The sequence below is a fragment of the Pan paniscus genome, chromosome 7 (assembly GCF_029289425.2).
Source record: "Pan paniscus chromosome 7, NHGRI_mPanPan1-v2.0_pri, whole genome shotgun sequence".
Taxonomy (NCBI): domain Eukaryota; kingdom Metazoa; phylum Chordata; class Mammalia; order Primates; family Hominidae; genus Pan; species Pan paniscus.
In genome coordinates, this window is record NC_073256.2 from 150,845,289 (window position 1) to 150,989,467 (window position 144,179).

General features: G+C 48.6%; 1 protein-coding gene across 2 annotated transcripts; it reads right to left on the reverse strand.

Moving 5' to 3' along the window:
• Positions 1–223: 223 nt before the first annotated feature.
• ST3GAL1 (ST3 beta-galactoside alpha-2,3-sialyltransferase 1) lies at positions 224–116,431 on the reverse strand. Of its 2 annotated transcripts, XM_063606917.1 has the most exons (11): positions 116,003–116,431; positions 90,076–90,228; positions 84,052–84,144; positions 44,613–44,667; positions 21,704–22,026; positions 21,145–21,500; positions 11,262–11,458; positions 10,148–10,327; positions 8,789–8,834; positions 7,250–7,369; positions 224–5,312 (listed from the first exon to the last, which is right to left on the reverse strand). In XM_063606917.1, the coding sequence occupies exons 6-11, from the start codon at positions 21,448–21,450 to the stop codon at positions 5,139–5,141; spliced, it is 1,023 nt and encodes a 340-aa protein (XP_063462987.1). In that variant the 5' UTR covers positions 21,451–21,500; positions 21,704–22,026; positions 44,613–44,667; positions 84,052–84,144; positions 90,076–90,228; positions 116,003–116,431; the 3' UTR covers positions 224–5,138. The 2 variants fall into 2 exon arrangements, with proteins under 2 accessions (XP_063462987.1, XP_008953698.2); XM_008955450.5 differs by lacking the exon at positions 84,052–84,144.
• Between the last annotated feature and the right edge of the window lie 27,748 nt (positions 116,432–144,179).

Below are 144,179 nucleotides of genomic sequence, written 5' to 3' on the forward strand. Positions count from 1 at the left end.
AGCTGAGGTTCAGAGAACTTAGGTGACTCGCCAGTCACACGGCAGGGAATGGCACTCCTGGGCTTGAGAAGAGGCCTCTCCAAGGCCTACGCTGGGGCTCTCCTCTGTATCCTGAATTCTGGCCATTCGGTAGTGGCGACGCCAACCCAGGAGGCCCTCTGAGTTGGAGTGTTGAAGGAGGTGCAAATGCATGACCCTTGTAGAAAAACAACAAACACACCCAAACAATAAAATAGCTCTTTTTTTATTCACTTTGATTTGGATCATTGGAAATATTAAACAATAAATAAAACAGAGCGGGGGCTGAGGAAAGCAGGATCTTGCTGAAGTCATTCGAATGCATCCCAACCAGTGCTCAGCTGCGTAACGACATGGAGAGAGGTGGGGGGGAATAGAAAGCAAATTTTAAAACACCAACACCCAAACACACAAGACTGCACACAAGAAAAAGTGCTCAAGAAACTTTGGCTTTGAAGGGAATTCAGTGAAGGGAAGCGATTGTGCAGGAGGAAGGGAAGAAACCCACGATCACCCTAAGGGGCGGGGGGCTGGAGGGCGAGGCCCTGACACAGGCTAGGGTTAAAGCTGACGTCCCACAGCTCAGGACGTACAACCGATGGCAGTTTTGTACTAGGAAGAAGCTGAGTGATGAGGCTGGGTGATGGGATCGCCTGACTGGCTGGGAGGGAGGACAGGAGGTGTAAAGGCGGCTCACCTTCCCCTAGGAAATTCAGTGCTCTTTTGGTAAGAAAAAATAGTCGGTAATGCCCCGATCCTGACAAGCTATGAGATGCTGTCTTGCCTGTCTCTGCCTTTTCTTCTAAGTTTTCCTCCTTTTCTTTGCACAGGTGTCAGGTAGCACCCCAGGGGTGCAGGAGCTGGTGTTTTCATGACAAACAAAAATGGGGAGGTTGACTCTATCTCAAAACTAGCTAGCCCAGTCCACAGGGCAGGATAATCCTGATGGCGTGTAGCCACATTTGCTGCAAACCAGATGTCTGCGATGGATATGATACCCCCGGGGCTCTTCTCAGGGGCGAGGACAGGTGCTGGTTCCTGATGGCGCATGGCTGGTGTCCAGTCATCTTTAGCTGGGCAGTGGCCCCTCGAGGCTCGGGCTTCCCTGCACAAGGTATTTTTGATCCTTGCCAGCGGAGGGAGAGAGAGTTATCTTGGTTTCCTTTTCACTTGTTTTCGGGCTGCTTCAAAGCAAACATCCCAGTTCCAAATGTTCTTTGTGGTTTGAATCCTGGCAAAGAGGCCAGGGTCACATCCAAGTGGGACTGGCCTCTAGCACCACCTTCTGGCCACAGCAGAGAATGGGATTCCATCAAAGCCTCTCAACCAGCCATTTCCCTAAAGAATCACCCAGATCTTAACTGCCCTCTCCACCTTCTTTTTTTTTCCCCCCTATTTTACATTCTATTTTCTCATATCCAGCTTTTCTCTCTAAGCCTAACCAAATGCTTTGCTGAATGATGCTTGGAAAAGCTGGAGTTTTAAAAGGCATTCATCCATTTATGAACTTTCTTCCAGCCCAGGATCCCTGCAGAGAACCAGAGGTTACAAATCTGCCCTCCTTTCTCCCCTAAAAGGTGGCTGAGGGGAGGAGAGGTGCATGTAGCTCCAGCTATAGCAAATCAGTGCCCTGACTCACCGGGGAGACCCAGGGGGTTGGGATGTTGCTGACACCTCATGGGCCACCTCATCAGCCCATCTTTGTAGCTTCAGGTTCAGCTCTGGGTGCTGCAGGCAGGGACCCCTCTGCTCCCTGCCTGAATGCAGGGCCAGTCTCCAAGGAACTCTGTCTGCAGAGTAGAAAGAGCTGTGGGCTGGGATTCAGGGGCCTGAGGGAGCCCCTGTCACTGCCTGCCCAGAACCAGTGCTCCTCATTCTCCTGCTGACAGCATGCATGTGCCTTTTGGCTAACACACACTCTTGTCTAATTCCCAGCCACCTTCACCCCAGGGATGAGTTCCAGTTGGTTTAAGCCAAACTGGTGCATTTAATTCTGGCTGCAACAACTGGATTCTGTTAAGTGCCCATTGCTAAGCCAATGAACTATCTGCTGGGCTGTGGGAAAGAGAAATGCAGTCTCCTGCACGGGAGGGTGTGAGAAGGCCACCCAGGCAGCCTGCGGCTAGAGCTCGGCGCTGAGAGAGCACAGGAGAGTCAGACACCTCCATTCTGGTTACACTTTTTCCAGATGCTGAATGGAGACTCGCTGGGAAAGCCCGCCTCCGGACAATTTCAACATAGCGCCGGTAACACCCTAGTTTTGCTCAAACTCTGACTTGTGCTATCTGTCCCAGACAGTTCACGATTGCCCGTCACTTCCCTCCTTCACACTGCACCAGGAAAAGGCCACACCTCCCTACACAGCAGCAGCCTTTTAGGAAATGTGCTCAACAGGAAAAGTGGTTTTTCTGATTAAACATCAGGAACTAGAGTCAACAATCGCTGTCCTCTCCCGTGCCTGTCACTCTCCACTCCCCACCCAGCTGCAATGTGGCCTTGATTTTCTCATCAGTAAAATGGGAAAGCTGGATTTGGAGGCTGGAAGAGATCTCACAGCTTGACCACCCTAGTAGGAGGGAGGGAGACCAGACGGGGGCCAGGCAACCGACCCAGGCAGCATCTGGCTCAGACGCAGACACATCTTCATGTTGAGGGACCTATTCTTACGCAGCAAAACCCAGAGAAGTCGACTGCTCAGCCTGAGCCTGTCATCCCTATATAGACTCAGCTTTTGGGAGAAGGGGGAGAGTTGAGGAGATAGCATCGCTCTCTGTATCAGTGTCTGATGATCTGGAGTCTGCCCCTGGGGTCACTCGGCCACTCAACAAACATTTGTTGAGCTCTTAACGTCATATATGGGTGTGAGCTCTGCCCTTCGAGGCTGTATGTTCTGAATGATGACTCAGTGATTTACCAGCCTTTCTCAGAAAAAAGAAAAGTCTTTAAAGTTGTGGAGGATTTTAAAGCTGAAACAGGTTTTCGGTTTGTTTAACACATTCCCCATTCTGAACCTTTGAGAATCGAATAAAAGCTATGGTCCTTTCTCCAGAAAAATGCTCATATGCAGAGATTCAGGGAAAAAACCAAACTTGGCACGCAACTTCCGGGGACTCTTGTGAATGGCCTGAAGCCACCTGTGACCCATGACTGATGTCCCCAAGTTCCTCCCTCCCCGTGTGCAGAGGGGGCTCCCCCGAGCCTGGGAGCACAGGCCCCATGCCTCCGTCACACTCCACCAGGAAAAAGTCACTCCTCCTCAAAGCAGCAGCGGCCTTTTCAGGGATATTTTCAACAAGAAAGTGGTTTTTCTGCTTAAACATTAGTAACTGGAGCCAACAATCACCGTCCCCCACATTCCTGTCACTCTCCACTCCACACCCAGCAGCAATAAGGTTTCACGGAGTTTTGGAGACTCCTAGCCTGAGAATAAATCCAAGTCCACAATGAGGAAGAAGGAAGGTTGGGTTGGGACGGGAGGATGCTGAGGACATTCCACAAACCATCCAAGCCCTAGATACCCCCAATATCCCACGTCCGAGGACTCCTACAAACCTCCCTTAAGCCCCCCCACCTAATTTCCCAGCTACTGGGTGAGGCAAGCTTCATTAAAACACCAGGACCGCCAACAGAGCCAGGGTGCAAACAATGTCAGTTGAATAAAAAAAAAGAAATCAATAAATAATCAGGAAGGCTAATGAGGAAAAGAGAGTAGCTGGGGAGTAAGAAGATGAGGTATGTGGCAGTCACCATTCCTGGGATGTCCTTGGCCCAGACCCCCAGTGACAGCCCCAAGATGGCCAGCAGGGACTTGACCCTGAGCTCAGGCCCTTGGGGAAAATGCTGCTGGCAGCCTCCTGTGTGGCTTTGGAGGTTACGGGCACCATATTGAACAGTCTGAGAATGAGAATGTACGTTCCATTCTGACGCACTGCTGGGTGGTGTTGAGTATCCTCAGAGCTTTGTTGCAATTCAGGTGCTGGCTCAGGAAACCAGAAAAGATGTTCCCAGCTACGGAGCAAGCAGGGCCGCTGGTGGGGGTCCCTTTTCCCAAGTAAGGGCTTTTGTTTCATTTCAGCCAATGCATGCTTTTCTTTCCCAAATACAAAGGCACATGGAAGTGGTCAGATCCGCTCTCGCCACGATTAGAACCATGAGACTGACTACTCAAAGGAACATCTGCTTGGGAAGAGGCATCTGCAGGAGTCAGAAACACGGCGCCAAGTTTGGGGTTTTTTTCTTTTCTTTTTCTTTTTTTTTTCAGAGACAGGGTCTCACTCTGTTGCCCAGGCTGGAGTGCAGTGGTGTGATCACAGCTCACTGCAGCCTCGAACTCCTGGGCACAAGAGATCTTCCCTCCTCAGCCTCCCTAGTAGCTGGGGCTACAAGTGTGTGCCACCATGCCTGGCTAATTTTTTAAAATCTCTTATTTTTGTAGAGACAGGAGTCTCACTATGTTGCCCAGGCTGGTCTTGAACTCCTGGGCTCAAGTGATCCTCCCGCCTCAGCCTCCCAAAGTGTTCAGATTACAGGTGTGAGCCACAGCACCTGGCCTCAAGTTTCTGTGAAAATCTTTGGGGTAGGAGCCTCTGGTGGCTCATAAATGAGCTTTGGGAAGATGACAGGGTTATCACGCCAAGCAAGAGGCCAGGCTTCGTGCAAAGAAGGGCAGCATCTCGCCCCGAGTGCCAACACCGCCTGGCACATCTCTGTGCTGGAGGTAATCGCCACTCAAGTCTCTGCCCATCTTCCTGGGAAACTGTCCTGTCTCTCAGAATATAGGTGTCTTCCACATTCATTCCTCAAGCTTGCCCCAGGAGCCAAAATGATTTTAGTGTGTTGAGGTTGAACCTTTCCCAGCGTCTCCCCAGCTCTAGGGCAGCAGTGGGGGGACGTTGTCCCCACTCAAGACAGGTTCCGAGACATGCTCTGCCATGCTGGCAGAGCTTAGTGACCTTGCTGAGTAGATGCTGCCAATGGCTGGGTGCAAGAGGCTGTGAGCGGTGCCCAGGCACACACCTGAGGCTGCCCCTCCAAGCTCCGGGATGGAACGGCTCCAGCAAGATGCTGGGGCTGGAAATGCAGAGGTGTGACAGTGCGTCCATCCTCAACCCTTCACTGCGTCATCTCCCCTTGAAGATCCGGATTTTACTGATGGAGGCCAAGGTGGCCGTCACGTTAGACTCAAAGTCTGCATCGTGCACCCCCGTCTTGCGAAAAGCCCCCGCGGATGGGTTGTTCTCCCAGTAGTGGTGCCAGTTCCCTTTGCTGTCTGCCCCGAAGCCGTACAAGTCCACCTGTGGGGGCAAAGCAAAGATGAGAACCAGACAGCAGGGCTGCTGGTGGAACCTCTGAGAAAGGAAGCCTGTAGGCGTTCCTGGAATCCCACAGGACCATAAACAGCATTTCCAAGGACTCTGACTAACCCTTCATTAAAACCCTTCTCTACGTTCCTGGAACTCTCAGAGGCTTGGTGAAGGAAATGCAAGTTAAGTAAAACTCAAGTCCAATGCCAGAAGCACCCTGAGAGATTACTGCATCTGGGTGGTCTCAGGGGCCCGAGTCTTACCTCTGCAGCAAGTGCAACCTATTCTCCCAGGATTGAGGAGCTACAGAGGGAAGGAATAGGAAGGAGGGCATGGAATGGAAGAGAGTGGAAGGAGAGCAGAGCTTTGGGGCCAAGCAAACTGCCCCAAATCCCAGCTCTGCCACTCCGTGGTGCCCTGGGCATGTGAAGTCACTTCTTTGAGCCTCACTTTCCTCATCTGGAAAATGGGTCCAAGAATCATGATTGCAATGAGGCAGAGGGCAGGGCTGATCCCTTTCTTCTCTGTGGCCAACATTCATCTGGTCCAGGCGCCCTCAGGACCACTAGGCCAGGCCTTTCACATACATGACAAACCCTGTGCATTTATTCTGAGCCCAGCACCCTGCTGGCTGTACTGAAGTTCAGGCAGAGCTTGATCAGATGCCAGCTGGGCAGCTGCTGGGGGAAGCAGCCTTGGAGCTTATAGCTTCTTGGAGTCACTGACTGAGTGGTCCTTGTTGGAAATGGGGCTAAATTCAGGGCTCCCGCAGCACAGAGGAGGGAGGAGCTATGCCCTGAGAGGTCAGAGGAAGCTCTTCAGAGGAGGTGGCATGTGAGTTGGGTCTTGGAAAATGAGTACAAGATGACTGGAAGGAATTGCATGGAGGGGCTTCCAGGGAGAGGACGTGCTATCTGGGCTGCAGCGTGGAAGATAGATTGGAGGGGTGGGGACAAAGAGGGGACAGGGGACAGCACCATGCCACATGTGGCTTTCTCAGGAAATGCAACATGGACATGGGCCTGCTCCAGGGCAAGGACGTTAGGGCCAAATAGGTGGGACGATGGGAGAAAGGGCTCTTGAGCAGAACCTCAAGCAAGGGTCTGGGACCAGCTGGCTGGAGGTGGGTGGGGTGGGGAAATGACAGGGGCACCCATGTTTCTACCTGGGAACACCAGGGTGGGGCTGAGCCTGGGGACCTGCCTTGCAATGCCTCTGACCCTTTCTGGGATTCCCACCAGGCACCAGGCAGGGTGGGGCTGGGGCTGGGCTGAATGAGACAAGAAGGGACACCTGAGGGCCCTGCCTGAACCTAGGGTCAGGGAGGAAGTGGGGGCTGTCTGGCCTGCCCTCCTGCTCCTCTTCCTGGGGTGGCAGCAAACCTCTCAGAGCATAAGTGGAAACCCGAACACAGCCTAGTGGACAGCGAAGGACATGGGAAGGCAAATGCATGCTTCTCAAGATCACGGGTTCTCAACCTCGGTAGACAGTGGAACCCCTGGGTGCCTGGCTCCCATTAATTCTGGTAAAATTGGGCCAAGGTGTGGCCTGGGTGCTGGAACTTAGACCCACAGATGATTCTAAGGAGCAAGTGGGATTGAGAACTGTGGCCTTAGACAACTCTCGCTATGAGAATCCGCTTCTGTATCCGGAATCTGCTGCGAGACCCGAGCTTCCACCACCATGGTCCTGGGCACTTACACAGAATGTGCCAGAACTCTTGCTCCTGAGAACTTTCTCATAGCGCACTGTTACTCACTAAAACACCCTGGGAGACACATGTTGCAAGCCCTGTCGTAGAGACAGGGAATCCGAGCTTCCGGAAGAGGCAGGCTAGGTCTACCTGCCCTCCCCCTCCCTGGCCTCTCTTGGGAACACAGGACGGTGAGCTTCGGGGCAGCCCTGTGGGCAGGGGGAGGGTGGCATACCTCATCGCAGACATGCATTGAGAAGATGACCGAGAGGATGCCGGTAGATGGGTATCGCCCGTGCCCTTGCAGCCAGTTGTCAAAGACATACTTGATGAAGGCTGGGTGGTAGATCAGGATCTGCGGGGATGGGAAGACACGGCCCTTAGTGAGTTCTGGGGGGCAAAGGACATGGAGCGCCTGTCAGATGTACATACTGTTGTGGCCATGGAGGCACAGCCATGAGCCTAATAGATACGCCTGCACTCGTGGGCTTCCATGCTCGTAGGAAAGATGGACACTCATCCACATCACTAAGAGACAGAGGTGCTGAGCTAATAAGTGCTATGGAGAGCAATGATGCAGAGGAGGGCCCTACAGGACCGTGTGAGGAGGATCGCTGAGCTGACACACAGAAAAATCCAAGGAGGCCAGGGAGTGAGATGGGAGGCTGCTCAGGAGAAGGGGGCTCCAGGGAACAGCGTGAGGTGGGACTGGACACTGTCAGTGAGTGAAGACATACGCACCAAGCCACCTGATGATGGCTGGAATCATCGTCAATCCTTAAAATGACCTCATGTCCCAGGTTTCCCTCTCCTCATGTTGCAGATAAGAAAACTGAAGCCCAGAGAGGCTAAGTGATCTGCCCAATGTCACACAGCCAGCAGTGGCTGAGCTGGGAGGAGGCCGATATCAGGCCTGGCCTTGATTCCACCACCCAAAGCCTGCCTTGAGCACAACGAAAGGGAATTCTCAGGCAGGAGAGGGCGTGCACGTCCAGAAAGCCAAACTCCAGCCCCTAGGAATGGACTGGAAGGGTGGATTCTGTGGGTCTCTGGTAAACCATTCACCTCTCAGTGTGGCCTCCTACCATCTCTAGGAGGCTGTCCCTTCCACCAACCCCACCCTATAGAGACACATAAGTGGCTTCTTCCCTGAGGCAGCACAACCCAATGCAAAGGGCAAGATGCTGGAGGCACGGGGAGTCTTCAATTCTAGCCTTATCCAGAACTAGCTGTGTGTCTCTGGGCAAGTTTCCTGACCTCTCCGAGCCTATCTAAGTTTGATAGAGTATGCAAAAGGCCAGTGTGGTGGGTACCTCACTTCCCTCCTTCTTCTGCCCTTTGCCCATCTCTTGGCCAGCCCCATGCCAGGGGCCTGCTGGGGAAGATGGAGACATGGAAAGAGATGGAGAAGCAGGAGGTGCAGCCTGGCTTTGAGAGTAATTCACAAACCGCAGCAAGCACAGGGGTCCCCGGAGAATGTGTTAAAAACAGAATGCGGGGCAGCCAGGGTTTCTGATTCAGTAGGTTCGAGATGGGCCTGAGGATGTCCATCTGTGACAAACTCCTGGGTGATGCTGCTGGCCCGGGGGACCCCACTTTGAGAATCTCTCCCAGTGTTTGACCTCTTCCCCCAGGGGGATAGCTAAGTGGGAGATGCTACCTCCAGCGGCCTGGGGATCTGGGGGCTGTCTTGCAACTCAATGCCGTACCTTAGAGCAGAGCCTTAGATGAGGAAGCCTGAACTTAGAACAGAGGGGCCAGGGCCTCCACTCACCTTATCCTGTTTCACTCTGATCTTTGCAGGAACCGGGACGTAGGTGCTGCAGTTGGAGAAAGAGAAGCTGGTTAACAGGGCAGGGGACAGGCCCAGGAACCTGGGCATGCAGCTCTGGGGATAGTGGCTGGAGAATGAAGCAGGCGTAGCCTCTCCTGCCCCCCATAGCTTCCCTCAGGGACCCCCAGCTCCCTATCCCAGCCGGGTTTCTGCCCACAGCAATCCCCAATAGACACCAGAGGGCGGCCTTTCCTAATTTGAGGACATTCTGCTGGGTTTTGGCCCCATTCCCCAAAAAGGTGAGGAGGACTTGCTCCAAGCACAGCCTTAAGGAGTGGAGTGGGGCCGTGGTGCCTCCACCTCTCAGGGCCAGAGCACCTTTGCCCAGCTGCTGGGGCACTGGCTGGTGAGGCCCGTGGCTGCCCCTTTCTCACCTGGGCGGTTGCATGCACCCCGAGTGCAAAGGTGCCAAAGCTGGTCCCACGGGTGTGATTCCTGCTCCCGGAGAGACTGCAGCTGAGCCACTTCTGGACCTGGGTCCCACCCCACCCCGCCCCGGTCTGCCTCCCTCACTCCCGGTCTCCTGAGGGCACAGCTCCACAGTCTCCTGCACCCACATCCGGGGGCTAGCTCTGTTCCTAGAAAACCTGGCAGAAGACAGACAGCTTGTGGAAACCTGGACATCAAAACACTTCCCTTCAGTAAGGGTCAGATGACAGCACAGGCTCTGTGTCGAGTTCAACCCTAGGCAAGGTGCTTGGCCGAGCTCCAGAGTCCTCACTGGGAGGAGCTAATGATAATGGCTATTGTGAGGATTCATTGAGATAATATGTGCCGAGTGTCACGTGGGGTGTCTGCTCAGGAAACTAGGCTCCTGATTGTCAGGGAAGCCACAGCCGCGTTGCTCAGCACTGCCTGCCCTGGGGAGGGGCCCAGGCTGCACCTGCACTCCCCACTCCTCATTTCTTAGGAACCCTCACCCTGCCACGCTCACATAAGTTTGAAAAATAAGGTGTTGTTATTTGTCAGGCTGCACTTCAGAAATAAAGGGAGGCTGAACTCACATGGGCTGACCCTTTCTAGTGGTGGCCCCTTCCCATAGAGTCTCCAGGGCGCGTGGAGGTCCCTTCAGGAATTGTTAGCAAGAGGACACTAAAGCTTGTGGTTTGTTAAGTGATAGGGAGAGAAGAGTTGGAGTAGTCGGGGAGGCGGCCACGGGAACCGGGCTTGTGTGTGCCAGAGGAGGCTGGGGGAGGGGAGGCACCCCGGTGGAGGCACAGCAGGACCACGGCAGGGTGGGGGGACAGGGTGCCACTGCAAGGGGCAGAGCAGCGAGGTGGGGCCACAGGAGGGACTCACTGGGAAATGGTGCCCGTGGTGATGGCGCTCACCACCCACTCCAAGTCGATGGTCTTGAAGGGCACCAGGATCATGCTGACATTATCTCCCAGCTCCCGGAAGCTCTCAGGGTACACCAGATGGTGGGTGGTCTTGGTCCCAACATCAGCTTCAAACCCTGCCGTGGGCGCCTTGTTCATCCTGGGAGAGAAGGGGAGAAAGCTGAGTCTTGTAGCACGGGCACCCGTTCTCAGACAGCCTGAGCGCTCCGAGAGAGTGAGCCTCCAGTGTGACTTCAGGGGTGTCACCTGCCTTCCCCGGGCCTCCTTCTCCTCATCTGTAAAATAGAGACAATGAAGACACAGCTGGAAGGCTTCTGCTATTTTTCTCTTTCATGACCTCAAGGGAGTCTAGCCATCACCACCGCTGCCCGCCTGTCACAGACAGTCTCATCCAAAGGATATTTCCACAGCCCTTTTTTTGCAGTCAAGGAAACCTGACTCTGATCCTTACCATGGATGTACCCATGGGACACCTGGTACACTGAGGCTCTGAGAGGCAGGTAAGTGGTCTAAGGACTAAAGTCAGGAATCACACACAGGAGAGACTATTCTAGAAGGCTGCTGGGGATGGCCAGCCCCCACCCCTGCACTTCTCAGCGTGGAACACTTGCGAGTGGTATAGTGGGAATGGCAGGAGACCCAGGACAGACTTGGGGCATCTTCCTGAAATGTCTATTTCACTTGGCGACAGGGGAAAATACATTTTACATAAAATATGTGGTTTTATTATGGCCTAGATTACAAAATGGGGATGAATTTTAAAGATAAGAGTCCTCACATTAATTTTGCCCTCTCCCCAGGCCTCCATGTGCCAAGCTCCCAACAACGGGGGACCTCCCGTGTATGGCTTCCTCTCTGCATGCACAGGCCCTTCTAGTCCATTCCAATCCTGCAATGATGCAGAGATGGGGAAGCTGAGGCCCAGGGGGTGCAGTGTGGAGCCTGGGGTCCCTGGGTAAGTTCAGTTCCAGGACTGAACCTTGCCTTCCTGAGCCTGAGCCAAGATGCTTCCTACAGCTCCAAGGGGCCCCTGGGTGCAGCACGGTAGGCTTGGGAGAGGGTCTGGCACTCACCTGAGGACAAAGTCGTGACTGTCTATCTCAGGCCCATAAGAAGACTCCCTCAGGTTGCCCGAGTTGCCCACAACGGCGCAGCGCCGGCAGCCCACCGACCTCTTCTCCAGCATGGGGTCCACATTCCCAGGCACCACTCTGAACAGCTCCTTGATGGTGTCATTCAAGTTATTGGGCTTCTTCTCCCGCTGGAGCCTCTGTGGGCGGAGGACAGAAGGTGGTCAACCTGGCTTTGTGGCTCCAGCCTCCTGGCAGCAGAGCCCCTGAGCTACCTGCTGTCGTTTACTGGGGCCCTCCTGCTCACCCTTCTCTCTGCTGGGCCCCCGGAGATGGAGGCGGCTCACACACAGACACCTCCACTTCCTCCTTCAAGGAGATTAAGGGTTACTCAGGAAGTAAAGAGAGCATTCATGTATTCTGCAAGTGTTTACTGAGCACCTACCATGTGCCAGGCACTGCTGAAGCCGCTTGGGTGATCCAGCCACACCTGGACTCACAGGCCCCTCCCACTCCACATGTGATCAGCGTTTCTCCAACCTGCTCCTCCCTGGGGGCTCCTGTCTCTCTGAAAGGCCCTCCATCCCCCTACGTGTCACCACTTGAAAGAGAGAAAAATAGCAGAAGCCTTCTAGCTGTGTCTTACTCCCACCCTGCTCAGACACCAGGGCCCAGGGGTTGCGTGCTCCCGCTCAAGCCTTAACAAGAAGAGCGAGTAAGTGGAAATGCCAGTTCTCCAGCCCCGGCCATGGATGGGGGACAGAGCAGTAGGGACGTCTGCCATCTTTCCTGCCTGACCCTCAGTTCCCCCGGCCCCAGCACTGCTGGGCTCCAGCCAGATTGAAGAATCAGCAGTTTGCTGGACACACAAGGCCTCTGCGATCTGCCTAGCAAATTGTTTTCATCTTTTAAGACCTAGCCTGGGCCAGGTGCGGTGGCTCACACCTGTAATCCCAGCACTTTGGGAGACCGAGGCAGGTGGATCACGAAGTCAGGAGTTTGAGACCATCCTGGCCAATATGGTGAAACCCCATCTCTATTAAAAATACAAAAAAGCCGGGCATGGTGGTGCCCACCTGTAGTCCCAGCTACTTGGGAGGCTGAAGCGGGAGAATCTCTTGAACCCGGAAGGCGGAGGTTGCAGTGAGCCAAGACAGTGCCACTGCACTTCAGCCTGGGTGACAGAGCGAGACTCCAACTCGAAAAAAAAAAAAAAAGACCTAGCTCGAGGGTCAGCTGCTCGCAGATTGAATGCTAGTCTTATTCCAGGGTGACTAAATATTCTTATTTGCCCAGGTTAAGGGGTTTCCCTAGATGCAGGACTCTCAGTGCTAAAACCAGGATGAGTTGGTATCCCTATTGGCCCCCGGTGGTTTCACTATTGGCCCCCGCTGCATGCCCAGGCCCACCCATCACCTCAGGTGGAGCTCTGGCCACACTATGCAGTGACGCCTGTTGGTGCCTCAGCCTTCCTCACTCGTGGTAAACCCTGGAGAGATTTCATAAAAGTGTTGCATCTGACCCTGTCCCCCATGCCACAGTGCTGTGTCATTTCACTGTGGGTGAGGTAGGATGCTCTGAGGCCAGAGAGGTAAGCAACTCATCCCAAATACAAACCAGGATTTGAACCCAGGCTTCTAGAAACCCACTAGCAAGTTTCTCCCACCACACAACCCTGACTCTGGCTCTTGGAATCTTGGCCTTTGGAAAGCCCAGACCCTGGATTTTGGGGTAGGGGTGATAAGCTGTGGGGTGGTTCCCATCGGCTACTCTGGGCCCCAGGGGCAAGGGGTGGCTGGGAGAGGAAGGAGTGGCCAGCAGTGGCTTTGGCCACTGTCCAGAAGATGAGTGACCTGGGCATATGTAGGGAGATCCCGGGGCACCCAGTCCCCACTGCAATGGAAGGAATCGGATGCCCCAAGGGGAGGCACACAAGCAGAACCAGATTGCTCTTCCAGTTAAACCCAGGCAGCCTCTCCTCTGGCTTAAGACCGTTAGACACGTCATGGGAAGCAACATGATCTGGACCACACTTCACACCCACTGCTACAGTTATCATAAGTAAAAGGGCAAAACAACAGGTATCGGTGAGGATGTGGAGAAAATGGAACTCGTGCATTGCTGGTGGGGATGTAAAACCGTGCAGCCGAGGTAAAAACTGGGTGGTTTTTCAAAAGGTTAAACAGAACAGCCATGTGGCCTACCAGCTCCACTCCTACGTATATACCCCCAGAAATTGAAAGCAGGGTCTCAAGCAGATATTGGTATACCCATGTTCAAAGCAGCATTATTCATAATAGATAAAAGGTGGGAGCAACCCAGTCTCCAGCGATGGATGAATAAACAAACATAGTACGTTCCAGACATATGATGGGATATTATTTAGCTATAAAAACAAAATTTTGAAATAGGTTACAACATGGATGGACCTTGAAAATACTAATATTATGATTAGTGAAAGAAGCCAGACATAGAAGGACAAATATTATATGATTCCACTTATGTGAGGTACCTAGAGTAGTCAAATTCATAGAGACAGAGAGTGGCAGCGTGGCTGTCAGGGGCTGGGAGGAGGAGGAGGTAAGGGGAAGTGACTGTTTAATGGGGACAGAGTTTTTGCTTGGGATGACAAAAATCTGCTAGTTATGGTTATAGATAATGGTGATTGTTACACACACTGCGAATATATTTAATGCTACTGAATCATACACACACAAGTGGTGAAAATGATAAATATTATGAATATGTTGTCACACACACAAACGTGATATCCAGATAAAATGCCTGATTCTGATGGGATCATCCAGGGTGGCTCCATGATCCTGAATGTGCGGAAAACCCCCTGGGGGCTTGCTAAGGCACAGATCTTACTCAGTAGGTTTAAAGCTGGCCCCGAAATCCTGCATTTCTAACAGACTCCTGGGTGATGCTGCTGCCAGGGCTGGTGGGGGGACCACACTCTGAGAGCCCCAGGGTAGAGGACCACAGCCAGACTCCCCTGAACCTCCACGGAGGTCTCCAACCAGCAAGGGCTGCTGTGCCCCTTAGGCTTGTAAAGATGTGCCCAGGCCCAGGGGGTGGCCTTCCATCACGCCGCTACTTTGATTTGGGAGCCTGGCACCGTGTATCCATCATGCAGTGACATTTACTGAGTGTCTACTGGGTGCCACAGAGGCCTGAGAAGCCAGGACTCAAGGTCGGCCATGGACGTGTGTGGAGAGTATGCTGCCTGCTTCACACAGCACCACATCATCTTGCTGGACTCTTACTGACTTACTTTTCTTTAATGACTTATTTAAGAAAAATAAATTGATTGATTGATTGATTGATTTGATTTGATATGGAGTCTCACTCTATCGCCCAGGCTGGAATGCAGTGGTGCGATCTCGGCTCACTGCAACCTCTACCTCCTGGGTTCAAGGGATTCTCCTGCCTTAGCCTCCCAAGCAGCTGGGATTACAGGTGTGCACCACTGTGCCTGGCTAATTTTTGTATTTTTAGTAGAGACAGGGTTTCACCATGTTGGCCAGGCTGGTCTCAAACTCCTGACCTCAGGTGATGAACCCGCCTCAGCCTCCCAAAGTGTTGGGATTATAGGTGTGAGCCACCATGCCTGGCCAAATAATAAAAATAAACTTATTAGAAAGGAAACCTCTCATCTCTACCACAAGTAGAAAGCAAGAATTACCTGGCAGAAGTAAAATGGTAGTTGTACAATGCAATGAAAACAAAACTACTGTATTCGGTTGCAGCTCTACCCTGCTGCCTGCCCAGGCAAACTCTCCTCTCCCTTAGAACAAGGCTGACAAGCGCTGACAAGGTGCAAAGTAAGACACCAGGCCAAACTGAAGCCCCAGCACTGCAGAGACAGGTGGGAAGGAGGGACGGCAGAAATGACCTCCGGGCTCTGTGATGCGACTTTCTCTAGTGCCCTGCCTCACCTAACATCACAAGCCCCACGCTTCAGAAATCTCAGACCCATTCCAATCTTTCGTTGGCAAAAGGGGGAATGGAGGCCCAGACCCTGGAAAGGGCTCACTTGAGGTCACAGAGTGAGTGCGGGGCCAGGTAGAGCTCAGATGGGAAACTGGCTCTTTCTCTAGATTGTCATAGTAAATCCTCCCCACACCAGCTGAGATGGAGCAGGCAGGTTACTCCATGTGGCGTCACTGTTTTGGGAAAGAAATATTCTGGTTTTCTCTGCCTTTTGTCAGTGGCAATAAAAGAACAACAGTGCTGGCCGGGTGCGGTGGCTCACGCCTGTAATCCCAACACTTTGGGAGGCCAAGGCGGGCGGGTCACCTGTGGTCAGGAGTTTGAGACCAGCCTGACCAACATGGAGAAACCGGGTCTCTACTAAAAATACAAAATCAGCTGGGCGTGATGGTGCATGCCTGAAATCCCAGCTACTCAGGAGGCTGAGGCAGGAGAATCACTTGAACCCGGGAGACGGAGGTTGTGGTGAGCCGAGATCACGCCATTGCACTCCAGCCTGGGCAACAAGAGAGAAACTCCATGCCAAAAAAAAAAAAAAGTATGACAGTGCTACTGATCTGAACACAGGACAGAGTGTTTGGAAGTTCAGGGACACGCCCTCTCCAGCCTTCCAGACTAGTTTCCAAGTATATACAATCAGCGCTCAATCTGCAAACAATCAGCGCTCAATCAATGCCTGCCGCATACAATCAGCGCTCAGTCAATGCCTGCCGCCTGGTGGCCTGAGCTCCTTGGGAAGCACGGGGCCTCGGGTCAGCTTTCCTGGAAGCAGAGGCTGGGGCACGGATGCAGGTGTCCATGGTGGGTGCTGTCTGGAGAGGGATGAGGAGCAAGGCAGGAGAAGGAAGGGGAGGTCTCCATGGAGTCAAGCACTGCAGGCTGGGGGCGAGGGTGGGCGAGGCGAGTGAGGAGTCGGGCAAGTGGGATAAGGAAGCCCACTCATGCCCAGGGGCACGGCCCGAGAGCAGGCATCTCCTTGAAGCTGGAGCCCTGGGTGCCTCACCTCACCGTGCACTCGGGCATGAGCCACAGGAACTCTGGAGCCTGTGCTGTGGCAGAGTTTGTCCTGTCTTGAGGCACGATGGCTGGAAGTCCTCCCTATCCACAGGCCACACCCGTCCCGAGAGTGTTGGGAAGAGGTACCCGTGCTCCCTTCCCACCCTCCTTCCTTCTTCCATGGCCAATGAATGATGCATCACCTTCTGAGAAGCCTCCCTTAGACCCTGGAAATATCAGTCTCTGGTCTACCACACATGGGTGGCACCACTGGGGCCTCACCGCAGGCCTCATTCCAATCCCCAGCTGCTGTTGGTTTCCCTGGCCCCTTTGGCATTCAAGAAGCAGACACAAGCATGCTAGGTAGTACAGGCTCAAGATATGTCCATTGAATAAGTGAATGACAACTGCTAAAGCTAACACACATTCATTCATTCAACTCATCACAACTGAGCCCCTATCACATCCCCGGTGCCGTGTGGGGTGGACAGGTTAGCGCAGGGACAGGCGGTGCTTAGAAATGGCTCGTGCAGGACTCAGATGGCTCACCCTGAGCAGAAGCGCATGTTCTATGGTTGCCCTATGCAGGGCCCTGTGCTGATAACCTGATAGGCAGCTTCTCACTGAGTTTCTATAATGGTTCTATGAGAAAGGTGATCTTATAGACCCATTTTACAGGTGAGGAAACTGAGGCTTACAGAGGTGAAGTGAGTTTCCCAGGACCAAAACAGTTTGAATATCCTGGGCCTGACTCCAGACCATGTCCTTTAACTACAAGGGGATCTGACTGTGCCCTTTGACAGTGGGTGACCTGGTAAGTGCAAAGTGAGGACAATGAGATACCTACACCCTCCTGGTGGTGGGGGTGGTAAGGGTGAGGCAGTGGTACCTGGAAAGCTGGGCCCAGGACCTGGCCAGAGTTGGTGCTAGGCGCCGGGTGGACAGTATGATGGTATTATTTTGCATTTGGGCACTGGGCATGGATGTCTGGGATGGGAAGATGCCTTAGGAGGGCAGGGGGCGGAAATCAGGGGAGGGTCGCATTCTTTCTGTCCCTTGAGAATGTCCCCTGCATATCACAGAACGGTTTCCCAAGTTGGGGGCAAGTAGAGAAGGCAGAGTCAGCATTCGACATGGCTTGTCTCTGAATTGGACATGGGGACTGGGGAAGAAGGAATCCCTGTTCCTGGGTGTCTGGGACAGAGACCCGAGGAGAGGGTCACAGGGGTCAGTAGGTCCAGCCTGGGATGATGGTGCAGTCTCTTCACTTGCAGGGCACGGGGCTGATTTGTAAACTCAACTCAACTCAATTTAACTCAACTCAACTCAACTCAACTAAAAGAGTGAGCCCCGGTGACTGCTCCTGTGTCCCTGTTCCTGCCAGGGCTGGGACGAGCTGGAATTGTGATGCCCACTTGACTGAGGAGGACTATGAAGCTCAGGGCAGGACGGGAGCTCGGGACCTCACATTCTCACCTAAGATTCTTCCAACCCCCTCAACAGTATGGGGGAAATCGCCCCCATGATTAATTATCTCCCACCAGGTCCCTCCCACAACACGTGGGAATTGTGGGAGCTACAATTCAAGATGAGATTTGGGTGAAAGCCAAACCATATCATGACCCAAGTCCAGTTCCATTCATGAAATGGTCCTGCCTGCAGGGGGGCCTTTAAGCAGAGCAATGGCGCAGCCTGGAGTTCTCAGGATGGCTTTGTTGTCAAATATTCCATGCCTGTATCCCGATTCTTTATTCAAAGCATGTGGTTTCCGTATTATCTGTGCATTTTTTAGAACCCCAAAGCTCTAAAGCCCTACTCCTTTCTGTTGATTTCCAGAGGGTGAAGCCCCATTCCTTCCAAGTGGCTACCCTGGGATCAGCCACCAGAGGCTAAACTTCAGAAAAAGACTGCAGAGAAGGGCTGCGGGTAGGGGAAGACAGCTGGTAAATGGGAAACAACTAAGTGGAAATATATTCAGCCTTAATTAGTACTGAAAAAAAAAAAAAACCCACCTAAGTTCAGTATTACTTGCCCATTAAACCAACAAAAATAAATACAATTGTTAAAACTAATGTTTGCAGGGTTGTAGAGAACCTGGTGAAGTAACTTATTTCTCCCATGTAACAGGAAGGAAGCTGAGACTCAGTGAGATGAAGAGCTTCTTCGAAGTCACTCCTGATGGGACCTACAAACTCTGCGACAAAACCTAGGAACGCTGATGCCAGGCCCCAGTTCCTAAGTCTACATTATAGCCTGTGTTCTTTGAAGACACATGGGTTATATCCAGAAGCTGATGTTTTTCCCTTACGCCTTTTTAACCCTCCTGGGCGACACCAGCCTAAGAGTTTTAGAAACCGCCCTCCCCAAGAAGAAAGATCGATACTGTCTTGGTGATACTCTCTAATAACAGTTTTTAATACGGTATTTCCAGAGGTTGGATTTGATGTTCTCTTTTGCAAAAGTCACCTAACTTTTCTGAGTTTCAGTTTCCTTGTCTGTAAAATGAGGACAAAGGCCCCTGAGTTTCTCCTTTACCTGCTGTTGTATAAGGTCCCTTCCTGTTTGGTTGATATCCAGGCTGTGTAGTACCCTGTTTGTCCCCAAAAGGCCTTTGTAAACAGAATCCTATGGTGACACTGAACATCACAGACTCCAGGCTCTGAAGAGGAAGTTTGGACTTAACGTGGTCCCAGCAACTGCTGCTACAGGGGGAATCAGATCCAGAGAGGAGATGGGACGTGTGTGAAGCCACCTCTGCCATCAATGTGTCATTTTCCCAACCCTGCTGGTTCTCAAAGAAGGGCAACTTTGTGCATGCATGTGCACCCACACACACGCACACCCCACCTGGGACACCTGACAATGTCTGGAGACCTTCTGGCTATCGCAACTGGGGATGGGGCACTCCTAGCATTTAGTAGGTAGAGACCAGTGATGCTGCTAAACATCCTGCAATGCACGGGGCAGCCCTTGTGACTAAGGCTGATCCTGCCCCACAAGTCCATAGTGCTGAGGCTGAGAGCAGACCCTAACCCTTACCATGCCTGGCTCACCACCTCCTTCCCTAGACCCTTGGATCTTTGAAAGGGAAAAGACCCTACCTGCCCGGTTCTCTGTCACCTCCCCAGAGCCCACCCCAGGACCTGCACACAGTGGTGCTCAACACAGATTAGCAAACCAGGACTCAGCCAGGTCTTTGGAAGCATAGCCCAGGGCTTTTGACCCTTCTAAGTCTCACACATGTTTTCTGTTCATTTCAAATAGACCTTCCCCTAGAATCTACCTGGATAACCTCTCTGAATCCTTCATGATGAACCTGGCCATCACTCCTGTAGGAAGCCTTCTGCGATAACCCCAGGCTCCAAGGGGAGTTGGACATGAAGACCATCGCTCCTGTGCCCACTTCCTGCACAGCACCTATGATCCTGGCTTGAGTTTGTCTGTTTTCCCTTCTCTCCCCATCACTCCTGCAACCCAAGAAAGGAAAGACTCTATCTTTTCCATCTCAATGTAGTGATGCTTGGCATATAGTAGGTGCTCAATAAATAAGAAATGAACACATATATCTTGCTCTTCTTTGATCTATTTTGCATTTAACATGGGAATGACCTTTCAAATGACAAGATCAGATCATGAAACCCCTGACAAAAATTCTACAGTGACTTCCTGTTGCACTTACAAGAAATCCCAGAGTCCTCCCCTGGGTCTTGCTGACTCTCAGGCCTCGTCTCACTGCACCTCCCCTGATTTGCAGCCCCCCAGCCATGCAGAGCTCCTCTACTCCCCATTACATCCAGCAGAGGCCACCCTCGGGCTCCTGCACCCGCTGTCCCAGACACCTGCAGTGCATGGTCCTGCTCTTCTCATGGCTGCTGCCTTCTCTGCCTGTGGGTCTCAACTTGAGTCCTGCTGTCTCAGAGACCTCCCTGGTGACCCCATTTACAGAAGCCCCCTCTAAGTTTCTATGATAAACCTCATTGGATCTGTCTTCAAAGCACTTCTGTGTGAGCCTACCTTGTTTATTTCTTATCTTCCCCTCCCAGCCAGAATAAAATTCCATGAGAATAAGGATCTCTCTCTCTTTTTGCATTTCAATAGCTGTAGTGGGTGAAATAGTGGCTCCCAAAAAGATACGTTCAAGTGCTAGTCACCGGAATCTGTGAGCATGACATTTGGAAAAAGGGCCTCTGTGGGTGAAATTGTTGAGGATCTCTGCATGAGATCATCCTGGATTAAGGTGGGCCCTAAACCTGATGACAGGTGTCCTCATAAGAAAAGGAGAGGGACATGTGAGACATAAAGGGACACAGGGAGGAAGGCCCTGTGGAAGTGGAGGCAGAGGCTGGACTGCTGCAGCTCTGAGCCCAGGAACGCCCAGCACTGCCGGCAGCTGGCAGGAGCCAGGAGCGGGCCTGGGGCGGCTTCCCCCTCAGAGCCTCCAGGAGGAGCCAAGTCTTCCCATAATTTGATTTCAGACTTCTGGCCTCCAGAGCTGCGAGAGGATGCACTTTTGGTGTTTTGAGCCATGAATTGTGCAGAAATTTGTTATGGCAGCCACAGGAAACTAAAGCCGTGCTTCCTGCTCTGACTTAGATATAATAGATCCTCAATAAATAGTGTGGGACAATAATCTGAATCCTACTAACTGCCTGGCAGGGCCCCAGGTGTACACGGGGACTGAGCATTTAACTCTGGGAGCACCTCACTCTCATTACCAGACCCCTACCCTCGGCCCAGACTCCCACTTTCAGCCCAGGCCTCCCACTCTCATCCAGATCCCCACTCTCAGCCCGGACCCCCCACTCTCATCCAGATCCCCACTCTCAGCCCAGACCCCACTCTCAGTCCACACCCCAACTCTCAGCCCAGACCCCGCTCTCAGGCAGCATCTCACCAGCCACCATCGGTAGGTGTCGTCCTCCAAGAGCGCGTTCTGGGCGGTCAGCAGCGGCTGCACGGTCTGGTTGAACCTCTCATCGAACCAGGCCGAGAGCTTGCGCTGCCCAATGCAGTGGGTGCAGGTGCAAGGCCTGTGCTTGATCAGTCTCTTCAGATTCTCGGAGAGCTCCAGGACCATCTGCTTGGGGAACCAGGTGGTGGCCACCATGGTGTGGGAGTAGTTCAGGAAGAAGGAGGTGAGGAAGATGAAGAGCACGAGGAAGGTGAGCACTTTCAGGGTCCTCTTCCGCAGGGTCACCATCTTCGCAGTCCTGATGGTGGCCTCCCACGATGGGTAGCAGGAACTCCCTCCTAAGAGAGGAGAAAAATGGAAGAAAAATCCCAGAGGTGGAGGCTCAATCAGAAGGGATGGCGGGAATTCCAAGGGAGGACACAAGGGCCGCTAAGCTCGACTTCACTCCTGCTGGGGGATGACCCCCAACTGTGTCCCAGACACAGCTGTGTGGTAGACCAAGGCCATTCGTGGCATGTTGGCTTTGCTTGCATATATTTACCTTTTCAGAAAATAAAGTAGCCTATTCTTCTGCAATCCTTAAAGAGCTGATAATGTCTCTCGATCAAGCTTTAACCAGTGATTTCCTTTCCCATCCAAAGAAGATAAGGGGTCATTAATCTCTGTGACAGTCCAGGGTCCCTCAGGAGCAAGGACCTCGAAGGAAGGGTCTTGGTATAGTGGGGAGGGAAACTGTCTCTGCCGTCCTCCTCCAACTGTGGTTTCTGATGATCCTTAATTAGGGCTTTTTCTTTCCCAACCTGTCGCCAGGGACATGGTGGGTACACAACCAGCTTGATGAAGGCACAGAAGGTTGTCTGTCATCTGCAAAGAAAAGGAGGAAGAAAACAGGGTGAGATTCTGTGATCCTGCTATAAAAAATGTTTCTCTCCACATCTCCACCGGGACGTATTCCGTGGTCTTCCTTCTGGTGTCATGCCAACCTGGCAGGTGGCTCTGGATGGTTTATCTACCTTTGTGAGCCTCAGTGCGTGCATACAATGGATGTCATCATCTCTTTGCAAGGTTATTATGGGATGCAGAAGGTGTCCCCTCCATGTTTCCAACAAGAACCTAGCACATTGACACACTCAACAAACATTTGTCAAAGAGCTCGTGATGCATGTAGGTACAATATACACGGGAATTGTTAAATGCATGTTATTTGCCTTTCTCTCTACTTCATTCTCTTCCAGATTTTGGATTTCAGCAACAAGCACAACAACAATGGTATGCTTAGAGAGTGGCCCAGGGTTCCTTTTACCTGGGCATTCAAGCTCTGCCAATTGGCCTCAGTTCCATAAAAAGGGGCTTTAGATGGTCCAGGTTCAAGTTCTGATTTCCCAGCTGTGGAGCCTTGGGAAAGTTATTCAACCTTCCTGACCCTCAGTTTCTTCTTCTGCAAAGTGGGATACTAACACCCCTACTTATAGAATGGTTATGAAGATAAGATAAAATGATGTATGCTGGGCTTCTGGTATCTATTAGGCCGTTGCTGAACTTTAATTTTTCTTCTTCAACATGTGAATAAATCAATATTCTCTGATGATCCACTAAGAGCTGAGAGGATGAGATATTCATGCATACGTATCTCTTCAGATAATCCTCAGAATATACTGTCAGCTAGATACTAGTTTCCCTTTTTGTCTCGGAAGAAACTGAGACTCAAAGTGCTTAGATGACTTGCCTAAGGAAAGGAAGGAGCAGGATCTGAGTCCAAATCCACAGTCCTCTGATTCCTTACATCGGGAGGGGTTGGGGGACCAGGAACAGGGGGTTGGGGGGCTCTACCCTGGAGCAGACACCTATCTTGTTAACTGGTCTTCAGATTACTATGGCTGGAGGGATATAGAGCAAGGGGGGAGTATTCTTTTGAAGAAGGCAAACAGGTACCTCTCAAATGCCCATCGGAGACCCCTCTGGCTCTCACCGACACCTTGGGATTTCTGTATGGTACAACTGTGGTTACACCTCTGCCCTGGAGCATGGTCTTTTTGGTCTTTGCTTGGAATGCTGAAGAATGGAAGAAATCTGATCGATTCCTCCCCATCCTCAACGTGTAGATTGTCAATAAGCAGGGTATATTTTTTTCCAGGAAAATTAGAGTTGAAAGGAGATTGATCACCTTTTGGTAGAAAGGGGGGCAGCTCCAAAATCATATTAAATCCACAGTGCCCTTCTGAAGACATCCAGGGCCCAAGATGCATAGGGTGCAACCCTCTACAGCTTCCAGAACTAGAAGCCCAACGTATGGAGGACAAGGTCTGAGCTCTGCAGCTCAGTTGGCAACGTCATTTTTATCCGGTCTCTGCTCCAATTTTCACTTTTCATGACAACCTAGATTTTGTTTATAACCTAGTGGTGTCCACAGGTATCCCATCCAATTCTCTCCCCACCTGCCCCCATCAAGGAGCAGCTCTGTAATTTAAGTAAGAATAACTTCTGCATCATCACAGATAGGCTCACAATTCACTTGACTGGCAGAGGGTTCCCACCTCTTACCCCAGTAATTGATCCAGGGATGGGCATGTGCCTTAATTCATCCAGCCAAGCTTCTGTAGGGAGGGAAGAAACTTTCTTTTGCTCTGGCTGGCTTGTTGTTGACATGTGGAACATCCTGCTGGCTATTTTGCTAGCGTGTGTAGAAGAGACTAGAGCTGAACAACCCGAACAAATGGTGCTAAATCCCTGATCCTGCTCAACCTGCAGCCCCACCCTCACCTTGACTTTTCAGTTACATGAGGGAATAAATCCCCTTTATGGGGTAAAGTAGGTTATTTGTAACTTGAAGCAACGTGACTGACCCACAGGTCACAGTTGCTCCTACCTCTGTGTCCCTGCTCAGGCTGTCCCCACTGTCCAGAAAACCACCCACCCTGCTTGGCCAATGGCTCTTACTCATTCTCTAGGGCTCAGCTGGTGCTGACTCCTGGAGGAAGCCCTGCCCTCTCCTGGGGTGAGTTAGGGGTCTCTCCTGGCTCCCCAGGGTCCTGGCTGCATTCTGTCTGTGCTCTTCACACATATGTCTCCTCCCTGGACTGGGAGCAACGTAAGGATGGAAACTCTGCCTCACTATGGCAGTGACCCTGTCACCCGTGCACACACTCAATGCTCAGTGGAGGCTTGGGTCATGAAGAAACCCAGAAATGAATGAAGGGAAACAAAACGGCCAACAGTCCAGAGGGAGAACTGAGAAAGAAAGCACAGACTCCGAGTCACATTTCCATTCTCAGCAGCCTGTCCCACACTACTCACTGCGTGACCATGAACAAGTCACCTAGCCCTTCCGAACCATCCCTTCAATGGGAAAAACGGATTGATAACACAAATTCTGCTCATTTCTCGGGGCCGTCAGCCCATCAAGGTTGTCCATTCATCTCATTCATTGACTGCATATTTGCTGGTCCTTGCGTTCTCCAGGCCCTGGACAAGGTGGCTGGGGTGCATCATAAAAGGATCTAAGGTAGGCGCCTCCCAGGCATCAATAGGGCCCCAGACCCTGTGGAACAAAGGAGGCCTGTATGGCTGGATCAGACACAGTGTGGAGGAGAGGAGTGGGTGGGGGGTGAGAGGGAATCTGAGCATGCAGCTGGGGTGAGAGTGTGTTGGGCCAGAGAAGCCACAGTCAAGACTAAGTTTTCTCTGGGTGACATAGAAACCTGCTGGTGGGGCTGAGCAGAGGAATGCCATGGTCTTACTACATTTGCCTTTATAATGAGCAGGGCCTAGGACACCCTTGCCCTTAGTGCCTCTGCACCCCTAATGCCAGGGCAGAGATGAGTTCCCTGAAACAGATGACTGTTGAACCATGTTGATCAAACAAGGCTCTGGATGAGAGGTCAGGTTTCCTACAATGTCCTGCCTCTGCGTGAGAGATATTAATGCTCTAGGCTGCTGCTAGGGGTGGCGTGAGAGGCAGGGCAGAGGGCAAGGTTGTGCTGCACAGGCTGTGGGACTGTGACAGCCTCCTCTCCTCTGGGGCATCCTGCAGTCACACCTCCAAGGCCAGGGCACTCCCCATAACCATCAGAGGCTTCTGAGCTGGTATCATTTAGCGCTTTCCAAAGCCCTGGATAAAACTGCAATGGAAAAGCAAGAACAACGCTACACCCCTTCCCTGGCTGCAGGGAAGAAACCAGGACTGCATGTCTTCTCCGTGCTCTAGCAAGTGTGGGGCAGCCTGCAGGCATGGGGGAATGCCAGCTCTGGCTCCCGGAAATGAAATCTGGGCCAAGACGCCACAGACCAAAGATCTCTGCATGCCAAGTGTGCGGTGAGGGAGGCCTGGCCTCCCAGAACAAGGAGAAAGAAGAGAGGGAGCAGGGAAGGATGGGGAAGGAGGGAAGCTGGCTCCCTGTCCTCTGCCAAATGGCAGTCATTTCCCAGCCACATGCTCAATACGAGGAGGCATGAAGCACCTGCACACAACAGAGCTTAACGGGGTCACCAGCACAAGACTGACATATGTCAGCACACTTTTGGGGACTGAAAAGTAAGAATTTCCCTAAGGAGAGTTCCTAATGAAGATAAACTTCTCTGGCAATAGGGAGTTGAGGGGCAATGACCAGAGACTGAGAGAACTGTGTGAAACTCCTGGAAACACAAATGAAGGAACCGCACAGGGTTTTGAACCTGTAGTAAATACCCACTGAACGGGATGGTAGTAAATATCCATCACAGGCTGGGATGCCCTCCCAGCCCTTCACACAGCCCCTGGCACTATGGTCACTAGAGAAATGCCTGAGCGAACTGTGCAGGCTGTTGGCAAAATTGACGCTTTCAATACAGAGTGGCCACAACTTTCCTCATGTGATCCCCAAGCCACCAGGAGAGGTGGGTAGCCCTTACGCTTGTCTCCCTGAAATGAAAAACTAAAACCCAGAGGAGGCAAGTGACTTATCCAAGGTCACACAGCAAAATGGTAGCAAAGGCAGACTCCTGCCTTCTCCTGTGGCTTTCTGTGTAGCCGTGGCTCATCATTCAATTCCATCAATACCTGCTCTTATCTTCCCTATCTTCCCCATTCCCTTTCTGATAACTTCTTTGGACTTGGTTTACTGTCATCTTTCCAGCCTCTTATGTTGGATAATACCTTGTTTACTCTCCCTTCTTGCTGTGCCTACTCTATTTGAATTATGGATTCAGTTCTTCATTTCAGTGGTGTCTTTTAGTTCTGGAATTTCTACCTAATTTTTTGACAGGTTCTACTTTGTTGGTGAATTTCTCCACCTTGTCATCTATCTTTGTGCAATTTTATTCACCACAGCTGTCTTAAAGCCCACGTTGGATATCCTGTGATACTTGGATAATGTGGGTGTATTTCTATTGTCTATTTTCTCGGTTGCTCTCTCTTTCTTTGGTTATTTGGTTCTGTCCTTGGCAGGCCTGGTTGCTGTTTGTATTGTGTATGACAAAAATGCAGAGGCTCTGGATGAGGCTGTCCTCCTTCAGAGAGGACCAGTTGTCTCCTGATGAGCAGGTACAGAAGTGGCACATTACTTTGTTCTAACTGCAGCTGTGTTTCACTTTTCATGAAGACTGGTCTATTTCTGGTTTACTCTTACCCCTGGGGCATAGCCGTTCTCAACAGGTAAACCGAGATGCTTATCAGGGTGACTCTTCCTTACAGGCTCCTATCTCCAATTTCTGTCTCCCCTGTACTGTGAGATCACCGTAAGCTTAGCTTAACTTTTTAGCCTTTCTTTTTTGTTTGTTTGGGGTTTTTTTTTGTTGTCATTGTTGTTGTTGTGTTTTAGGTTTTGAGATAGAGTCTCACTCTGTCGCCCAGGCTGGAGTGCAGTGGCCTGATCTTGGCTCACTATTACCTCCACCTCCTGGGTTCAAGTGATTCTCCTGCCTCAGCCTCCTAAGTAGCTGGGACTATGGGCACATGCCACCATGCCTGGCTAATTTTTGTATTTTTAGTAGAGACGAGGTTTCTCCATGTTGGTCAGGCTGGTCTCGAACTCTCGACCTCAGGCGATCCACCCACCTCGGCCTCCCAAAGTGCTGGGATTATAGGCATGAGCCACCATGCCCAGTCTTTTTAGCTTTTCATCTGCTGTTTTCTGCTTGGTTTCTTAGACTCTGGACCCATGGAACTTAAGTGCTGGCAAATGCCTTGAAAGGAAAATTTTAGAAGGCACAGAGCACACGTTCTTTTCTTTGTGGTTGTTTTTGCTCTAGGTTCTTGGTTCCTTGGGTTTTGGTTGACTTAGCAGTCCTGAACTCACTGACTCCCTCTACCTACCTACCTATCTCTGTTTTGTTTCCCCACCTTGCGAGACTGCCAAACACTCTGAACTGCTGCTCTCTGCTCGTCCTCTGAACCCTCTGCAAAAATCAGCACATACCTTGTGCAGAAAAGGAGCAGGGAATATTGGGTTTCTCCCAACTTATTTCCTTTCTCTTGGGGGTCTTCGCACCTCAAGTCCTGGCTGCTTTAGTTGTTCTCTAATGCCTTCAAAGAGCTGGGTTTCAAGTTTTTCCAGCTTTTATAGTTCTCAGTGGGAGAAAAGATCTGGTACAAGCTTCTGCCATTGCCCAAAGTAGAAGTCACAGCATCTTTTCTTTGCCTTTCCATGTTCCTGTTCTTGGAGTGGTTGCCTGTTTGTGTCAGGGGCGTGGCAAATTCAGAGAAGAGGGTGGGGCCCAGAGAAGCCCCAGAGGGGCCGAGGCAAACCTCCTCACACCAGCCAAGTGCACAGATGGTAGGAGGAAGAGGCAGATCTGCAGGCTGGAAAGTTGCAGCTGCAGCCATGGCAGCCACCACCTCCCTGCCCCACCCAAGGGGCCCCACTGCATCTGCTTTCACTTTATGTCAGGACATCCTGCTCCCAGGCCAGCTCTGCACAGACAGTGAGATGACTTCCAATGCAACACATCCGGGGACTTCCCATTATTGAAAAACAGATCCTCCCATGTCCTGGCCTTTGGGATCCTGGCCGGCTGGCTTCATGTATGGGCACAGGGTGGGACCAAGTAAGACCTGACCAGTAAATCTTGGATACTTAATGGCCCTCGAAACTTCCAGTAAGAAGAATGACTCTTTTCTGAACTGCTGTCCAGCCCATGCCTGGTCACTGGACGCTTGGAACCCATTTATTCTGGTTTTGTGAAGAATTTCCTAGTGGATCATGGCCAACAGTTGTCTGAACAACAACAACAACAACAACAACAACAACAACAAAGGCACGAGAGACCTGCATTCAAATCCTGACTCTTCCCATTCCTGGCTGTGTGTTCATAGGCAAGGCACTTGCCCTCTCTGATCCTCAATTCCTGAATCTACAAAATAGGATTAAAAATGCTCACACAGGCCGGGCATGGTGGCTCAGGCCTGTAATCCCAGCACTTTGGGAGGCTGAGGTGGGCGGATCACTCGAGGTCAGGAGTTCGAGACCAGCCTGGCCAACATGGTGAAACCCTGTGTCTACTAAAAACACAAAAATTTGCCGGGTGTGGTGGCAGGCACCTGTAATCCCAGCTACTTAGGAGGCTGAGGCAGGAGAATCGCTTGAACCTGGGAGGTGGAGGTTGCAGTGAGCCGAGATCGCACCACTGCACTCCAGCCTGGCCGACAAAGTAAGACTCCATCTCAAACAAACAAACAAACAAACAAAAATGCTCACACGAAGGGTTGCTGTGGGATAAAAGGCCTTGCACAAAAGTGAACAGCTCAGTTCCTGCCACAGAGTAGATGACCACAAAGGTCAATTCTCTCCCCACTAAGCTTCAAGGTCCTCATTTGTAAACAAAAAGGAAAAAGTCTAGCAGAACCCTTGGCCTGTCCTACTCGCAGGGTTATTTAAAAGACCAAATGAAATCAGGCATCAAATCATGCAAACCAGTGGTATTACACAAATGATGATTCTGGCCGAATTCATTATTTGTGTGAATTCCTTGATGTGCTGAACAGCTAAATCTTCATGCTTTCTACTCCCGTGGCCAAGACCTCCCAGGACCTGCAGGAAGGGGCTCCTAACACACTGGGGGGAAATGTCAGGGTTCCCAGGGGCTCCCAGACCCAGACTCTGCAACAGCCTTGCCTTGGGTCAGGAGGCAGCTGGTCCCAGAGGCTTATGTAGAGAGTCAGGCCCACCTGAGTTTGCAACCAGCTTTGATCTTCCCCAGGAAAAGGTTCTTCAAAGTTGCTCTGGTAGCTCCAATTTTCCACTCTCCAATCAGTCTTTTTTCCCACACACTTGGAAACGCAGATGCATTGTCTTCTGAAGTATCCAAGATTTACACATCCGCAGGAAAGCCTGGCCACCTCACAACCTCCGACTGCCAGTCTTGAATTGGGGGTCATCTCTTTTTTTGCATTGTTTTTTTATAGTTTGCCAAAACAGTCACAGCTGCCATCCATTTGACCCTTTCAGCAGCCCCATTCACTGGGTGGTGAACAGAATATGGGTATCGGGGGTCAGCCAGATCTGGGTTTGATTCCTGAATTTCTGACCTCCTAGCTGAGAGGTCTTGGGTAGGGGCCTCATCTACCTCATCAGGCTCAGGGCCTGCACCAGCAAGATGGGGAAAATCACATCTCTTCAAAGGTTCACATGAGAGTTAAGTGCATAAATGCTTCACATTTAACAGATGCTTAATACCGGGAGTTACCTTCACTGTCAACTTGCAGACAAGAAAACTGAGGCTGAGGGAGGGCAGGCACCTGGATTGAGTTAAAACAACCAGGAGATGGCAGAGCCAACTTGGACCAGGTCTTTTGTATCTTTGGGATCAATGTGTAAACGTTTCTTTCCTCCCTCCTTCCTTCCCTCCTTTCCTACATACTCTGTGCTCAGCATGGGTCCCCAGGAAGAAGATGCTATCTCTGGAAGCTGAGTGTGTGGAACTTCCACATGGAACTCTCCCAGTGCAGTCCCTTGTGTGCCCCTGTGTTATTACAAGGGAGTGTGTCTGACCTCCACTTTAATCCCTCATTCGGAGAATCAGCCTAATAAGAAACCTGGGCCAAGTGAGTCAGAGCTAGAGGCACCTGGTTGGAAGCCTTGCTGGGCTTTAGCAAGCCCACCCCGCCCCAGGATTCCTGCCACCTGTCCATCCCCCTGAAGCTAAGGGGTACTCCTGGCCTGATACCGCTGACCCTGGGTGATGAGGCCTTCTCTTTGCTGATGTCCTTAACCCTCCCTGCTCCCTGGGTATCACACACTGGGAATTGTGATGGGAGACTGTTCAGAAACATTTAAGAACTCAACAAACTTGTAGCTATGATCAACGAATAAGGCTAGAAGCTAGAGTGGTATCTGCAATCCACATGGCTCAAATACCATATTGAGAGTTGCATCAATCCTGCCTGCATTCGAGGGTTCTCAGGGCACCCTGTTTCTTGCTGCCAGCAGGGGTTCCTATGCTGGCCACTGTCTACAGGAGTGAGAGTTTGTTCCCACCCGCTGTGTGCGTCCCCTAACTGCAGGGGCTGGAAGCCTGGGAACTACATTTCCCAGCATCCCTGTCCATAGTGCTTTGGAAATGGTTGAGATCTGACCAGTGATAGCTGGGACAGGCAGGTGGGCGAGGCAAGAGCCTTCCTTCCTCTGGCAGCGGTAGAAGCTGCTGTGTAGCTGCCCCAGAATCTGGACTCCAGAACCTGCCTTCTTCTACCTCCAGGCAGCGGGGCAGCTGCAGATTCTGTCCTGACTTCCTGAAGCTTTGTGGCCTGTGGGCCTCAACCTGAAGCATTACAGCCCAAACCCTGGAGGTCCCCCATTCTCACTGCCCTTCCAAGAACTTCATAAGCACCTGGATCCCTGAATCAAATCCTCACGCTTCAAGCTGCTGCCTCACTTCAGTCCACAGATGTGGAAGCTGAGCTCAGAAACGGGAAGTGACTTTTCCAAGGATACACAGGAAAAGTGCACCAGGGCTAAAGAAAACCAGATGCCCAAGTCCCAAGACCCGCTTGACTCCTTAGAAAAAACCTGCTGTATTCTACAGGGTGGCTACCCTGGAGTAGGTGTTCTTCCCATTCCCAGGGGCAGGATCTTAGGAGGTGTCATGGGCTGCAACTGAAAAGAGAGAGAGGGTGGAGCTTTGGGGAGGAGAGAAGGTCGGGAGTTGGTTTAGCTGCTGCCACAAGGGGTGGGGGGCTGTTTACGATGACCCCCAGGAAGTTACATGGGCTGCTGAGCCTCAGGTTCCTCATCCATAAAGCGGGGGTTAAAAACCCCTGCTCTATGAGGTGACTGCATAGAGCAGTAATGTGTCAACCATCACCTTTGTCTTTTCTATACTGTGTTCTAAGCACAATACTGGTGCACATTGGCTGGGCCCACAACAAGCTCCCGATGAAGGTACTGGGTATTATCTCCAGCTTTCAGAGCTGGGACAGAGGCCCACAGTGGTCAAGCCACCTACCCAAGGCCCTCGGCCGGTAGGTGTAAAGTCAGGATTACGGCCAGTGCAGAATCCCAACTTCACACCTACTGGTGTGAAGTGGATGGTGCCAGGCTGAGGTCGGCCCCTGCCCTGGGCCTCCTTGCTGTCTGAGCTGTGGAAGAGGAACCAGCCTATCCCCACTCCACGGTGGCAGTGTGAGCACTGAGTGGGCTTTGTGTGTGGCGCAGCTCAGGGCCTGGCAGGGGCGAGTGTGAGCCCTCCCTTCCCTTGTTTTGTTTTCTCCTTCCAGCTGGGCTCCACCCGCTCTGAGTCACCCCTGAAGCTGGCAGCTGTGCTCTCATGGCCGAGCCAGGCCTGGACCCACTCAACGCCGCTCTCCTCCCCTGGGTCAGGAAGGATCAGCCGTGAGGGGAGCCAGACCCGTTTCCCTCCAGAAAACATCATCCAAGAGAAACGGCCACAGTGAGGTGAGGCCTGAGAGGAGGTCCCGGCTACTGCAAGGTAAACAGGTGATGACAAGCTCCCTGTCAATGGCAGGACTGGGGTGGACATTTCTCTCCTTATGTCGATTAAAAAAATCAGTCTCGAATGAAGCCAGCCAGCCAGCAACTGTGCTGCCCTGAGGCTCCCTGCGCCTCCCAGGAGAGGAGAGAACACCCACCCCCAACCCCAGGGACAGCAGCCACGGAGCACAGCGTGACTTGGGCCACTTCAGAAGCCGAGGCCAGTCAGCTCCTCATCTGTAAAATGCAACAATGATCCCAGCCCCTGCTCACCTAGACTTGGCTAATTGAACAAATTAATGACTATTGGTTAGTCCTGAGAGTCACTTTCTTTCTTCTTTTTTATTGAGACGGAGTCTCGCTCTGTTGCCCAGGCTGGAGTGCAGTGGTGTCATCTCGGCTCACCATAACTTCTGCCTCTCGGATTCAAGCGATTCTCCTGCCTCAGCCTCTCGAGTAGCTGGGACTACAGATGTGCACCATGCCTGGTTCATTTTTGTATTTTTATAGGGACGGGGTTTTACTATGTTGGCCAGGCTGGTCTCGAACTCCTGACCTCGTGATCTGCCCACCTTGGCCTCCCAAAGTGCTGGGATTACAGGCATGAGCTACCACACCATACAATCATGTTACTAATAATCTTGAATATTTAACACATATTGGAAACAATACTATTGGTGTATATATATATATATATACATATATATATATAGTGCTTAGAACAATTCCTGACCATCACAAAAGAATATTTAACATTAACATTAACATTAGGAAAATGTCACCTACCCAGGATCATCATTCCTCTGAGAAATTCAGAACTGCATATGTGTGTGTGTGGATAATGGCTAGTGGGGTTGAAAATGAAGAAGAAATGGCATGTGTGAGTTTCACACCTACTACATGCAGACCCTTTACATACAGCATCTCACTTTGTCTTGGCAACATCTCTGACTTGGACACTGCCAAGCCCCTTTGTGGATTCTCGCTCTTGCTTTCATTCTTTCATTTGACAATTACTCACTGGGCTCCGGCCATCTAGCAGTTGCTGTCAAGTGCTGAACAAAACAATGGTTAGACAAAGTAGAATGGCTGGGTGCGGTGGCTCATGCCTGTAATCCCAGCACTTTGGGAGGCTGAGGAGGGTGGATAACTTGAGGTAAGGAGTTCAAGAACAGCCCAGACAACATGGTGAAACCCTATCTCTAAAAATACAAAAAAATTAGCTGGGTGTGGTGGCGGATGCCTGTAGTCCCAGCTACTCAGGAGGCTGAGGCAGGAGAATTGCTTGAACCCAGGAGGCAGAGGTTGCAGTGAGCCGAGATTGCACCACTGCATTCTAGCCTGGGCAACAGAGCGAGACTCTGTCGAAAAAAAAAAAAAAAGGAGAGAGAAAGTAGAATGATCTTCGTCCTTGCTCACTGAAAGCAACATCACAGGGTGGGACAGAGGCTGAGATTATTAAGGAATCACACAAAAGACCAGCTGTGATGGTTAGATTTAATGTATCAGCAGGCATGTGGCTTGCATCTGTCATCCCAGCTATGTGGAGGCTGAGGCAGGAGGATCACTTGAGCCCAGGAATTCAAGGCTGCAATGAGCTATGATCATACTCCAGCCTGGGGGAGCGAGACTTATCTCTAAGTAAATAAATAAATGTAATGAGCCAGCTTGGCTAGGCCATGGTGTCCAGTAGTTTGGTCAGACACTCGTCTAGGTGTTTCAGGGAAGGTAGCATGCAGATGTGGTTAAGCTCTCCAATCAGTTAACTTTAAGTAAAGGAGATGAATGCAGGTGGGCCTCATCCAATAGGTTGAAGGCCTTAAGGGCAAAAACAGGTTCCCTGGAAAAGAAGAAATTCTGCCTCAAGATTGTAACAGAGAAATCAAGTCCTGCCTGAGATTTCAGCCCTCTGGCCTGCCCACCAGGTTTTGAACCTGGCAGCCTCCACAACTGCCTGAACCAGTTCCGAAAGTTGAATCTCTTAATATGCATACACAAATATGGGATAGGCTCTGCTCCCCTGGAGAGCCCTGACTGGCAGCCTTCAGTGCCACGAGCAGAGGGCGTAAGAGGGACTAGCTGATGTCTGGGGAAGTGGTAGTGACTGAGGGTCCACAGCATGGACAGGTGATTGGGCAGGGAGTGTGAGAGCCTCCCAGGCAGGGGAAGCTACAGGTATGAAGGCCTGTGGGGACAGTAGGTGAGTCCAAGGAACTGAAAGAAAACAAAGTTAGGTGGATTGGAAGACTGCAACGGCACTGGCAGACGGGGGGGCCAGGCAAGGTCTGGTGGCCCCCTAAGGTCTGGACAACCTCCTGGGAGCCACAGGAAGCCCTGGAGGAAGGCCAGAGGGAGAGAGGGAACTGGGGACAGGCAGTGACTGCCTTGGCGCCCTCCCTGTGGGACAGCCAAGGGCTGATGGTCCCTTGCTCCTGTCAAATGACCCCATCCACACATTAGCTGTGTCCTGGGGGTCTCAGTAAGTCTCTGTCCTCTTGTCCCTTCAGCCCTAGGGTTGGAAACAGTCCCACCATTTCCAGCCCCAGGGACTGCACCACACTTGCTGTTTCCCACACCACACTATGACCTTGTGAATGACCTTTCAACTCAGCTCCCCTCCACTGCCCACTTTGAATGCACCATTTGTGTCCTGCCAGCACCATGACCAGTCCAGGTGACCCCGCAGACCTAACTCCAAGGGGCACAGCTGACAATGTGGTCTAAGCAATGAGTGCCCCAGGAGCTGTGCCCCACAGAAAGCCATGCCTCCCGCCCCTCCCCGGACACCCCTCTGAGGCGCTGGCCACCTCAGAGGATTTGCAAGAAGCACGTGGGTCAGCTGGATGCCCTGAGCCCTGGCCTCCCCTCCACCTTGGGTAGCTGCTCTCGCTAGAATCTGCCCAAACTCTGCTCCAACTGCTGCTGGGGCACTCACCCATCGGGAGATTTCATCCTCAGGCTCATGATACTGATAGGGTCTTTGGCAGGGATGGCACCAGGGGATCCCTTGCACCACTCAGCCAAGTTCAACACATTCCAGGTCCCACCAGGGGGACACTCCAAGAAGCCTGTCCCCCAAGCTCCCTGATGACAGCATCAGTCCCTCCCATAGAAATGTAGTCAACACCAGTAGAGCCAGAGGGCAAGGTCCCCTTAGCCCGCCCATGGCTGCTCCAATCAGCGCCTGTGGCTTGACCACCGCCCACTCCTGGGCCCCTCTTGGAGTTTGATCTGCTGGGTCCCCTCCTGTTGTTCTCTGACTCCTGCCGGGCTTAAATATCAAAGAATCCTCATTGTTTGATAAGCCTGCAGACAAAAGCCCATGGAATATCTCTAACTAGATCTAGTGGCCTCTGGTCCGCCCCTCCTTCTCTCCATCTCACTCCCTCCCCAACTTATCTGTGCATGCCTAACCCATCCATAGCTAATACATTTCTTGTGTGTGGATGCCTGGCTAAAGTCCCCAGGGGCTCTTCGGGCAGGCATTTGCTCTTTGGGCAGAGAAGGAAGTTGGGCTTTGAGAGACTATGCAGTATTTTAGGGACTAGCTGAAATGCAGTTCCAGGTCCTATGAGGGAGGTGACACCATAATCCCATTTTACAGAAGGGGATGCTGAGGCCCTTGGGTATCAGTGGCTTACTCCAGGTCACATGGCTAGGAAGGGGTGAGGGCTGATTCCTGAGCCTGCTCTTCCATGCTCCACTGCCGTACCTCTCACCCAGGTACCCAAGCATGCCTGCGATGCTTCAAGAACACAGCTGGCGGCATGCGTATCTTCACTGCTAGACAGCGAAGCCGCACACTAGGCCGGCTCCAGGATCCAGCCCAGGGCAGTTCACACGCATAAATCTGCTCAGGAGGAACCGGTGCCTCCCAAGACATGATGCCAAGGGCCTTAGTGATCCACAAGTGGCAGGTGAATGACAGCCAAAGGGAGAGGGAAGGCTGTGTAAGGCAGGTGGCCATGGAGACAGGGGGCATAGCACTGATGGAGGAGGGCAGAGGGGGAGGGTAAACCAGGCCTGTGCCCAAAAAAGCACATGGTGGTGATGATGGAGACGCTGGTATGTTACAGAAAACAGGGCGCCCTTCAGAGGGGCTGCTGTGGGTGGAGCTGGATCGTGGAAGTCCTGAGGAATGTGGACTTGGGGACTGAAGGCAAAGGGGAGCCCGGCTGGCTTGTGAGCAGCAGACAGTAGTGATTGCAACTGGCACATCGTGGCTGGACTGGAGAGGGGTGCACAGGACACCCTGTAGGAGTCTAGAGAGTGGCCCAGTCTCCATGAGCATGACTTGGAAAGTCTGTTTCCTTTGGAGCCTGTTTCCCTGCTCCTTTCTGCATCGGCGCCTGCCCATTTCCCCCACAGCCCAGCAGTGCCAGCAGGTTGGGAGAACCCTTCGATGTGCTTGCAAATCTTCCTCTTTGCACCTTAGTGCCTCCTGCTTGTTCCTTTGCTGGGGAAGTTGGGGAAAAAAAGATTCTGCTGAAGCACAAATAGTGGCTCAGAGTAGGCAGTGTGGAGAAGTGCCCCAGAGAAACACGATTAACCAGGATTAGGGTCACATGAGAAGGAGGCGAATATGTTTTCATATTCACAGCCTCACAAAAAGAATTTAAATCCACAAATCTTCTTATGTGTGTGGATTGAGGAGTGCTAAATTTGGAGTCCTAGGATATCCAAATGACATTAGAAGCGTGTAATGTGGCTGGGAATTCCAGGGGTTGCACTATACGCACACCCAGGCTCACACCTGTCCCAGAAGAAAGGATTTCCCCCCATTTGGGTGGTGCTGGAGGCTGATAAAGAAGAGACAATTCAGAGCTCCTAATGCCCCTTGCACCTGCCCTCAGGCATCTGTCGCTGGTTCTAAAACCCTCAGCATAAAGGAAGGGCTGGAGCTGTGGCCGCTCTGGAGCCGAGATTCACAGTCTGACACGTGGCTTAAAGAGGCCCCTTTCTCCCTAGTCCCTGACTTCATGGAAATATTTTAATGCTACTGATTTTCAGGGGCATCCAGGAGGTGCCCGAAGGAGCTGAGGGGCAGCCTCTAGCAGTGTCCATAATGGGGATTAAGATCACATTATAAACCCGGCTGCTACAATGGCGAGGCATGCAGCACCCTCCAGGGTTCCGGGATGGGTGGGAGCGTCAGGCGACAGCAGGCATTTCGCATGAACCATCCCATCCCTAGACACTGAAGGTTGGAGGGGTGTCACGGTGTCCAGTTGGATCACAGGATTAAACTGCCCTGGCCCAGGCTCAGCCCCACCCCCATACCTGGGCCCCAGAGGAGAGGAAGAGTAGCTCTCATCAGAAAGGGCCCAGCAGTCAGGAAAGGAGGGAGACCTTGCCCTCTTGACCAGGGGCTGCCAAGCTGTCCAGTGGGAGGAGCGAGAGCACGGGTGGCCGGAGCATATGGGCAAGGATCGGCACCACGGGGCCAGGGCACGCTCAGAGCAGCTGAGGCCTGGCAGCCCTGGTGAGCCTCGGGATGGACGATACGAGGGGACACTGGGCAGCTTGGACCAGCAGAGGCCCAGCAAGCAGGTGGGAGAACAGAGGCCAGTTCTGACCGGGAGGCATTCCCAGAGCCTGTCCCTGGGGGTCAGGAGGCGTGGACCATGGAGAGAGTGAGATACTAGTATTGATGTCTCCCCAAATGCACCCCCAGCTCATGAGTCCTGGAGATGGCTGGGGAAGAAAGCACTGGGTCCTGTCCCTAAAGTGCACCAACTCTGCGCCAGGCTCCAAGTCAGCACTTCTCTTAGGCTGCTTGTTTGACCTCAACAGCTTTACCAAGGGGTGGTATGTTCTCTTTCAAAGTGAAGAAATGGGGCCAGGCGTGGTGGCTCAAGCCTGTAATCCTAGCACTTTGGGAGGCTGCAGCAGGTGGATCACTTGAGGTCAGGATTTCCGAGACCAGCCTGGCCAACATGGTGAAACCCTGTCTTTACTGAAAATACAAAAATTATCTGGGCGTAGTGGCATGTGCCTGTAATCCCAGATACTGGGGAGGCTGAGGCATGAGAATTGCTTGAACCTGGGAGGTGGAGGTTGCAGTGAGCTGAGATCGCACCACTGCACTCCAGCCTGGGTGACAGAGCAAAACTCTGTCTCAAAAAAATAAAATAAGATAAAAGGTGATCCAAACAGCCCGGCTCCAGAGGCCCAGCTCTTCATGCTAAGAATCTACCTTTCCGCCTCAGCTGGTCTCTCTGGATGGCGCCCATACCCCACCTCGGGGAGCGTCCATGCGGCAGGGGGAGTTCACCTCCACTCAGCCCTACTCTGCCCACTCTCCCCACAAAGTGATCACGAGTGCTCCTCACCCTCCGTCCAATAAGGAGGCGACTCTGGCAGGAGAGATAAACTGAGCTACGCCGAATGACTGCTGGGAATGTCCAAACACCCTCATGGCCAGAGGTGCTAGAGACAGCTCTGTCCCAGCTCTGTCTGAGCTGGCCACCAGGTAGGCATCCAACACTGGGAGTGTGCCTCCCATCCCACGCTGCAGTCCTTTCCGGGACCTCCCAGGGGTGGGAGGACTGGACGCATTGTCCCCAGCTGACCATTAGAAGGCCTCCCACATAGGGAACACAGCATTTTAAAAACATCTTGTTCTGCTCAACTTTAAAACACACAAGTCTCATTTTATCTCCTCCCACAATGCAGTGATAAGAGGTGGGCCTTGCCAAGGCTGGCTGTACTGCTTGGGTCTTGGAGAGAAACGAAGACTGGAAGGGCAGGAGGTCTAGGGACGGCGATGGCAGAATGTGCCCAGCACTGGCTAGAGACCGCCATCTGAATTCCAGTTCTAATGCTTGGCCAGCTGGCTGAGCATCCTGGGGTGGGTGGAGGGTGCACATGAGTTTGCATGTGGGGGATACTGTGTATAAGCCTCAGCTCCCTTCAGATGTACAGCATGGGGCGGGAGGAAGAAACATGATCTAAAGAAAAACCACCCTGACTGGGAGTGGTGGCTCATGCCTGTAATCCCAACATTTTGGGAGACCCAGGCAGGTGGACCACAAGGTCAGGAGTTTGAGACCAGCCTGGCCAATATGGCGAAATCCTGTCTCCACTAGAAATATAAAAAATTAGCCAGGCATGGTGGCATGTGCCTGTAGTCCCAGCTACTCGGGAGGCTAAGGCAGGAGAATCACTTGAACCTGGGAGGTGGAGGTTGCAGTGAGCTGAGATCACGCCACTGCACTCCAGCCTGGGCGACAGAGCAAGACTCTGTGTCAGGAAAAAAAAAAAAGAGAGAGAGAGGCCACCCTAGCTATTTTCTCTTGCCTCTCTGGGGTTCTGACTCTTTTCACCTTCTTCTCTCTCCTTCTCCCCTAAATGATCAACACTACCCTTTATCCAGGAAGACGCTGGCAGGCACATTTTGCAAGCATGTCTGAGTGTGTGTGTGTTATGCACTAGAGCTACAAAGCAAACATTAATAGCTTCTCAGTGAAGAAAAGGGATAATCAAAAACCTAGAAGGATAAATTATTAGGAAGAATTTGCTGTTTCTTATTAACGCAGAGAATAAGCACAGGGTCTTCAGATTCAATTTCTATTTACAAGGCCCCACAATATGCCTATGAAGCAATGTTCTCCCTATTTTACAGGTAAGACATGCAGGCTGAGAGAATAAGAGCCTTCTGATACACTGTGCCCTGGAATCTGTTCCAAGATTCTCATTCCTATTTGTTGACTGAGGCTCAGCTTCTGAAAGTATTGACTGAGTTATCATTCCCCTTCAAACTCAGAAGAGTTCCCTCTGAGCTCAGGCTTTGTGCACAAAAAGCAGTGAGATCTTTCCCACTTTACAACACTCCTGACCCAGGAATCTCATGTCTTCTGCCAGGATCCATGAAACACTAACAGGCTAACTTGTTAGTAGCAGCAGGATAAAAGCAAATCCCAGACCTTGCAGCCTCTCCTGGCCTCTTCCATGCTATTTTCTGCTTATGCCCCTACCTACCTGAAGCCTCCAGTGGGTTCTCTCCACACCCACAATGCAATCCAAGGCTCTCACCAAGGCCTGCAAGATCCTACATGAACTGGTCCCTGCCTACTCTCTGATTCCATTTTCCACGCCTTTTCCTTGCTCACTCCAGCTCAGCCTCCATGCTGTCCCTCAAGCAGGCCAAGCACAGGACCTACACACAGCCTATCTGCTCTGCCCCGAATGCTCTTCCCACAGGAAGTAAGGTCATTCCTTTACTCAATTCAGGGTGCTGGGTCACATGGCAAATCCTTGCAGCAACTGTCCCTGAACGATGATGTGTATCGGCCTCTGCGTTTTTCCTCTATTCTGTTTTTTTTTTTTTTTTTTTTTGAGACAGAGTCTCGCTCTGTCACCCAGGCTGGAGTGCAGTGGCACGATCTTGGCTCACTGCAACCTTCACCTCCTGGGTTCAAGCAATTTTCCTGCTTCAGCCTCCCGAGTAGCTGGGACTACAGGTGTGTGCCACCACGCCCAGCTAATTTTTTGTGTTTTTAGTAGAGATGGGGTTTCACCATATTAGCCAGGATGGTCTCCATCTCCTGACCTGGTGATCCACCTGCCTCAGCCTCCCAAAGTGCTGGGATTACAGGCATGAGCCACCGCGCCCAGCCTCCTCTATTCTTTCCCACACACATGACTAACTGGCATTGCATACTTAATACATAGCTGAAAGGATTCCCCGTGCAACTAAGTTTCTTGAACTCAAGGGCTTTCTTAGTTCACTACTGTGTTCCCAGACGAGTGACCCTACACTCTCTTTCACAGTCACCTGGAAAGTAGGCATTATCTCCATCTTATAGAAGAGGAAACTGAGGCTGAGAAGTTCAACCATTGCAATTTACCCAATTTCGCACTTAATTTCGCACTTAAATTGTTAGACGTAGGATTCAAATCCAGACATGTGCAATGCTAATGCATTGTTTGGAGACACTTCTCCATGAGTTTCTTGCATTCCTACACATCTTGCTGGGTAGACAAAGAATGCAAGGCTCTGACTGCTCTGTACCTGGGTTGGGTTTGCAGCAACCAATCCTGAGACATGAGGTAATGTTTCCCTCTGGGACAAAAAGCTGGCTTGCTTGCTGTCTGTCGCAAGATGGTGGATCCCCCAAGCTCAGTGTTCCTGTCCTATATCGTAACCCATAGCATGTGTGGCATCTATATGGGCCTTCTGCCTGCCCGCCATGACACTTAGTGGGTGAAGGGGAGCAGACACAAAAGCTCATGCTGCTTTTGAACTGCGAATAATAAAGTCAAGAACTCTCTGGAGTTTTACCAAATAGTGGTCAGGTTGTGCCTGAACTGCTGTGGAGGGTACATGCTGTGTCTTATTTAGTCTTAGTAATCTCGGTATGTGCCCCTGGCCCCAGGCCCTCATAAGCACTTGTTTAATTGACAGACGGACAGATGGATAACCCAGTAGTGCTGAATGATGATGGCTTGCTGGTCAACCACTGAGCTGCCTGCTCCTTGGAGGGAGGCTACAGGGCTGGGCTCCGAGTCACACAGCGCAGGAGTTTTTTGAGCCTTTCTTAAGAGAACTCTTCAGGAGCTTACAGGCCAGAAATCAGATAGAATTGCATTCTGAGTATTATTTTTCCAGCTGAGTAAGATGCAGTTAATGGAAAGCTTAATACATACTTCTGAGCCCTGTGGAAAGAGAGACATTCTGCTGCTTCTGGAAATGAGTTTCTGGTTCTGCAGCCACAGGTCTCAGGTGAAGGAGAGGTGAGAATGGGCTGAAGCTCCAGTCTATATGTGCAAGACAGGATCACCAAGGTACTGCCCTTCCTTCCTAGGACATCTCTTTGCTAAGAGCCAGAGGTCTACAAAATCAAAGGGGAGCTGACAGAAGCCCCGTCCCCATGCCTGGCTACTACCTGCCTTAGAGGCAAAGGTTGTAGCATTTCCAGATCACAGAGGAACACACAGATGACCACACCTTTCTGTTCCATTTTCAGAGTCTCCAGGAGGGGGCGTGACTTGCCCAAGGTTGTACACTGGCTGAGGTGGCACTAAGATGAGACCACAGCACCTGAGGAGGCACCTGGCCCTGCTGTGGAGCCCAGGGTTCTGGTTCCTAGAGCGCCTGGAGCCTCGGAGCAACTTTCCTGAGACGGGGACCAGGGCCTCTCTCTGCCATAGTGGGCTCAATCCTGAACTCAGGTATGCTGATGCTCTGGGATTGTCCAGGCCATGGCACCCAAGGGGGATGGGGCTGTTTTTCCCAAATACCACCCCTCTTCCGAGTTCTTGGCCCCAGGAGCCCTTCTTTTTTATCAACTCACAAATCTATGTGAGCAAAATAAAAACAGAAAACAAAGTCAGAGAGAACCTGGGGTCCCTAACTTCTCAGCATGTCTCTTCCAGCACACCCAGCCCCATGAACTGCTCCCCCAGGCTGGTGCCAATACCACCCTGTGATGAAGGAGGGACCTGAGCCCGCACACAGGGGCCTGAGCCTAATGGCTGTGCCAAGACAGAGGTCTGTCAGCCACTGCACCCCTACCCGGGCCCTGTCTGCCTGCTGCACCTCCCTCCCTGAGCTCAGCACAAGGTCAGCAGTGTAGTTGCCAAAACTGTTTCTTCTGCTGTTTCTGTGGTTTTTGAATCCAGATTCCTGCCCTGCCTGGAAAGACGGGACTGACACAGTGGACTGCAGTGTGCTGCGAACTCACAGCCTTAGTTAAAGAAGGCATTTTGAGAACACATGCAAAGCAAGAAGATAAAACCATTGCAAACTTCACCAAACACAGAAATTGTGCAAAGAGGATTAAGGACTAAGACAAGTAGTTTCCTATTAGAGATACACCTTTCTTCTCTCCCATGCAATTTTGTTGGATTTTTTTTTTTTTTTTTTTTTTTTTTTTTTTTTTTTTTTTTTTTGGTGAGACGGAGTCTCGCTCTTTTGCCCAGGCTGGAGTGCAGGGGCGCAATCTCGGCTCACTGTAACCTCCGTGCCTCCTGGGTTCAAGCAATTCTCCTGCCTCAGCCTCCCGAGTAGCTGGGATTACAGGCGCCCGCCACCATGCCTGGCTAATTTTTGTATTTTTAGTAGAGATAGGGTTTTGCCATGTTGGCCAGGCTGGTCTTGAACTCCAGACCTCAGGTGATCCGCCTGCCTCAGCCTCCCAACGTGCTAGGATTACAGGCATGAACCACCATGCCCAGCGGATTTTTCTTGCTACACAACCCCCACCCCACTGCCACACTCCTGCAGACACTTGGAGGTGACTAAGGAAGGGATACTAGAGGTGAGCAGCCACTGTGATGGCAGAGGGGTGTGGGAGCAAACACCCAGAGAATCAAACTCAAAGAGCGTCATGTTACACTAAGCACACTCCCTGCCCCAGGGCCTTTGCACCTGCTGTTCCCTCTACCAAAACTGTTCCTACCCCAGAATCCATATGGCTTGCTCACTCACTGCATTCACGTTTCTGTCCAAATGCCTTCCTTGGAGAAGCCTTCCCTGGTCACCATAAAATAGCATCGCTGTCTCTGCCGCTTGTTCTGTGGCATTCCCCTTCACAGCCTTCATCAGGAACTGGCGCTAGACAGTGGACTGAATGTCTGTCCCTCTGTCTTCCCCCCCCAGAAGGCAGGCAGTTCATCTGACTCCCTGACTGCTGTGTGCCTGCTGGGAGCAGTGGTAGGCCCTCAATGAGTACATGTGGACTGCAGGGACAGCGAGCTGTGAAACAGCAAAGCGCTCAGCACTCAGGGAGCAAAGATTCATTCTGATTTGTGTCTCCCAAGAGGTGGGGGTGTGGTTGTTTCTGGGCCTCAGTGTCCTTATCTGGAAAATGGGATGATTATAATGAAACTTCCAATGAGCCCTGCCCATGAACGGCCAGGGCTGGTGTCCAGCTAGGGCAGGTGCCCTCTGATCTGTCAACCTCGTGTTTGGAGGGTTTTTTTTTTTTTCTAGCTGAGCTCTGCTTGCCCCTGACTGAGCAGTACCAACTATCCTCAAAGAAGGGAAGGTAGAACTCAGCCCACAGACTTCCTTTGGCTTTTGCAAAAACAACAAAACCAAAAATACTACAAACCACACCGTGTAACTACGCAACCATCCAGAGTGGTGCTGAGTGAGACTGAGTCCTGCCTGCCGGGCTCCTCTGTGGCTGAGGCAGAATGTGAGGCACACAGCACACGACGAGGCACCTGGGCCCTGCTGTGGGGTCCTAGGGGTCTGGTTCCTAGAGATCCTGGGGCCTCGGAGCAACCCTCCTGGGAGAATGGACCCAGGGCCCTGCTGGCCACAGTGAGCTCGATCCTGAACCCAGGTGCGCTGAAGCTCCGGGTTTGTCCCGGCCACGGCACCCACTGGGAATGGGGATGTTTTTCTCAAATGCCACCACCCTTCTGAATTTCTGGACCCAGGGGCCCTCTCCTTTCAACCCAGGAATCTGTGTGAGTACCATCAAAACAGAAAACAAAGTCGCAGGTCTCCCCTTTTTAAGGCAAAGAAAGCAAGGCAATTTAGAGCACAGGTTCTGGAGTGAAAGAGAGCTGGGTTCGAATCCCAGCTCTGCCACTTACCGGCTGTGTGACCTCAGTGGAGTCTCTTAACCTCTCTGAACCTCAGTTTCTTCATCTGAAAAACAGAAGAAAACACTCAGGAGACTTAGCATGGGGAGAGGGCGTGAGGATTGGTGAGACAGTTTCTGTCCCTACTTGGCTCAGATATACACAGTAAATGTTAAGTGCTCATGTGAAGCCTCTGAGCCCTTTCAAGCCACTCAGTGTGGGGAGAGAAGAGAGTCACCTAAAGAGCACTGGATGGGAGCCAGGGGACCTACGTGCAGAAGCTTCCTGTCCCAAACTGCAAACAGAAAGCTCTGAACTGCATGATCTCTAAGACCACTTCCTGTTGTAAAAATGCTAAATTTGGAGAGCCTGCCCCAGAGAGTTTTAATCAACATGCAAAACACCGAAATGGGGGAAGAATGAGGCAAAGAGGGCCAGGACAAAGGGCTCTTGCTCAAACCCTGAAGGAGAGGATGGGTGGGGTAGACAGAAAGTGAGAGGATGGCACATCCTTTTTCTGGGACCTGCTGTGTGCCTGGCACTGGGTTAAGGCCTTTCACATACATTATTTAGCCTCATGACAGTCCCTTGGGGTAGCTCCAGCCTCGCCATCACACACAGAAGGAGACCGAAGCTCGGAGGTCGAGCAGCTCGGCGTACTAAGGGGAGCAAGGGCAGAATGGGGACTGGAATCCAGGTCTGCAGGTCAAAGGCTGTTCTCACCCACCCCCATCCCCAAGGAAGCGTGTGCACTCGCAACAGGGCTGGGGGCAGGTCACAGATCTCACTGGGCAGGGGCGGGAGGTAGTTCTGAGTCTGGCATATTCTTCTAACTGGCAGGAAACAGACAGCTAGGCATTTTGCGAAGGAACAGAGAGACGTGAATCTAAGACTCAAGATCAGAGAAGTGGTGTTGTCATTGTTGTAATGTTTTTCCTAAATCTTGAATGAGAAGAGGGTGCTCAGTCGAGGGCAATAACAAATGATAATCATGCTCTACCCACAGCTGGCAGCAGCTTTGGTCACAGCTGCTTTTGCTCCTGTCACCTGTAATGCACTTTTCCACCAGGGACAGGGATAAAAAGAACTTTCTGAGCTGTTAAGACCGCCTGGGCCTCATTCTCACCCTCTCCCCATGCCCCATCAATAATGGATGAGTCTGAGGCCCTCAGACGTTAATATCACACCAAGAGGCCCACGGGGGCCAGAAGGAGGGAGGAGGTGCCTAGGGTGGGTTTGCCCTGCCTCTGACTCTCTAAAGAAACAACTCGAAAGGGACATTTTTAGTATAATTACAAGTAAGTACTTTTCAGAACAAGCAACACCTGCTCTTTGCGTCCTTTTCCCCAACACTGCAGGGAAGGTTACAGGGAGGAGACGCAGCTTAACATAACTAATGTCACTGGGTCTGAGGGCAGTGATGAGGGTGGGGGGCTATGAAGCGAGACAGCCTGGGTCCAATTCTCAGCCCTGTCATTCACTGGCTGTACATCCTGCCAGGAGTCACTTAACCTCACTGTGCCTCAGTTTCCTCGTCTGTAAAGAAAAAGAATAGTAGTCCCCACCTCCTAGGGTTGCCAAGAAGATTAAGAGGATCAATGAATATGAAGTGCGTAAAGCACGCCTGGCCTCTCAGCCATGCTCCCTGAGGGCTGAGCTATCATCTTCTTCATCATCATCATCACCTTCTACTCTGGGTCAGATGCTGTACATCTCACAGGAGGTATCTTTGTTCCTGTTTACCTGATGAGGAAGTTGAGACTGAGAAGGTCAAAAATGCACTGAATTAGTCATCATACAAATAATGAATTAGCAGTGAGCTGGGAGGGCACCAAGAGCTTTCACCTGGTGCTCTCCTTCCCAACACTGCTGGGCTGAGCCACACCAGGCAAGGGGACTTGGACAGGCTTCGCTGTCCCCACGGCCTTTAATCTGTCTCTCCTCGGCTAACAGAGCTCTCTAATAAACAAACAGCCTCAGACATCGTTCTTTCTAAGCAAGGTCAGATGTGGGAAAGGTAACATGAGCGAGGATAGAAAAATCAACACAGGGTTTTTCAGTGTTGCCATGGAATCCCAAGAGTTCACCCCAAGCCTAGGTCGTTCTGTGTCTGTGGGTGGCTACTCAAGAGCAGGAAAACACTCAGGCTCCTAGTCATAACCAGAAACTGCCCCAGACACAGGCAGCTAGAGTAAGTTCTCCTATGCCCGTCCAGCCCAGCCCTATCCAGCAGGGTCATTAGGTGCTCTCTTGAGGTGGGGAGCAGTAGCTGTGGGAGAGGGTTTGGAGAAGTACTGTCAATTTGGAATCTATAAGAACATTTATGTAAAAGAACAATCTCTCTGGCCGGGTGCAGTGGTTCAGCCTGTAATCCCAGCACTTTAGAAGGTCGAGGTGGGCGGATCACTTGAGGTCAGGAGTTCAAAGACCAGCTTGGCCAACATGGTGAAACCCTGTCTCAACTAAAAATACAAAAATGAGCCAGGTGTGGTGGCAGGCGTCTGTAATCCCAGCTACTCAGGAGGCTGAGGCAGGAGAATCGCTTGAACCCAGGAGGTGGAGGTTGCAGTGAGCCGAGATTGTGCCACTGTGCTCCAACCTGGGTGACAAGAGTGAAACTCCGTCTCAAAACAAACAAACAAACAAACAACAACAACAACCAAAAATCTCTAGGACTTTGGCTCTGAGCACTACCCAATACTTAGGAATAGCCACAGAAGGCCATGGGGAAATGAAATCTGCTGAGATGTTGTGGGCAGAACAAGCCTTGTCTTAATGAGGTGCATCCTGGCTGGCAGAAGATGGTGGCTTGGCCAAAGTCTCCAAGCAGGTCAGCAACACAGCAGGGAGTGCAGCCCAGGGCACCTCAAACCCTGCGTGCCTTCTGTCAACTGCCTCAGGATTCACCGGGGGACTCAAGCATCCATTTCCTGGTCACCTCATTTATGCCAGGAATTGGGAGAGGTTGCCAAAGGACAAAGAAAGCAAATGAGGCATTATCAGTGCAGGGAATAGCCAATCATGATAATGTGGGGCCTGCTATCCCTGGGGTACTAAGAGCAGCTTAGCTCTTATTCAGTGCTTGCCTGTAGGCCAGACACTGTCCTAACCCATTTAAATCATCACAAGAGCCCGGCAGAATTGGCCCTTGCTATGGACTGAACCGTCCCCCACACCCCCACCAAATTCATATGTTGATGCCTTAACCCTCAAGATGACTGTATTTGGAGATAAGGCCTTTAGGAAGGTAATAAGGTTAAATGAGGTCATAATGGTGGGGCCCTAATCTGCTAGAATTGATGTCCTTATAAAAAAAAAAAAGAGGTGCCAGAAAGCACTCTCACCATATGCACATAAGAAAGCCATGTGAGGACAAATTAGAAGGCTGCCATTTGCAAGCCAGAAAGAGAGCCCTCATCAGAAACCAACCCTGATGACACCTTGATCTTGGGCTTCCAGCTTCTAGATCTGTGAGAAAATAAATTTCTGTCGTTTAAGCTACCGAGTTTGTGATATTTTGTTATGGTAGTTCTTGCAAATTAATGCAGGACTATAATTATCATCCCCATTTTGCAGTTGAGGAAGCTGAGGCACAGTGTGGTCAAGCACTTTGCTGAAGGCCATATGACTACAACTATTAAGTGACAGAGATAGGAGTCAGACCCAGGCATCTGTCTGCAGAGCCCAGTGTGGCCGACTGCATTATGCAACTATTTATTCCCCTTCTAGCAGCCTCCACCTCTCACTGTGGGAGGACAGACAGTATACCTCCCTGCTCCACTGACATTGGGCTTGGCCATGTCACTTGCTTTGGTTGACAGAGTGTGTGCAGTTCTGGTATGTGCCATCTCTGAGCAGAAAGCTGAAATCTGACTATGTAGTTCTTTCAGTTCTGGTTAGAGGACAGCATGTCCTGGTTAGCGACTACCTTCACCCTGGACCTTAAACTGAGAAAATTCACAGAGCATTGCTGAGCCACAGCTGACCTGCAGGTTACCCACAGCATTTTCACTTGTAACGAACAAGAAATAAACATCTGTTGCAAGTCACTGAGCTTGGAAGATTTTGTTATGCAGCAAAGCTGACAAACACAGAGTTCCTTTTGCAAGTATTCTAACTCCCCCCAACAAACGTTTGATTTGTAAGAACTGAGTAGATAGTCAGGAGATCTGACTTCCACTCAGGCTCTGCCATTTTGCAGCTCAGTGGCCATGGATAAGCCATTTCATCTCTGAACTTTAGTTTTCTCATCTGCAAAACAGGGATAATAAGCATCCTTACATTCGGGGGCTGTTGTAAGGATTCAGTGCCTGTAACAATTAGGATCCACTGTCTGCTCCCCCTCCGCCCCATCTCCGCCACCCCTCCTTGAAGGCCCTCCCTCCTTCCTTTCCTTCCTCCCTCCGTCCAGCCCCCCACTTCCTGGCTGCCTTAAGAAACTCCACCCTAGCTGGGCCAATTGTTCTTTGATCAATTGTTTTTCCTTATCTGTGTCTAACCTGCATGGACTCTTCTGCCTGGCTTTTACAAATGGCAAGTATGTCGCAGCTCCACCCTAGGCCTTATCGTTAACAAGGACTTTCCTGAATATCTCCAGATGTAGAGAAAGCAGGTACATGTCAAGTATATGGAACTACATGGCATTTCCTAAAAATAACTGAACGAGAGTGGAGAAAAAAACATGCACTGCCCACCTTGAAAGGCAGCGATGGCGGCACTGTGAATTATGTTTACGACGAGGTGATGCATTAGGGCTGAAGATAGAGGAGTCTGGATTAGAATCAAGTGCTGCTCTTTCAGCACAGCCTTACAGTAGGTGCTCCCTCAGCCAGGCAGTGTGGGATGTCTACACTGTACATGGAGAGGAGGGGAGGCTGGTCCTGCTCAGGGAGGTGGCAGGAAGTAGGCTGGGAGGAGCAGAACTTCATTGGGTTCCTGTGAAGTGAAGGCTGGGCTTTCCCAGCCTGGAGGATCACTGAAGCCCAGAATGGAAGGTGGGGAGGGAGGGCATCTGGAGAGTCTGACTCCTCTCCCCCTCCTCCAGTCCTGCATCATAGATGAGAAACTAAGGACTGGAAAAGGGCAGTGCCTTCCCCAAGGTCATGGAGCCAGCCAGCCTCAGAACTTGGACTAGAACCCAGTCTCCTGAGACCTGCTCAGTCATCATTCCATCGCCCGGCCTCCTGCTCAGTTAGAAGGAAATGAGATTCATCCCTTTTGCTGGCTTGGAAGGCAAATGTCAAGTTTCTCTACTCTTGTGGGTGGATTTACCAAAACTCAATCCAATCCAATCAGCTTTTCTTTGAGTCATTTCAAAACATCTCCCATTTCTGGGAAAGAATCAAGCCCATTCACCCACTGCCTGGGGCCTGGAACTGAAAGTGGGTAGTGAAGTGGGAAGTCAATCCCAGGCATAAAATAATAGCTGCTTGTTTCTGGTTTGGTTTTTTGAGTCCTTATTTGTTAGTTTGTTTTTCCCCCAAGTCCTGAGATAGGCCATGTTGGGGGAGAGTGGCTACAGGAAGGTACAGGCTCTGCCCTCGAGAGCTTCCACTGAAGAGTATGAGATAGGACCTTCTATGGTCGAGAAGAGACAGGGGAGTTCAGCATAGGTTGGGCTGGGCAGGGAAGGCTTCGGAGAGGAGGTCAGACTGGCAACTCTTCTGGAAAATGGGAAGAAGATGACAAGGCAGAAGAGAAAAGGAATTCTAGTCTTGGAGGGTAAAGTTTTGAAAAGGAGTGAGGAGGACAAACATTCCAGATTTATGTTTTCTCGGGGGAACTAGGGGGAAGTAGAAAGAGTTGGTAATGGGGAGGAGAATCCACGATCTCGAAGTTCAGGAAGTTGGGTGAGAGTGAGCCTCAGTTTCTTCATCTGCTAAACAGAAAAGACGGGCTAACTCTGCAGACACCTGGGGGTGGTCAATGATGTAGTACATGTGAAACATCCCAGAACAGGCACTGCAGACAATTTGGAGTTGCGGTATCCAATGCAGGATCCATGGTTGACAGACAATTCTTCATGGGTCTCTTGCACTTCTGTGTGTCTTGCAAGCAGAAGCACTGACAGCCTTCTTTTCTGAACTACCTTTTTAAGGAGGCACAGAGCCTGGAACATAGAGATAGTGTCTCCTTCCAGAGCAGGGCTCAGGTGTGCTTACTCTCCAGTATCATAAAGATAATGCCTCCCTCCAAGAGAGAAGTTGAGTAGGTTCACTTGCAGCCCATTATAATAAAAGATTGTGGTTCCTCACCTATGAAGCAAGCCCGTGGGTCTTGGGGTACAAGTAGAAATGATGCAAACATGAAACTTGGGCTGCCTGCCGTGCTGGAGTCAAGTCTTTTGGCTCTGATCCAGGAAGCTGCTATCTTTTGTTAGCATCTGCCAACGAGCTAATTTGTTGGCTTGCAAATAGGGTGATATCTCAGGTCTGTCACAGTTCTTTATATCTACTAGCCTCACGTGGCTATTTCTTTTCTTTCTTTTCTTTTTTTTTTTTTTTTTGAGACGAAGTTTCACTCTTGTCACCCAGGGTGGAGTGCGGTGGTGCAATCTTGGCTCACTGCAATCTCCACCTCCTGGGTTCAAGCGATTCTCCTGCCTCAGTCTCCCGAGTAGCTGGGATTACAGGTGTGCGCCACCATGCCTGGCTAATTTTTGTATTTTTAGTGGAGACAGGGTTTCACTATATTGGCCAGGCTAGTCTCGAATTCCTGACCCCACAATCCACCCACCTCGGCCTCCCAAAGTGCTGGAATTACAGGTGTGAGCCACCGCACTCACCTGCTATTTCTAATTAAACTTATATTTTAAATTTAAAATACAAGTCCTCAGTTGCACTCATTAATTAACTAATTAATGCCACTAATTAAATTAACTGAATTAAAATAGAATAAAATTTAAAGAACAGTTCCTCAGTTGCACCAGCTCAATTTCAAGTGCTTAACAGTCTCATGTGGCTAGCAGCTACTGACCTGGGCAGTACCGACATAGAGCATTTCCATCATCAGGAAAGTTCTATTGGAGAGTGCTGACCGAGAAGCAGAGAGCACAGGGTCTTGGCCAGACTGACTTGCATTAACCCTTGTTCTATTCCTCACTGGCTTTGAGACTTTGAATAGGTTATTATACCTCACTGAGTTCCAATTTTTCATCTGTAAGATGAGAACAACAGGACTGACCTGATGGGGTCCTTGTGAGGCTCACACAAGACAACACGTACAAAGCGATCTGCCCAGCTTGGGCATGTGGCAAGGGCTCCCTAAATAAGAGCAAATATTTTTAGGTATTAAGCAAATAAATGGCAGATCTCCTTTGTATTACAGTGGGAGATGGTGATGGGCAACCTTGAAAGATAGGATTGTTTGGAAGAAACTGGGCAAACTGCGGCTGGGCACGGTGGCTCACGCCTGTAATCCCAACACTTTGGGAGGCACAGGTGGGCAGATCACCAGAGGTCAGGAGTTCGAGACCAGCCTGGCCAACATGGTGAAACCCCGTTGCTACTTAAAATACAAAAATTAGCCGGGCGTGGTGGTACGCACCTGTAATCCCAGCTACTCAGGAGGCCGAGGCAGGAGAATTGCTTGAATCTGGGAGGCGGAGGTTGCAGTAAGCTGAGATCGTGCCATTGCACTCCAGCTTGGGGGACAAGAGTGAGACTTTGTCCCAAAAAAAAGAAAAAAAAAGCTGGGCTGGGTGTGGTGGCTCACGCCTGTAATCCCAACACTTTGGGAGGCTGAGGTGGGTGGATCACAAGGTCAGGAGATGGAGACCATCCTGGCTAACACGGTGAAACCCTGTCTCTACTAAAAAATAAATATATAAATAAATAAATAAATAATAAATACAAATAAAAATAAAGAAACTTGGCAAACTGCAGAGGGACCTCCAAACCCAGGCCAACAAGTTAGTCCTTGACCCAGAGACATTTGGGAGCCTCAGAAGATTATAGGCAGCAGGAAGGAAGGACAGAAATCCAAGAATTCCACATAAGAAACGTGTTCTAGACTCTGGAGTCCAGGTAATTTGGTGTTTGAATCAGATGCCGGGTGACAGTAGGGAAGAGAAATGAGTGTGCTACCATGCTGTTGGGGAAAGATGGACATTCTCAACTCCACTACTTATCAGTAGAGGAAACCACAGGATAGGGTTCCTTGACTTCCCTCTTTGCTCTCTGAAGTCCTGCAGTGCCTTCTGGGTCTGCCTGGAGAAAGAGAATGAACAGGAAGGCACAGTCTTGTGATGCATCTTCCCCCCCACCCACGCCCATGGCGATGGTAGGGAAGAGCATAGGCTTTGGCCCAGGAGGGTTGGCTTCGAGTCCTGGCACTGCCATTCCTAGCTGTGAAGGTATTCCCAGGAAGGTATTTCACCTCTGCCAGCCACGGCTTCCACCTTGCAGGCACGGGCATTACCAGGCCCATTTCTCGGGGTTGCTGGGAAAGTTAGATGAGATAATATAGGCCAAGTCTCTTGAAGAGTTCCTGGCACATTGTAGGGACATGAAGAAAAGAAGACGTATTGTTTCTTTCTTCTCCAGGCCAGCCCAAAGGACGAGCAGGAAACCTGAGCAGCATGAAGGGCAGGGGATGGTAATCAAGAACCGCTGGACTTTCCTTAGGTAGCAAATTACGCCCGGTGACCCTCGGAGCCACTTCACCTGGAAAGGCAGGTTTCAGGTTTTCATTTCCTTAGCTGGGGTCAGGCTACCTGGAAGGTGCTGGGTCCCTGCAGAGTAGATGCTGCTGGCACTCTGCCCAGAGGCCTCTTCTGGCTGGGCCACCACCCCTCAGCTGCTGTGACTATTGGCTGCTGACAGCTCACAGCTGTCCCTTGATCCAGAGAACTGCCTCTGGCCACAGAGGAGCTGCCTCCCCTGGGAGGTGCCCACCGTCTCACCCCCCACACCCTAGGCAGCCCACAGACAATGACAGAGGGACATGGGGTTACACAGGGTTGGCCTCCTTTGCCTTTTCCTTCGGTTTCCCCCACTGATGGTAAGTACTAGAGTGGAAAAAAAGGCATCTTTCCCCAACAGCGTGGAGGCACACTCATTTCTCTTCCCTACTGCCACCTGGAGTCTGATTCAAACACCAAACTACCTGGACTCCAGAGTCCAGAACACGTTTCTTATGTGGAATTATCGGATTCCTGTCTTTCCTTTCTGCTGCCTATAATCTTCTGAGGCTCCCAAATGTCCCTGAGTCCCGGCCAAATTTTCAGGTTTGTGGGACAGCCTCATGGTACAGTTTGTGCTCTGGGGTTGGCCGTGGGATCAGGCTGAAGGTTGACTCTAGCTGGGAGCACATCCCTGCTCAGCAGCTCCCCTGCGTAGCCCCGTGTCCCCCACCCTTTCCCTGGAACACTTCCTCTGCAATCTACGTGCACGGAGTCCCAGACTCAGATTCTACAGGCAGGAAACTGAGATCCCTGTTTGAGGCTGATCTCTGCAGCGACTGTAAGGAAGAGACAACCTCAGAAGCAGGGCACTCGCTCAAATTCAGAGACCTTCTTCAAGAGCTGGGAGGATCCTCAATAACCACCGAGTCCAGACTCTTGGCTTTTGTGAGGAACCAGAGCCATTGGTCATTTAGTAAAGACTCGCTGGGTCCCAAGAATGTGCCAGGCTCTCTTTGGGATACTGGAGATACAATGAGGAGTGAAATATATAGTCCCTCTCTGAAAGCTTGTGCATCATACAAAACAGTGCAGATAATGGTAAATGCTTTTGCACAGAACCCCATAAGACTTGGAGGCAAGCAGAAATGACGCAAGTATGAAACTCAAGCTGGCTGCCCGCTGTGCTTTGAGTAATGAAGTCCCTTGTCTCTGATCCAGGAAGCTCCTGTCTTCTGCCAGCATCTGTCAGCAGGCTAATTTGTCAGCTTGCAAATAGGGAGACATCTCAGGCTTGTCACAGTTCTTTACAGTTACTAGCCTCATGTGGCTATTTCCAATTAAAATTAAATTTTAAGTTTAAAATGCAGTTCCTCAGATGCACTCATTAATTAACTAATTAGTGTTCCTAACTAAATTAGCTAATCAATTAAAATAATTAGCTAATTAACTAAAACTGAATGAAATTTAAAGCACAGTTCCTCAGTGTCACCAGACAAATTTCAAGTGCTTAGTAGCCTCATGCAGTGAGCAGCTACTGAACAGGACAGTACAGATATTGAACATTTCCATCACTGGGAAAGTTCTATCGGAGAATACTCGTTGTGCAGTTGAGGCACAGGGTCTAGGGCCAGACAGACGTGGGTTCCACCCTTGTGTTTCACTTGACGGGAGACTCTGAGTTAGCTATGGAGCCTCTCTAAGGTTCGTCTGTAAAATGAGAATAGGACTTCACAAGCCTCCTATGAGGATCACAGGACACCACTGCAAATGACAGGGCGTGGGGCACCAGGGGGACCGTGAGACTGAGCTCCTGAGTGAGCCACTTGCAAACACCATGTGAGGAGAGCGGAGCTCAGGCGGAGGGACATGCCAGTGGGAGATCACAGGGTGGAAAGTAGCTGGTGGTATTCAGCCAGTGTGGGACAGGTGTGCTGAGTAAAAGGGATAATTTTACAAGACGAGGTCAGTGAGGGAAGCAGAGCTGATCATGTCCCTCTGGAGGGCAGTGAATGTAACCCAGCAAAAATTAGTGAAGGAGGACCAGGCACCGTGGCTAACGCCTGTAATCCCAGTCCTTTGGGAGGCCAAGGCGGGTGGATCAACTGAGGTCTGGAGTTCGAGACCAGCCTGGCCAAAATGGTGACACCCCATCTCTACTAAAAATACAAAAAATCAGCTGGGCTTGGTGGCACACACCTGTAATCCCAGCTACTCGGGTGGCTGAGGCAGGAGAATTGCTTGAACCCAGAAGGCAGAGGTTGCAGTGAGCCAAGATCACACCATTGCACTCCAGCCTGGGCAACAAGAGTGAAACTCTGTCTCAAAAAAAAAAAAAAAAAAAAAAAAATAGCAATGGAGAATGGCTCTTCACACTTCTCTCTGGAAACTTCCCCTGGTTTCCCGCTGTCCCTACTGCATCACACACCTGTTTTCAGGGGACTTCCCAGGTTAAGCCTTTCAAAAAATAGATTTCAACAACTGAAGATGAATCCTGGGGAATAAGCCAATTAGTGGCCTTTTGAACACCAGCTCCACTTCCCAAAGTGCTTCTCTGGGCACAATGTGCAGGCAACTATCAGATACGAGGCCAATAAATATACCATCGCCCCTTCACCTCACATCATGTGAAACACAGGCTACTGGAAGCTCGGTGAATACCTGCTGCACATCGTTAGAGAGGAACTGAGGCAGAGTGAGCTTTCAGAGATAGTCTGCACCTATCTGAAGAGAGCGGGCCCACTATGTACATGCCGGGCAATTCTAAACCAGTGCTAAAGCATTTGGACCCTCAGACTTCTCCTCTGTAAAATGGGAATGCAAGTAAAAATGAGAGTGGATTGAAAATTTCAGTTTAAAATGCAGTTTTTCAATTGCATTAATTAACTAATTAGTGCCACTAATTAATTAGCTAATTAATTAAAATAATTAGCTAATAATTAAAATGGAATAAAATTTAAAGCACCGTTCCTCAGTTGCACCAGCCCAATTTCAAGTGGATTTACAAACTCCATGCACTCTGAGCAGTGTCTGGTTTTCTCATCATTACTGACAGTGTCATGTTGCCTGGACCCAGTGGTCCTCCTGTACCCCATGGTGGCCACCATAAGCTGAGAACAGCAGAGACTCGGAGCAAACTCCATCACAGGGGAAGGACAGGGAATGAAGCAGGTGACTGCGGCGGCCAATCTTTGGCTCTTTTTTCCTAAGTCCTCACACTGTATGATTCACGCAAATAACCAGTGACCTTTTCAAATAGGATTTTAAATGATAAACAGAAGTGCTTGTAGCCATAGCAGATAGAGGGCAAAGAAATGAAAACCTCGTCATTTTCCTTCTTTAAATCTCCAGCATTATTATCTAGCGCCTGAATTAAATCCTTGCGATACACTTGCACATTTTGGCAGTAAATACTCATCTTAGGGGTTTTAAAAGATCAACAAACACATTTTAAAAATTCTTGTCCAGCCAGAGCTTGCTAAGGACAGAAAAGCAAGGTTATCTGGGCTTGGGGGCTTTAATTAACAGTGCTTATGGGGAGGTAGATAGGCATTAAATCTGCGGTTCTTGCAAAAGTAGCAAAAGTTAGTGTAATGGAATTGTTCCAGCACATCTAATAACAGAAGGGTGGTTGTATTTATTGAACACCTAGTATGTGACTGGCCCTTGGCCTACAATGGCTAACATTTCCCAGCTATGTAGATGTGCACTGTTTCAGACACTTGATGTGGATTAAGCCATTCAATCTTCCAAACAATCTATTAGTAGGTGACTTATCATCTCTCCATATTTACACAAGCACAAAGAGGTGAAGTCACTTGTTCCAGGGCACACAGCTAGTAGGCAGCAAAGTCAGTCACCCAAACCTAGGTCACCAGGCTCCGGAGTGATGCCAATGTGCCACACCAACAGATACTACCTAAGTTGTCTCACTGCACCTTCACTAGAGAACTTTCGAGTCACATACTATTAGTCAGGGTTCTCTAGAGGGACAGGACTAATAGGATAGATGTATATATAAAGGGGAGTTTATTAAGGAGAAGGCCAGGCACGGTGGCTCATGCCTGTAATCCCAGCACTTTGGGAGGCTGAGGAGGGCAGATCATGAGGTCAAGAGATTGAGATCATTCTGGCCAACGTGGTGAAACCCCATCTCTACTAAAAATACAAAAAATTCGCTGGGCATGGTGGTATGCACCTGTAGTCCCAGCTATTTGGTAGGCTGAGGCAGGAGGATCGCTTGAACCCGGGAGGCAGAGGTTGCAGTGAGCTGAGAATGAGCCACTGCACTACAGCCTGGCAACAGAGCGAGACTCTGTCTCAAAACAAAACAAAACAAAAATATTAAGAAGAATTGACTCACACCATCACAAGGTAAAGTCCCATGATAGGCCGTCTGCAAGTTGAAAACCAAGGAAACCAGTGGTGGATCAGTATGAGACCCAGAACTTCAAAAGGATGGAAGCCAACAGCACAGCCTTCAGTCTGTGGCCAAAGGCCCAAGAGCCCCTGGCAAACCACTGGTGTAAGTCCAAGAGTCCAAAAGCTGAAGAACTTGGAGTCCGATGTTCGAGGGCAGGAAGCATCCAGCACAGGAGAAAGATGGAGGCCGGAAGACTCAGCCAGTCTACCAGTCTAGTCCTTCCACGTTCCTCTGCCTGCTTTTATCCTAGCCATGCTGGCAGCTGATTAGATAGTGCCCATTCAGATTGAGGGTGGGTCTGCCTCTCCCAGTCCACTGACTCAAAGGTTAATCTCCTTTGGTAACACTCTCAAAGACACCCAAGAACAATACCTTTTATCATTCAATCAAACGAGTTGACAGTCAATATTAAGCATCACACATACCATCATCTCGGAGGCCATTGAAAGGTGAAGGGCCTGTCCCAGGTCCTATGGCCAGCTGTGAGTCTGTGAGTCCGCACAGGGTTGGTCCAGGCCCGAGCCTGTTTCTCCAGTACGTCATGAGACCAACCAAACTGAGGGTCGGGAGGAGACGGGGAGAACACCCATCTGACCCTCTCACACTCAGAAAACCCTTTGCAAAACCAGCTGCGTTTTTTAGTTTATCATTCAAAGTTATAGGATAGGAAAGTTATATCTTGAATACAGCACTGGGTTTAAGAACATCTTTGAAACAACATTAAAAGAAAAGGGTAGAGGAGCGAAGTGTAAAATTCACATGTGATTCCTTAAGATCAAACCTGACAATCCAGTCTCTGGGAGGGTCCAGATTAGAGGGGAGGAAGGGGCCTGATGGCTTCCATAGAAGGAAGCTGGAGGGTCTCACTTGGGGTCTCACTGGGACTGACGAAGACCAGGTGGTTGGCTGAACATGTCTCTCAAGACACAATGGGCCCAGTGTCCTCAGAGAACACAGTCATCGATGTCAGTGGAAAGAATAAAGATCAGAGGAGAGGCACAGGATGAGGGGACACCCCTCTGGAGTGCTACCCCCACCCCAGCCCTGCTGAAGAGCTCCCCCAGACCCAGATGCCTCGGCCTTCACTCGTGACTTTGCCCCTGTCTGCAGCAGTGCCCACTCTTGCCTCTTCTCCTGAGAACTAAAGACCTACCGAGATCCAAGGAGATGCCAGTATATCTTCTGTGAGCACTCATCACTGCTGGGGCATTACACTTACACCACTTTTGAGGACTTTTCCTCTTCTCTAGTTTTTTGTTTTTCTTTCATTTAATTTTGGAGTAGGGAAGGCCTCCCATATTTATATAGAAGAAAAGACTGAACACATAAGAAATGTGAACGTCTGTGTACACAGTGTCCACGGCTACTTTCGTGCTCCAATGGTACAAACAGATGGTACTGAGATGGCACGGCTCTCAAAGCCTAAAATATTTATTATCTGATTCTTTCTAGAAAAAGGTTTTGGCTGGGCGTAATGGCTCACACCTGTAATCCCAGTACTTTGGGAGGCTGAGGCGGGCAGATCACAAGGTCAGGAGTTCAAGACCAGTCTAGCCAACATGGTGAAACCCCATCTCTACTAAAAATACAAAAATAAAAATAGCCAGGCGTGGTGACTTGCGCCTATAATCCCAGCTACTCGGGGGGCTGAGGGAGGAGAATTGCTTGAACCCAGGAGGTGGAGGTTGCAGTGAGCTGAGATTACGCCATTGCACTCCAGCCTGGGTAACAGAGCAAGACTCTGTCTCGAAAAAAAAAATAAAAAAGAAAAGAAAAAATGTTGATCCCTGTGCTAAGAGACTAAATGCCCTGAATGACAGTGCAAACTAAATGGCAAACCAGGAAGCGTATTTTCAGCCCATGTCGGGCACCTGGCTAATATCCATAATAAACACAAAGAGCTCTTGCAAAAATGATCATCACAAATGCACACAACACAAATTTTTTAAAATAGTAGATAAAAGGCAAATCAATATTGAAGAAATGCACACAACCAATAGGCTACGAAGAGTAGTTCTACTTCACTAATAATCAAAGTGACACAGACAACAAAGGTATGTCCTTTCTTACTCATGGGGATCTAAGATTAACACCAATGACCCACCCCTAGTTCATTCTTCATAGGACCATTTCCCACCCAGTACAGCAAGCTCCCTGGCCACAGGCAGTGGGTACTATTCATTTTGGCTTTAGGATCACTGCAGGAGCTCAGAATGGACCAGTGTCACAGCTATTTGCTCCCCGTCATATCTCCAGCAAGGAGCCTGGGGTGAGGGCTCCTTCCATGCCATGGAAGAGAATGGAACAGGCAGGAATCAAGAGGGTGAGGGTGGGCTGGGGTTGCCCTGCTCCCAAAGGATCCTGTGCTCCCATCTTACAGCCGCCAGTCCTTTCCTGGAGATCACCTCTCCTCCACCGCATGCTCTCCTAGTGGGATGGTAAATGCACAGGCTGCCTTCCCACGACAGAAGCAAGGGCTCCCTAGAAGCTCCTCGTACTCCTGCATTCTCAGGCAATGAGATTCCATCCTGGGCCTTGACTTCTGAGCAAATGAGCAAGGCTACAAGGAAGGAGGTGTCCTGCAATCCTGGGGCACTAGGTGGGGAGGGTCAGGGTTCAGACATCACATGGGTCTGCCTGCTAAGACCCTCGAGATCTCCTGGGTTCCTGGTTTTTCCCATCCAGGGTTCTAGGCCTTCAATTCTTGTGGGGGCACTCACAGCTTCCAAGGCAGGAGGGAAGCAACACCGCACATTGCCATGTGCCGTCCTCCGATGGCCCCCCGCTCCCCTAGCAGATGCCAAGCCCTCTGGGAAGTCCATCTCCCTCTTGCTGCCCAGACAAACCCTACTCATATTTCACAGCCCAGATGACCTGCCCCTCTCTTCTTGATGATGTCTTTGGGGTGATCCAACTCCCCCACCCTCTGCCAGCTTCTTCATTTTCTGGACCTCTCTGCTCTCCCATCATGGTCCTGGCCTTAGTGGAAAGGCCTGCCTCCGAGGACAAGGTCCTCACTGCCATCTTGCAAGAGAGCTCGCTCCCATGCCACGCCAGGCAGCCAGGCCTCCTGGGCCCACACCCTGCTCCTGGCAAGACTTCAGCCCCCTTCTGCTTTGTCCTCCTGCTTTCTCCCTTACTCTGTTTCAGTCATGTCAGCTCCTGATATAGTCTGGATATTTGTCCCCTCCAAATCTCACCTTAAAATGTGATCCCCAGTGTTGGAAGTGGGGCCCTGTGGGAGGCATCTGGGTCATGGGGAGCAAATCCCTCATGAACGGCTTGATGCTGTCCTCCGGGTAATGAGTGAGTGCTCACTCTACTAGTTCTCAAGGGTTCTCATTGTTTAAAAGAGCCCCTACGAATGAGGTTTTGACCCAGTAGGCTCTGGCCACCTCCCCTTTTCCATAAAGTTTTTTCTAGAAGCCATGACATTTCTCCTCTTTGATGGAGAAATCTTCTTACTATTACCCTTACCATGAGTTTTCCAGACAAGCAACCTAAAATTAATAATTAGCACAGCTCTCATACTAATTATTATTTTAATCCTAGGCCTAGCCTATGAGTGAGCCCAAAAGAGGTTAGAATGAATTGGTACTTAGTTAAACCAAAACAAATGATTTCAACTCAGTAGACTGTGATAAATCATAATTACCAAATGCCCTCTATTTATATAAATATTATGTTAGCTTTTATTATGTCTAGGGACGGTGTCTTGCTCTGTCACCCAGGCTGGATTGCAGTGCAGTGGTGCAATCTCGGCTTACTGCAACCTCCACCTCCAGCCTCCCAGGTTTAAGTGATTCTCTTGCCTCAGCCTCCCAAGTAGCTGGGACTACAGGTGCCTATCACCATGCCTGGCTAATTTTTGTACTTTTAATAGAGACGGAGTTTCTACTAAACCCACCAGGCTGGTCTTGAACTCCTGACCTCAGGTGATCCGCCCACCTCGGCCTCCCAAAGTGCTGGGATTATAGGCATGAGCCATTGCACTGGTCCTTATTATGCCTTTAATGGGGGTAAGTCTACTGATCCTCCCTGCTATGCCTAGAAGGTATAATTTTATCAATATTTATTATGAGCACTCTCCCCTCTCTCTTGTTCCCTCTCCCTCCATGGGGCATGCCAGCTCCCCTTCTTCTTCTGCCACAACTTTAAGCTTCCTGAGGTCCTCACAAAAAGCAGATGCCAGTGCTATGCTTTTTGTATAGCCTGCAGAATTGTGAGCCAAATAAACTTCATTTCTTTATAAATTACTCACCCTCATGCATTCCTTTACAGCAATGCAGAGAACAGACTAATACACTCCCCATCCATTCTTGGGGAATCAAGCTCATTCCTGCCCCGGGGCCTTTGCACTTGCTGAATTTTCTGGCTCCCTCCTATCATTCCTGTCCCAGTTCAAATGTCATCCTTCAAGGAGGAGGAATATAAGGCCAAAACCAGTTTACATTTCTCTAGCTGTTTTCTTGGCAATTTAGATCCATCCATTCAACCAGAGTCTCAAAATAGCTCTGTGAGGCTGGCAGGGCAGCAATTATAAAAGTGGCCAGCCCAATGTCACAGCTAAAACACTGCAAGCTGGAACTGCTTACAACCCTCATAACTCTAAGCCCAGGTTCGTTTCCTAAGTCATGTGCCCGATCACAAAGAAGAATCAACATCCCTCACTGATTATGAGATTTGATAGGCAGGCTCTCTAAGAACACCAGGTCAAGGGCAAAAGGAATGTCGTCAAATCAGACTCCAGGCATCCAGCTGGAGGGACCCTCCCGAAAGAGATAGAGTTGATCTCTGTACCTTCAGAGTGAACATATTAGTTCAGCAAATACACAAACCACTTTCTCTGAGCAGAAGTGACACCTTGGCAGCTTCCTGCCCACTGGCATGAGAGCTGTTTTCCTGCTGGTTGGCAGCAGGCTAGAATTTGCCCTGTGCCAAGTTCCTGGTTAGGACTTTATTGAAACCATTACGGGGATGTTTTCAGTAACAGTGGCTGGACAGTCCCATGGATGAGGGCCAGCAAGCCCCAGTCCTTCTCTGGATTCTGCTGTTCCAAGCTATGTGACCTTGAGCAAGTCCCTGTCCCTTTACTCCTCTAAGCTTTAGTCCCTGCCTTGAATAAAGGTGCTGGGGAAGAGCCCACCAAACTGGTGGATAACTCACCCAGTCTTGCACTGTTTTATTTTTTTATTTTATTATTTTTTTTGAGACAGAGTCTCACTCTCTCACCCAGGCTGGAGTGCAGTGGTGCAATCTCAGTTCACTGCAACCTCTGCCTCCCGGGTTCAAGCGATTCTCCTGCCTCAGCCTCCCAAGTAGCTGGGACTACAGGCGTGTGCCAACCCACTGGGCTAATTTTGTATTTTTAGTAAAGACAGGGTTTCACCATATTGGTCAGGCTAGTCTTGAACTCCTGACCTCAAGTGATCTGCCTGCTTTGGCCTTCCCAAGTGCTGGGATTACAGGCATGAGCCAACGCGCCCGGCCCAGACTTGGGCACTTTGTGTCCATCATGGTCACTAACTCCCTGGGGACTTCTGGAAAGTCCTTAACTGCTGAGCCTCAGTTTCCCAACCTGTCAAATACTGGGCTAAATCAGAGGTATGAAAACAATTGCCCCACAGGCATGTTTTGTCTGCACTGTAGAGCACGACAAAACTTTGAATTAGGTGCAAAAATAATCAGAAAGTTTTACATAAAAATCTAGAGTTCTGGCTACCTTTGAAAAAGGTGGGGAAGATCCAGGAACCCTGAGCTCACATTATCCATAGGACAATCTCACAGAGCTGAGTGGCAGCCATCTCCTTTGGTTGGCACCTAGTCAGTTTTACAATTCACTGCAGACCCCACTGCTCTCTACTGTCTTGCCCAGATGTTTCAACCCATTTGTGTTACCCACGTGGCCCCTGGGGATATATGAAACTGACTCCTGGGCTGAGTGTTCCAACAGTCACCTCTGCTCCTACTGTCCATGACTTGTCTGATATTCACATGCCAACAGATGCTGCCTGCCATCCCCTGGGGCAGTCAGTGGAGGGCTGACCAGCTTGAGGGTGGGTCCTGCAGGGCTGCCTTCCACTGTACTGCTAAGGGAGAGGCCCTGCCTCTGCCAGGATTCCAATCCCCCAGTCAGAACAAAGATGACAGCCTCCAAAATGCACCAATCAGCCACCAGCCGTGTGAAGCTCTCTGCTGCAGCTGCAGCCTCCTGTAATTACCTGCCCCGTGTAATAAAGTCCCCATTTAGAAATCTTAGAAAGCATCCTGCAAGGAGAACTTTTTCCTTGATAATTTCCTGATCAGAGAATTTCAGGGTTGGAAAAGACTTTTAAAAGGGCATCTAGAGCAACCCTTCATTTGATGCTTAAATCTTATCCAGCGAGACTGACACATACCAATTGGTCAAGGACTTCAGGTTTGCCCAGCACTGCTGGAAGCTGGGAATACAAAAATGCAGCAAACACAGCCCCACCCAGGAGGGCTTCCTAGGCTTGGAGGCTGGTCAGGTAAACATAGTGACAAACAAGGACTGCAAGGACTCTAAAACCCAAAAGCTACCATTTGCTCAGCCGTACTATGCGCCAAACACTTTGAATAAATTATCCCACCTAATTCTCAAGAAAAATCTTCTAGGAGGTGCTATTTTTAATCTCCAGCTTGCAAGTAAGGATCTGAGGCTCAGAGAGATTAAGGCCCTTGGTTAAGGCCACAGAGCCTGTAGGTGCTGGAGCAGACTCTGGTCCCAGCAATGCAAGGCTCTGGAGGAGAATCTGTAAACACGACCTCAGCCTGCTATTTGACAAGGGCAGCCCGTGGAGGGAAGAGAGGAGGCCTGAGATTAGAGCCCCTCGGAGGTGCAAACGTCTGTCCATGTTAAATTCTGAAGGGTAAGCAGAAGAGACATGGAGGTCAGGGTAGGGTAGGGAAAGGGAGGACAGAGGGGCCTGGTGAGGGCAGGCAGGGCAGGCATGAAGGTCTAGGGCCTCATTAGCAATCAGAAATGCAAATAAAAACAGAATAAGACATCCTTGACACCTACTAGCCTGGCAAAAATTAGAAGACACTGTGATGCCAAGAAGGCACAGTGACGCCAAGTGTTAGCAGGCATGTGCAGACACTCATGCCCTGTCAGTGAAAGTGTGGACTCATTAGCCACACTAGCTAATGGAGGTACAGGGGCAAGGACGTACCTGGAGGTACAGGGGCAAGTTACACACAGGCAAACCCTAGGCCCCAGCAATTCCATTCCTGGGTAAATACTAGAGCTGTGCAAGCTATTGAGCAAATTCCAGAATGTTCTTATGTATGTTAAAGGGAGATAAATTATGGCTCACAAAGAATTTAAAATAGCATGGGGGAAATGCTTTATTATAATGTCAAGCTGGCATGAGTCAGGAAATAAATGGGATGACAGTAGTCACCTTATCCATAACAGAATTACCTGGGAGGTGTCCGAGAGATACATGCCAGGCACACATTAAGAACTCAGTAAAGGAGGCCGGGCTCGGGAGCGCACGCCTGTAATCCCAGCACTTTGGGAGGCTGAGGTGGGTGGATCACTTGAAGTCAGGAGTTTGAGACCAACCTGGCCAACAAAGTGAAACCCCATGTCTACTAAAAAAAAAATACAAACATTAGCGGGGCATGATAGCACTTGTCTGTAATCCTAGCTACTTGGGAGGCTGAGGCATAAGAATTGCTTGAACCTGGGAGGCAGAAGCTGCAATGAGCTGAGATTGCACCACTGCGCTCCAGCCTGAGTGAAAGAGTGAGACTCTGTCTCAAAAACAAAACAAAATAAACAAAAAGAACCCAGTAAAGGAATGCGGGCAAGGATTCTTACTTACAAGCATCATATTTTGGGACCTCTGAGCAGGTCTTTACAATCTTCCCCACTCATCATTCTTTCAGCCCACGCATATTTACTGAGCAGCTGCAATGGGCCAGGTAATGTTTGTGGGGGCTAAGTCTACAGCAGGGAACAAAACAGATGAAGGGAGCTGAAATTCTAGGGGAGGCAGAGACTATGCAAAGAAATGAGTGTGTAGAGGTCAGCTCATAGGGAGGAACATAGAGAGGCTGGAGCTGGGGACAGCTCGCAGCGGGGTGTGGTGTGCACAACACCTGCCCACATGCTGCTTGGTATATATTCCGTGGTGAATTCCATCTTGCTGGAGGCAGCCCCCTCTTCTGGCACCACAGAAGTTTCTGCATCTTGACACTTCTGCCTTCAAAATGCTCCTAGTTGTTCCACTTTCAAGTGAAACAATTTAGATCATCAGGACTCCTAGAGCTTCTCACAAGTCACTATGAAAAGCTGTTGGGTATGGGCCCACCTAGGACCTTTCCTGAGCCAGGAGCTCATGGGTTTGGACCCCTGTTCAGCAGAAACATGAACCCCCTGCAGGGAAGCAGGGTCTCTGGCAGCCCACCCCACCATAGCCTCCAGTCTAGAACAAAAGGACATTTGCTTGAGGTATCAAAAGCCTCAAAAAGTGCTCTTTGCTTCTACTGCATACGTAATTCCCCTTTTTGGAGTCTATTCCAGGAAATGGCTCAATGTGCAGTTTTGTGCCCAAAGATGTTTATCATGTTATTTTTTGTGGGTTTTTTTTTTTTTTTTTTTTTTGACAGAGTCTCACTTTGTCGTCCAGGCTAAAGTGCTATGGTGCGATTCCAGCTCACTGCAACCTCTGCCGCCCAGGTTCAGGCAATTCTTGTGCCTCAGCCTCCTGAGTAGCTGGGATTACAGGTGTGCACCACCACACCCAGCTAATTTTTGTTTTTGTGGGTTTTTTTTTTTTTTTTTTTTGAGACAGTCTTGCTCTGTTGCCCAGGCTAGAGTGCAGTGGTGCAATCTTGGCTCACTGCAACCTCCGCTTCCCGGGTTCAAGCAATTCTCCTGCCTCAGCCTCCCAAGTAGCTGGGATTACAGGTGTGTGCCACCACACCCAGCTAATTTTTGGTGTTTTTTTGAGACGGAGTCTTGCTCTATTGCCCGGGCTAGAGTGCAGTGGCATGATCTCGGCTCACTGTAACCTCCACCTCTTGGGTTCAAGCAATTCTCCTGCCTCAGCCTCCTGAGTAGCTGGGATTACAGGCGCCTACCACTGTGCCCAGCTAATTTTTGTATTTTTATTAGAGACGGGGTTTCATTATCTTGGCCAGGCTCATCTCGAACTCCTGACCTCATGATCCACCCACCTCGGCCTCCCAAAGTGCTGGAATTACAGGTGTGAACCACCGCCCCCGGTCCTATCATGTTATTTTTAATAGCAAAATGTAGAGAGCTCCTCCTGCATGCTCCACATTAAGGAAATTATTAATTAAATCATGATATGTTAAAATATCTGTTACAGGACAGAAGTTTTCAATCATTAATAATGCTCATGAAGAATTTTAAATAACACGGAGGAATATCTACTACACTGTTAAATTGGAAACGAAAAGAGAAAAGCATTTCAGAATCATAATTCCAATTTTAGTATATGTTAACCTAGAGGAACCAAAATGCCATGAAAGAAAACAGTATGAACTACTAAGATAGGTACTTTCTGGGAGAGTGGTTTCTGTAGGATTTTCTGTTTCTGTTTTGAGCTTTTATACTTTTCTCTGTTTTCAGGATTTGTTTCAGTGCTCATGGGTTACTTTTCTGAATGAAACTTCCAAACTTCCAAACAAAACAAAACAAAAACTTTAAAAATGGTGGTGCCTTTATAATCTTCTCCAGCAGCCCAACTCTGGGCAGAAAGCCTCCCAGAAGTCTTTGACGTGAGCACTCCCAAGAGCTACATAGAATGGGGAAGCCATCTAAGATTTAAAATTCTATTTCTAGAAGCTTATACCCAAAGCAGAGAAAAAGTAGGAAGCAATATAGAAAGCTAGCAGGAAGGAAAGTTCAGAGGATATGGAAAAACGCAGACCCAGCAACATTTTTTAAAAATCTAAAAAAAAATGCAAATGGCTTCCCTGGAATGGTGGCTCAGGACACTGCCCCTAGATGCTGAGGCTCTCCAGGCACAGAGGGTTCCCTGCTTTAATTCAAAGCCCCATCACAGGCACAGCGTGGTTTGATCTCTACCCCTCTGGAAATGTGTTGCAATTCCAAGTCATAGCTGAGGGTCTGAGGCTCAGAGAGGTCAACTGACTTGCCTGAGGCCACACAGCCTGTGTGGGGCAGAGCAGTAAGTGGGACCTTAAGCCTTCTGATCTGACTCTCAGAGTACTTTACCCTGTACCCCAGCTGGTCCAGGGTGCTGAGGTGCTGGCACAGAAAAGCCTACGTTCATATCCAGCAGAGTCACCTGGTGGCTGCAGGGTCTTGCTAGTTAACCCCTGAGAGCCTGGGTTTCATCCAAAAACTGAAGACAAACATAACACTGGCCTAAGGGGAACAGTGTTAAGCACGTGGCACTCCACAAGCACACACTAAATGGACACACTAATTACTGTCGTTATTTTGCCACCACTATCCTCCCTGGAGTACAATCCTTCTCTGGCCTCCTGGTGTGCCCCCAACACCCTCACCAGGCGAGGGAAGGGGCTCATCTCACTGTCTCTGTCCCCAGAGCCTAGGACAGAGAAGGTGCTGAGAAAATGAGCACTGTGGGGAAGAGACAGGGATGAAATCTCTCAAGAAGAGACAGCCTTGCTGGGGGAGACATTCAGCACGGTGTTTCTAAACTTCATGGAGTTTCTGGACAACTGTGCTCAATTCACTTCTAATTTCAAACAGATGGGGCTGCGCTCTGTCACTCCCACCTGGCCCAGGGCCCTGGCGAGCAGCAAGGGGCCTCTCCCTTCTGCTCTGCTGAGAGGGGAGTTGCATGGCTTCTGGGAGCAGGGGAAGTGGGTCCTAACTCTTCTGTGGGGGGCTGCTAATCTCCCAAACACCACAGAGCACATGGGAGACTGGAGGGTCCAGGTCTCGATTCACAGACACTGCCACATCCCCATGCACACCTCTGTCCTAGCACAAGTCACAAAGGTGTGCAGCTGTTGCTTTCTCCACCCTTAGAAGCAGTACAGAGATTCCACAGCCAAACCACTTGAGCCTCAATCTGGCTCTGCCCACTTTGCTGGGCACCCTCAGGCAAGTAACTCAACCTCTCTGTGCCTTCATTTCCTCCTCTGTAAAGTGAAGATGGTGATGCTTAAAGTGGCAGCTACTTCAAAGGGGCACTGGAAGGATGCATCAGGAGTTCCCGCAGAGCATTTAGAAGGGTCTTATTGCAGATGGAATGGCCACTTGTCCTGCTCTGTGACAAAGCAAAGTCAACTCTCATGGGACTCTCAGGACCTCCCTGGAGGCCTGCAAGAGGTCAGCACCATTCCTAGGTACCAGATTTATGACCAATTGAGAAATGTCTGTTGAGCTTCTTGCTGGAGAACAAGTACAAACGGACTGGCAGAAGGCTGGGTATGGGAGCCACAAGGGTCTCTATCCCTCGTCCTCGTCTCTTGAAGTGGGAGTGTATTTTTTCACCCTCTGGATGTTGTGACACGCTTTAGCCAATGGAATGTGGGAAGAAGTGTCAAGATGCCAGTTCAGAACCATAATCATAAGAGCTTTGTGTCCTTCGGGGAGCTTCTGACCTCCATTATGAGAAAAACATGCTTCAGGCAGCCTGTGACCCTCCAGTCAGGGCCAACTCAACTCAAAGACTAAGCCAGAACCACCACATGTGACCCACAGACCTATGAAATCTAAATGAATGCTCTTATATCATTTCATGGTTTTGTTACACAGCAAAAACTGACTGATACACTCTCTCTGCTCAATTGCTCCTATACCTTGACTCTCGCTGGCCCTCTCAGCTCAAGCAAAGCCTGGAACAATAATTTAAAAACCTACCTCTTAAGCTTTTAATGAAGACTGAATGAGCTATTATTACCCCAATTTTTCAGATGAAAATGTGAAACACAAAGGAGTTAAGAACTTGTGCAAGGTCTCCCAGCTAGAAAGTGGTAGAGCCAGGACACAAACCCAGGCATTGTCCCCTAGAGACAGAGCTCTCAACAACCAGGCAACACTACAGCCCCAGGTGAGACCAGCATTTTGCAGGTGAGCAGATCCTGATGTCACAGGATCCTTGGGTGTCACTTTGCCAGCCAGACACCTCTGTGGCCAGCAGCACCTTCTACCTGAGTATTGCTCATGCCTGCTGGGCTCATGTCACCCACTTGGCCCAATAGGTTGTGCTCAGCTTATGCTACCAGCCTAGATCACACACCTGCTAAGGGCAAGCCAGGCGTGAAGCAGCAAGGGGTGTGTGGGTGAGCTAGCGCAGGGTCCAGCCACTGTGCACAGCCAGGTACGCTGGTTGCTGCAACAGGATGGACAGCTCCGGGCACTGGCACAGGTGCCAGCTCCCTGTGAGGCTGTGGCTGGACCAGATGTACCACACATGGCTTCTGCTGCAGGCACTCATTTCTGGACCCATGTCTGGATGAAGAAGCAAGACAGCTGCCACATTCCTAAGTAACACATCTAGAAATGTTCTAGGAGAACATGGTGGCACCCGGAAGCTTGGAGACACCAGGAACTGTGCAGTCCCAAAGAAGGTGTCACAGCCCTGGCTTGGGGAGCCCCTAGATCTGGGCTTCCCAACGGGCCACAGCTCTTCTCTCCTTCTTGTCACCTGCAACATGGTGAATGGAGGGAGGAGGGCGTGTTTCAGCCCTGTTTGTGTTACAGCTCTTTCAGTCCCACCATTCGGCGGGTCCTGAGTTCTTGTCCCATGTCCAGGAAGAATGAGGTATGCAGACAACTGGAGGGTGAGCAAGGCAGAGAGGAGCCTCACTGAGTGACAGGACAGCTTTCAGGAGACCTGCAGTGGGTAGCTCGTTTCCACAGGCAGGTTGTCCCAGTGAATGTCAAGCTTTCAGCAGAGAAGACACATGGTGGGTAGCTCCTTTCTGCAGTTAGGTCATCCCAAAGAGTCAAGGAGACCCAGAGTGGGTAGCTCCTTCCTGCAGCTGGTAGTCCTGACACCTGCATGTCTGGCTGAGTCCAGGGTTTTTATGGGCTCAGAAGGGAGGAAGTGTGTGCTGATTGGTCCATGGATGGCCACAGATGGGCTTGGATAAAGCACCATTAAGTTCTTCCTCTAGGCCATGGACTCCCCCTGGAACTGGCAGCCTGGCCCCCAGGCTTCAGGCTGTTCCTGGGTTGAAGGTGGTGTTTCACCTGGGACCTGCCCCTTTCTGCCCAGGAGCCTGTCTGCCTCCTGCTACCATCAACATGGCATCCACAGCACCCAGGCTGTGCGTGCTGAGGGACGCCTGCAGGCCTGCACTGAGCTGCCCTCAGTCTCCTCTTGGCTTCCCTCCTGTGCCTGTCGGTGACCAAAGTCTGGAGGGGGCCAAGATGACAGGGGTCTGGCATGTCAGCACCACCCAGAGTACATACACACCCAGCTGGGTTGCGACAGCACCCAGGCTCAGTTTCAACTTTGCTCCAAAAATCAGAGTGGACACTGGGAGTGGTGAGATGCCAGGGAGCGGGAGCAGGCAATTACAAGCCTGCATGACAGGGGGGCTTCCTGGGCCCCCAAGAGCAGAGGGATGCCTGGGTCCAGAGCTGTGGCTAGGTAGCTGCAGCTGTGCCTGGGAGCTCAGGGCTCCTGCCCTGCCAACTTGATAGAAGGCAGGGTTCCCACCTGTTCCTGGTCCCTGCCAGCTCTGTGGAGCAGGCAGCCCCAGCTACGCCTCCCCTGCTGCAGCTGGCATCCCCACAGCAGCTGCTCCAGATAGGCCACTGCTGCCATCACTGACAATTCTTTCAGCTCACAAAGGTAGCCATGAATTAGGAAAGTTGGGTCAGGCTCCAAGCAGCCTGCATTCAGGCAAGCTCAAGAGCTGAGGATGCCCACCTTTGCAAACATGGCAACTCTACCCATCCCTGTGTCTCCTAGACACTAGAACCCCCACCCTCTGCTATTATTCTACCATACTCATTCCCCAGCCAGAGTCTGGGACCTGGGCTCCTGCAGATAATTCTACATCAAAAACAGGGGAAGTAGAAAAGTTCATGAAGGCTCCTAAGTCTCTCCAAACACCCAGGGCCACAAAATCCATGTAGAGGCCTCATGAAGGGTTTTGTCTAATCAAATAGTTTGCTCCAACCAGCCAGCATCTTTCTTTTGATCTAGATGTCTGTCTCCATAGAAAAGGACATCTATTGAGGGTCAGGGACCTAATGGCTTGTGGGTTCCTGAGATACAATTATGTGTCACGGAGAAACAAAGAAAATTTTGAGACTTTTAGGCAACAGAGAAACCACTGCAAAACCCTGTAATTACAGGGCAAGAAGAAAAAAGTGAGCTGCCACAGTGCCTGGGGTAGAAATAGCCCGACGTTGCTTCCTGGATGGACCTAGAATGTTGCACAAGGTGACGTCAGAGTGGTTGCTTAGAAGAGAGGTCATTGGATGCAGTTTTCCAGCTGAGTACGGTGGGTGGGGTGCACTGTTGTTCCTGGGGCAGAGTGGGCGAGGGAGCTGTGGGGAGAGATGAGGAAGCAGGACAGGAAACCACATTTGCTGAAGGCCAAGGGCTGTGACAGGCAGACACTGAGATATATCGCTGCACTCAGTTCTCAGAACAACTCAGCCAAGTCAGGCCTTGTACCCCTAGTCACTAGACAAGAAAACAGAGGGTCAGAGAGGTGAGGAGACTTGCCCAAGCTCACCTGATCCCTGATCTGACTGATTCCAGGCCCAGGGCACCCATCCATGCTAACTAAGGTGCAAGTTCATACTGAAAAAAAAAAAAAAAAATTAGCTGGGTGTGTTAGCACACACCTGTAGTAGCAGCTACTCGGGAGGCTGAAGCAGAAGAATTGCTTGAACCCGGGAGGCGGAGGTTGCAGTGAGCCAAGATCACACCACTGCACTCCAGCCTGGTGACAGAGCGAGACTCTGTCTCAAATAAAAGAAAAAAAAAAATTACCCAGAAATGACGCACTTGGAGAAACCTATTTAGTTTCACTCCCAGGGCCCCCAGAGACCACACCAAGCCCCTTGCCCTCATTTTGTGCCTGCAGGGAAGGAGCAGGACCTAGCCTAGATTGCTAAGCTCAGTACCTACAGAATTTCCATTCACTTGCTCATTGATTTATTCACATATCCTGCATGCCTGTCCTGTGTCAGGCACTGTGCTAGGCATTGAGGGCACAATCCCGACTGCAGGACAGTCTGTGCCCTGGAAGAGTCTCTGTCCAGTGATGGGAACACTAGTAATTAGCAATTAACAAGTACATTGAGCTATACAAGCTGTTTCCCTCTACGGCCTACACTGAGTCAAGACCAGGTGTCATCGAATGACAGCCCACGGGCCAAACCTGGCCTTCCCACCTATTTTTGTAAATGAAGTTTTGTGGAACACAAATACATTCATTCATTGATGTTTTGTCTATGGCTGCTTTGTGCTACAACAGCAAATGTGAATAGTCATGAGAGATATGATTTGGCCCACAAAACCTAAAATAGTTACTGCCTGGCCCTTTACAGAAAACATTTGCTGCCCCTGGAGCTAGGGTATTAGGGCTCCAAGGGTAGGACCACATTTCCCCTCTCCACCCCAGGGCTTTGCATTCGCAGTCCAATGTGACCAGATGAAAACGTGTCACAAGACGGGGCATCAGCTTCCCAATGGAGATGGTCCTTCCCATGAGTTAGCAAGGGTCAGTAAATACACTTGCTGGATGAATAAACAGAAAAAATGGCATTTCTGGTAGAGGAATCAGCCTGTGCTAAGACACATGGGGCTCTGCAACTAACAAGCCAGTAGAGAAACACAGCACAGGTGGGACAAAGCGAACCAGCGGTGACCGAGCAGAGCATACACAGATTTGCAGACAGCTGGGCAGGGCCAGGCATACGGGGCTCGCGGGCCAACCCCTGTGGTGATGGGTCCTCCCACCAATGGGACCGGCTTTCTAGCCCTCTTGCCACAGTGCTTAAGGTGACGCAGATGGAGAACGACTGGGTTCTCGCCCTGTGGAATTTGGCATCTACTGGAGGAATATGTCAGGCAAATGCCAGACAGAAACTGGGCCAGAGAGGATGCGGCAGTTCTGATGAAGGAGAGAGATGGGCCTTGGGAGCTTATAGGTCGAAGGTGCTGCTACCGAACAAATGTACAAGGTCGTAAAACTCAGGACCTGCTGGCTGTCCCTTATGGTGGGATGGGAAATTGAGAGGCCCAGCTAACAGGGGAGGCAGACAGGCAGACAGATGAACTCCCACCTGAAGGTGAGGACGCCAGGCGAGAGTTGACATGGAATATCAGGGGACCCAGAGGAGGGGCTCCGGGCCCCATGGTGGGCTCTAGGGTAGATGGCCAGAGAAGCCTAGGAAGTCAGCAACAGAAAGTCACTGCAGTCCAGCAAGGGGCAGTTTCACCTTGGAGGCATGTCATGTCACCAAAGGTCAACAAGAACCCCTCTGGTCTGGCCACCCCCTTCTCATCTCACTCGCCCACTAGCCCCTCATGCACTGCCCAGGCTCCCAGACTCTCAGTTCCCTGACTCACCAGGCATAGCTCTGTAACCCCCATTTGAGGGCTGTCCCCCAGACACCCACGTGGACAAGGTTCTCGCCTTCCTCAAGTCTCTGCTCATCTTTCTCTTCTCAGTGTTGCTGACCCCGGGCCCCTCTGCTGCCAGTGCTCCCCAGCCCCCTGCCCGCTCCTTTCTAGCACCTGTCCTCCTACACATCATGAAATCTCTTATTTGTTAACTTTGTTATTTATCAGAAGTCTCCCTGACTGAACTGTAGGTTTCGCAAGGAACGTTTGCTTGTGAGTTTATGGAAGTGTCTCCAGCGCTCTGAACCCTGCCCCGCCCTTGTAGGCATTCCACTGACATTTGATAATTGAATTAATGAATAAACTAGAGCAGGGGGGTGACATGGTGGGTCTTGTCCTATTCAGAATGCCTTCCAGGTGAGCATCACGCTGAGAACCTGGACGCACAGCAGGCACTCAGAGGACAAGGAGCCGGTGTCCTGAGGCCTTCTTTTTTTTTTTCTTTATTTTTATTTTTATTTTTTTGAGACAGAGTTTTGCTCTTGTTGCCCAGGCTAAAGTGCAATGACACCATCTCGGCTCACTGCAACCTCTGTCTCCCAAGTACAAGCAATTCTCCTGTCTCAGCCTCCCAAGTAGTTTGGATTAAAGGCATGTGCCACCACGCTGAGTTAATATTTTTTGTATTTAGTAGAGATGGGGTTTAACCATGTTTGTCAGGCTGGTTGTGAACTCCTGACCTCAGGTGATCCACTCGCCTCGGCCTCCCAAAGTGCTGGGATTACAGACATGTGCCACCGTGCCCAGTCCCCGATGCCTTCTTAGCATACTCCAATGCTGTGCTCAGATCACTGACACCAAGGCTTTTGTTGTTGTTGTTCTTGAACCCATGAGAGTTTTCAAAGGCTAAGGGAATGCACATGCCTTTGTAAAGCTCATATGGAGAGCTTCCAGACAAAAAGCATTTCGGGAAAAGCATCCTGTGTGACAGGAGGAGCAGCCTGGGGTTTCTGGGGACTTCCTGGGGCCAGCATCGTGGGTTCCTTCTTTGATTTCTGTGGTGCCTGGAGGCAGATGTTCTCCATCAGGCAGCTAAATGAAGACAGTTGCTTCATCAGCAAAGGGAGGGAAAGAAGATGAGGAGTGTGGTCAGGAGTTGTCAGAAAGCCCTTAATCCGGAGCTCCGGGGACACAAAGAGGTGAGGGCAGGGGTCCGCAGACTCCTGGAGCCCTAACAGCTGACCTGTATCTGGACTCCCACATTTATGATTATGCTCTGCAGCACCCCAAACACAGCAGTGGCTGTCCCCCGCTCTTAGTAGGGGATAGAAAAGCTGCCTTAAGAAATAGCTCTTACACATTCATATTTTTAGAAATAATGTGAAATGGGTGACTTTTGCTATAGTAACATTTGTGATTTTTCAATTGGTTTTAGTATATGTAATAGATATATAGCATAAATATACATGAATATATAGCACACACACATATATACTCACACATATAGTATATATACATTATGTATGTGTACATATATACACATGTATGTATATAGTATGTATGTGATATGTGTGTGTAGCTATAGATACATAACCTGTATAGCGTTTAATATGTACCTGGCTGTTCTAAGAGCTTTAAAATATTAGCTAATGTAACTCTTACAATAATCCTATGAGTAGCTACTATTATCCCACTTTACAGAGGAAGTGAGGTGCAGGGAAGTGAAATCTCTTGTCTATGGTAACCCGGTGGGCTGCAAGTGGATCCAGGATGCAGTTCCTCCCTGCCACCTCCCTGACCCCAGGCAGCCTGCTTAAAAAGCCATGTTCTCCTCCAGTGAAAACACATGGACACAGGGAGGGGAACAACACACACCAGGGCCAGTCAGGGGGTGAGGGGAGGGAGAGCATTAGGACAAATAGCTAATGCCTGCTTAAAACCTAGATGACGGGTTGACAGGTGCAGCAAACCACCATGGCACATGTATACCTATGGAACACACCTACACGTTCTGCACTTGTATCCCGAAACTTAAAAACAGAAAAAAAAAAAAAAAAAAAGCCATGTTCTTAACCACTGTACTGCGGTTCGTAAAACTACGTTTCAGGGATCTCTGAGTCATTGAGATACTTCTGGGGAATCCATGATATCAAAGCCATTTTCATAATGAGATGAAGGCTTCATTTACTCTTTCACACTCATTCTGTCCTGCATGTACAGTAGAGCTCCCCAGAGACAAATGACATCTGATTTCACGAAAGACTGAATACAGAGGCAGAGATGAAAACCCAGCTGTTTTCCTTTAAGCCAGATAGTAAAGGGATCTGTAAAATAATACCACTCTTCTAATTTTGTTGTTGTTGTTGTTTGTTTGGGTAAGTAGTTATTTTTTCATGAAAATGTCATTTATGGGATGGGCACAGTGGCTTACACCTGTAATCCCAGAATTCTGGGAGGCTGCGGCGGGTGGATCACCTGAGGTCAGGAGTTCGAGACCAGCCTGGCCAACATGGTGAAACCCCATCTCTACTAAAAATACAAAAATTAGCCGGGTGCAGTGGCATGCACCTGTAATCCCAGCTACGGCAGGAGAATCGCTTGTATCTGGGAGGCGGAGGTTGCAGTGAGCCGAGATTGCACCACTGCACTCCAGTCTGGGTAACAGAGCGAGACTCTGTCTCAAAAAAAGAAGTCATTTATGTTACCATATGATAGATTCTTTATTGTGATTTTTCAAATGAAGTACTAAATAAATATTGAAATAATTCCTCAATTTTAATATAGAATATGATACATATTAACAGATAAAAGCCATGACATCAAAAGCTACTTGGGACCAATCAATAGTAATAGAGTGAAAGGCTCATCCTCGAGAGCAAAAACTTTGGGGCGGCTCGTGTGATGCCATACTCTGCTGTTCCTCAGTACCGAATGTCCAGTGGTGTTCTGAGGAGGACACGTTTAGCAATTTGCCAGAACTGTTCTTCCTGCCCTTGTGCAGGATCTATAGCATCCTTAGCCCTCACCTACAAAATGCCAGAAGAGTCCGCAGGTGCTGGGACAGCCACATGCCCCTCCCCAGCGTGGAGGGGGTGATTGTTTGGGGATGAGAAGCATAGCTTTGGAGGGCTAACTTCTGCTTCACTCCTTCTCTCACTCTTTCCCATATTCATTCATTCAAACCACTAAGGTACTAATTAAGTGCCGGGCTGGAGCTGAAGGAGTAGGTGTAAATTAATTAGTCTTTCTTGACTACGTTTCCTTCAGAGGAATTACTCAGGGGCCATGGTTCTCTCAATTTCCGCTGGATGCTGGAGTTCCGGGAATCCCTGGATTTCCATGGAATGTGGGCCTTCTAGTCCCCCAGCGACCCCGCAGTCCAGTGGCACTCTGAATTCCATGGAGACCCATAGAATTCCAAACCTCAGAGTTGTGTAAAATTCCTTAAGTCTGTGGTACCCTGGGGACCAGAGAGAATGACGTGCAGGTGTTGCAGACACCCAGGATCTCATGATCCTTGTCTGTGCTATTTTTCCCCTGTGAATTACCAACACCCTAATTTTTCAAATGGATTTGAGGTGAGTCATGGGCTCTAGTGCAGGCATGGGCTCTCCAGCAGCCTACACACAGGTATGAGAGCTCACCCCGCTCCCCACCAACTCACCGCACATTAGTCCCCAAGAAATGAGAGCCATGAGAATGGGCTTTCTCTCCTATCAGGAGCGAGTTCCTCTGTCTGAACTTCCTGTCTTTTCATCCGTGTGTCCATCCCTCCCAGCTCCCCATTCCTCCCTGACCTGCACTCTGTGCCCCATTGGAGGCAGATCCACTTGCCCATCGAACAATCCCACTGTGGCTGTATCCTGGCCTTTGTACTGCTCCCTGTCCCAGCCTCAATAGGGATCCCCTTCCAGCTCTTGTTCCCCCATCTCCATCTCCCTTCCACTCCGAATTTCACAGCAAAGTCACAATGGGTAACAGGTGGCAAGAACCTTCAAAGCGTTTTCAGTATCTCTCTCCTGGGAACTTATCGAAAGGACATAGTTCAAATGACAGAAAATGCTAAAGGCAACACGGTGTTGTTTGTGATAATGATGATGATGACATACGCTAATATGCAAATAAGCAGCAACAGGGAGAGATGAGTACTTAAAGTATGGCACTTCCTCTTGATGAAATATTAACACAATACAACCATATAGCATAATTGTTTGGGGCAATTCCAGAACACTCCCTGAGTGACCTCTCCTCCACCAAAGTACTGGGGATTCAATGGGGAAAAAAACGGGCCCAACCCCCAAGGAGGTTCCAGTTAGATGACTGACCATCTGTCGAGATTGCAAAGTGCAGAAAGCCAATTCCATTCTATTCAACCAACAGAATAAGCAAATCATCTCCCCAGACCCAAAGGCCTTCCCTTCTTCCTCTTCTTCTGACACCCAATCCTCCAGCACAAAGGATATTTTTAGAGACTGAGAAAGTGTTTACATGAATGCCATTTCTTCATTGCCATTGAGCAAAATGGTGAAGTGACTTCCCCACACAGGCATTGGACATATATTATATAATATTATATGTTATAATATATATATGGACATATATATATTATAGGACATGGCACAAATGCTTGCCAAATGGATTTCAGACACACTGGCTTTGGGTTCACTCGTGTCTCCTTCCTCCTTCACCCCATGCCATCCGTATCAGAAAGGGCCGTGGGATATTTTGGCAGGGTGTGTTTGCCTAAGTTAATTGGAGGCAGACAGGGCTGCAAACAGCAGGTATTCTGTATTCTGGCCTGCATGGAACGCAGATAAGGTGTGGATAGCAAAGTGAAAGGACCAGGAGCCCACAGACATGGGGTCCGCCCATTTCCAGTTCTCCAAAGGCTGGAGGCAAGTCGGAGGAGCTAAAGAAGACAGAATTAATCCCCAAGGGGGCCCAGGCATGTGTCCAGGCCAGTAGCAAGGCCAGCTAGCCAGACATCATGTCTATCAAACCAGCAGCTGGGCTGGCTCTGTGTGGCTGACACAAATGGACACACTGCACCAGCCTTCAGAGCACCAGTCTCGGTGCTGGTGAGTGAAAGGCATGCCTGGCCCACAGGGTGCTCTGTGAGTCCAGTGAAGAATAAAGCATAGGCTACCACCGCTCAAGGGGCCCCCAGTGCAGCAGGGGAAAAGGAAAGGTACATGAGCCCTTCCTCACAAGACAGTGTGGTCAGTGAAAGGAAGGCAGACACAGGCAGGGGTTTAAGGGCTGACGAGGGAGAAGCCCTGCAGCTGAGGATGGAGTGGAAAGGGGGAGGAGGAGTCCCGGAAGAGACAACGCTAAAGCTGAGGGCTCCCCAGGAAAGCAAGAGAAGGGCATTCCAGGTAGAGAAGAGCACATGCAAACCTCACAGACCAAGTCCTGCAGACATGGCAGGTACTTCATTTGGGGTGATGAGCCCAGGCTAGAGCTACATTATATCTATATCTATATCCATAGCCACATCTTTAGCTTCATATTCTCTATAGATCTATAGAATACTGGCTGTTAGAGATTGCTGTGTCTAGCAGGGTTCTAAGCACTTTCACATACATAGGCATACTTCACTTAATCAGACTTCACAGGTGCTGCATTATTTTGTTGTTGTTGTTGTCTTTACTAATCGTGGCAACCCTGTGTTGAGCAAGTCTATTGGTGCCATTTTTCCAACAGTATGTGCTCATTCCATTGGCATTTTTTAGCAAGAAAGTATTTTTTAATTTTTTTTTTTTTTTTTTTTAGAAACAAGGTCTCGCTCTGTCAAGTTCTGATCATAGCTCCCTGCAGCCTTGAACTTCTGGCCTCAGTTTCCCAAGTGACTAGGACTATAGATGCACATGCACCATTCCCGGCTAATGTTTTCACTTTTTTTGGTAGAGGGTGAATCTCGCTATGTTGCCCAAGCTGGTTTGGAACTCCCGGCCTCAAGCAATCTGCCCGCCCCAGCCTCCCAAAGTGCTAGGAGCATAAGCCAGCATGGCTTTAATTAAAAAATACAAAAAAGTATTTTTAATTAAGATATGTAAATTGTTGTTTTAGACATAATGCTACTGCACACTTCATAGACTACAGTACAGTATAGCATAAATACAACTTTTGTGTGCACTGGGAAACCAAAATAATTTGTATGACTTGCTCTACTGCAATCCTCACTTTATTGCAGTGGCCTGGAACCAAGCCTGAAATATCTCCACATCTGTATTAACTCATTCAATCCTGGAGTTTGGTGCTGTTGTTATCCGTTATGTCCATTTTGCAGATGAGGAAACTGAGATCAAGAGAAGATACTGTATCCAAGGTGGCAAAAGAAGCAGAAGTGTGATTTGAACCCGGGTCATCTGTATTCAGGGTTCACACTGTGAAGATGACTCTGTGATTAGCAGAAGGTGGGGTGGGGTGGGACAGGGAGAGCACACATGAGGCTGGGGGTCTTGATGGGGCCCTGAACGTGGTGAGCCTTGTCCTTTCTGCAATGTGGACTCTGTTCCAGGATAGTAAGGGTCATGGGCATTAAAAGGAGGAAGGACATACTCGGATGCCCTTCAGGAACAAAGATTATCTGTAAATGCCCAAATGCTTATAGCTGGGCATGACTAGAATAAAAATTAGTCTTTTGAGAAGGGATCAATCTGTAGGTTGACTTCTGGAAGCACATAGAAAATTTCCATCCTTCTGATGGCCCCTCTCTTCTTGGGACATTGGCATTGTAAAGGCCTCTGGGCCTGGCCACAGTGGTTCACCATGGAAAGCCCCTTCTTTCTGGGAAGAATGTCTCTGCTGCAGCCAGACGGTCTCCCAAGCCGGCAAGGTGGGAGGCCTGGCTCCTGTTCTTGCAGCTCACTCATGTCCTGCCACAGGCCCATTTATCACGGGCTCAGTGAGGAACCATAGGGATAAATGCACCTGTCAATTACTCAGCCTTTACGATGGGCCAGACACCGTACCCAGCTTTTTGAGTCCTCGTGTCATTTGAGTCCTCACAGAACTCTCCCAAGTGGGTACTATTATTACTTCCTTTTTTACAGATGGGGAAACCAAGGCTCAGAAAGTGTTATTCCCACCTGTTTCATAAAATCTCTGAAACCCTGCCTATCCTCTGCTCTCACACCCGAATGGTCAACACAGAAGACTTCTGTGCCCACACACCATGCACCAGCTGGGTGTCCTCCAATTTAATTCTGACACCATCTACCTGGAGACAGGGTCAGTTCCCACAGGTTGAGAGATCAGTGCCCCAGACTGCCCCCAACTCCTACCCCAAACACAAGCCTCAAGTCCTGGTCTCTGCAACTTCTGACCAACTAGCTTCAAATTGGGTTCCCATGACCCCCTTTCTGGGCTCAATTAATTTGCTGGAAGGGCTCACAGAACTCAGGAAAACATATTTACTGGTGCAAAGGATACAGATAGAGAGATGCGTGGGGGGACGTATGGGGGAAGGGGCATGCTACCCTCCAGGAACCTCCAGTGCTCAGCTATCTGGAAGCTCTTCCAACCCAGTCTTCTGGGGTTTTATGGAAGCTTCCTGACATCAGCATTCCTTCTCCCAGGGTACAGGGTAGGACCCTCTCTGGGGAGGATCTCAAGACCCACAGTCAGAAAGGCAGGGAAAGATTAGAGTCCTGTGTTAGGGCAGGGGAAGGAAGGCAGGAGAAAGTTGGAGAGATCCTGTGTCCTGAGGCCTGCCACACCCAATATTATCACAAAAGGCTGTAACAAGGGCTACAAAAGAATGAGCCAGGAACTGTGGAGGAAATCCAATAATCATCCTAACACCACACTGCCTAAGCTCCAAGGGCTGGAGAAAAGCATCCAGGAGGGGTGCCAGGCTTGCAGAACGCCAGGCCCATTCTCTGGAACCCTCTACAGCTTGCACATCCCTGCAGCATCCATCTCCCCTGGGGGTCGGGATTGGCTCCACTGAATCAAGAAAACAAGGCCCTGCATGAATGAAGGTCACGAGGCTGGCAAGCAGCAGAGGCATCTGGAATCTTGTTCCTACAAACACAGGGCCCGGCTGTCTTGGATCTTTGAGCACCCAGGGAGGGCACTTCCTGTTGCCGGCTGCCATGGTTTCAGCTGTCCGGTGCCTGACCTTTCTAGAAGATGGTAATGATGAGAGTTGTGACTGCAAAGCCTCTAGCCAACAACTGAGAAGAGCTACACTCTGAGGTCTGGAAGGTCTGTGCGTCTTCTGCTCCATTTTACACATGAGACAATAGGGGCAGGGAGGGGCTGCATTTGAGGGCACTGCGGAACCATGGAGGGCTTCCGAAAGATCTCTCTAGTAAAAGCTGGAGGAAGAAAGTATAGGCAGAAGGAGCAAACAGCAGGCCAGACTAAGTTCCATGACAGCAGAAACCATGTTTTTGTTTTTTGCTGCTGTATCCGCAGTACCCAGCATGTCAAAGGCATTGAATTAAAACCTACTGAATGGCCGGGCATGGTGGCTCATGGCTGTAATCCCATCACTTTGGGAGGCCAAGGTGGGGGGATCACCTGAGGTCAGGAGTTCGAGATCGGCCTGGCCAACATGGCGAAACCCCATCTCTACTACAAATATAAAAATTAGCCAGGTGTGGTGGTGGGAGCCTGTAATCCCAACTACTTGGGAGCCTGAGGCAGGAGAATCACTTGAACCCAGAAGGTGGAGGTTGCAGTGAGCTGAGACTGCACCATTGCTCTCCAGCCTGGGCGACAGAGCGAGACTCCATCTCAAAAAATAAATAAATAAATAAATAAATAAATAAAACCTATTGAATGCATGTGTGAGTGAGTCTGTTACAGCTGCCCAGGAGAGGATGCAAAAGGCTGAGGGAATCCAAGCACTGTTAGCACTTGGCATTCCTTTCTCTGTGCATATGTAATTAGACATCCCACCTTCACACCAAAAATTAGAGCATTCCACCATGCTGGTTAAAAACTCCTTGTGTGGCTCAAATGCATATTATTCCATTCTGTGGCTGTACTGGATGTAGCTCATCTCCTAATCTTGACATTGCAGGTATTTCCAGCATATTGCTTAAAAGCAGTAGGCAGTGAGGATGATGGGGAGGCAGCAAGGGGACTGGGCTCTGGAGACGCTGTAAGCCTTCACAGCGCAGCCCCCCAACTTATTAGCTGTGTGACTGTAAGTTACTTAACCAGTCTGTGCCTGGGTTTCATCATCCGTAAAAAAGGGAAATGACAGCAGCTGGCTGCCAGGGAGGCTGTGGGGTGAAATCTATGTGTGTGGTGTTGTTAGAAAGGCATAAGAGCCACAGCCAGTCCTGCGACAGTGCTCACAAACACTCCCCCAGCCCCAGGACTCCTGAGCTCAGCTGATTCCTGAGAATGCAGTCCCTGATGTGGGATCACAGGTCAGCCCGCAGAACTTCAAGGAAAGTGCCTTCGAAAATCCCAGCAGAACCAAGAAGAACAAAGTTCTTTCGCCCTGTTCCCTGAGCCCAAGCACAAGGACTCAGAGGATCCAGAAGGCAAGTAAATTCACTGTACCATGGAGCACCAGGATTCCCACCGCCAACTCCCCTTGTGGCCAGCTCACCCAGCAGGCAGCAGGTAAGAGAAGGCACTCTCGCTGACACTGCAGCTCGCAAACCGGACAAAGAACCAGAGCACGTCCAGGAAGCTGACGCTCCAGCCCCTGGGCTGCACGCCACTTATCTAGGGCTTGCATTTTATTCTAAAGTCATAACTTCGCATTATTTTTCCTTAAAGAAAACTCCCAAATTGTACAAGCTTCAGGACCCAAATAACCAGAACTGCACCTAAACATACCACCGATTTATTAATTGATCTGTTTCTCCCATTAAATTATTATCATCGGCCAGTTATGGTGGCTCATACCTGAAATCCCAACGCTTTAGGAGGCTGAGGCTGGGGAATTGCTTGAGCCCAGTAGTTCCAGACCAGCCTGAGTGGCACAGCAAAACACCATCTCTATAAAAAATATAAAAATCAGCCAGGCATGGTGGCGCACGCTCGTATTCCAGCAACTCAGGAGGCTGAGGCAGGAGGATCGCTTGAGCCTGGAAGGTCAAGGCTGCAGTGAGTTGTGATGGCACAACTGCACTCCAGCCTGGGCGCCAGAGTGAGACTCTGTCTCAAAATAAATAAGTAAATAAAACAAGGAAACAAATAAGTTATTAACATCTTGAGGACATAGCTCTCATCTTATTCTGTTTTACCTCCAGTGCTCAGCCAAGCGCCAGTGAGCTGGAAGGCACTCAGTAAGTATTTACTAAATTAATGAATGAACAAGAAGAAAGGAAAAACAGCCTGAATGAGAAGCTCCCCCGCTCTTCATTTCACTCACGCCACTTGGATCCATCCTCAAAATCACCCTCTACACATTAATCCGCTAATCCTTCTCTCCCCATCAGCCTTTCAGATACTCCAGAGTGCTCCCAAGTCTCCTCTCCCCTCCCACCCCAAACAACCCCTGTTTCTGCCACTGCTGCTCTTAAAGGTTATCAGCAACGGAAATTCCAACAGCTCCTGGCTGCTGCCCATCAGAATATTGAACGACTGCCAGGTTGTCCTCTTATCTAGTCAGAGTGCCCTGGCCTGCATTCGGTCTCTGGGCCAGCTGATAACATATTTTTGTTGTTGGAGGAAACGCTTTAGCTCCAATGGGGAGGGTCCACCCATGTGACACTGCCCAGAGGGAAAACAGGCCTGGTCCTCTGAGGGGAAATGACAGCAGCCACAGCCCCCTGAAGAAGACTGAATCAGTCCCTGTGTACCCTTTGATCAACAGCCCCTGCTCTCCCTCTCACCTCCCTATTTGCTCTTTCCTGTCCGTCATGTGACTTTGTTCTAGAAACATTTCCTGGAAGAGACCCTCCTTGACCACCACACCCATGCTATGCCCTGCCCTGGGACCCCCTGCCCCTGCCCACACCATATATATATATATATATATATATAGACATATATATATATAGACATATATATACAGACATATATATATAGACATATATAGACATATATATAGACATATATAGACATATATAGACATATATAGACATATATAAACATATATATAGGCATATATAGGCATATATAGACATATATAGACATATATAGACATATATATAGACATATATAGACTATATATAGACATATATAGACATATATATAGACACATATATAGACATATATATAGACGTATATATAGACATATATAGATGTATATATATAGACATATATATATAGACGTATATATATAGATATATATATAGAGAGAGAGAGAGACTGTGTGTCTCTCCCTCTTTCTCACCCCTCGCTAGGATCTTTGTCTGATTAGAGCAGTGCCTGGCACAGAAGAAGCTCAGAAATGTTTGTCAATGCCTGCCTGAAACCAACATTTATCTGGTGCACATTCTGCATGTTTGCTGGGAGCTGGAGACACAAATGTGTTTAAGTTAAGGCCTCCACACTGAAGCAGCTCTCCCAGGAAACCACTCTGCAAGAGAACAAATGCTCCCTCTGCAGAGAGGCCTGGTTCTGTAATCACACCCTCAACCTGATCAAGGTCTTCACAAGGACAGGACAGCAGTCCTGCATCCCCCACAGAAACTCTCACTCCCACATGCAACTCATACACCACCACATGCGTCTACACACACCTCCTAACAGGACTCCATCTGAGAGATGCAGACCATATACACAGTCCACATGTTTTGGCTGGCCTACACTGTGAGGGCCAGACACTGCTGTCAGCAGGGACAAATGCTTCCCCAGTCTTCTGCTCTAGTTTCTGTCCTGAGAGAGGTTTCTCCCTAGGCCTTTTGATCAAAAGCCGAGGGACAAACAGGTGCTTGCTATAAGCTTGCTGCTTTACCAGCTGTATAATCTGCACAAGTTAATTAGCTTTTCAGAGTCTTGGTTTGCTCATCTGTACTTGGGCCACCAAGTTGATGTCAGAAGTAACAGCAAGGGAAAGGGTCTGAAACTGGGCCTGAACATGGTTTAATAAATGCAGTTGGTGGCGGCGTTGATAGTGAGAGTAGAATGACTGTTCAGCATCATTCAGATAGACATGAATTTCCAGAATGTCCTAGTATAATTAGTATGAACCTATGGTGATTTTAATAGATAGATAGGTCAACTTGAAAATGATCTGAATGATGTGTGGATATACATGTGGATGTGATTATGTATGTATATAAATGTGGGTATCTGTGTGATACACCACACACACACACACACACACACGCACACACAGACACACACATCCCAGTTATGTCTGCTCAGAGGGCCTAGAGGCAATGCTACCCCAGAAACAGTGAGCACACCTAGTGGCCAGATCTTGGTTTCTAAACACCATTTTCCATGGAAAGGAACCAGGGCTCCTATGTTGATTCCACCACTGAGGTGAGGAGAGTAGAAGACGAGGCTAGAATACCTTGCTGTGACAACAAGGCAGCAAGTGCTCAAATGATGATGGAGAAATGTTAGAGACACAGGAGCCAGGCCCTAGTAGACAGATTTGGGGCAACATAAAAGTCAAAATAACTAATGATCACAAAAGACTGCAACCTATTGAATAAAGTTAAAATCTGTGAGTCCACACTGATATAAAGAAAGGAAGGGCCGGGCATGGTGGCTTACGCCTGTATTCCCAGAACCTTGGGAGGCCAAGACAGGCAGATCACTTGAGGTCAAGAGCTGGAGACCAGCCTGGCCAACATGATGAAACCCCATCTCTACTAAAAGTACAAAAATTAGCTGGGCATGGTCGTACATGCCCATAATCCCAGATACTCAGGAGGCTGAGGCAGGAGAACTGCTTGAACCTGGGAGATAGATGTTGCAGTGGGCAAAGATCAAGATTGTACCACTGCATTCCAGCCTGGGTGAAAGTGACTCCTCCATCTCAAAAAAAAAAAAAAAAAAAAAAGATGAACAGAGGAAGAAAATTTCTTCTTTATAGTAGGAAACCAACTAATAAATGAAAAAGAACCAGCAAAATTAAAAAAAATCACCATTTGGCAACTATGATAATAATAAATCTATTCAGGCAAGAATCATCAAAAGATGCTAAAACTAATGACTGATAGACTGAGGACTAATCAGAAATCTACACAATCCCAGAAGTTCTCCCCATGAGATGCTTATTAATTGCGAAGGCGAAACAATAACTTTGCAGTGGAGACACCTGGAAGACACCACCTTAACTGAGAGCTCCAAGCTAACATCACCAGTAATGGGAGACAGCCACACCAGTGCCTCTTGATACAATGCACTGAAAAGGACACATCAACTCTGGGCTAGTCCTGCCAACCTAATCAGGAGGAAACATCAGAAAAGCCAAAATTGAGTGCATTCTATCAAATAACTGGCCTGAACTTGTCAAAAAGGTTAACGTGCTGAAATACAAGATTAAGAAAGTTTTCCAAGAAAGACACATGCCAACTGGCTTTTCTTTTGCCTTGAAGGAATTTAGCGGGGGCAACTGATGAAATCTGAATGAGAAATCAGAAGGTTAGATAATAGTCAAATTAATGTTAAGTTTCTGACTTAGAAAGTTGTATTCTAAGATACAAGTTTCTGATTTCAGGAAAAAATGTAGAGAAAAAAGAAAAAATGAACATAATAAAATGCGAACATTTGAAAACCTGGACGAAGGAGGTCCAGGAATTTGTTGGCTGTTCTTATAACTTTTCTATAAATTTGCATTTATATAAAAATAAAACAATTGAAAAAAATTAAAAATGGAAACGAATGCTCTGGGTTCATGAGATTGAGAAAAAAATCAATATATTACTTAGTGCATTGTATGTGCCAATAATTTAAAGCTATAATAATTATTATTAGTAATAATAATTATCAGTAGAACATGCACCTGGCACATAATAAGCTGGGAATGGACAAAAAATATTATCACTGTTAACATCATCATCATCATCATCATCATTCTAGATATGTTTGATTGTAAGAAAGAACTAAAAATTTAATACTACTATTTGTGTTACTTATAATTACTTCATATCTGCATTAAACTCCATTGTTTGAAGGTTTGTTATAGAAATGCCTGCTTAAAATGCATACAGCACTCCTCTGTAATGGTGAGGTGCTTGAAGACCAACCAAAAGAAAGAGGCAGGAGGCCATTTTCAAATCTAGATGTGCAGAATACATATCAATTGGATCTTTTCTCATCAGTGGAGTCTCTGCTTTGTTCTTGTTTGTGCTTGGGTAACCCAAAGATAAGAAAGCCCAACTTCTAAATGCCAAACCTGGGGCCTTTGCCCAGACCTGTAGGCCATCTAGACTCTCTTCTCTGTTCCCTCCTGGGTCCCTTCCATACAAACTGTGCATCTCAATGATCAGCCCTTGTTATTCCCACTTGCACTGGCTTATGCACCAAGCAGAACCTCCTGCCATGCCCCCAGTCTTGTCCCATAAGATGGTGAGCTAGCTCCAGGTCCAAGGCTCTTCCCAACCTGTCTATCGTATGGAACTGGCTGTGTTCAGCACAATTCTGAGATGTGGTATGTTCCCAAGCATCATTACTTTGTTCAACATGTTCTTTCAAAGTAAACCTATGACCATAACCAGGAATCATATGGTCTTTTGTCTCCATTCTTCCTCATTCTTCTAAGACTCACACATGCCACATCTTCAGCTCATTTTCTTCCTCTCCTTGTTTCTTATCGCTCTTGCCCATATATCTACCCCTTGGGAACACAGAAGCGATTGCTTCTTCCCCTTTAGAGGAGGCCTCACATGGCCCCTGACCTACCTGTGACACCAGAAGGGCTCAAGCTCACATCCATATCTACTTGTATAAATAAAACTAATAAACCCCATGGCCCAAGTGGATTTGTTTTACATGGAGTCACATACAGAGACCACGAGATGGCTCCCAAAGAAATTTTAAAAGTTACTCCATTCTTATACTAGAGAGAGAGAGTGAGACAGTGTGCACGACAGAGAGAGAGTCCTTGCCAATAATCATATAAAAAACAGCTATACACACTCACAGACATCAGCCTTCCCTCTCCTTCTGCAGTGATTGCAATTATGCCCAAGCTGGGTTAGAGACCAGCAGAGTGAAGTGACATATCCAGGGTGATCTCAATTTTTCCCAAGCTAACTCTGCGCTGATAAAAATGTCCTCTCTCTGCACTATCCATGGGTACCCATAAGCAACATGTGGCTACTAAGCACATGAACTGTGATGTGACTGAGGCCTGAATTTTTCATATTATTTCATTTTAATTAAAATTTCATTATCCCCATAAGAAGTGGTTCTGTGTGGACACCTCAGCTGTAGACCAGAGGTTGCAACACCTTTTCTGTTAAGGACCAGGGAACAAATATGTCAGGCTTTGCAGCCACACGGTCTCTATGGTAATGACTCAACTGGGCTGCTGCAGTGTGAAAACAGCCATACATGACACCTGAACAAATGAGCATGGTGGGGTGCCAGCGAAGCTTTATTTACAAAGGCAGACTGGGCCAGGCTTGTCCTGTAGGCCACAGTTTGCTGATGCTTGCTCTAGGACACACCAGAGTGTCATGCCAGGCCTTCGTCAGGATGACAGGCCCTTGTCATCAAAGGATGTTCTGAATCCAGGTTTTTACTTACCAGTGCTCATGAGAGCTCAGAAAGCTCTCCATTTAAGAAAAAGAAAGGCTGCTAGACACTAACAGTCTGCATATTTCTCCTGAGGGACACTGTATTCCCCTTCCATGGGAACTCCTCTTAATGGCACGTTTCTGGGCAAGCAGGACATGTTTCAGAGACCAAGAAATAGGAGAATATCTTCCACATCCTCCATGGAACATAATCAATGGAAAACAAAACAAAACAGAAAAGACAGCACATCTCACTTGTGCTGCGGACAGATTAGTCACTTACCTCCATAGGCTGAGTGACCGTCCATCTCTGGTCCCCAAATGGAATTGTCCTGACCCAAGCTCAATGCATTTGCTCACTGCAGCTCTTGGGGGTGTTAATTTCCTCTCATTGACATTTCCAGTTCAGGAAGATGAAATCTGAAAATGGTACCAACTGGAAGAGAAGAGGAGAAAAGTTTAAGTCAGTTTTGACAATTAGTCCATCCTCTGCCTTTTTAGGATGACTCAAGATAATGAAAAGATATTCACCCACTTATTCCACTCACTCACCCAATTATTTATACAGCACTATCTGTTAAACAAACACCTATTCTGTTCCTGGCACAGAGCCACACACCAGAACAGGAAGGTGAGTAACTCACAACTCCTCTCCGCAGGGAGTTCAGACCGGGAGAAAACAGAAAAATACACAAACAATTCAGGACAATGTAATACAGGTGGCTTGGGCGCCTGTAATCCTAGCACTTTGGGAGACCAAGGCAGGCAGATCACTTGAGGTCAGGAGTTCATCACCAGCCTGGCCAACGTGGTGAAACCCCATCTGTACTAAAAATACAGAAATTAGCTGGGCATGGTGGCGCACACCTGTAGTCTCAGCTACTTGGGAGGCTGAGGCAGGAGAATTGCTTGAACCTGGGAGGTGGAGGTTACAGTGAGCCCAGATCGTGCCACGGCACTCCAGCCAGGGACACAGAGAGAGACTCCGTCAAAAAAAAAAAAAAAAAAAAAAAGGACAAATGACCAACTCCGTCTAGAAGAAGAATTTGAACAGGAGATGATATTTTTAGCTGCTCCCTAAACAAAGCACTAATGAGGTGCTGTTTAGTAAAAACACAAAACATGGGGAAAGGAAAAATAAATATGTAAGATATGAATGTGAAAGTGTGACATCGGGGTTAGGACAAATCAGGCTGAGGCCAGATAGGAAAGGGTTTCTGAAGACTTCATCTGGCAGGGTGCGGTGGCTCATGCCTGTAATCCCAGCACTTTGGGAGGCCAAGGTGGGCGGATCACTTGAGGTCAGGAGTTCGAAACCAGCCTGGCCAACATGGTGAAATCTCATCTCTACTAAAAACACAAAAGTTAGCCAGGTGTGGTGGCACATGGCACATGCCTATAGTCCCAGAGACTCAGGAGTCTGAGGCAGGAGAATTGCTTGAACCTGAGAGACGAGGTTGCAGTGAGCTGAGATCACACCACTGCCCTCCAGCCTGCGCGACAGCGAGACTCCATCTCAGGAAAAAAAGAAAAAAGAAGACTTCATCTGACAGGAAGAATAGCACAGAAACCCTCAACTCTTAACCACTGCTGTCGAAATGGCCCCAATTTGTTCAGGCCACCTGCACGCACACTCTGCAGTGTGGCTTTGCCTCCCCTCCCAGCATGAGGGAGAATCGAAGTTTGGCCACGAGACTTGCTTTAGCCAATGGCACCATAGCAAAGGTGACATAAATAAAGGCTTTAAAAGTGCTTATACCTAAAAGTTCCTCTCTCTTGCTGCTGAGAATCATTCTTTTTTTTTTTTTTTTTTTTTTTTTTTTTTTTTTTTTTTGAGATGGGTCTCACTCAGTTTTCCAGGCTGGAGGGGCCGTGGCATGACAACCACTCACTGCAGCCTTGACCTCCAGGGTCAAGCGATCCTCCCTCTAAGCCTCCTGAGTAGCTGGAACTACAGGTTCGTGCTATCACACCAGGCTAATTATTTTTATTTTTTGTAGGGTCTTGCTTGCTATGTTGCCATGGCTGGTCTTGAGCTCCTGGGCATGAGCCACCATGCCCAGCTGCTGCTGGAAATCATTCTGCTGCCACATTAGCAAGCCTGAGGTAGCCCCCTGGAGGATAATAGACAATGTGTGGAGAGAGGCTGAGGCACCCCAGCTCAGCCCCCAGATGTGTGGATGGGCCAGCACAGGCAATCAGCCTAACACAAACTGTGCAGACCAGATCATCAACCCACAGAAATCATAAATGTCTGTTTGTAGGCACTGGGGTTTGGGGCTGTTTGTTATACAGAGAAAGCTGACTGATACAACCACTGAGATTTCTTTATACCGCTGGCAATGGTGATACATGAGGATAAACTTGTGTGTTAGGAAGAAAGTTCAGCCCCTGTCGAGTTGGTGATTATGAAGAGATAATGAGGGCCAGAAGGCAGGGCCCTGGGCAAAAGCAGGAGTGGGAGATTCAAGAGCTCTTTTAGAGGGAGAAACAACAGCATTTAGTGACTGTCTAAGCCCAGAGTTGTCTAAAGGCATTTGCCTGGTTTTGGAAACCATGTGTGGTGTTGACTATAAACAGATTCTATTTGGCACCTGCTGATGGGGGCAGGATGTTTACTTAGAAGATACATGAACGTGAACAGAGTCAGCACAGTTAGGGGTCAGGGTCCAGGAAAGCTATAGGAATGAAACTCTTTCTTTTCAGAAATGAGAATTAAGGCACAATGCTCACTGCCACAGCCTCCTAGCCAGTCTTAAAATAGCCATCGCCTCTAATGCCAACTCCCTCTCTTGGCAGCAGCCAGGGGGATCCTTGTAAATTGTAACTCAGGCCTCCCTCCCTTGCATCACTGGCTCACACCTTCCCCATTCCCTCTGTACTTTCTACTCACCCTTCACATTTCAGTGTAAACACCACTTCACAGAGACATCTTCGCTGACTCTGGGGACAAGGCTGGGCACTGCCCCTCGATATTTTCAGTGTTCCCTGCATTCCTACAAAGCATTATCGCCAACACGTTAACTCCATAAGGGCAAGGGCATGTCTGCCCTACATACCACTGTGCCCTCACCACCCAGCACACCACTTGGCATGTGGGAGAAGGCCTATTCCTATTTCTTGAATGAGAGGGTGACCAAAACAATACAGGTACCGCACTTCTAAGATGTTTTCTTGGACACACCCCCTTCCAAACTCGAAGCTGGATTAGGGCCTTACCTGGGAGCACCCATGGCTTCATTCATGTGTTTCTTCATTCATTCTCTCATTTAGCAAGAATTTACTAAGCACCAGGCATCACCTCAATCCCACTGTTGGTTGCTCTCACTAGACTGAGACTTCAGAGGTGAGGAAGGGAGCTATATTTTACTTGTCACTAGATTTCCCCACTCTTACCCCACTGGCTGTCATATGGGTGTAGGAGGCACTAAATAATGACCAGTGAATCCATGAATAAATGGGTGAACAGCCAGATCAATCTCAGAGAATCCATCAGGATGTGGCTGATTTATAACTCCGCAGAAGCTCATTACTGAGTTTGGGCCTTATGTATGTTACATCTTACTAAATAGTTGAGAATCCTTGTAATATAAAAACCTGCATGTATATATGCCTATATCAGGAAATATACTGCAACTGTTCTATGCCATAAGATATAAGGCAGTAGTGGGGCGTGGTGGCTCACGCCTGTAATCCCAGCACTTTGGGAGGCCGAGGTGGGTGGATCACCTGAGGTTGGGAGATCGAGACCAGCCTGACCAACATGGAGAAACCCTGTCTCTACTAAAAATGCAAAAAATTAGCCAGGCGTGGTGGCACACGCCTGTAATCCCAGCTACTCGGGAGGCTGAGGCAGGAGAATCACTAGAACCCAGGAGGTGGAGGTTGTGGTGAGCCAGGATTGTACCATTGCACTCCAGCCTGGGCAATAAGAGCGAAAGTCTGTCTCCAAAAAAAAAAAAAAAAAGATATAAGGCGGTAATCTATGAATCAGATTAAACATGGAGCCCTGCTCTGAATGAAGCCTCTGACTCCACAGCCTGGCACCTGTGGCCGACTGTGATCTTCAATTAAAGCCTAAGACTCTTCATGAAGCAACGCATAACATCTTGAACCAATTCTTTCATTGGTCTTAAGTTGGCTTTGAAAAAAATAAGTTGGCAATGGCATTGGATTCCAAATTCCAACCGACAAGTTTGCAACCTGGAGGCTTATCTTAAAAACTAGAACTCGCCGGGCGTGGTGGCTCACGCCTGTAATCCTAACACTTTGGGAGGCCGAGGTGGGCAAATCACCTGAGGTCGGAGGTTCGAGACCAACCTGACCAACGTGGAGAAACCCTGCCTCTACTAAAAATACAAAATTAGCCAGGCATGGTGGTGCATGCCTGTAATACCAGCTACTCAGGAGGCTGAGGCAGGAGAATCGCTTGAACCTGGGAGGCAGAGGTTGTGGTGAGCCAAGATCGTACCATTGCACTCCAGCTTGGGGAACAAGAGTGAAACTCTGTCTCAAAAAACAAAACAAACAAACAAACAAACAAAACTAGAACTGCACCCCATGTGGGGCTCACCTTTTGCAGCCTCAGTTTCTCAGCTTCTCTAATACAGCACTGGGGTGTTAAATGCAGAGAAAAGGCAATTATTCCACTGTCTTTCTGCCCCAGATCCCAGGAACAGCCTGATGAGCTCCTTAGACTTTCCTTGCCTTTTGGTTTTAACAGGAGCCCTGGAAATCTTTCCTAAAAGCCATGTCCCAGTTCTCTTCTCACTCGTGCTCTGCTGTCATGCCTCTTTCTATATTGAGTCCCTATTTCCCCACCCTTCCAAGATTGCTTCCAATTAAGAGCAACAACTAAACTCTTACCGCTGAAACATCTGTGAAGCATGTTCATACACACGAGCCACACAAGAAAGACAAATCAGAAAGTGTCCCCATTTTTGGAGAAGTTCAGAAAAGCTCATGTGACTCTCCAAGACCACAAATGAGGAAACCAAGGCCCAGAGAAGTGGCTTCTCCATGACACAGCTGGAGAGCTGTGCAGCTGGACAGTGGGCAGAGGGCCTTAGACCCGGGGTTCAGTGTTCTTCCTAATACCAGGCGAATTACTATCGTCCTATTCCAGCCCATTCATCCCTTTCATTTCCATCCATCCAACTGGTAGCCACTAGCACCAATCTAGGAGCTAAGCAGAGAACTGCTGGGCTTAAACCAAGAGACTCGGAAGCAAGAAAAATGTCTACCTTCTCCAGCTAGAGCACAGATGAGGACAAATTCCACTCAAACAAATCATGGTTATGTTCTCATTCCTCCTGTTCTGAACCCATAAATCATTATTTCTTGGCCCATATTCACGCTTCCACCATCCACAGCCCCCTCATGCCACCTGAGGCTCCTTTCTACTGTACAATATAATACAATAACTCTCATAAGAGAGTGTATTCTCCAATTTTGTGTCTTCTTGAAGTACAGCAGCAAACTAGAAGTAAAGCTGGATACCACTCCTGGAGGAGCAGGGCAAGTTTGCTTAATAAATCATAGCTTTTCCTCTCCATGCAAACAATCATCTGGATAACTGTTACCACTGGGTCTGGCTGAATACTATTGCTGCATTTTTAAATTATAGGGATCTTTTCTGAGGCCTGTGGGCATGACATGTTCCATCCAAAAAGTGTGGCCTGCTTCTAGGTGTGCCCCTAGGGGACACGGGTCAAGTCAAGCTGTGTGATATTAGAAAAACAGCCTTTCAGTGACTCACATCTGTAATCCCAACACTTTGGGAGACCGAGGCAGGTGGATCACGAGGTCAAGAGATCAAGATTATCCTGGCCAACATGGTGAAACCCCGTCTCTACTAAAAATACAAAAATTAGCTAGGTGTGATGGTGTGCACCTGTAGTCCCAGCTACTCAGGAGGCTGAGGCAGGAGAATCGCTTGAACCCAGGAGGCAGAGGTTGCAGTGAGCTGAGATCACACCACTGCACTCCAGCCTGGCAACAGAGTGAGGAAAAGAAAGAGAGAGAGAGAGAAAGAAAGAGAGAGAAAGAAAGAGACAGAAAGAAAGAAAGAGAAAGAAAGAAAGAAAGAGAAAAAGAAAGAAAGAAAGAGAAAAAGAAAGAAAGAAAGAAAGAAAGAAAGAAAGAAAGAAAGAAAGAAAGAAAGATCAAGCAAGCCAGCCTTTCTCTGAGTTTTACTGTATTCATTGGTAAAATGGAACTGTCTCTGCTTCAACTACTTTGCAGGGCTCTGCTAAGAAGTAAGTGAATACAAAACAACATGAAATCACTTTGATATTGGTGGTAGCAATAACAGATAACATTTAAACTAGCATAACAGATAACATTTTTTAAGTACTTACAGGCACTTGCTAAACTAAGCCCTTTATACTTAAAAGCTCAGTTAATCTTCACAATGGTCCTTGGATGTGTGTACTATGATTTTCATCATTTTGAAGGTGAGTAAATGGAGGCTTGAGGAGATTAAGTAATTTGCTCAAGGTCATATGACTGATAAAGGCTGGCGCCTGAATGATTAACTAATTCCTAACTCTACTCTATTGTAAAGTCTGGGACTAACACAGTTTACTTGCCATCAGTATTTACTGAGCCTTGGACTGTGCTGAGCCAAGCACTGTGTTCTGCCCTGCTGGGGACGACAGTACACTTTTGAGCTCTGCCCTAGAAAAGCCCACTGCAGGGGGAGAGAGAACACAGGTCCATCAGCAAGGAACCACACCACTCTGTGTCCAGGGCAGGCTCATGAATGTGCAAGTAGGTGGTTTCTTAATCTAGATTCCCATCCGGGACTTGACACTGACGGAGAAGGAGATCAAGACTGAGACAGTCTAGCCAGATCAGTTCGCAAATGGGACAAGTTGCCCCGGAAGTAGGAAAGTGCAAGAGCAGACACAGAAGCTGAGTGAGGAATGGTGAGAGGACCTAGAAACATCTGGTGTGAGTGCTGGAAGGCCCTCAGCAGAGCCGTTGGCTGGGCTGCATGTCGAGAACCAGGTTTATGGGCAGAAATTCTGGGTGTGTGAACCAGGAATGACATGGTTCATGCCAGCGTTTGAGCAAACTGAGCAGGGAAGCTCAGAGAGTGGGTCCCCTTTGGGTGCGGTGGCATCTCCCTCTGTGGAGACCCAGAGACTCCAGAGGCCAACTTGGCTGATCTGAAAGTAAAAGTGAGAAGAACTTTGGGCAGGAAGCACATGCACCTGTTAGACTAGGAAAGCTGTTCTCACTTATAACCTCTCTCTCTGAAATGGGCTCAACACATGGGATCCCCCATAATGAAGGGCCTTTCTGAATTTGAAGGCTAACCACTGAGGTCTGGCTGCTTTGCTGGAAGAGCTATTATCATCAACAATAGCAACCATAGGTTAAGTACAGACAATGAGGCCAACAGCACGCAAAGCATCTCATGTGCATGATTTCATTCCAGCTTCACAGCAGTCCTCTGGGGCTGGTAGTTTTACCCCCATTTCACAGATGTGGAAATTAAGATTCTGAAAGAGTATAATTTGCCCAGGGCCACACAGCTAGAAATTGGCAGAGATGAGACTCAAAGTCAGGTCTGTCTTGAACACAATATCCCTTTGTGCTCAAAGGGATATTGAGTTCGAATGCAGAGACGGCGCCAGGGCTGACATGACCTTGAAGCACACACTATCCAACCCCCTGTGCACCCCACTGTTTGCATAAAAAGCCCTCCCTGCTCCACTCTGCTTTGCTGTTAACAGCTCTTAGTACCACATGGGCAATAAGCAGATTCATTGTGGCCAGAACGTAAGCAGAACTGAGACAATCAACTTCCAGCTCTCTCCACCTTCAACCCCAGGATGAGTTCCTGTACCCCAGCATCCAAACCCCTAGATCCCAGCTCCTGTTTCACCAGCCTTGCCCGTGTGCCTCTGGAAGCCTCAGTTTCCTCATCTGTAATGTGGAAATGCTGATGATGATGGTCATGAAGAAGACAGATGAGGAAAAGCCTCACTTTACCTGCTGTTCAAAAGGGACAAACACAATAATGGCTTGGCCAATGGCTATGCCATCAACTGACCAGGGTCTTGGACAAGTTATCTCATCACTCAGTACCTGTGTCTCCTCTTTTGGTGATGGGGATAATAAAAGTCCCTGACCTCGTAGGGTTATGAGAATGAATTAGAAAATGTACACAGGAGCTCAGAACACTGCCTGGTATGCTTGTTGAGAAGTGGTAGCGAGTATCTTTCTGTTATCATCATTTGAGGGCACTTAGTAAAGCATAGAGCACCAGAAAACATCAGCTGTGATTAGGATCATGCAGTGAAAAGGTCCACAGGCAACCTGTGCCACCTTTGGGAATCTATCTTAGGACTAAATTAGAGATGGCCAACAGCCTGGATACCAGGTTCCTAGAACAAAGTTTGCAACATAGGTTGCGGAAATCTAAGAGGCCTCACAGTGAGGGTCCAGAAGGATCCAGTGAGTAGGGTGCTAAGGGGGCCAGGAGGAAGAGACACAAGGGAGAAGAGTACAGGGAGGTGTCCGGGGCCTTATTGCTTCTGCAGACTCCATGCACTGAGCCCCTGGAACTGGGACCCTTCGACAAGATCCACCCAATCAGGGCTGTATAGCGGCTTCTGATTCTCATCAAAGGTGGAGGATTTCTGTCTTTAGGGAATAGGACCGCTCCTCATTGTTGAGCTCCTACTACGTACCAGGCACTTTTCCAAAATTTAATTTCACAACAATGAGCATGAGTCAAATTCTAGACCCATTTTTCAGAGTCTGCAATCACCTGCCCAAAGTCACCAGGCTACTCTGGAAGACACCTGAATGCACATGACCATCTGCTGCTCTCCGGCTGCCCCAACCCTATGCTCCCTTGCAACGAATGACATGAATGAGCCATGTTTACACTGCAGCGGTGGGGGTGGATCCATTCCACTGACCCTCTGACAATGGTGTTCCAAAATCCTACACTCGACAGTGGGATGTAGGGGTGTAGGCAGATGAGGGGCTGAAGGCTGGAGAGTGAGAACTATGAATCAAAGGAGATGGGCCCTTTCTGAAAGGACTAAGGATGTCAAGAAGGCTAGGATTGCGCTGACTGCCCATGACCAGGTCAGCATGAGTGAGCAAGGGTACCTTCTCCTGGGCCACCACCTCCTCCTCTTCACATCTGCTACTGCCAGTCTGATTCAGATTGGAGAAACTTTAACTGAACACCTGCTTTCCTCCTAAGTGCTGGTCCAGCCATCTACTTGGGGTTTTTTTATTTCTTTATTTCTTTTCTTTCTTTTCTTTCTTTTTTTTTTTTTTTTTTGAGTCGGAGTCTTGCTCTGTCGCCAGGGTGGAGTGCAGTGGCGTGATCTCGGCTCACTGCAACCTCCGCCTCCTGGATTCAAGCGATTCTCGTGCCTCAGCCTCCTGAGCACCTGGAATTACAGGCACACATCACCACACTCAGCTAATATTTTTGTATTTTTAGTAGAGGTAGGGTTTCACCATGTTGGCCAGGATGGTCTGGAGCTCCTGACCTCGTGATCCGCCAGCCACGGCCTCCCAAAGTGCTGGAATTACAGGTGTGAGTCACCGCGCCCAGCCTACTTGGGTTTTTCTACTTCACTCTGAGGGCTGGGAAGACAAGGGAATGGGAAGGGATTTCCTGGCTGGTGTCTGTGCGGCCTGGGGAGGAAGCAGGCCACCCCCGCAGGGGACTGCTCAGCCTTTCCAGAATTGAACTGAGCTTCACTCCTCTGCCTTTGCTTTTTCGTCACCCGTCTCAGCCTGGCCGGGCTTTAGTTCATCTTCCTCATCTCAGATCCAATGGGTCTGTAATGGGAGGAACAGCACGCTTCCCTGGTGTGGATTTCTGTTGCTCCCCCCACCGTTGTCATCCCTGGCTCCCCAGTCCTCTCAGTCACCAGGCTCGTAATCTCCAAGTCACTTTCCATGTGTCGTTTCTCAGCACCGTAGTGCAATCTGTTCTCAAACCCCAGAGATAAAGTCACCAATTCTCACATTGGAGCAAACACTCCAAATGTGGCTCACAGTGACTCCCACCCGCACCATTGATGGGACATTCGTCCTGCCCTCCCATCCACTGTGAACCTGGGCCACATGGTTTTCCTAAAAAAAAAAAGAAAGGAGGGGGAGTCTGATGAAATCCTGTTCTGCAGGAAGGAAGAGAAACCTTGCTTGCACCTCATTACTGAAAGGATCAAGCCATTTAGGACCCACCTGATTGGGACCTCCCTGTTTCCTTTTTTTCCACCTCTTCCCTCCAATCACAGGAGTCGGCAGGTGCCTGGCTTGGGCAGTGGATTCCTCCATGGGGTGCCCTCTCCACCCTCACTGCTGCTGTTGGAACGGCTCACCATCTTTCCAGTCCCAGCTTGAAGGCCATCTCTTCTCTGGGTCTGTTCCCAACCTACCTCTGTTTTTTGTTGTTGTTGTTGTTGTTTGTTTGTTTTGTTTTGCTTTGTTTTGTTTTGAGACAGAATTTCACTTTGGTGCCCAGGCTGGAGTGGAGTGGCACGGTCTCGGCTCACTGCAACCTCCGCCTCCCAAGTTCAAGCAATTCTCGTGCCTCAGCCTCCCACGTAGCTGGGATTACAGGCACCTGCCACCACGCCTGGCTGATTTTTTTTGTATTTTAGTAGAGATGGGGTTTCACCATGTTGCCCAGGCTGATCTCGAACTCCTGAGCTCAGGCAATCCACCCATCTCAGCCTCCCAAAGTGCTAGGATTGCAGGCATGAGCCACCGTGCCCAGCCTGTTTTTTCTTTTTGAATCTCCACTCTCACCCAGGAAGATGAGTTGGTGTCACCCCCAGAGCACAAGGGGTAACACTAAGTTCGGACGTGGAAGTCACTTGCCCCAGATCTCACCACTGATCAACAGCAGGCCTGGTGACTCCAGAGCCTGTCTTCTCCCCCTGGCCTTGGCCTCCTGGACAGGAGACAACCCCTTGGCCTTGCTCTTGGATGGACTGAATTTGCTTTCAGAGGAGTGAGATGCTGGCAGGCTGTACAGCTGTCCTCTGGGCCCAGCATATATTGTTCTGTCTGCTCAGAGTCGCGTTCCTTTCTCAGATCCGGGAGGAATTGTGAAACATGGACCTGTTTGTCTTCTAAGCAACCTCAGCTAATGAAGGCTGCATAACTATGTACTTTCGAACAAGATTTTTAGGATGAAGAAACGAAAGAAGAAAGGGAGGGAGAAAAAGAAGGAATGAAAATGGGAAGGAAGAGAAGGGAGAAAGAAAACTATTAGCCATGGAAACCCTGGACCCAGGGACACGGCTGACATCATATAAAGTCTGTCCCTGGCAAATGTGACCCAGAGTGCCACCACTAACAGTCCTATTTATAGCCCTTTGAAATATGGTGTGGTGGAGGGGGGACATTTTGTTCTTTTGGCCTCTTAGATGATAAAACTAAGTGGAGGGAAGTGGGAGGGAGGTTGGCAGCGGTGCTATTAATGCAGGCAGGGAGACCAGATATACTGGGTCTCGAGCCTTTTATGATGTGCATGCATGTGTTAGAAGGAAACATTGTGACATGGTGGAAAGGGGTATGTGACCACCCCCCAACCTGACCCTCCCAACCTGGGAGACCTTCAGGCAATGGCCAACTTCAGCGAGCCTGCCTTCTCAGCTGTAAAACACTCATAGCACTAGCAAGCTCAAAGCCTGATTAGACAGTGAATGGGCCTAGAATGACCAGTATGTGGTATTTCCTGGGCAGAACCTCAGGAAGAAAAAGAGGGGAGGCAGATGCCAGAATTCACAAAAGACAATACAAGCTTGCTCACAGGGAGGTCTAAAGGAAGTGAGGAGACTGTGCAGTGTAAACACAGTGGAAATCATCCAGTCAACCAAGGCGTGGCACAATGGGGTCCTCATAGGATACCTGGTACCCATGGTCCAGGCTGCTCTTCCTGCCTGCTCTAGTGCAGGAGGGCACAGAAGGCATGTTCTCTAGGGCACCCTGAGCAGCCCAAGATGAGAGGATAACTGAGTGGTAATGCAGGCCTTGGCAGTATCACCCCATGGGCTGGCCTCCTATCCAGGTTCTGCCTGATGATGGGTTGAGCTGTCGCACCAGCCAGGCCCCGTCTGTGCTGTCTTCTCGGCTGTAAAATAAAGAGGCCGTGGTCTGACTCACACCTGTAATCCCAGCACTTTGGGAGGTCGAGGCAGGCAGATCATGAGGTCTAGAGTTTGAGACTAGCCTGACCAACATGGTGAAACCGTCTCTACTAAATACAAAGATTAGCCAGGTGTGGTGGCGCGTGCCTGTAATCCCAGCTACTTAGGAGGCTGAGGTGGAAGAATTGCTTGAATCCAGAAGGTGGAGGTTGCAGTGAGCTCAGGAGGCTGAGGCAGGAGAATTGCTTGAATCTGGGAGGCGGAGGTTGCAGTGAGCTGAGATCGTGCCACTGCACTCCAGCCTGGGCAACAGAGTGAGACTCCATCTCAAAAAAAAAAAAAAGAGGCCAGTGTCTTGAGGTCCCCCTCATGGCTAAAATCTTAGGTATGTCTCTTATGCCTCTAATGTCCAGTGATGATACCCTAGCTTCATAGCCCAGACAACTTTCCCATCCTTAAATTCAGATAGCTCCTAAGAGCACCATTCTGCCATCTGCTCCAGGAAGCTCTCTCTGGTTGGAAGCTTTGAATGAGAAAGAGCCTTCTAAACCGCAAAGCTGCCCAGAGGTCAAAACACCACTGTGTGGGGCACAGAGTTCCCTACCACAGGTAGTGAAAAATGCAGCTCAAGGAGGCGGAACAAGAATGTAATTGATGATGATGTGTTGCCACAGCATATCTTTAACAAGGACTCTTCTGAGCACAGTCCAAGTGTTAACTCATTGAATGCTTATTTATTACCTCCTGGGAGGTAGGTACTATTGTTATCCAGATTTTATGGATGAGGAAAGGGAAGTGCAGAGAGGTTCAGCAACTTGCTGAAGGACACGCAGTTAGGCAGTGGCAGAGCTAATCCTTTTGAGTAAATCAAGGAATCAATGAATGACTCAGTAGATAGAAGAAGATTGAACAAGGTTACTGCAAAGGCTCTTTGCAAATGCTAAGATTTTATAATTCTTTGACACTATTTAAGTGTGCAACCTCTGTGACTAATTATTCAACCAACATACCATGCCCCCGTCCTCCCGCAAGTAATGGTGACTAAAGTTTATGACACCATGGCTCAGAGAAAAAGAGAAAACCTCCTTTACTCCATCCGGGGCAGGTTCCTGACAATGCAGAAGTATTCTGATATTCAAAACTGTCTCCACAGCCAGTATATTTTTTTCTCCTTGTTTGGATTTCTGACATTGCATAAATATCAGTTTAATGTATAAAATCCTATGCCGCAGGTCTTCCAATAATGCTGTTTCATTCAACATCGTTTCATTATAACATTGACGAGAAGAATATGGATTCCCAGCCGGGACCACTGTGTGTGTGGAGTTTGCAAGTTTTCCTCATGTCCTCGTGGGTCTTCTCCAGGCACTCCAGTTTCCCACACCCCAAAAAGCTGTGCATGTCAGGTGAACTGATGTGTTTATGTGGTCCCAGGGCGATAGAGTGTGGTTGTGTGTGTGTGTGTGTGCGTGCATGTGTGCACGTCCTAAGCCACTGGGACAGGCTGTGGCCACCTGCGACGCTGTTTGGGGCCTTCATTTAGAAGTTTGGTGATGTTTTTATGAACACAAATACACCAGAGAAACTTAACTCTTGTTGTATCAGTTACCCTATGGTGAAATCAGTTTTTTATGTCGTTTCCCTTAAACTCACAATTTCCAAGAACCTATCGATGTCATTAAGTGAGGACTTACTGTGGTCCAAGGATCATGTTTGCTGAGCTCAGTTTGTTCCAGGTCGCAGGGAGAAACAGAAAATAGCAGCAGACCTTAGGTTGGAACCAGTTCTTCAACCCATTCTGAAAGGTGTGTTTTCCATTTGAAGCTTCTATCAGGTGGTGAAAGAAAGAACGATGGTACTGTCTGCCTAATCGCTCCCTTTCATTTTAATTTCCTTTTTTTGCCAAAAGACTGAATTTTAAAACATAAGATTATGTTTTAGAAACAACCAGTAATACACCTCACAAAGACATTCCTATTTGTGGCAGCTAACATGTTTCCTGAGCAACGGTCTTTATTCATCAAACTCTCCACCAGGTGGTAGGATTAACAGTGTTTTCAAGTAAGAAGAACAACAACAAACCTTTCTCTCCATTGTGAAGATGTTATTAAAAGGGAATTTTCCAAGGTTGCAACAGCGACGCTGACGATTCCTTTTACGTGAAGCAGGTTGCCTCCAAGAGGCTCCCATCTAGCTAGGGAGCTGGCTAAGTTTACACGCCTGATTGCAAACTTTGCACTCAGCCTTCCTGCTCAGTCCTTTGTCCAAACCCCCCGGCAGGCTCAAAGTGGCTCACTGCCTCCCTCAATCCCCAGGCACCTTGGGGCTCTTCCAATTCCATTTATACCAACAAGCCACAAAGATGACTTCTTGCAAGCAGACATGCAGGGACGGATGTGGAGCAGTTAAAGGAAACAAAATTACAGATAGGAGGAATAGGTTCTAGTGTTCTGTGGCACTGCAGGGTGGCTATAGTAAACAAGGATTTATAATATATTTTCAAATAGCTAGAAGAGAGGATTTTGAATGTTCCCAACACAAATGATGAATGTTTGAGGTGACAGATATGCAAATTACCCTGATTTGATCACTCTACATTGCATGTATGGAAACTCACTATGTACCCCATAAATATGTACAATTACTATGTACATATGTCAGTTTTATTAAAAAAAAGACACACACTGAAATACCATCACTTCCATCAGCATGACAACTTATAACAGAAAAAGTATTTGCATTTCATGTGTATTATCTATTGCTGTGTAATAAATTATGATGAATTTAGCAGCTTAGAAGAAAATAAAGCCAGAATGTAACAGGCTAAATAAACCCACGGACTCACCCAGTGATGGTGAATCGGGGAGAAGACTCAGAGCCCCAGGCTTTGGGAGAATGAAGCTGCTGGTGTGAGACCTGGAAAGCACCAGGTGGAGAAAAGTCAGGAACTCCTGCCCAAAAGGATGTTACAGAGCATGGGTTCATGGTCACCAGAGGGCCCAGGTGGTCACAGCACGTCTCGTGGGCTGGGCTGGGGGCCAGGCACCTGGTGTGACTAGTTTCCTATCTGAACCTTAGAGAAGCTGCCCTTCCCTTCCAGAGTCCCCACTGAGCCAGGGATATAGGATGACTGGGGAATTACATTGCATGGGGCCTGAGGTCTCAGGCTTCGGACAGAAATGGTGCACTTATAAATCCTGGTTCTGCCACTTTCTAGCTAAGTGACCTCAGTTAAGTGACTTAACCTCTCTGAACCTTGGTTTCCACATCTATAAAATGGGATTAAGAAAAAAGTGGAAACATACACTTTACAGAGAGTCACTGTAAAGACTAGGCTCCCATAGTAAACGAATGAGAAACTCTAATGAGGGGAAGTAGGCAATGCAGCCCAGCCCAGGTGGAGGGCAGACAGCACCCAGACAGCCTGTCACGTAGAGTGCACAGTTAAACTCTTAAAGTTTTCTAGAAAATGCAATCAACTGAAATTATTTTCTGTGAAGCCTTACTCAAGGTTTGCCCAGAGCCATCTTTTTTTTTTTTTTTTTTTTTTTTGCTTGCTGCCAGTTAATCAGTTTGCCCCAAAAAATTAAAAGCAAGATCCCCTGTTCCCAAACCGTCTGCAAGATTTTCCTCCCCTCTGGCCTCTGTTGCTTGACTTTGACTCCATCTCCTTAGAAGCTGATTTCCACCTCTGCAAGAAAAGGATTTACATGCACAATAACTAAACAATGGGCAAACCACCCAACTACATGTCTCTGAGTGCCGTGAATTCCTTGAGCTTTCTGGAGGTTCCACTGAGACACACATACCTGGGTCTCACCATCAGAACCCTCCACTGCCTCCCCTCCGTCTCACAGGTGGCAGCTGAGCTCTCTGACATCCTAATGCTAAAGCTGGTTCTTGGCCAAGTCAGCTTGTGGTTCCGGTTCACTCCTATTTCACATGAACTGTAAATGGTGGTCGTGGTGGTTGTGTTATGTTATGTGTTACGTTATATTGTTGTGATGATAATTTGGGCACCATCAGCTGACTCTAGGATCTAATGAGGATGTAGAGACTTAGATTTATGTTGTTGTTTTTGCCACTGTTCTCACGCTCAGCCAAGGAGGGAGCACGGGGGTGAGGTGGAGGCAGTAAGGTACTGGGGTGCTGGGAATGAAGCGAGGTAGCTCTACCAGGGCTCAAGGCCTAGATCTGCCATTTCCCAGACACTCGACCAGATGTTGATCAAGTCAACTCACTGTGCTGTGTACCTCTCTACAGTTCAGAGTGGGAAGGGTGATTGACGGGGACTCTAAAGGCATAAACTAAGGACGACTGTGATAGAACTGCAAGGTTGGTGAAGGTCTGGGCTTATTCCTTCACCAAGAGTGATCCACAGTGGCGTATACCTGTAGTCCCAGCTACTCAGGAGGCTGAGGTGGGAGCTCAGCAGGCGGAAGTTGCAGTGAGCCAAGATCATATACTGCACTCCAGCCCAGGCAACAGAGCAAGACCCTGTCTCCAAAAATACAAATAAAAAAAAAGAGAGACCTACCAAGTAGAAATGATAATTTCAGACACACAGAAGATCTGGAGGCAGGGGCCCATGTGACCTTGGCCAGTAAGTCACTTCTCCCCTGTGAATCCACATCTTTTTTTTTTTTTTTTTTTTTTTTTGAGACAGAGTCTCATTCTGTCACCAGGCTGGAGTGCAGTGGCAGGATCTCAGCTCACTGCAACCTCCGCCTCCCGGGTTCGAGTGATTCTCCTACCTCAGCCTCCCGAGTGGCTGGGACTACAGGCACACACCACCATGCCCAGCTAATTTTTGTATTTTTAGTAGAGACGGGGTTTCGCCATGTTGGCCAGGATGGTCTCAATCTCTTGACCTCGTGATCTGGCCACCTTGGCCTCCCAAAGTGCTGGGATTACAGGTATGAGCCACAGGGCCTGGCCTGAATCCACATCTTTATCTGCAAAATCAGGAGGACCCTCAGAAGAGCTGAACTGAGGGCCAACTCGGGTCAGGGCTGTAGTTGCTGGTGTCTGTGAATGTCGCTGGGTTGTTCTGGGTGTTTGAGCTCTTGACCACTGGCAGTTCTTTGCCCTTGTTAGGGCTCCAGCACACTAAAGGCAGGGAAGGAGAATAGAGTCCTTTAATACTTGGCCAATTCAGGGGATTTATTTTGGGCTCTAGTCGAGTCTTCTAAGGATCTAAGAAAAGGGTTTTTTTCTTTCTTTCTTTCTTTCTTTTTTTTTGTCCACTGGGCCTTTTATTTCCAAAAAGGTAAATGTCCAATTAGATAGATTTTTGTTTTTTTATGTGGAGTTGTTTTAGGCTTTTTGAGCTTGAAACAATATTTTGGAGTCATTCCACCCTCTCAGCTAGAGAAGTAGCTGGATTTGCTTTGGTTGGGGTTTATTGGTTGGGTCTTTCTCAAGAGCTCTCTGCTAAGTAAATATGCATGAAGGGACTTTTTAGCCACTCTGGCGTTTTAGTTCACTGTGGATTCAAATGGATTTTTTTTTAATGTAGCAAAATCTATTACAGTGCTATCTATTGCATTTGATCTTTTCTTTTTTTAATGTAGCTAATGAAATTCAGAGAAAGTACTTTATTTGCACACCCCAATGTGTACTTTCCAAAAGTCACTTGTAACCCTCTTTTAAATTCTGCCAAATAATTTGGAGCTAATGTTCTTTTCTTCTCAACTTTTCTGAATTATTGCAAGTAATTTTTAAGTCATATTTTATACTCCGTTAAGGGCTTTAGAATCATACATGATTACATAGGATTTGTTTAATAAAAATTATAGAAGGCCATTGTTTTGGACTAAGTTTCCGCACTAGGCCCCAACAGGGCCGGCTGAAAATCAAAATGGAGTTACCCACGCTAAAGTTCCAGGTCCCCAAACCCAAACTGAGGCGGGATAGGTAGTCAAAAAGGGAACCATGTCCTCGAGATGTGGCAACCGTGGCATGGCGACCACAGGGTCAACACGATAAGCGCCAGCATTCACACTGTAGTCCAGTTCATTCAAGCCAAACTAGCTCCAATAAGGAATTTCCCCCGTAAGACGGTGCACATTTTGATTTTACCTGTCCTCAGACTGAACCTTTGCTCATTATAATAGTAAAAAACACACTCCTGGGTGGAGATTTCAGATGTTAATGAGACATGTAACATACAAGCACGCAGGTACAGCTGCTGCACATGTGCACCCGAAGATCACTCAGAACATGCTTACTGCTAGCGCCTCTTCCTGCCTCCTTATGAATAACCGTGTAAGGCTGTCATCAAGGGAGTCTCCCCAGTAAGTCAATGCTGTCCCATCCTCACGAGCAGCCCACCCTGAATCCTGTCTCAGAGTGTACTGTCTATTCTGCACGTCACTTTCAGAATATCCTGCCTCTTTTGCAACAAATCGCTCCATGCTGCATCTCCTTTGCTGTGTGTCTCTTGTTTAATTTCGTTTAAACTAAGGAGACAAGAACCGAGGTTTTACAACAGCCATCGACAAAACTAAGTTGTCATCTGACTTCCTGAGAAATCAAGAGACAGTCAATTTCTCAAATAGGCAGGATTAAATTGTCAACTGGTATGATCATGAAGTTCCCTCGGCTTTAATCCTTAGCACAAAAAAAGGCAGCCTAAAGTAACCGGATGTTAACTAATCAGTTATTTTTCTAGTGTTCTCTCTAAATGTAATGAATACACACTTTGTTGCTTCTGGTTTCTTCAGTCCTGTTTATAAAGCCAACCTCCTCTGCTCAGCTCACTGGAAAACTTATTCTGTTTTGTGGAACGAAGTGTTGCTCAATTCTAGAATCACAATAAAGCCAATTTAGGTCTTTAAATTTCTTGTCATTCTTTCCTTTGGCACTTTCATGTGTTTTAAAGAGAAAATACACACACACACACACACACACACACACACAGAGTCAGAAGAAATGAAACAAACATCGTCAGAATAACTGGAAGAAAGAAACTTTTAACCTACAAATATTCAAACCATATTATTTGAATGCTGAGTAGGTTAAAAGGCCATATTGAAGTACCACTCACACCCACACCGCCCTGTCTAAATCTTGACCTTCTCAGGAATCAAAACTAACATTTGTTGAGAGACCTTTACTGAATAAACTTGTTTAGTTTTCACATCAACTGTACAAAGTGTGCCTTCATGACAGAAGAGGAAGCTGAGACATAGAAAAGGTCAGTAAATTGATCACTAAGTAATAAACCTCCGATTGAAACCCAGGCAAACCTCAACACTTAAACTATTCTGCTTCTCATTAAGATGCTACTGATAACAATTTGAAGGTCTTCATAATGTCTTACAATGGATCTTCTTACTTTACCAGGGCTGATAAGACACAATGGGTTAAAATGTGGGCTCCCACCAGCTGTGTGGCCTTAGGCAAGGGGGTTACCCTCCAGTTCCTGGGCATCTTACCTGCCAACTGGTAATCTTGTAACTACTCCTCCCCACCCCCAGCTGTTGCAGATTCAAATGAGATGACAGCTCTGTGTGCCTGTGTGCCTGTGCGTGTGTGCGTGCGTGTGTGTGTGTGTGTGTGTCTCCTCCAGGCCAGGCCTGCTCCTAATCCACCTCCACCTTGTCCTGCCCTGGGGGGCTCCATCAGGGAGCTCCCTGCCTTTGGCTTCTGGGTGGGCTCAGCTCTTGGTGCCACAGAGTTGCACAGGGCAGGACAGAGGAGAGCAAGGTTGCAGGGTTGATCCGCCTGGCTCCTCTCCTGCCAAGTTGAGGAGGGGGCCTGTGGTCTCTCTCTTCCAGAGGCTTCTGGCAACTATTGCGATGCTCTCCCGGTTCCCCTAGCCCTTCCCCTACCGTGCCACTTCTTCTGGGGGTGGTAAATGGGCCCAGGTGCTAGAGCATCCCCTGCTGACTTCTCTGAACGTGGGCACCATCTCTGGAAGCACACCTTTATTCAGACCCTCCATTCAATGCTTCCTGCTGAACCCCAGAATGATAAGATGTTCAAAATACTTGGCACTGCTGGGTATACATTAAACTATAAAAAGTAGATGCTACTAAAATTCTTATCAATAAGGCAGGTTCCTGTGCTTCAGTTTGTGGGGTCCTCCTAACTCTCCTGTAACAGAGGGAGTGGGAATGTATACTACCATCTCCCAGTTGAGGAAACGAAGGGTCCAAGAGGTTAAACAACGTGCCCAGGGTCCCCAGCCCGGAGCAGATGGGCCAGGGCCAGGGCCCAGGAGTTCTGTGTCCTTGGCCAGTGGTTTCCCTGCAGGGATTCCCCTGACTCTGTAGACAACACCTCAACTCCAGAGCCCTCTCTAACAGTTGTCCCAGGTGGGAACCACAATAGCGTCCACTGCAGGTGCCTTGAACTTTGACACAAGTCCCATCCCTGCTGGCCAGCCAGGCCACATAGGAAGGGCTCCCTCCAGGTGGCTTATGATGCTGGGCACCCCAACCATCTTATGCTGCCCCCCACCTCCCTTGTGTGTCTCTGCTCCTGGTAACAGTGCTTTGGGTGGCTTCTTAGGCCAGGGTTCTGGCTAACTAGTAATGCTGTATCCTGCCCTAGGGACAAAGAAGCCAAAAGTTTGACACAACCCATAGGAATGAGAGGAGCATGCTCCCCCAACACGGTCATTAGGCCTTACTGCTTCCAGGCGGATCATTCACAAACCATTTTACCTTAAAATCAGCCTCCTCCTACTTCAAGTGCTTTTCCAGGAGTTTTCCAAAACTTCCTGCCTTCAGTCAACTCCTCTGTCTCCCGTAGGCTCTGTCTTGAGGAATGTGATCACTTTCTCTTATAAACAGACTTAATGCAACTGGAATCAGGGAGGCTCTGGGACTCCCGCATGCACAACTCTCCCAAGAATCCTCTCCCTTAATCCTCCTGGGGGCCCTGCATCCCCCGCATTGCAGGAGGTGATCACCCACATGCACCTCAAACCTGGCTCACGGAAATGCAGGGACTTGCTCCAGCTCATTCAGCCAGCCTGGACAGTAGCGTCCCCCTGAAAACCTGGGCGCTTTCTCCTACCTGCCACCTGCCATGCCACCCTCCCAAATCAGCTATGAAAATCTGAGATAAAGTATATGGATGAGCATTAAAAATAAAGCACTAAGTTTTATTTTATTTTTTTAAAAAGGCAAATGCAAAGCAGCCACTCTCGGTTGTATACACGGGCATTCCAATGCTTGGAGGCTCTCATGGTGTAGGAACTTGCAGTCTGGCTGCAAGGCAACCATTCCTCACACAAACAAACCAGAGATCAGGACCTAAGGAGGGAAACGGGGCCAAAGCACTGAACCTCTAAAATTCCCAATTCCCTTACCTCTTCAGAACCACGTGGAACAGGCTTACAGCCAATCTTTTATTTTACTTTATTATTATGATTATTATTATTTTGCACACACAGGGCACATGATGCTTTGATATTGAATGTATTCAGGAAGATACCTTTGCTCTCTTGCAGTCTGACTCATCCATCTCTAGAACACCCTTCTGTGGGTCTCTCAAGGTGGAGGGAACCTTTCCCTTCTCCGTTCCCATTTTGCTTAGCACCTGTGTATTTATATACGCAGCCTGACAGGGTATGTCCTTGTCCCCCTCCCCACAGCACTGTGACCTCTGGGACAGCAAGGACCAAGGATCGAGTATTCTTTCCTCTCTGTATCTCCACACTTTGCATGGTGCTCCTGGAAGGTAGTAAGTTCCCAGTAAATGTTGGCTCAACTGAAATCAAAACAACCCAACCACCACCAATAACAAGACCAAATAAACAATAAAACCCCAGATTTTACAGTCCAGTGACTTCCCCTCTGAGCCTCAATATTTTTACATTAAAGTGAAAGGGCTGACCAAAGTGATTTCTAAGGTCATGTTCAGCTTGTGGGTGGGAAGCAAAACAGGCCCTGGTGAGAACACTGGGGTTCCTTCTGCAATATGTACCATTTGGGAGTCCCCACAGATGGCACCCTGGCTCTGTCAGGTTTCAGACCTCAGAGTCTGAAACTTCTGGGACTGCTTTCAAAATCTAGCGTTGAGAACTGCTAGAAAATGACTTTGCCAAGCGGGTGTGGGCTCTGAATGGTCCTGGCCACTCTTTGAGAGGGGAGATGCCCTTGGCATGGGGTAGTAGACAGTCCAGCTGCCCCAAGCCAGGGTTGTCTGTGATACCGGGAGGGTTTTGAGGATGATGCTGGCTGAAGCAAACATAAATCAGGTGGTGGCTGTCTTCACAAAGAGAAGCTTTTAATGGACCCTCAGTGACAGGCAGCAGAACTCTAAAGCCTCTCTCTCTTTTTTTTTTTTTTGAGACAGTCTCACTCTGTCGCCCAGACTGGAGTGCCATGGCACGACCTCAGCTCACTGCAATCTCCACCTCCCGGGTCCAAGTGATTCTCCTGCCTCAGCCTCCTGAGTAGCTGGGTACTACAGGAGCCCACCACTACGCCTGGCTAATTTTTGTATTTTTAGTAGAGGCAGGGTTTCACCACATTGGCCAGCTGGTCTCAAACTCCTGACCTCAAATGATCCACCCACCTCGGCCTCCCAAAGTGCTGGGATTACAGGCCTGAGCCACTGTGCCCAGCCAAGCCTCTTATTTTGAGAGTGAAACTGAGACCCAGAGCCTGGAATAGTTTGGGAGCCAAGTTGCAAAGTAACTGAGCGCTGCCACTGGGACTCAAATGCAGGCTCTCACAGGGCCCCGGTCTGGGCTCCTGTGACCAAATTAGAGCAGAAGAGAGCTCTCAGCTCCTCAGGTGTGCCAGCAGGGATGCTGAAGTTTCCACAAAGTCTACACAACTGAACAAAGCTGCATGTAAGTCTTATTCTAGAATTCTTTGTGACCGGGCCAGCTCTTCCATCGGCCTGTGGAGTGTGTGCACACAGGCATGCAGAACTCACTGGAAAGCTTTTACAAGATGACTGGTGGATTTTATTTTTTGCTTTCCTGGTTGCTTTTGGTGGTGTGGGAGGGGCCTAGAGTGAGGGTTAATGTTTAGATCCCTGGCCAAAGCTCTACCCAAATATAAACCCTTTGAGTCAGCAACCTTCTACACAGGAACTGACTCAAGCAAGGTTACCTGACCAGAAGCCTCAGAGTCACACATGGGAGAGGGCCCTTCCTTGGGTAATGTCAACTGCCTGCCTTTGAGTGGTGTCCTGGCTCGGGGGCTGCTTGGTGGGGAGGGGAGACAGAGATCTACCTCACCCCCAAAGACCCAGGACCTAGAAGGACTCCTTCCTGTCAAGCTCACAGACGACTTCATCCCCATAAGAAGGGCTTCCAGATCAGCGACAGCCAATGCTGTGAGCGCCACCAGGGAAAGGGGGCAGTACAGCCCTGATTACAATCAGCAAGAAGGCTGCTCAGAAGGCAGTTTCCGCCTGCTGCTGCAGAGCTTCGAGGAACAGACTCCACGCTCCCTAAGAAACCCTCCTCTGCCATCACTTCTAGCAACGCTTCCTGTTTTTCTCTCTCACCCTGGGTGGGGTGCTGTGGCCTCCCAGCCAGGGAGGTAGGCAACAAAGGCCCTGCTCAAGCCCAGGCCCTGGCCTTGTCCAATCAGACTCTAAACAGCAAATGCCGGCCCAGAAAAATGCAGGGAAAGCAAACTTCAGGGTTTGTGGGATTTTGAAAAGGCAAGAGGAGAACGAGCCCTCTATTCATTCTTTATTTAGCAAAAAGTGTACGATGGAACTTTTTTCCCTAGACGTGAAGTCAAGGTATACACATACACACATGTAGAGTATGAACTACCTATACATACACACATTCACCTAATTATATATATTATAGCCACTCGCTATTATGCAGAACGTAGTTTGGAGAATGTATTATTGGCCTCATTTTGCAGATATAGAAACTGAGACGCCGAGAGGTTAAGTCTGGCGACCAAAGAGAGACAGAGACAGAGAGACGGGAGACTAGAAGAGGCCCCACGCTGTACCCAGATATTGGCAGAGGCTGAGGGGCACGGAGTGGTGAACTCTGGTCAGTCATTTCAGCCAACCATGGGATTTCAGAAAACAGCCGGCAGGGGTCCTAATGTTTGGGGCAGGAAGGGGAGGTGCGGGAAGGCACTGAGGGACCCCCGCACTGGGCGCCCCTTCCCCACCGCAGAGACAAGCGGCAGTTTCCACAGCAGCCGGCAGGGGGCAGTGCACCTTGCCTTTTCGAAGCCTCCGGGCGCTTGGGCAGCGCGGGGTAAAGAAAACCAGGAGGCTCCGCCCGCAGCTTCTACGAACAGGCCAGGAGTAGAGCCCCGCACGTAGTAGGTGCTCCAGGCACGTCTAGAAGCCTAAAGGGCTTGGTCGATACATTTGAACTCCATTTTAGAGACTGGAAGGGAAGAAGGGGGCGTCCGGGCCCCTGCCAGCACCTTCCACCTTGGGGCCTTGTCAATGAACACAGCGTCAGCACCTACGACGTGCCAGGCGCCCTGGTGACTATTGGAAAACCCGGCTCCCCTCTCACCCCGTTTTCCTCGTTGGCGAGTCGGCCTCGCCTCCTCCTCCCGTCTCTTCCTCTCACCACACACACCCAGCCGCAGAGCGGGGGTGGGCGCTCGCTGTCTCCCTGGAGAACCAGCTCGTCGCAAACTTGCGGGGCTTGGGGACCCGCGAGGGGGAGAAGTCGGGAGAGGCCAGGGGTGCCCGGAAACAATCACGAGAAAGCCGGGCGAATGCCTGATGCAGGGACGCGGCGAGCCAGTCACTGCCCTCAGGGTCACGGCTGACTCCCTCTGCGGGACTCGCCCAGCCCACGAGACGCAGTGACCTGCCCAACCCCCACCCTCTTGCGCGCTTCTGGGTGCGCACGTGTCCCCTCGCCCAACACACCACCGAGCCCCGCACCACCGAGCCCCGCGCATGGTACGGCCGCCGAGGACCCTCGCGTAGGAGGGAGGAGCGAGTCAGGGCTCCAGCCGACGAGCAGAGCCAGACGATCCCCACACGCTTCCTGGGAGACCCGGCTGCAAGGCCAGGCTAATGCGCGCTCCGGCGTCTCTGTGCCAAGCCGGGGCGCAAGCTCAACCCCCATCTCAAGTTCAGCCGCGCTTCCTCCCGCAAGGTCACGCTTAAACACTCGCGCAGAGAAAGGAGGAGCGGAAAGTTGCGCCACCGTCCCGATTCCAAACTAACTGTACCCTCACCAGAGCGCCTCGCCCCAGGGTCACCGCTGTCCGTCCCCGTGCGCTCCCAGAAGGGGTGGCCCTGCCCCCACGCAGGTCACACACACGAGAGACACAGGCAAGTTGCTAACTTTTGTCAGATTATTTCTTGGGAGCTGCGACGCCTCACGGGGTTGGGGCGGATTCAGAGTTTCGAGTTGCCACTAACACGACTCCGGCCGTGCTCTCCTTGGCCCACCCGCGTCCCCCACTGTCCGCCACGCCGCGTTCAGCTCTCTTGTCCCGGGTGTCAACTTCACCCCCAGATCCGGAGCAGCGCGCTCTGACGGCGTCCCCGGGGCCGATAGCCACCTCCCGGATCTGCGCCTGCTTGCAGCGGATTGGGGGACTCGATCCTGATACTGTCCCACGGCCGCTCGTCCAGAACACTGGCGGCCTCCGCGGTGTCCCAGCCTGTGACCCCAAATCCGCTCGAGAGCGCCTGAGCCCGACCACCCAGCGAGGTCTCCTCCCACGGGCGGCCCCAGCGGAGGAGATCCCAGCCCGGCGCCCGGTGCAATGTCACTGGGGCTGCTTTCGGGAACCGCTGCCCGGGACTTGGCGTAGGTTCCCCACAGAGCTCCAGGCAGTTCCTCCAGTGTCGGCCGAAGACCCCTAAGCCCGAACCTCCACCCCGACCTTCTTCCTCTCCCAAAGCCCTGGGTGGTCGCCGCTGCCAAGGAAGGGGTCTCCCTTCGAATGTCTTCCACTAGAATCCTGGGGTCTTCAGTCCCAGCTCCACTGTCACACCCTCCTAGTCCCCTCCCCACCCCTTCAGTTCCCGGGTCCAGACAATCAACCTTCCACTCCGAGAATCCACAGGAAACTGCCCGAGCCCCAACTCAGGCGGACGCAGCCCCCGGGCACCCCGAGCAGGGTTCGCCTCCGCGCGCGCACTCACCACGGCTGGAGACACGCTGGAGTTTCCGGGATTTGGGCATGAGGGGGTTCGGAGGAGAATACAGGGGTGTGGGTGTCCCGGACACTTGCCCCCTTCCCAGCTCACATCGCCTCTTCCTTCTCTCTCCGCTCTTCTTCCTTCTCCTCCTCCCTCCGGTCTAGGGCTCTTTGTCTTTGCAAAGTGTCGAAACTGTCTGGCATAGTGGGCTCCGCCGGCGGAGGCTGGAGCCGAGGAAGCGAGGAGGCGGGATGAGGGTGGGAGAGGGCTCGGGAACACCTTCCCCCGGGTGTAACGGGAGTGAAAGGCGGGGCGACCGAGGAGGGGCCGCCTTCCCTGGCCGGCCGGGGCCGGGTGCCAGGGCGCGCCAGAGCCCAGCCACCGCCTCCCCTGCGCGCGGCCCTCCCCTTCCTCCGCCCAGTGCCCGCCCCTCCCGACTCTGCGCCTCCGTTCGGCCCCGCCCACCCCGACTTGGCTCGGCTTTCCCTTGGCTCCGGGCTTCCTGCAAGCCGAATTTAGCTCTGCCAAGCCACGTGGACCGCAGCGGGCTCGGCAGAGGCCGAGCCTGGGAGACGCCGGAGGCGGCGGCTGCGGCGCGGGGACCTGATCGGCGCCCCGAGAGGAGCTCCCCGCTCTCTGGACGCGGCCCTCAAGCTGGCGGGGCTAAGGAAGAGCGCCCGGGAGGCCCGGGAGCCACTGGGGTCCGTTTCAGCAGGAAGACGGGCACGCACCGAGAGGATGGCAGTGCCCAGAAGAACTCGAGTCGGGGGCACGGTGGGGAGAAGGGGCCGATCCCCTGCTGGCGACCGGGCAGAGCCACCCACTTCCTCTAAGGGCGCGGGACTCGAGGTGGGATTTAGGGAGGGGGAAGGGAGGAGCGTGGGCTGGAGGACTCTTGCGGCCAGAACCGCGTTCAGAGCCACAGAGCCGGGCACTGCGGCCGGCCCTGGTCCCGGCCCCGGCCCTGGCCCAGCCCTTGCCCTGGCTCGCCTGCCGCCGCTTTTTCCTTCCAGATGCGGAGGCTGCGGCTGGAGCTTGGGGTTTGCGGATTAGGCTTGCAGTCATTCAGCCCTCCCTCTTTTCAGGGAAGCGGGGGCGGTGGAGACTTATTTTGCTGAAAGGCAGAGTGCAGCGCTTTGATGCTAAATGCAGTACACAAGTCATGTAAATCTGGTTTTACGGTTCTTAGCCCCTTACTGAGACTACCTCTTTCGCAACTTTTCGGAGGAATGTTAGAGGAAAGAGGCACAGTTTGGCTTTGGGGTCATTGCATCCTTCCAGCGCCCCTTGCTCCAGCTGGAGAGAGATCAACCTTTTGCAGTGGAAGGGGAGAGTCCCCCAGCCTTTGTTTCATCAGACGGCTGCTGTAGTACAGGGATTCAGGCCAGGGCCCGCATGGCCGGACTTCTTGGTTCAAATCCTGCACTGCCACTCAACGGATGTGTGAGCTTGGGCTAGTGACTGAACCTCCCAGCCTAGATGACTCTGTGCCTCGGTGTCCTCATCTGTGAGAACCGACCTAAGAAGTGTCTGTCTGATAAAGCTGTTGTGATGAGTTAGTGAATTCGTACACATAGAACCTTTAGAACTGTCTTTGACATGTAGTAAGTCAGCTGTGTAGATGGTGGGTTTCTCCAGTGTCAGGTTCCTGCCCACAGCAGGAAGATGACCTGTGCTAGAAGATGGGGGCTAGGGTGTTGGGGAAGACTTCAGGGACTTGGGAGAGAAAAGGAGAAATATTCAGAGATGAGAAAAGTAGAAGAAAAACCAGCTTTTAAAAGGGGGAGGAGAGAGAATGAGAAAAATAACTACTAGAAAGGGAAGGAAAAGATGAATAGCCTTTTAGGTGCTTCGAGACCTGCTCTGAGACCTCTTGCCTGACGCCCTTGGTTTTTGATAGAATTCTAGAGAAGGGGTGAGCCCTTTTGTCTGCCTGGACACATCCTGTGGGCTTTTCTCTTTCTGAAACTCAGGTCAAGGTGTTCACTGCATCTCCAGATTGCTTGTGTGCATGGGAGGAGGGGGGCAGAGAGTTCTGCTTACATCGGCTACTGTCCCCTCCACCAGCAGCGTCTTCCAGCAAGGAAGAGCTTCTAACATGCACCAGACTTTTAGCTTTGGCTGGGAATATCGTCTGGGCCAATAAAGAGTTTTTGGATGAAATAACAAAAGTGTTGTTTATTGTATGGATCAAATAATGTATGGGAACGTATTCGAAAAATAGAAAATGCTATACTCATATAAGACTATGCTACTATATCCTAGTAGATTCTGTGGAAAGAGGATCAGATTTGGCAAGTAAGGAGCCCCAGGTCAGCCAGCTGTTCCACTTTGCAGCCAAGAACCAAAAGCAGCTCAGTTTTAGCTGAGTTCTTGCTGTATGTATTCCACGTGCAATACCGGCAGTGCAGTAGTTTTGTTTATACCAGCATCACCACAAACATGTGAGTAATGCATTGAGTTGATGTTCTGATCACTAGGCACAGGAGTTTTTCAGCTACATTAATATATTGTGAGACCACTGTCTTATATGCATGTGATCCATCATTGACCGAAATGTTATCCAATGCATGACTATATATGTGAATAGTGTAGATTGTATGGGTTCTGCCAAACAGTTCTGCTAACTCAAATCCCACCAAGATTCTCAGGGTTGGAGGGAGGCTTCAGGACCATGTCTTGGAAGTTCCCCTGGATGACTCCATAGTGAGATGGAAATTCCTTATTAATTGACATTTTGGTGAAACACACATAAATCACCACCTTATTTGAATAAAACGTTGTACATCAGATGCATCTTTAGTTCATCTCTGAAGGGTTAACCTGGGCAAGGCCTTTTCTGAAAGCCCCACTTTCTTTCTGTTAAGTTTCTTCCCAGGTAACAGGGACAGCCTCTCCCTCTCCCTTTTTTTCCAGAGTTTTGACATTCCATGCAAGCAGCACTCTTAACACCCCCTTTTAGGACCCTTTCCAGGGGCTGTGTGTCAGAAGTGTGCATGCATTCCTCTTTGTCACCCTGAGTGTATGTCCCATCACATCCTGCCAGAGAACAAGGATCATAGTCATTACTGGGAGTGTCTTCACAGTGGGTCTCCAGGGAGCGCTGACATTGATTTACTGCATGCTGCCACCTCCTACCTTTTGGAGCACCAGCAAAGCTCTCAGTAATGATGGTTAAGGAAATTGATTTCATCCTTTCCCTACCCCCCTTTCTTGGCACAGCAGAGTGGAAAGATCCTAATGGGTTCTGATCCCATTTGGGTGATTGTGCAGAAAAGAAAAGGGCTGCACCACTTGTCAGAGATGAGTTCAGAGGTGCTGGGCACAGCACGTGGTGTTTTGTGTTTTAGACAGTGTTTTCCTTAGGGCTCTTGGGACTGTGAGGAACTCACTCAAGTTTCTTTAGAAAAAAGAGTTTTAATGTAGAGATGTGCAGACTGAAGCTGAAAACAAGCTGCAAGGAGAGAGAGCCCATCTCTGTGTCTCTGTCTCCCTCCTGGCCCCCACCGCTGCCCACCCACCCCCTCTCCGCTCTGTTCTCTCCCTGCCCACAGGCTTTCTCTGTTAAATCCTGGGGTCTGTTCTAAAGTTTTCTGCATGTTTATGGCCTCAGCCTTTCTGCATCCTGGCAATTGTGGAAATAATCTTTTCAGCTTCACTTCCCACTGTGGTTCCATCAGGTGTTTTAGTTTTTCCAGGAGAGGAATCTGACTGACAGGCCTCATCTACAGAGTCATGAATCACCAACCCAACACTGGATGGACTTCCCAGGCAGCCTGAGCTCATCCCATGAATGACTGTGCAGAAGGACAGTCCTCCAGGAGATGATGCATTAGATGGAATGTAGGAGACATGGTCCTGACTCTGAGAATCTTGGCAGGCATTTGAGTTAGTAAACTATTTGGCAGAACACAGCCACACTTTTCACATGTACAGTCGTGCACTGAATAATGACGTTTTGGTCAAAAAAGGAATGCGTATATGAGAGTGGTCCCCTCTGATGACACTGATAAATTCCTGTCACCTAGTGGTGTAGCTGGCATAACATCAACTCCGTGCATTACTCATGTGTTTGTGGTGATGCTGGTATAAACAAACTTACTGCACTACCAGTATGGCACATACAATATGTACAGTATATAATACTTGATAATGATAATAAACAGCTATGTTACAGGCTTATATATTTACTGTACTATACTTTCAATCATTTTAGAGTGTGCTTCTGCTTATAAAACCAAGAGTTTACTGTAAAACAGTATTCTGTGTCATACCGGCAGTAGCCTCATTCATCTCATTTTTTTCGATTGCATCATTTTCTCTTGTGCTTGATTTAATCTCATGCTGTTTTGTTCCTCACGGTCCCTAAGCCTACAGAATCCATGGCTAATGTTGCCAAAGAGAAGCCACATTGAGTGATTGTATTAGTCCATGATCACACTGCTAAGAAAGACATGCCTGAGACTGGGTAGTTTACAAAGGAAAGAGGTTTAATGGACTCACAGTTCAGCATGGCTTGGGAGGCCTCAGGAAACTTACAATCACCACCAAAGGGGAAGTAAACACATCCTTCTTAACAAGGCAGCAGGGCCGGGCGCGGTGGCTCACGCCTGTAATCCCAGCACTTTGGGAGGCCGAGGCGGGTGGATCAGGAGGTCAGGAGATCGAGACCATCCGGGCTAACACGGTGAAACCCCGTCTCTACTAAAAAATACAAAAAATTAGCTGGGCGCAGTGGCAGGCGCCTGTAGTCCCAGCTATTTGGGAGGCTGAGGCAGGGGAATGGTGTGAACCCGGGAGGCGGAGCTTGCAGTGAGCCGAGATCGCGCCACTGCACTCCAACCTGGGTGACAGAGCGAGACTCCATCTCAAAAAAAAAAACAAAAAAAAAAAAACCACAAAAAAACAAAAAAAAAACAAGGCAGCAGGAGAGAGAAGAATGAGTGCCCAGTGAAGGGAGAAGCCCCTTATAAAACCATCAGATCTTGTGAGAACTAACTCACTATCATGAGAATAGGATGGAGGAAACTGCCCCCATGATTCAATTATCTCCACCTGGTCCTTCCCACGACACATGGGGATTATGGGAACTACAAGTCAAGATGAGATTTGGGTGGGGACGCAACCAAACCATATCAGTGATTGAGCTGGAAACGAAATTAAAAGTGATTAAAGACCACGGAGGTGGAAAATTGGTGATGGTTATTGCTCCCCAGGCAGGTAGGTCGCATTCCATCATAGCTACAATCTTGGAGAAGAAGAACAAAGTGACAGAAGTTGAAACTATCTGCTTCATTGGAGGCAATGAGACTATCAACAATTTAAGAAGGGTCTATACCAGATACAGAGAAATTTCTTATGACCCGGATTGAAGACTAGACTGACACACACATGTATTCCACCCAGCCCCACGATGATCCCAGCCAAAACAGAAAGTTTGTGATGCTGAAAGAAAAGGCTGGATTTGACTAGGATGTTGAATTTACTGCTAGCTCTGCATGGTTTAAAGGACTCAGGAATCATTCTTTATTATGTAATATGAAAGTGAGTGGTAAGTCTGTGAGTGCTGATGTGAAGGCAGCTGAAGAATTTTTGGAAACTGTAGATAAGCTGACTGTGGAGGAAATTTACTTGCCAGAGCAAATCTTCAATATGGATGAAATCTCCTTATTCTGGAAATGGATGCCTGGAATGACTTTTATCTATAAGGAAGCCAAGTCAATGTCAGGTTTCAAGGCTTTGATGGACAGGGTAACAGTCTTGCTTGAGGGAAATGGTACATGCTACTAGTTGAAATCCTTCGTGATGTGGCCCAGTGAGAACCCGAGGGCCTTCAAGCACAGCACTGAGCACATACTGCCAGTGGGCTACAGGAGTAGTGAGAAGTCATAACAGATGCAGCTCCTTTTCCAGGATGCTCTCCTGCAATGCTGTACCACTGAAAGGAAAAGCACTGTTTGGAGAATGATCCACCTTTCAAGATTTTACTTATTGTTGATAATGCTCCCACACGTCCTCTTTTTTACGGGTGATCTTCATTCCTAATATCAAAGTGATATTTCTTCCTCCAGGCACCACCTCTTTGATCCACACAATGGATCAAGGAGTTATAGCAGCTTTTAAGTTCTACTACCTGAGCAGGGAGGACTTTTGCCCAGTCCCATACTGCAGTAGAGGAAGACACTGAGAAGACTCTGATGAAATTCTGAACAGCATCAAGAACCTTGTTTAGGCTTGGATTATGTCACTAAGGACTGTGGGAATGGCACCTGGAAGAAGACACGCAAGAGGTTTGTCAATAACTTCAAAGGATTTGCCAAGGATGAGGAAGTTGCAAAAATCAAGAAGGCTGTGGTTGAGATGGCAAACAACTTTAACCTGGGTGTGGATGTGGATGACATTGAGTAATTCCTAGAGGGGGTTCCTGAGGAATTGACTAATGGGTTGCTGTTGGAACTGGAATAGGAGTGCATAGCTGAAGAAGAGGTAAAGAAAAAGAAAGTGTAGGAGAAGGGAAAAAAGAACTCCCAAGAATACTCACAGTGATGGGTTTAGCAGAAGCTTTTTCAGACTCCAACAAACTCCTTAAGAAGTCTGAAAACATGGACCCCAAAACTGAAAGGTTTTCCCTAATAGAGAGGAAAGTTCATGGTGCATTATCTGCCTACAAGCAAAACCAGGATTCAAAAAACCCTTTGAGCTGGAGCTTCAAAGCACAAAAAAAAAAAAAAAAAAAAAAAAGATAAAGAAAAAAGAAAGAAACGAAGCAAACCACCATGGACATAGTTATGAGTCTATTAGTGATGGGGATACGTTCTGAGGACTGTGTTGTTAGGCAATTTCATCCCTGTGCCAGCATCATAGTGTACTTATGCGAATCTAGATGGTAAAACCTACTGCACACCTGGGCCATATGGTTTAGCCTATTCCTCGTAGGCTGCAAACCTGTACAGCATGTTATTGTACTGAATACTGTAGGCAATCGTCACTCCATGGTAGGTATGTATGTATGTATCTAAACGTATCTAGACATAGAAAAGGTACTATAGAAAAACAGTATAAAAGATAAAAACGGTATGCCTGTATAGGCCACTTACCATAAGTGGAGCATGCGTTACTGGAAGTTGCTCTAGGTTGAGTCAGTGAGTGAGTGGTGAGTGAATGTGAAAGCCTAGGACATTACCGTATACTATTGTAGACTTTATGAACACTGTACACTTGGGCTACACTGAATTTATAAAAACGTGTTTTTCTTCAATAGTAAATTAACCCTAGCTTGTTGTTACTTTTCTTACTTTATACACTTTTTAAACTTTTTTGACTTTTTTGTAATAAAACTTAGCTTAAAATACAAACACATTGAACAGCTGCACTAAAAATATTTTCATTTTCTTTTCTTTTTCTTTTTTTTTTTTTGTATTGGAGTTTCACTCTTTTGTCCAGGCTGGAGAGCAGTGGCATCATCTCGGCTCACTGCAACCTCCGCTCCCCGGGTTCAAGCGATTCTCCTGCCTCAGCCTCCCGAGTAGCTGGCATTATAGGTGCACACCACCAGGCCAAGCTAATTTTTGTATTTTTAGTAAAGTCGAGGTTTCGCCATGTTGGCCAGGCTGGCCTTGAACTCTTGATCTCAGGTGATCCACCCACCTCAGCCTCCCAAAGTGCTAGGATTACAGGCATGAACCACTGCACCCAGCCTAAAAATATTTTCTTTATATCCCTATTTCACAAGTTTTTTCAATTTACAAATTATTTATTCATTTACTTTTCAAACTTTTTTGGTAAAATTAAGACACAAACACTCACATCAGCTTGGGCCCACACAGCGTCAGTCATCAATATCACTGTCTTTCACTGCATATCCTTAAACACATATCTTGAAGGTCTTTAAGGACAATAACCTGCATGGAGTTGCCATCCCCCAAGGTAACAGTGCCTTTCCCTGGAACACATCCTGAAGGTCCTGCCTGAGGCTGTATTACAGTGAACTCTGTGAGGTTTGCATAGCCATTAAATTGCCTAATGACGCTTTTCTTGGAATGTGTCTCTGTCATTAAGCCACTCCTGATGGTCTTAGACCCGAAATCTATGCTAAGCCATCTGGTTAGTCTCAGTCCATCCTGCCCACCCTAATCTCTTTTTCAAAAATCAGCTCATGAATGAATATCTTTAATCCCTACTTGGACCACCAAGATAAAGAGATAAATATATTGAGTCTTCTAGGAAAAAAGTTTCTAAGAGTAAGCCCTGAATATAGCTTATTTCTAACTGGACAGGAACAAAAGAGCATTTTTAACACAGTTGCTCTGGGAGGCATCTTTGTGCCCATGAAGAAAGCCAAATAAAGACATTAGGTTCAGAGTCCTAATCACACTAATGCATGAAGTCTGTTCTAGACTTTCTGTTTCATGAGTCAATAAAATTATTTTGCTTACTCCACTTTAGGTCATAGTTCTGTTACTTGCAACAAAACGCTTGATAACGACAGTCAGATTGATTGTCCCGAAGCCCCTCTCCTTCCCTCAAGTCATATCCAAGCTCTAACCCTTTAAAACATTTGTGGCTTCCCATTGCCTAGGGGTGTAAGTCCAGATTTCTGAGTCTAGCAGTTAAGACCCTCGGTGTGGTCCCAACGTGTGTTTCTCACTTGTTTCCTTCTAATACTCCTCTTTACAAACCCTCTACTAGCAGGCATGGCTTGGCCCAGAAGCTCTGGTTAACTTATATGTTATGTTCTTAAAATCAACATAGATCTCTATCTTGGTGGGCTGGTGAAGCCCCCAAGATATACAGAAGTCCAGAGGGCTAATGCAGGTCCTGGTGTGAGGAAACTCTGACTCCTGGCAATCTTCACTGCTTCTGCAGAGCCTCCCACTGTCCTGGGCTGCGAGATCCATAAGGATCATGGTTCCTAAGCTTCCTTGCCATAAGGTCCAGATGGCCCAGATATATGCATTTCCTAGGATAGCCATAACCAACTACTACAAACTGTGTGGCAAGAAACAGCAGAAATTTATTTTCTCACAGTTCAGGAGGCTGCAATGAAGGTGTTGCAAAAGTTGGTTCCTACTGGAGACTCAGAGAGAAACTGTCCCATGCCTTTCTATATAACCTCATCTCAACTTGTTTAACCAATTACATTTGCAAATACCCTATTTCCAAATAAGGCCAAATTCTGAGGATCCTGGTAAGCATGAACATTTCAGGAACATTATTCAACCCACTAAACCAGGGACACCAACATCTCCATGCCCACCTCTGGAGCAGATGGCTTCCATTCTCTGTAGCTCCAGCTGACAGGCAGCCCTGGAAACCCTTTTCATCCTTTTCTTTCTGGTGTTCTCAGAAGCAGACTCCTGTCCTCTTTTTTCATGTAAATGGATTTAAGTTTGATTTCCAAAAAGCTAGACCTTCAGCAACTTCTAATTTTCCCTAAGGTAGCTAGTCCTTGAGGCAAGGAAACATTAAGGGCCTGACTTCAGGCTTGAAATGGGGGAAATGGGAATCTATAAGGGATGAAAACCACAAATGAATATTTGAAGTGTCCTGCCATACCTATTGCACCTGCGTTCCACACATATCAGTTAATGGAATACCCATCGTTCCTTCTAGAAGAGCCACCACCTGGCTTTGCGTATGAACCATGAGATCCCTGGAAGGCTCTCCACCACCTGAATCCCCTCCTGTCTAATGTGCACAGCTCTTCCTGAGGCAGCAGGGGCAGTGGGGGTGGATAGTGGAAGGGCTGCCCCCACATGAGGCCTTTGCTATTGGCCCTGTACAGTCCTCATCCCTTCCGCTTATCCCTACTGGGTCTCCCTTAAAATCCATCACCACTTTGCACCTTTGCAGTTACGGGCTTATTAGGCTCTGTTTCCTGTTCAATGGACAGATCCTGAAGGAGAGGTGCAATCCTCCCTTCTTTCATTCATTCATTCATTCATTCATTCAGCAGAAATTTTTTGAGCATCTACTGTGCGCCAGACACTGTGCTAAGTGCTGAAGACGTGCAGGTGGACATGACGTAGTTCCTTGCCTCAGGGAATCCACAGTTTGGTGGGGGCCTGACTAATTTCCAGTTATTTCTCCACATTTGGGCAGAAGTGGATGTAGTGAGACCTCCTCTGGGGTCAGGTTCCCTGGGCTTTCGCCGAGAACTGAGTGTGCAAGCCGAGTGTGTGTGGTGCCGCCCTAAGCCAGCAGAACTCTGTGAGCCAGAGTCTGGCTCTGTTTTGAGAGCAGTCAGAAGCTCTCAGAGAATTTTACATGGTGAGCGTTGGCAGATTTGCATGCTAGGCAGACACCTCAGGCAGCCTTGTGGCCATATGTCCAGACAAGAAGCAATGAGACCATAATTTCAATCATCTAAGCGCTGCCAGGGCTCTGACCTAAGGAAGTGGCAGAAGCCTAAAAAGAGGTAGATGAGTTTCAAAGAAGGTGAAATAGATAGATCACAACAATTTTGGTCAGGGGCAGGAGGAGAAGGAAAAAGCTTGTATTTCTGTTTTCCATGAGAGCAAGCAGTGGCATTGCTAATTACACTGCCCCCTAGCATCCATCTCTTACTTCTTTCTGGCAACAGAATTATTTTTGTTTTGTTTTTGTTTTGTTTTAAACACGCATGTGGTATCTGGAGAGGTAGCATCCATCTAGTAGGGCAAGACCAGCGTGAGAAATATGGGTTTAAAAGATAGAAAGCTCTTTGATCCCTGAAGGCATTCTTGAGCATTGGAATCAATGCCAGCAGTATCCTATCTGGGGATCTTTTCTTTGTTTTATGAAAGAAAATATGTAACAATGGCTGGGCTAGGTGGCTCATGCCTGTAATCCCAGCACTTTGGGAGGCCAAAGGCAGGTGGATCACTTGAGGTGAGGAGTTCAAGACCAGCCAGAGATGGCGAAACCCCATCTCTGCTAAAAATACAAAAATTAGCCAGGCATGGTGGCAGACGCCTGTAACCCCTGCTACTTGGGAGGCTGAGGCAGGAGATTCGCTTGAACCTAGGAGGTGGAGGTTACAATGAGCTGAGATCACGCCACTGCACTCCAGCTTGGGTGATACAGCAAGACTCTGTCTCAAACAAAAAAAAAAAAAGAAAGAAAGGAAGAAAAAAAAATGCAACAATACTCAGCCCTAGTCCTAGTCCTTCAAGATAGCATATGGAGGTTTCTTGTTACTTGCAACCCAAGTACAACCCTCACCGACACTCAGTGGATGGTGACAATCTGCAGAATGGGGCATCTGCCAAGACGGAGGAGAGGAGGCAGTGTCATTTTTATTTGTCATGGTACTTTCTGTGCACCATTTAGTTGCTGCTGGTTCTAGTTAATAATCCTGCCTGACAAACCATCCCAAAATTTAGAGACATAAAACTGATATTTCATTATGATCATGGAATCTGTGGGTCATAAGTTTGGATGATACTCAGCAGGGATAACATGTCTCTGCCCCACCGTGTCTGGGAAGACTTGAAGCTGAGGGTAAATCACAGGAGTCACCTAGAGGCTTCTTCACTCATGTACGTAGGATAAGGAATGAGCTGACTTGAGGGCTGGATGCAGCAGGGACTGCCCACTGGAGCACATCCATGTGGCCTCTCCACATGCCTTGGGCTTTTTGCAGCAAGGGGGCTAGATCGTGAGAGTGAGATTTCCCGGGGAACTGGGGGAAGCCACGTGCCTCTTGTGGTCTAGCTCCAGAAGTAAGGTAGCTTTACTTCTTTGAACTGTATTCCTTTTGATGGGGAGAAAGGCAAAGAGTCTGTGGCCATGTTTTAGAAAGTCATGCAGCCACAGGCAGCTGCATTTTCAGGAGCTGGGGGCCAGACTCAATTCATAGCCAAGAGAGGGAGGTGGAGCCATGTGTGGAGGATATTGCCTGGGAATATTGCAGAAAATGAAAAGAGGGCCAAGGATGGGGCCCTGCCGACATGGTGATTCACAGGAAAGGCTAATGGAATGAATAATTCATTCAATAACATGACCTTATATAGCTAATTCCCCAGGTCAGTGATTCTTTAGTCAGGCCCAAGTAAGAGGATCTCAGTTGGCTGAGCCTCTAGTTACCTTTTGGAGTCAGACAGGGAACCTTAGAATTCTGCTTCTCAAACCTTAATGTGCACAAGAACCACTTCAGGAGGCTTATTCTAAATATAAACCCCTGAACCCCTTTTCCAAGAAATTCTCATTCAGTAGACGTTGAGATCTGAATGTTTTCGTCCCACTCCAATTCATATGTTTAGAACTAATTCTCAGTGCAATAATATTAATGTGGAGCTTTTAGGAGTTGAGGAAATCGTGAAGGTGGAATGGAATTACTTCCCTTATAAATGAGGCCCAAGGAAGTTCATTTACCCCTTCCCGGTGTGAGGACACAGCTAGAAGGTGCCATCTATGAAGCAGAGAACAGGTATTCACCAGACACCAAATAAGTTGGCCTCTTGACCTGGGACTTCCCAGCCTCCAGAACCGTTGGCAGTACATTTCTGTTGTTTAGAAATTACCCAGTCTAAGGTATTTTTTTAGAGAAGCACAAACAGACTGAAACAGTAGACCTGCAGTGCAGTCCAGGAATCTGCCTGTTTAAAACAAGTCCCTCCTATCATGACTGTAGGGGCTGGGCCGACCACACTCACAGACAGTCCCGTCCACAGCCACCCATGCATAAATCCCAAAGAGACAAGGCAGTCTTTTTGCTAAGATGTTCTGGCTTCAGGTCCTTGCTCTGCTGCTTTGCAGCCACCTGACTTCTGACGGTTTCCCTCTCTGACATCAATGTTCTCATCAGTACAATGAGAAAGTTGAGTTACAGCAGTATTTTCCAACTAGCCTCTATGGAACCTGAGGGGTTCCACGTTGGACACCCATCTGCATCAATCAATTTAGCTCATATTCATTGAATGTTTGCTGGATGTCAGTCCCTGGACTAGGGGGTGGGCATGAAGTGGCATACCAGGTGGGCACTGTGTGTTCTTCAGAGGGCTGACGTTGTAGGAGAAAAGTCCAGCAATTACAAAATCAATGAATAATTATCATTATGTGGCTGGGTGCAGTGGCACATGCCTGTAATCCTAGCACTTTGGGAGGCTGAGGCAGGTGGATCGCCTGAGGTCAGGAGTTCGAGACCAGCCTGGTCAACATGGTGAAACCCATCGTTACAAAATACAAATATTAGCCAGGCACAGTGGCAGGCATCTGTAATCCCAGCTACTCAGGAGGCTGTGGCAGGAGAATTGCTCGAACCTGGGAGGCAGAGGCTGCAGTGAGCTAAGATTGTGCCACTGCACTCCAGCCTGGGTGACTCTGTCTCAAAATAATAATAATCATCATCATTATGAAAGATGCTTCAAAGGAGAAGCACTAGGTGCTGTGAGAAAAGGTAAGAAAGGTAAGAGACAACGAATGTCTTCATTCATTTCTGCTGCTATAAAGAAAGTATCCTAGACTGGGTCATTTATAAACAACATAAATTTATTTTTCACAGTTCTGGAGGCTGCAAAGTACAAGATCAAGGCAATGACAAACTCATTGTCTGGCAAGGGCCTGCTTTCTGGATCATAGATGGTGTCATATAGGTGTCCTCACACGGTGGAAGAGATGAGACAGACTCTGTGTCCTCATATGGTGTAAGGGACATAGGGACACACTCACTCCCTAAAGTCCTTTTGTAAGGGCATTGATCCCATCCAGGAGGTGCCATCTTCACAGCCTATTCACCTCCCAGAGACCCTACCTTATAATACCATCACCTTGGGTTTCAAGTTCCGACACATGAAATTTACTGGGACACACACAGCACAAAGCACAGCAGCAAAGATAGCTGAAATTGTGTGTCTGTGTGTGTGTGTGTGTGTGTGTGCGCTTCTGCTTGGGTTGCCATTTGGACAAACTGTTCTCAGGATGGAAAACACTGGCTTAGGTGCTCTCTAAGGGCCCTTGCAACTGGAAACCTTGCAACTGGTAAAATCATAGAAGGACATTATAGTCCTATGATTTTACCTGTAAGTACAGTCATTTAGTCAGAATGCAATTACTGGATTTTACATCTGTCTAAGACCCCAAGGTTACCACCTTCATTCTTGAAAATAAGTTATGGGGCTCTTTAGGGATCAAAAATGTTCTATATCATACTTTGATGGCATTTAAAACTTAGCACTTTAACCTGGGAGATTGAGTGAGAGATCAGAAAAGGAAAACTGAAATGCAGCCCTGCTTGGCACCAGAAGCTGCAGAGCACAGAGGATGGGGATGAGGACTCTGGGCTCAGACGTGTTGTTGAGCAGCTCACCAGATGTGCTGGCCAAGTGATTTACATTTCTTTTTTTTTTTGAGATGGAGTCTCCCACTGTTACCCAGGCTGGAGGGCAGTGGCGTGATAGTGAACTCCCTCCTGGGTTCAAGCAATTCTCCTGCCTCAGCCTCCTGAGTAGCTAGAATTACAGGCATGCACCATCATGCCTGGCTAATTTTTGTATTTTTAGTAGAGATAGGGTTTCACCATGTTCGTAAGGCTGGTCTCAAACTCCTGACCTCAGATGATCCAGCTGCCTCGGTCTCCCAAAGTGCTGGGATTATAGGCATGAACCACCATGCCCCGCCAACTGATTTACATTTCTTTCTTTCTTTTTTTTTTTTTGAGATAGAGTTTCACTCTGTCACCCAGGCTGGAGTGCAGTGGTCTGATCTTGGCTCACTGCAACTTCTGCCTCCTGGACCCAGTTGATTCTCCCGCCCCAGCCTCATGAGTAGCTGGGATTACAGGCATGCTCCACCATGCTCGGTTAATTTGTGTATTTTTAGTGGAGATGGGGTTTCACCATGTTGGCCAGGCTGCTCTGGAGCTCCTGACCTCAAGTGATCTACCCACCTAAGCCTCCCAAAACACTGGTATTACAGGCGTGAGTCACCGTGTCCGGCGGTGATTTATATTTCTGAGTCTTTGGATTTACAACTGCAGAATGGGCATCTGGTACTGGCCTCAGTCATTTTAAGAAAGATTACATAGAAAAAGTTACTAGCTCAGTGCCAGATAGTAAGCACTCAATAAATGATGGTTATTACTAATTTTAGCATCTTTCTTACATGTGCTATGCTTGTCAGCATATCTGCAAATGTTTTATAAAGGAGAATGGAAAATTACATCGTTTGAGAGTTGCCCAGTATCAGAAATCTGTCAGGCCAACTGCATCTCTCTGGGGAAGAAAGCCCTGTAATTCTTTTTAACAATATGTGCCCAGCCGGATGCGGTGGCCCATGCCTGTAATCCCAGCACTTTGGGAGGCCGAGGTGGGTGGATCACGAGATCAGGAGATCGAGACCATCCTGGCTAACACGGTGAAATCCCGTCTCTACTAAAAATACAAAAATTAGCTGGGCGTGGTGGTGCACACCTGTAGTCCCAGCTACTCGGGAGGCTGAGGCAGGAGAATCATTGAACCCGGGAGGTGGAGGTTGCAGTGAGCTGAGATCACGCTACTGCACTCCAACCTGGTGACAGAGTGAGACTCCATTTCCAAAAAAAAAAAAAAAAAAAAAACCACAAAAAACAAAAAACAGAACAAAACAAAAAAACCAATATGTGCCCATGGTGATAGCCTTAAAATTTTGAGCTTGTCCCCTCCCTTTATTTTTTGCAAGAGAGAGCAGGTTATTTTTTCCCAGTTGAAACCAAGCATGAGTATCCAAATTTGGGATATAAGATTTCCATGCTCAAAAAGAATGAAGTTGACACCCATATATGTTGTTGAAACATAAAAGGGGGTCAGGCGCAGTGGCTCACACCTGTAATCCCAGCACTGTGGAAGGCTGAGGTGGGCAGATCACTTGAGGTCAGGAGTTTAAGACTAGCCTGGCCAACATGGTAAAACCCTGTCTCTACTAAAAATACAAAAATGAGCCGGGCATGGTGGTGCGGGCCTGTAGTCTCAGCTATTCAGGAGGCTGAGGCAGTAGAATTGCTTGAACCTGGGAGGTGGAGGTTGCAGCGAGCCAAGGTCACGCCACTGCACTCCAACCTAGGTGACAGAGTGAGACCCCATCTTAAGAAAAAAAAAAAAAAGAAAAAGAAAAGAGGTCTGGAAAAAATTTTATGTGGATGTCCTGCAGTTTAATAGGTTAACTTTCTTTGAGACTAAATCTTCAAATCTTTTCCTTTTCCTTTTTTTTTTTTTTTTTGATAATTAAAACCATACAGAGAACGTCCAAGCTAAGGAGTACTTCTATCACTTAATGGTTTGTGGAATGAAGCTGCCTGTAGGAACTTGGGCGAGATGTTTAGCCTTAGCTTTCTTTTTTTCTTTTTTTTGAGATGGAGTTTTGCTCTTTTTGCCCAGGCTGGAGTGCAATGGCACCATCTCGGCTCACTGCAACCTCTGCCTTACGGGTTCAAGCGATTCTCCTGCCTCAGCCTCCCAAGTAGCTGGAATTACAGGTGCCCACTGCCACACCCAACTAATTGTGTATTTTTATTAGAGACGGGGTTTCACTATGTTGGCCAGGCTGTTCTCAAACTCCTGACCTCAGGTTATCCACCTGCCTCAGCCTCCCAGAGTGCTGGGATTATAGGTGTGAGACGCCGCGCATGGCCTGCCTTAGCTTTCTTGTCTTTAAAATGGGAATGATGCTAGAGTGAATCTTCTAAGACTGTTGCAAAATTCAGTAAGGTGATGTATTAAATGAGCCAGATGCAAAGTAAGTGCTCAGTAAGTTAGCCAACTTACTACAAATAGCTATTACTATTTTTAGGTGTATGATTTACCAAATATTCTGGTGTTGACTTACAAATTTTGAACTGCAAACTCATACAAAATATAAAATAATGTTAGCTTCTTGCCTTGAATGGTCTGCATTTAATGATTCTGGAGGCAGCTAAATCGACCTTGAAGTTACATTGGGAGCTATGTCCCCAGTTTTAGGAGATGTGATATCCTGCCACTGATTTTGGATACCAATAAGGTAAAACCGTTTAAGTCATTAAGGTGCCTTAGGACTGTGTTCTATGGCCAGACATGGGGAGAAGGCTGAATTGTATCAAGCAGTCAAACAGCTCACTAGTGAACAATCCTGTGGGGAGTGGGAGAATTTCATCTCTGCAAATCATGTGATAGTGTCTGCAGCCATTAGGATTAAGTTTTGCTGCAGAAAATTCAAAATAAGAGTGTCTTAATTAGATAGAAGTTAATTTATTCCTTTTATAAGTCTTGGTAAACAAGGCTGGTATGGCATTCTACAGTTCCAGGGACTCAGGGTTCATCCACCTTGTTGTTTTGCAATAGTAAATAATAAATACTATTCATCCCCAAGTTTACCTCATAGTCCAAAGTTGGCTGCTGTAGCTCCAGCAATCAAATCTTTATTCCAGGCAGAAAGAGAGAGAAGAACATGATCTTTACCTTTCATGGCATTTTTTACAGATTGCTCACAACACTACTTCTTACATTTCACCCCTCAGTCTTCTCCTAGTTGTCTAGTTGCAAGCAATGCTGATATATCTAGCCTTTATCCCAGGAACATATGTGCCGAGGAGAACTGGCATTTAGGGGACAATTAGCAGTCTGTGCTTCAGGGTAAAAGGGGTTAGATTACTAAACTTAGATCAGGGCCACTGGTGCAAAAACTAGTTTCATCTATAATGTGTGGACTTGGAGTTTCTTGTTGCCTTAGTAACTAGAAGTAACTAGAGAGAAGACTGAATATGCCCAACTGTGATGAAGAAAAAGTTGTTCTTACACCTTAGACCTTGTGTTCTAGCAGAAAATCTCAGCCTGATAGATCATGAGTTCAGAATGAAAGTTTCTTGTGATATTAAACACAACTTTTTTATCTTTTCACGCCGGGAAAGTTTAGGATTAATTATATAGAGAGATTAGAAAGTAAATCACAGAAATAACACTGTGCAGGAAATCAGCTTATGTTTGGTATTTGAGTTCTGTATAATTTTTTTAGAAAGGTTTTTGACATATTAGAGACAAATTAATCTTATAGTGGCCATTTAAAATGTAACTGAGTAGTAATTTGATTTAGACATGCTTTTTCATTGAAAAAAATTCAGGAAAATGTTAGAAAAGTTACTATGTTTGTTTAAAAGAACTCAAGAGTCCTTCTACCTGTAAGCTTAGTTATTACTTTACCAGATTTTCACCAGGCGCACGCATGCCTGTAATCCCAGCACTTTGGGAGTCTGACGCGGGCGGATCATCTGAGGTCAGGAGTTCGAGATCAGCCTGGCCAACATGGTGGAACCCCCGTCTCTACTAAATATACAAAAATTAGGCAGGCATGGTGGCTTGCATCCGTAGCTACTCAGGAGGCTGAGGCACGATAATTGCTTGGACCCAGGAGGCAGAGGTTGCAGGGAGCCGAGATTGTGCCACTGCACTCCAGCCTGGGTGAGAGAGTGAGATTTTGTCTCACTCTGTCTGCCAGGCTGGAGTGCAGTGGTGCAAACAAGGCTCACCAAAGCCTTGAACTCCTGGGCTCAAGTGATCCTCCCACCTCAGCCTCCTGAGTAACTGGGATCACAGGTGAGTGCCATTGTGCCCAGCTAATTTTGTAGAATTTTTTGTAGATGTGTGTCTTACCAAGTTGCCCAGACTGGTCTTGAACTCATGGGCTCAAGCAATCCTCCCACCTCAACCTCCTAAAGTGCTGGAATTACAGGCATGAGCCACTGTGCCTATCTGCTGTACCAGATGTTTTGGCTACCTTTGCTTGTTACATCATTTTAAACGTTGGGGGCAATTTAATGAATTTAGCTGTTACCTGAACTCACCGCGTAAAGTTTATTTCAACATTGACCAAGAGACCTCTTGCAAGTAATGGTTAAAGCATCATCTATGTTTAAATGAATTTGCAAATTGAAGTTAAAACCTGAGGAAAAGTGGATTTCATGTTAATACATTTTTAGAAACCAACCTTAAATATTTTTTCTGTGTGTAAAAGCTGCCCTCATAGATAATAACATATTTAAACTCACACTGACAACTTCACTTTTATCTTTGTTTGTTTATAAACAAACTAAAAGGGCTCTGGGGATAATTTCTTTATTGTCTATTAGGGGAACTCTTATTTGTTTATTTGTTTGTTGTTCCAAGATAAATCTAGGCTGGCTCACACCTGTAATCCCAGCACTTTGGGAGGCCGAGGCAGGTGGATCATCTGAGGTCAGGAGTTCGAGACCCGCCTGGCCAACATGGTGAAACCCCATCTGTACTAAAAATACAAAAATTAGCCGGGAGTAGTGGCGAGTGCTTGTAGTCTCAGCTACTCAGGAGGCTGAGGCAGGAGAATCACTTTAACCTAGGTAGTGGAGGTTGCAGTGAGCCAAGATTGCACCACTGCACTCCATTCTGGGCAACAGAGCAAGACTGCATCTCAAAAAATTAAATAAATAAGGTAAATCTAATGTGAAATCTTGCGTTTGGCTTTTGTTTTGAGAAGTGACCCTCCCCCATTCCAAGTCATTTGGGAAACCTGTCGGGCAAGAGACTCCCCTTCCTCAGTTGCAGGGTGGCAGGTGTCCCCAGCCAGGTATATCCTCCATGCCACTTCCTTGAAGAGCCTGTGCTTTATTTCCTTCTACCTAGATCACTAGCCTTTACCTTCTTGCTTCCAGTTTTTAGCATAGTAGTAAGAAGTATTGATTCAGAAACCAGATTCTGTGTGTTCAAATCACATCTCTGATGCTTCTTCACTATGTGACCTTGGGTTTGTTACTTAACTTCTCTGAGTCTCAGTTTTCTCATCTATAAAATCAGGATCATAATAGTATCCTCTGTCTAGTATTTTTGTAAGAGTAAGTTAATACATGTAAAACTCTTAGAATAACAACTGCTACACAGGAGATGTATTATTATTATTGTTATTATTATTGTTATTATTATTTATCATTACCATTTTTATTATTAAGACCTAGTTGCTGAGGTTTTCTTTCAATTTTGTAAATGTCTTTTTGCCTCTTTTTTAAACTAGGGTTGGTTTCTTTTCCTTGTAAGCAAAGTCTTCTGGGTGTAGCAAGCCTAGTGTAAAAGAAGGTGTCCTCAGTGCAGGAAGAGAAAGCCCTGGCCTCACCTCATTGACCTCCCTTTACCTGCTGCAGTTTAAGATCACGGATCAGGGGCCACCAACTAACACAGTTCAAGACCCACTGCCTTCAATTATGATAAGAGATCCTTCTTGGTTTAGAGGCTCTGACTTCCTTCTCCAGTTACCTCTGTGGGCCTGGGCCACAGGGTCATGTGCAGAAGAGTGACTTCACACTCTGGACAAATAGCCAAGGAGGACCTATGATGTTCACAAGAATCGCTGATTAAAACAAGGAACTAAACTCGTAATTTTACAGTATATTCGACAGGGCCAATTTAAAACGAAGGAAGGCGGAGAGAAGGAGAACAGCACCAGCACCATCACCTCCTCCTCCGGACTACCTAGCTGTGACGCAATCACAGCTCATTGCGGCCTCAACCTCCCAGGCTGAAACGATCCTCCCACCTTAGCCTCCCCAGTAGCTGGGACCACAGCTAGGTGTTGTAGTTTAACATGTTCTTCTATGACCCCTCTCATCTGTGGACTGAAGGTGACAACTCCTCAGCAGGATGCTCACAGACCTCCACGGACTGCCCTTGCCACCTCTCCACTTCAAATCTTTCTCCTCTTCTCTCCTCCTCCCATCAGATTTCATGTTCCAGGAACACCAGCCTCCTACTACATCCTATCGATTTCATGTTCTCTCATGCCTCCATACCTTATGCATTTCCTTTCCTTCTTGCTCTCTTGGCCATTTGGCAATACCTACTTCTCCTCAAGCCTCAGCTTCCACGCTATTTTTCCTGGAAACTATCCCCAACTTCCCCAGGCCTGCCATTGAATTTCTTCCTCTACAGTCCATTGCACCTGGTACATAACTCCGTTTTTACAAGCAGTAGATGTGACTTCCTTGAGAACAGACTGTCAACCTAGTCCCTGACACAGACCCAGTGGTCTTGAATATTTCCCGAATGTAATCTTCCCCAGACCACACTGTTCCTCTCTGACATGCTTTTCTTTCCTGGGCCTGGCTGGTAGGTCATTATTCTAGCTGGGTTGCTTATTGGTGTAAGTATTGGTTTGATTTCTCATCTCCTCTTAAAGGGATGCTCCATGAGGACACAGCCTGTCTTATTTATTTATTTTTTTTGATAGCTGGTTCCCCGGTGCCTAACATGAGTGACTTAAGAAGATGCTCAAATGAAGCTGATTTAAATAGAATAACAAATTTATCCACTCACATATTTGCATATCTCTGTAAATGCAGGCCCACTGTGGCCTTAAATAAAAAGGCAATCTCAGCCAAATAGATGGGCTGTCATGTTCTGCTTGCCCCAACATGAGGGACTGTCTGAGCTTTCCCTGGAAGCAGAGGCCTGTTACTTGAAATCTGTAGATGCCAGGGTTTGGTGTCAAGGTGAAATGATTCTGATACCCGTGAGCAATGTATCTGGTACTGTGATACCAAGGTGAAAAGAAAGCTTGTCAATGTCACCCTGGGGACAGTGTGACAGTGTCAAAACAAACTCACAGCAAATGCCGTTAGCTTGGACTGAAGGAACATGATAGGATGCACACAGAAACAGGACCCAAGACAGAGAGACGACATTATGGGTGCGCGGCTCTCTTGCTCAGTCCCCGCACCCGTGACCTCTCAGCATCTTCCCCTTCTAAACCGACAGACGAAGTCAAAGGCTCTGAAATTCTCCAATGGCGGTTCTTCTATGAAGGTGACAAAAGAAACCATAGATTGTTTATTTTATGCAATTGTTTCTTTAATAAAATATGAAGTGTTTTATGATAACAAACAGACAGCATCTTGCAAAAAAAAAAAAAAACTAATTAAAAAATTCACTTCTTTATCCAAAATTGTTAGGGAAGCTGCAACAGCCACATGGAGTCCTGGGCTGGGTACCCACAATGTGCCAGATTTAACACACAGCCTGGCAGGCAGGGAAACAAGCAAGTGGATTCTAATCCAAATAGCATTTTCTTTTTTTTTGAGACAGGGTCTTGCTCTGTCATGTGGGCAGATATGCAGTGGTTCAGTCATGACTACAGCCTCCAGCTGCTGGGCTCAGGCAATCTTCCTGCCTCGGCCTCCTGAGTAGCTGGGACCACAGGCATTGCCACCATGCCCAGCTCATTTTTGTGCTTGATGTAGAGATGAGTTCTCCCTATGTTGTCCATGTATTGGTTGGTCTCAAACTTCTGGCCTCAAGGGATCCTCCTGTCTCAGCATCCCAAAGTGCTGATCTTACAGCCATGAGCCACTACACCTAGCCTGTGTGTTATTCTTTATTCAGACCCTTATAACGCAGCACAAATATGAATCCATCTCATTTCACACATCTGCCCCAGACCATTTGTGTTTTTATCATTGTGATTTGTCAAATATGCAGAAGGATACCCCTTCCATAATCTAAAAATTGCCAAGAATGCAACCAGCCTCGCTATTTACATCTTCAACACCAAAGCTTAGGTATCTCCAGTCTTACTTAATCAGTGGGTTCTGTACTGCAAAGAAGGGCTTTTGACTCAACCAGATCCAAGTTTATATCCTAACCCTTCAGTTCACTCTGCACCATGGACAAGCCACTTCACCTCTCTGATCCTCCTTTTTCTCATCTGTAAATTACAGGAGAACGCACCACAATGTCACAGAGCTCTTGCGAGGATTAATTATAGTATAATATTTCCAACCTTGAGACCATATATATAAACTCTTCAGAATATTCCTGCGCCACAAAGGGGCCGAATTCATGTTAGTGCCTGGGTTATCCTTGGAATATCAAGGGTCAGAACTGGCAGATACTTGAACATTACTAATTCAGATCTGTCATTTTATTGCTGAAGAAACTGTGGCCCAGAGAAACTCACTGACTTCCTCAGAGTCCTGCCTATAAATTCAAGGGAGTTGTTTGTTGATTTGTACATTTAATGAAGACGTAGATAATACTTACAGTGTATCAGACAGTGTTCTAGGTGCTTTACAGATATTAGCACTTTTTAAATGCACAAAACCCCTATGACATTTAGGGTTATTATTGACACTTTGCTGATGAGGAAACTGAAGGTTAAGTAACTTGCTCAATTACAGGTTTGTAATTATTAAGAGGGATGCAAACCCAGGCAGTTGGTTCCAAATTCCGTGCATTGAACTGGTTTCCTCTCCTGTAATACTCACCGTACCTCTTCAAAATCCATCGACAGCCAATGGCTCTCTTTTTCTCTCTCCTTCACCTTTCTTCCCTTCCTCTCTCTCTTTAGCCATCCCAATTAATGAGAGTAGAAATTACTTTCTTTTAGAATTTGTCTCAGCCTGGCTTTCCCAGAAAGCTGAGGCTAATGAAAACCTGACATGCTGATACTTTACCAGAGAGAATGATCCCAGAGAAGCTGGGGAGAGAGAGAGAAGGAGGTAGGCAGGGAAGGAAGGGGACAAATGAGAGGTCGTGTTACCAAGCTGGCCACATTTGGTGCCAAGTGCACTGACTGTTCTATCTCCTGGACTGTCTTCCAGGATGCTTAGGGACTACAGCACCTCGGAACAGACTGTAAGGGTGGGAGGAGGGAGGGAGCAGAATGTCTGTACTACTTCCCATCAGCCCTACTTCCCATCAGCCCACGGTTCTCCCCATGGACATTACCTTTCCTGCCCTGTCCAAGGTACTGGTGCACAGCCATGGCTGGGGGATGGGTGTCTCCCACTTCAGCAACCACAGAGAGATGGACCCCTTGAGAAGACTGTCATGGTAGTGGTGGGGGCGGGGGCCTGAGCCCATGCAGAGTTGGGGTGGAACAGCAACAGCTGGGGTGGCCAGGGTAGCGAGACAGGAGAAGCTGTGAGGAGCTGAGGGGACTCCTGGGGGAAGAGGGGGTCTGCTCCACCTGCCCTGTAGAGTGCAGAATCCTCTCGACATTCAGATCTGGCCAGGAGTTTTCAGTCCAGTGTATTCTCCTCATTCCAATCATATCCTTAGGCTAATTGTCTGTAATTTGAGATGCATCTCTTAATTTCTATCACTTTTCCATTTATTACACGAAACAGTAAAAAGATCCAGTAAGAACATGAATTGGAAAGGGACATGTCCAAGATTACACAACTGTTGGTAGAGCCAAAAGAAAAATCTAGCTGTTCCAGGGACCTGAGATAGTTTTCAAGCAGCATTTCAGAGTAAGAAACTTTTGGCTGTCTCCAAGCCCACAGCTGAAGGAGCCCACAGGACAAACCACATGAGCCCATTTGCAAACAGACATTCACTCCCTCACATCCCTGCTGCACATCTGGAAGTACAAGCTCACAGTGAGTCAAGAAAATGACTTTTCTTTGTTCTCTAACATCTGAGCTGTCAAAAAAGGTTTTATACATTTATTTATTTATTGGGACACAGTCTCACTCTGTTGCCCAGGCTGGTGTGCAGTGACGCAATCACAGCTCACTGCAGCCTCAACCTCCCTGAAACAATCCTCCTACTTTAGCTTCCTCAATAACTGGGACCACAGGTGTGTGCCACCACGCTGCTATTTTTTTTATAGAGATGGGGTCTCCCTGTGTTGTCCAGGCTGATCTTAAGCTCCTGGTCTCAAGCTATCCTCCTGCCTTGGTCTCCCTACATGCTGGGATTATAAGCATAAGCCACCTCATCTGGCCATGTACTCAATTTATAACCCAATGTCCCTGCTTGAAGATGGGATCAGTGGATAATAAACACACCCCTGCTTTGCCTTACTGTGAAAGAGGTTAACTAATTATTCAAGATATTTGGTAATTTTTGATAAAATGTATTATAAGAATAATAGTCGTTTATTAAGCGCTTCTTAGTTCCCAGAGACCGTGCTGTATATCCATCAGAATGGTTAGCAATTTTTATGCACTTCTTATATTCCAAGCATTTCTCAATGTGGGGCGACATGTATGACCCATGCAACCTTCCAGACAGTCCTGGGAGACAGATTTGGTCGTGAATATCTCTATTTTACAGACGAGATAAATGAGGACAGAGAAGTTCAGTAACTTGCCCCACATCACATGACTGGTGGGAGGTGGAACTGTGATTACAGACCAGGCATTTATTCTAGAATTTACCTTCTATACTTCTCCTCATTGCTTTTTAAGGCTCATGAGGATCCAAATTTGGCCCCTGTGCTGCCAAGTCGCAATCTTGCCTGAAGGACAAAGTGCAAACTCTTTGTAGAATATACTACCCAGCCAGCCTCCCCAACCCCACCACCCCGTTTACCCTCTGCTCCCCTTGCCTGTGTCAGGAAAAGTACAATCCAACTCCTGAACCTGCTACATTCTAATTCCACGACCCTGAACAGTCATTTTCACCTCTCTGAGGCTCCATCTCCTTATCTGCAGAAGGAGGAAAATCCCTTTCTTTACAAGGGTCTTTCCAAGAGCGACAGGCATTGTGTGGATAACCCCTAACTCAGTTCCAGGAACACAGAGGCGTTTAGCCAATACCTGTTTTCTTCCCTTTCCTCTTCTGAACTTCTGAACTTGCAGTGAGATTACTTTGTTGTAACGTATCTGCCTTCCAAATGCCCCCAGCCAAGATGCTTCTCTGCACTTTGCACATGCCAGGAGAGTCAGCACACTCTTATATTTATCAGGTCGTGTGTCCGTCCTTTTCTAGGGTTATTTAAGGTGAGGCTTCTGGTTTTACCCCTTTGTGACTGACTGCCCCATACCCAACATAGTTTCCAATAGATACAGAACTTAATAGCTAATGCCTGTTGAATGAAGTAGGAAACAACTGAAGACAATATGTTCTGGTCCATAATAGCAGCTCAGTAATTACTTGGTGGCTGGGATTTGACTCGATTAGATGTGAGCATGCCTGGATTGATCTCTAGGAGAACACAGTTGAGATGGATTGTTTTTTAGCTTTTCCTTGCTCAGTTCAGCAAACATGGTGTTACCAACCACAATGAGGCTGAAGCCGGCACAGGCAGGGGCTGATGAATGACACGCAGCCCTGCCCTAATTTCTGCACTTATTGTACCAGTTCTTCCAAACCCCTGCACAAATTAGCCACTTGAGGAGCATTTTAAATGAATACACATTTGTCCATGTCCTTTGACCAGACTAACAGCTCAGCAGAAAAAAACAACCAGGCAGTCTCTAAGATAAAAGGGATTTGGGGACGGGCGCAGTGGCTCACGTCTGTAATCCCAACACTTTGGGAGGCCAAGGCAGGCGGATTACCTGAGGTCGGGAGTTTGAGACCAGCCTGATCAACATGGAGAAACGCTGTCTCTACTAAAAATACAAAATTAGCTGGGCGTGGTGGCCCATGCCTGTAATCCCAGCTACTCAGGAGGCTGAGGCAGGAGAATTGCTTGAACCCGGGAGGTGGAGGTTGCAGTGAGCGGAGATCACGCCATTGCACTCTAGCCTGGGCAACAAGAGCAAAACTCCGTCCCCCCGCCCCCCAAAAAAAGGGATTTGGGGTGTTTACTTTCTGCATTAACCTCTCTCTCTCCTTTCTCTCTCTCTCTCCTTTCTCTCTCTCTCACACACGACACACACACACAACACACACAGTGGTTTTCCAGGTTTAAGAGTGAATGATCTCATTTTCTCTCTCTCTCTCACACACACACACATACACACACACATAACACACACAGTGGTTTTCCAGGTTTAACAGTGAATGATCTCATTTTAAGTAGCATGGAAACAGTAGGCCTGCCTCGGTCTTCCACCTAAGGTTTTTAAACAGTTTTATGACAGCTTAACAAAGGTGTGCAATGGAGTATTTTACACTAAGCAGGAAGAAGGGGCCATGCCCGTCCTTCCATGATGTGTTCAAGCAGCTGGCACAAGGAGAAGTGAGACATGAAGACTCTTTAGATGGAGTGCACCTTCTTGTTCCAACAGCCAGCCTGTCATCCTACTCATGAGCAGACAAAGGCATCCACATCAATTAGCATGATGAGCAAGTGTGGCAGGGAGGGGGAGGAAGGTGACAGAGGCTGATGTGCCCCCTCCATTGTGACCAATGGTGGACAGATGATCATGGAATCGAACTTAACTTGAATCACTTTCAGGTAAAGAAGTAGACTTTCCAGCAGACTGTCTGAGCTTGTGTGTTCAAGTGGCAGAACTGAGTCCCCTCCTCTATGAAGCTGTCAATCATTCCACACAGGAGTGCATGGCGATGGGAACAGACAATGCATGAAATGGCCTATGGTAGAAAGGTACATGGCAGGGACCTTTCTCCTTTGCATGAATGATACAGCATGCACAAATCTTCAGTGGAGAGCTCAATGCATTTTTACACGTGTCTGTATCTACATAAAGAAATATCACCTCAATCACATTATGCGACATTCCCAGCACCCTACACTGCTCCACTCTGGCAGTTCTGAGCTCAGGTGATCCACCTTGGCCTCCCAAAGTGCTGGGATTACAGATGTGAGTCACTGCGCCCAGACACTCTTGGAATTCTTAATGTAAGTGACCCTCTCTTTTTTCCCTTTCCGTCCTCTTGCCAATAAACATTACCCCCGTCACTTATACTCTCTTTTTCTAACTCCTCACTTACAGGGATACAAAAGACTTTAACGTGTAGCACTACATTAGAAAATAGAAGTTGACTAGAAAATTACCGCAATGTATTGCTTGCTGCTCTTGCGGCTATTGTTATTTTCACCAGGCCTGTGTTGAATATAGTCATGAATACGATGATTGCTGTTTATAAAGAACTTGGAAGTCTTCCGACCCCAAGGAATTTGAGTTTCCAAGGAGTCATAAAGACATGACACCATCTTGTGGCCCAGTCATTGTTTGTGACGCTGAGGACTGAGCCCTGGAGTCAGCTCTCCCTGTCCTATTTCCTGCATTTCTAGGAACCCCCTCAGAGGCTGCAGGGCTGGGAGGGAGGACTGCCACAAGTAAGGGTTCTTTGAGTGGTGCCACTAAAAAACCGTGGGGCCTTGAACAGGTTGGTTTGCCTCCTGGAGCCTCAGCCTTCTCATCTGTAAAACAGAGGGAGCAATGTTTGCTTTGCTTTTATTGGTGTGCTTTAAAGGTAAGATGCCGTATTGCTCCAGACCCTTTAGGCTTGGCTCCCTCTAAATCCTCAGTCAGAGAGTCTGAGCATTGCTGGCTTACATAAATTCTTCAGGCATTTAGGAAAAGGTGCAT

Coding starts and splice junctions, on each gene's coding strand:
- ST3GAL1 (XM_008955450.5), bottom strand. CDS start 21,450: ATGGTGACCCTGCGGAAGAGGACCCTGAAAGTGCTCACCTTCCTCGTG. Junction 10,328..11,261: donor AGTCACGACTTTGTCCTCAG/GTGAGTGCCAGA, acceptor CTTCTCTCCCAG/GATGAACAAGGCGCCCACGG. Junction 7,370..8,788: donor TCAGAGTGAAACAGGATAAG/GTGAGTGGAGGC, acceptor CCATCCCCGCAG/ATCCTGATCTACCACCCAGC.